The sequence below is a fragment of the Eucalyptus grandis genome, chromosome 1, assembly GCF_016545825.1.
Source record: "Eucalyptus grandis isolate ANBG69807.140 chromosome 1, ASM1654582v1, whole genome shotgun sequence".
Lineage (NCBI taxonomy): Eukaryota > Viridiplantae > Streptophyta > Magnoliopsida > Myrtales > Myrtaceae > Eucalyptus > Eucalyptus grandis.
In genome coordinates, this window is record NC_052612.1 from 48,704,630 (window position 1) to 48,839,220 (window position 134,591).

The following is a 134,591-nucleotide window of genomic DNA, read 5'->3' on the forward strand; positions in this document are numbered from 1 at the left end:
TTCAGCACCATATCGCAGAAATCATACTAAATAAGATCAACCAGAAACAGAGAACAAACTCTCTTCAATCCATCTTATAATTCAGCTATCATTCAATGCTTGAGACACCATACCAGAACCTGAAAGCATAAAAAGTTTGCAGCATTAAACTAAATGGAGAGCAGACATTATGATCCAAAATAAGAACACATAATTTGCTACATTATATCTATCCGAAGAAAAAAAACTTGCTTGATTAATTCGCAATTATCATGATCGCACGCATGCATGCACAAAAGCGAGCACCCACACACACAGAATACCACTCCAATCTTTTGTGTCGCAATGATCACAAGACATAACATTTAAACAATAAAAATCAATTCACGAAATCACATTTGGTGGAAATTCCAACTAGGAAGCAGTTTTGATCGGCAATATTACTCTCCCCAACAAAAACTCAGAACAATGTCACTGCTTAGGGTAGTCGTCAAGAAGTGAAAAGACAAATTAATAAACCCGTTCCAGCCATTATGATCTAATTCCCACAATTAATGCACAATTTAAAAAAATTTAAAAACATTTATCCGTGACAAGAGTTCAAAGTCTAGAAGTTCGTAGATCCAGCCAAGCTTGACACTCGGAAAAAAATACATTAATTTGGGAAAACTCTAAGGGATATGCAAACTGCAAAAAAGAGAGGAAAAGATTGGGTTTTGACGACTCGCGTAAGGTAACATCAAAGAAAAATACCGATGGACTGTCAGAAAATGTCAAGACTTGAAATTCAAGAACGGAAAAGCGGAATTATGAGTAATTCCCAGTTTGGAGAAAGGTACAAGGAGAGGGGAAAAGAAAACCGCTTAAACCATCACAAAACCCTCATGCAGAGCAAGGAATCGCCAACATTGGTTCTCCGGTGGATTCAAAAGCCGCTCGAATCTTTGAACAAGGTGGAAACAGGGAGATCCAGAACACTCATTGAACGCCGTCACGTTTGTGTTCGAGGCCGACTGCGCCGGGGTGGCGAGGATGGCCAGGACCAGGTGGGTGAGCGGGCGGCGTCGCGGCGCGCCGCTCGGATGGATCGGCGGAGGTGAGAGGCTGAGAGCGACGAGCGGCGTGAGAGTAAAGACTAAAGATAGAAAGAAACAACTAGGGTTTTGGTCTTTTGGAATTTTGGGGCCCAAAAACCGGTTCTCAAACCGGTTCCCGAACTGGTCCGGTCAATCCGGTTCCCGGGTGGGTATTCCCTTGGAATTGGTTCCCGGACCGGTTCAAACAGGTCTGAACTTTGGGAACCGGTTCCCGGACCGGTTTCAATCGAAACCGATTCCCGACCCTGTTTTTCGGGTGGGCCGAACCGGGAACCGGGTTGACCCGGTCTGGTTGCACACCCCTATTAGCTATTCACCTTCACTCGTGTCTATTTAGAGTGAAATTATTTCTAAGGTTTCAACTTTTTTTTTTCTTTTGTTCTTATTTCTCTCTTGATTTGACTTTTGTTTGAATCGAAATATTTAAAACCTTTCCAAGTATGCAAAATTCAGTGATAGTTTTATTAATTCCAGTTTGTAGATTTCTGCACAGTATAGAAATATTAACGAGAAGGGCCAAAACCGGTCATGTGAAATAAATTCATAATTACCATCCAATAATAGATGTCTACTACATCAATTTCAAGCGTTTGACTGAGAGGTTGATTACTTAACTTGAACGCGAAGAATCATATGTTCAAATCACATTGTTTCTCACCCATAAGTGAAGTCTTATCTAATAGATGTGAACAAGGGTTTGCATATCGGAAGAATTTGTGCAACAACAGCTCTAATTGAAATACTATAACTCCGTAGTGCACCAAGACACTCTAGTTGAAATGTCCTGTTACTTTCCGGCATGTTTTCCATGCGGCTGGCGTCAGTACATTTGTTTGGACACTGCCTGAATGATTTGGGCTCTCGTAGACGTCCTGCTGGAACCTACTTTTGGATGGGTAACCAGCTGGCTGATCATTTGGTTTAAGTTAGCATGCTAGTGGTGGTATAAACTATTTTTTCTTTATTATGGCTCTAATAAGAAAGCTAAGCTCTAGGATAATGATTGGTAGGTATGATCCGTAAAATTTGGTTCACGAAACAAACGCAATATTCACTGATGGACATTTGAACGGGCATCATTTTGCGGTTGGAGCTATTGATCCAAACAACCAAATAGTGTGTTAAAAGCTACAGCACTTAATACAGAAGCTCGATGGTGAAAGCATCATGACATTCCAACAAAATACGAAGGAGACATATTCAAATAGAAGCAGATCGCATCAAACTATTCTACTATCTTATTGCTTGAATAGAGATATGTCAAAACGTCCAAATAGTTATGTCAAGCCAGATTTCCAAAGAAAGATTCCGAAATCTTTGAAATATCTTGCGCTATGCTTGGCGATTTTCAGTCGTGCTTTGCCTACCCCACAGCAAGAGGGGAACCGTGTTCTCTTACATGCGGGTTTGACCAAACGAAGAAAATCTCAAGCTCTCCCGTAGTTTATACTTATGAAATCAACATGGTCATATTTTAGGCCAGTTTCTCTTAAGGCTCAATTTTCTTGTTTCATTTATTTTTTTATTAATTTTTGTCACATGCCGAAACTCAAGTGACCATAGACTTCGGCAGAACCAAGACATCGGCAGTGGTGACAACGTTCAACTGTGCATTGATGACCAGATGTAACTTAGGTTGTGTCTGCTCTGCGGGGAAACCCATCTTTTAACGTAGGATTACATGATTTTTTTTTCACTGCATTGTCGCGTAACATGGGCTACTAGCGACTTAGCCATGTTGCCCTTTATCAGGGGCGAGAGATTCAAGTAACAAAGCCTTCTTTTTGATATTGGGGAGAGGAGGGCCTGCAGCAGTTTTTTTTTTTCTTTTTTGCCCAAGTTGCGCGGTTTTAAGATTCCATCTCTCGATCCAATGCACTGATTGATTCACTGAATGATAGAAATTAGTTTATGCGAAAGCTCTGCCCGTCCTAAGCACCAGGTATAATTAATCAAAATATCAAATCACGACTGCTTTTATCTGCTGTATCACTGTACTGTACAGAGAGTCTTTGGAGTCCAAACAAGGCGGTGAGCCCCAGTTCCCCAACAAAGGAGGAAGAGGAAAGATTGCAACGAGAAAACGTACTCTTTGGGAGGAAAATCAGAGTACACTCAAAATTCTCAGATAAGCATCAAAGAACAATCAGCCCCAGAGTTTGATATGCTTATTATGCACACGCAAGGACACTAAGCCGTAATAATTTTTAGCTGAAGCGGTCAAGATTAGTTATCAGACACTTGACCCCGATTTCAAGATCTTCTCTTTTGCCAAATCTACTTATCCCATCCAAAAGATCTGAGCAAAACGTCGAATCAGCAGATGACGCAGGCATTTGGATCCTCTTCTACGCTTACGCTTCTTCCATAGTAGTACGTAGGCGGTGGTGGAGGTTGATAATGCCCGGGGTAGTACAGGGGTTGTGGAGGAGGAAGTCTATAGGCCCCGTGCGGAAAGTAGACAACGGACGGATCAGGCTGTTTGTCTTTCGGCTGCTCGTTCTTGTTGCCCTTGTTGTCGTCCTTCTTCTTGTCCGGATTGTCTTTCTTGTTGTCGTCCTTCTTCGGAGCCTCTTTGGCCGGGCCGACCGAGACTATCTCCGCGGAGAACAGCTTCCTTAGCTTCTCCACCAGATTCACCGGATCCATAGTTCCGACGACCGTCAGCTTCTTGTCCTTCATGTCCATGGCGATCGACTCGACCCCTGCACATAAGCAGCGAGGTTCACTTAACTGCAGAAATTAAGATCTGGGTTTTGTTCTTTTTGTAGAAATAGAGAGACGGGTGAGGAGAAAGGTTGATCCGATTGATACCTGTAAATCCAGAAACTTTCTTCATGACCTTCTTCTTCTCCTTGTCATCGTGTAATTCCAGCTTCAACACCGCTTTCTGCCATCAAAACAAAAAGCAGAAGCAACGTAAAAATAAACCCCTTTTTAGACCAACAGGGACCACTTTCTCTTCAACCAGTATAAGCAGAAGCGCAAAATCGCGAAAGGAAGGTTAGAGGAAATAGAATTTAGATACTGGATTGAGAATATACAACGGAAACACCAAAGGTCGAGAGCTTACCTGCATGTTTGTGTTGGTGTGTTGAATTTGACAGAGCTGATGTTTTTATCTTTCAAAGAAAATGCAAATCTGAAAGAGAGGGCTGAGAATCCTGCCGGCTTTTTCTCTCCTCTTCTCGTATGATTAGAGAGAGAAAGAGCAGTGAAGAAGTCGAGCAGAGGAAGAAGCGAATGAGTGTGTGCGACGAGAGTCCTGCGTTTTATCCTAAATCTGGTCAAAGAGTCAATTTCGAGCCCCATACGTAGATATGCAACCAGTGGTAGGTGGGTAGTGGAAGTATCCTCGCACGAGCGAGCAGCGACCGAGCATGAGAGCTCGCAGTCTCAGCTAAAACGCCATCGTTTCGAGCCACTTGGAAGTTGGAATTGGCCTAATATCCTAGAAACCTCCGATTTTAACTCGTATCCTAGTTTTACCTTTTATCTCATAAAAAACATACGACCTTAGGTTCAATCCCAATTCTATCCTAAAATTTTTCTTTGTCTCATAAAAATCCCCCGTTTTAGATTCGGTACTAATTCTACCCTAAATTTCTTTTTTGTCTTATAAAAAAATCTCAACTTTAGGTTCGGTTTTAATTTCACTCTACTTTTTTGTCACGTAAAAGATTATCAACTTTTACTTGAATCATAAATCTACCTCTATTAACTCACCATCAAAATCGCCCTTGGGGATCTTGTGCTCTATCTTTGATCACTCATGCTTGAGAATGTTTAGAGCTCGTGCATGAGAAACTCTAATAGTTTGTGTTTGGGAGTTTTCCATCTCTTGATTACCAACGAAATTTTGGATGAATGGTTAATGAGAGCAAATTTGGCACTCAAATTAAAAGTTTGTGATTTTTATGAGACTGAAAATATTTTAGGGTAAAATTTGGAACTAGACAATAAAAATTGGGACAAAGACCTAAAGTTCAAGATTTTTTATAATTACGATTTTGGGATAAAAAGGTTTAGAAGGAAAATTGTGACATGACTTAAAATTGGGGAGCTTAAGATACAATTGAGACTGGATTTAAATTTGGAAGTTTTTTATAAGATAAAAAATAAAATTGAGAAAAGATTTAAAAGTTAGAGGTTTTTTCAGGATATTAATTTTTGAAGAGAGAGAATTCCAAAAGAAGTTGGCTTTTTTTTTTTAGGTTAATACCCCAAAAACCCCAAACCGGTACACTTGTGACAAATTTATCCCAAACTATTTTTTTGACCACCAAAAATCCTAAACTGGTATACCTTTGACAAATTTACCCCAAACTGGTACACTTGTGACAAATTTACCCTATGTTAGATTTTGTTAAATTCAAATTATTAAGTTAAATGACACTTGATAGTTGATACCAATTTAGGATTTTATGCCAATTTGTCAGGAGTTTACAATTTTTGTGATTTTTTTGTGGTATTAATCCAATTTAGCATAGAGTATATTTATCACAAATTTACCATTTTAGGGTTTTTTTGCAGTCAAATAAATTAGTTTGGGGTAAATTTATCATAAATGTACAAGTTTAGGGTTTTTTATAGTCAGTCGGGGTAAATTTGTTATATGTATACCAGTTTAGGATTTTTCATGGTCAAAAAAATAATTTTGGGTAAATTTGTCACAAATGTATCAATTTAGGGTTTTTTAGGGTATTAATCTTTTTTTTTTCCGTATTTTTAGAGAAGCTTCCTGAAGCAGGCACAGAGGGTACGGAGCACAGCAGAGTCAAGGTCAACTTGAGTGGGCGTCAGATGTGTTGGAAAAAAAGAACAGGAGTATTTTGAAATCACGCGTTAAGGAAGGACGGATATTTGGATCAGTGGGAAAACGATAGGAAGAAGCCCTCGGCGTTGGTCAGATGGCGAATTTAATTTTGCCACACCCACCCTCGCCACTGCTTCCCAGCATTTATTCGCAGATGTACGAAGTATAATCATCAGATCATCTTAGTTAAGACTGTAGGATTATAGGATTTACTTGGTCTTGTTTTGTGATTGCCCGAGCTTTGCTGATATCAAACTACAAGACTCGACTTAGTATGGGCTATTCGGTCAAATTGTATGAGACTCTTGACTCGCTTCTTGCGAAAATAAGCTCTCCGCTTGATGTTGTATTGATAGTGCTTCACTGCAATGCGAAGGAATGCACGGTTAACAATTCATTACTAAAGTTGCAATGCTTTAAAATTAAGTAAATGATTACTATTACAAAAAACTTCAAATTAGTACATATTTGATAAATTTACTATAAATTAAATTTTTTACTACTAAAACCCCTAAACTAATACATATATGATAAATTTATCCCCTATTAATTTTTGTTAAATTTTACCGTCAAATTATGAGTTTGGTGACTCATAATAGTAGATAGATTTACTAGTTCACAAATGTACTAGTTTGTGGTTTTTTTTGTGATATTAATTCAATTTAGTAAAAACTAACAATAATAAATTTATCAAAAATATACTAGTTTTGAGTTTTTGATGATTAAAAAATTAAATTTGGATAAATTTGTTTTTAGTATACAAGTTTGAGATTTTTTATGATCAAAAAATTAGTTTAAAATAAATTTGTCATAAGTGTACAAACTTGGGATTTTTCATGGAATCAACCCTTATCTGCTTTATCTTGGCCAAAAAAAATTATAAATAAATAAACGTTGCTCACGTGAACCTTTAAACTGAGTAGACTAAGTTACTTATGTCACTAAGGCTTTTTGATCAAATATGGGTAATGGATCCTTCGAGAAAAAAAGGTTTGAAATGGCATAAAACAATGAGAATGGGTAACTTTTGGATTAGTTACCAATAATCGATCGATTTCTTGAGTAAAAATGGCTTCATCTCCACTGACCACAGCCCACAGACTAAAAAGACAGGTAATCATTGAAAGTTTTTTTCCTCCCGTTTAATCTTTTAGCCAATGCTCCCTTCTTTCAAATCAGAGTTACATAAGGCACATTTGATATGAATTCCATGAGTAGGCAATTTGGTTTTTGGTTGATGTTGCGGGGTATTGATCCCTCAATGTGCACGGCATTTCTCTCGATCCGTAGGCAAATTTCAATATATATGTATATGGCAATTTTTAACTTGTGGTTCACGAGAGATGGAGAAGCAAGGCACATGACAAGTTGCAAATGCTGATACATGAATATGAATTTGTTCTTAACAGTTGAGATTGGTCCAGGCACCAACGAAAACGTTATATGCAGTAGAAGATTTTGATCCGAGGTTGGTACCGACCACCAACACAAAGACACGGAGAATGGCAACCTCTTATGTCACGGAACATAATTTTGGATCGTGCAAGGAAAAAACGACATGAAGCATCGAACAATCACTAATTTGCTTCCCCAAGAATTCAATTTCATCCCAAACCAGATTTTAGAGTTGCATACCGGTAGGGAAAACAAGATTTTCATGATAAAATGACACGTATGCACCTAAACCAAAGTCAATCGCGTCTCCTTCCAAAATTAAAACTGAATCTCACACATGCATAATACGAACGTCGCTCGTCAAGATCATTATTTTCCTGATAGAAATCCTCTTCAATAATTGTTCAGGGGTCTCAATTCCTCTTCCGTATTCCAGTTACTAATCCTCTTCAATAATTGCTCAGGGGTCTCAATTCCTCTTCCGTATTCCAGTTACTAATGTCCCCTCTCTTTCCAACTGTCTTTCTTTTTGGGGGCGAGGAAGGTACGTACTTCCTTTTCGATGCATTTCAATCGGAAATTCGGCCTCCACGACATTAATTAAATCAAACCTAGACACTTAGGTCACATGGAGTGTCTGAAATTTCAACTATGGACAGAAACGAAAGCATCTGATGTCGTAACCCGAAGGCGAAAAAGAGAAAGCAAGCCTAATTTTTTTCTTAGTGGATCAATCAAACGCCCGTGGGTCGGTTTCCCACCACAGGTCATCAATATGTTGAGTGGGCAAAAAGAGAGGGAAGAAGGTCATCACTTGCTCGTCGATGCTACATATTCCAACTTAAGGATCGCAAACAAGTCATCAAATCCTTGATATAAATTTCTTTATGGCGTTTGATCTTATCAACTTACGTAGGACTGGGACATGAATGAGATGAGGAGGGATCTTAGATTCGTGGGAGGACATAGAGACAAAAAAGGAGAACTGTTTCGCTAAGTGCGAAGTGCTTTCGGTATGTCGACATTCCAACTGCTGACAGCGCCTTTAAGGACCCGGCAACGAGTATAACCCTATTTTTTGATGAATGGATTCTGATGAGATATTTGATACGGTCGAGACATGTCATGTAGCAATGGAAGTGATAGGCTTAAAAGTATCAAGATTTCAAGAGCAACTTGCCAACTTTCTGGACATTTTACCTTTGCAAATATTGGAGCCTGATTTGGACACGGACTGTATCCAGATGAGATTCTTAGTCCTACTGGAGCCTCCATGGGTTTCATATCAACATAAACCAACAAGTAATTGTGAAATGATCAAGATTTGTCGACAGACCAATGGAGACACTGCATAGTGCAGAGAATTCTTATCCCCTTCTATCTAGCACCGCTTTATCTCTCTGTTAGCATTGCGTGATAGGCTTGCTACCAAACATAGATTAAACAAACGGCATGTGCAAGTCTCTCCCATCTGTTGTCCGTACAACGTGGAATTGGAAGACAGGGACCACTTGGATTTAGGTTGTTCTGTTCCAGCAAAAGTATGGACCGCTGTATTGGAGTTGACCCTTATTTCTCGAAGACCTGTTGACAGGAATTCCTGAGGTGGCTTGAGCTGTTTCTGCTTCGAAAGGAAAATCATTCCCTTTGTTTCGTGCTTAAGCTTTCATGGAATGCGTATTTGCATCACATTTAAATGTCTAGGAACAATTACATGCAGGATTCTTCTATCATTGTAATTACTTATAGGGTTGTACAGAGAGGAGGAGGAAACGCAATTGCCTTGATATTAGAAAGAAGGTAAATGGTGAAACTTATAGAAATCCTCATTGTAATTGGGGATCTAGCCGACCGGAGTTTATCTTATTGAGCATGAAGCTGGTTGCTCACGCTTCTCTTGCTTATTTGCAATAAACAAAAGCTTTCTAAGAAATATTACGTAAGATTGATGACGTGAGAGCTTACGACCTCATAGAATAATCGAGACAAGTACTAAACCAGAAGAAGTCGTGTCCAATTCCAATAGTGAGTCCAACCTAACTATTTGCTCCAACCAAGATGTCAAAAGAACGTGCCTTCTTCCTCTACTATGACCGTAAAGAGGCTTGCTTCTTTTCTTTTATTAGCAGGTTGAGAATAAATCACCATGGCTCTACTGGCGGAATGATACCAAGCATATCCTTCGCTATAATGCATCCTAAAAGGCGCAACAAGAAAGCCTTTGAGGTCCAAACCTCGATTGTCATGTTTATTAAGTCGACGTCGAAGATAACTAAAATGATGCATCACAGAGCACGACAAATCACAAGTCTTTCAAATGTTCATCAGAAGACATTTCGTTCCAGGAACACTATGAACGAAAATCTAGAAACGTTAATAATACCATGGCGGCGGATAATAGTAAGATGGAGATGGGTATGGGTATGGGTATGGATATGGGTATGGTTGGTTATAGGGGTAAGCTACATGGTCCGAGTAAAGACTGTCTGGGCTGTTGACGTTGGTGTCGGTGTTGGGCTCTTCAGTTGTGGGCTTCGGAGTCTCTTTCGGTCCCACGTACTCGATGACCGTGCCAAATCGCTTCCTCAAGCGTTCAGCTACCTGTACCGGGTCCATGTTCCCAATCACCGTCACCTTCTTGGTGTCCATGTCCACGGCCACCGATTGTATCCCTTCAAGCAACTTAAGGTTAGCTAAATGCGAACACTGTAGAGTATAAAACTATGCTGGTAAAGAGCTACGCATTCTTATTGAACCCTCAATCCTAGTTTCAACCACGCAGCTCGAGATCTGAGATCATCGCTTCGCAGTTTTGTGGGGTACCTTCATATGCAGAGACTATCTCCATGGCCCTCTTCCTTTCTTTTTCGTTGCCCCATTCCACCCTCAGAACAGCTTTCTGCTCAAGACAAAAAAAGACGACGTATAAATCTAATGATGTTCTTGTTTTTCCTTGGCGGCCCCATGGAGAAAAGGTACCAGGAACGCAACGTGGGAATAGAGATCCTGACCTGCATTCTTTGGCCGAGAGCGTGAAGCGGATTAAAGAAGTGAAAATGGGAGTGAGTTGAGTGGAAGAAGAGTGTGAATACTGAATAGAATTGATAGGAATCTTGGGAAAGCGATGGGGTTACAACTTGCAATTATAGAGGACCCCAATGGACCCGAGTCAAGCAAAAAATATTAGTCAAATTAATGGACTCGTACCACGAATTTCAAATCAGCTCAGTCTAGTTCGCGTCCGTCAGTGGTCAAGACAGACAGGAGTCCAACAAGTTGCTTAATGCATACTAAAGAAGCGTTAATACTTCGCTATCTTTTTAAAATATAGTTCAGTTGTAATTTTGATTATACTGATTTTTAGAATTTAAGGTTCCAATTTTGAGTGTATAATAGTTGATTAAGTTGCCTTGCAATCTCAAAATATTCTTTTCATATGTCAAAATATCCAACGTGGTTTGATTTTAAAGTTTTTACGCTGTTCATTTACACGCAATCTCACTCTATTTATTAATTCATGCTTTCGGTTGCGCTTTTTAACTGTGGGATCTGCTTAAGTTTTCTATTGGCTAATGAATAAAGACAATTGATTCTTAGGATCCTCTCTTGTCGATTTTAATTGGTTTTCAGTTATAGATTAATGGTTTTTTTTTTAAAGGGAGTAGACGACAAAGATCCTCGAACGGCGGCTGAGTCTGTGAATGCACCTTCGACGAAGCTTCCTCCAGATGCATGCCATTTGGAACATTTTCCGTAAGACTAGGCTTTTTGACCCTCACATGCAGCTCCTTTAAATTACGGTATTTCCCAAGCAACGTGTCGGAGCTGCCAATCTGGCTTGGAGACCGGGACCGCTTCTGGGTACTTAATTGATAATGTATTCTTGCTGTCCATCGAGTAATATATCAAGTAAACACGTGGTCACTTGAAGAGCCTGAACTTAGGTGGGGCTTAACATTCAAACCCTGGAGTAGAGCCATGCTAATAAAGGCCAGGGTGAGCTAGTAGAGTCAAAGACAATCAGTGTGCCTAGACAGGCCGATCTTAGCAAGCCAATCACTTCACGATTATATCTTGCTCAGCAGTGTGTGATTGGCTTGGTACCAAAGATAAGATTACTTCAATGGCGTATTTAAGTCTCGCCTATCTGTTGTTGTTTGTGTGCAACGTGGGGTTGGAAGACAAAGACCACTTGTTTTATTGGTTGTTTTGTTCCAAAAACAAAAAAGTGTGAACTGTTGTTTGCAATAAACTAAAACTTAATTTGACCATCGAGCATTCGCAATGTGCTAAATCCAATACCCCTAAATTGGGTTGTGAGGAACCAAGTTCCTAGCGCTCCTTTTTATTATTATTTATTATTAAGCAATATTATAAAGTAGAATACTTAATGCTCTCTAGGTAAAGCGAAATGCCGAGATGATGAATGGAGTGAGCTCATGCTTGATTTTGATATTCATGTACAGTGAACAAATATATAATCTGGATTAGTACAATCTTTGAATTATCTTAATATTATAGGGCTACTTGGTCTTGTTTTGTGATTACATGAGTTTTGTCTCGTAAAAGAACACAATTTGGCCAACTCAGATAAATCACGAGACTCTCCTTGTTCCTAGTTATTTTAACTTGCTTCATTAATTATGGGTAATAGATCCTTCGGGAAAAAAAAGGATTTGAGATGGCATAAAACGATGAGAATGGGCAACTTTTGGTTGTTTGACTCTCAGGTCGGATCCTTTTAGCTTCTCATCGAGTGAATTAGATCCAATCTCTTTTAAGTTTTTGCCTTTCAGAAAAAAGGTTGCTTTCTTTGGCCAAAATATAAGTGACTTAATTAGAAATAATCGGTCGCTTGCTTGCGTAGACGGCTTCTTCTCCACTAACAACAGCCCATGCCTATTCTTAACTCTTCATCTAAACTAAAAAATGTAGTCATCAAATTTTTTTCCTCTCTCATTTAGTTTTTTAGTGAATTATATATCCACCTCACAAGAAATGAAGAAACAAAATACGTGACGTGGATGTTGTAACCTTGATATATGTAAATGAATTTGATATCAACTGATGAAATTTGTTGAGATACTAACAAAAATCCTAGATAACAAAGATTCTGATCTGACGTTGGTTCCAACATATGTCATGAAACATATTTTTGCATTGTGCTAGGAAATATGACATGGAGCGGAGAATAGTCCTAATCTGCGCTAAGGATTCAATTTCCTGTTGAATCAGATTGTTGCTTTGTCCACCGGCAGGGAAAACAACATTTTCAGGATAGAATGTGTGCGCCTAACGTGTGCACCTAAACCAAAATAAATCACGTCTCCTCCCAAACCTAAGATTGAATCTCACACGTGCACAGTAAGAAGCTTGCTCGTCGAGATCAGAAGAATTTTCTCAACAGAAGACCCTGCCCAGTAATTGGTCTGTAGTCCACTAATCAATGTGCCCTCCTTTTCCAACCGCCTTTCTTCCTTTTTGACCAATTCCAATCGGTTAGTCGGCCTCCTCCCCGATGGTCAATATAATCTAAAATACTGGTTCACGCAGTCTTTAGAATTTCAACGGAATCTAACGCTTTCGTTAAACCCAAAAGCCAAAAACGAAAAGATAACCTCAACGTTTTCCTTAATGGATCGATCAAACACGCGAGGATCGTTTTCCCATCACGAGTCATCAAAATTTCGTGCGGCCTTTGATCTTATCAACTTACGTAGGATTCAGACGTAAGGGAGATGACGAAGAGCCTTGGGCTTGTGGTTGGTCATGAAGACAAAAAGAGGAGCTTTTTCTAGCGTGTCGTTGGCTAGTGCCAGGTGCTTTTTAGTCAAAATTCCAAACGCTCGCAGAGTGCCTTTAAGGGCTCGGCAATAACCCTAGTGCTTTCATGAAAGATGCCACTCGCCACGCACCATCTATGAATGGATTCCGATGAGATAGGATCCTAACATGGTCGAGACATGTGGTATAGCAATGGAAGTGATAATCAGCTCATAAACATTGGCGTGAGATACCCTCTGTTCTTTATACTTGGAAAAAGAGATGCTTTGCGGTGTTATTGAGCCTAATCCCTGTGGTCCTGATAGAGTTTCTTGGAAGCTGACTGCCTCAGGGAACTTCTCAGTTAGTAGTGCATGGAACGCTTTGAGACCTGAGAGCGTGAAGGTACCTTGGTGTGTAGATTGATTTGGTGCAGCCCTAGTATACCAAAGCACCGACTTTATCTCTTGCTTAGTAATGCATGATATGTTGGAAATTTTCTATAATATAGGCTTACATTAATTAATTAATTTTTTATTTTAAATAATTAGATTAATGGATATTCCAATATTTGTTGAACTCTATAGTGATATGATTGAATTGGGTATTGACATTTATTGATAACGGACTTAGTTGAGCAGCAAAGTGTAGGTAATTTTATTTAACTAAAGCCCATATGAGAAAGGCTCAATTGACACGCTGTTGATTAGGGTTTGCTAGGTCTTCTTTCTAACCTATAGAAGGGTAGGTTATACCTATTTGTTACTTTAATTTAATTGAAAGCTGCTATACTGAAATAGGTCATAAAAATGAAGATCCGGCATTCCAATAAATCTCTAATTATCAAGTTGATCTATTTTTCTTCAAATGAAGCAATGACTCAAACATATACGTTTTATTCCGCTGTACTTATCAATTTTGGTGTTTTACAGTCATATATGGATCCAATTCTTCTTGATTAATAAGTTGTTTATGGGGATAATTTTCTACATGAACCACATGTAGATAGTAAAATCCCAAACTATTATATTAGTCCATTGTCACATATTATTCAACTCAGTAATTTGACAATAAAATTTAATGAAAACTAACAAATGGTAAGTTTGTCAAAAGTGTAGTAGTTTGTGATGAATTTGTCAAAGATGCATTAGTTTGGGCTTTTTGGTGGTTAAAAAAATTAATTTTTAATAAATTTATCACAAATATACTGATTTGAAGTTTTTCAAAGTATTAACCCTATTATATAAAAGTCAAGCAGGTTGGGTCAATTACTTGCCCATATACGATATAATGATGAGTTAGTCATTAGTTCATGTAGATTTCATGAGTAGGCAACTTGGTTATCATTCAATGTTGCTGGATGGTGGATCCCTTGCCACGCTACTGTCTCTCTTGTTCGGATAGCAAATTCTAACTACCCAAGAGATGGAGAAGCAATGAAAACACCTAGCGTGGTAGAGAATTGTCACCCGATGTTAGTTCCAAAACAGAGACTTAGAGAATGGCAACACGTCGCGGGACCTAATTTTGCATTGCGCGAGTAAAAATGACATGAGTCATCGAATAGGCCTAACTTGCTCCCACGATTCGATTTCATCCCAAACCAGATTGGTCAGAGGCCTCAGTTCGCCTTCTGTACTCCAACTCTCTCTTTTTGGGGGAGAGGAAGGTGGGTCCGTCCCTTTTTACCTGTTGCAATTAGGAGATTCGGCCTCCACGACAATAATTAACACAACCTAGAATACCGGGTCGCGCACATTGTCTGAAATTTCAACAATTTCGTAACCCAAAAGCGAAAAAAAAGAAAAAGAAAAAGAAACCTCACATTTTTCTTAGTGGATCAATCAAACACGTATGGGTTCCAGATGCATGCCATTTGGAACATTTTCCGTAACACTAGGCTTTTTGACTCTCACATGCAGCTCTTTTAAATTACAGTATTTCCCGGAGCAACTTGTCGGAGCTGCCAATCTGGCTTGGAGACCGAGACCGCTTCTGGGTACTTAATTGATAATATATTCTTGCTTTCCATCGAGTAATTTATCAAGTAAACACGTGGTCACTTGAAGAGCATGAACTTAGGTGGGGCTTAACATTCAAACCCTAGAGTAGAGCCATGCTAATAAAGGCCCGGGTGAGCCAGTAGGTTCAAAGACAATTAGTGTGCCTAGACAGGCCGATCTTACCAAACTAATCACTTCATAATTATATCTTGCTCAGCAGTGTGTGATTGGCTTGAGACCAAAGATAAGATTACTCCGATGACATATTTAAGTCTCTCCTATCTGTTGTTGTCTGTGTGCAACGTGGGGCTGGAAGACAAAGACCACTTGTTTTATTAGTTGTTTTGTTCCCCAAAAAAAAAAAAAAAAAAAAAAACGTGGACTATTGGTTGCAATAAACTAAAACTTAATTTGACCACAGAGCATTCGCAATGTGCTGAATCCAATACTCCTAAATTGGGTTGTAAGGAACTCAGTTCCTAACGTAAGACGACGCTCCTTTTTTTTTTTTTAGGCAATATTATAAAGTAGAATACTTGATACTCTCTAGGTAAAGCGAAATGTCAAGATGATGTATGGAGTGAGCTCATGCTTGATTTTGATATTCATGTATAGTGAACAAATATATAATTTGGATTAGTACAATCTTTGAATTATCTTAATATTATAGGGGCTACTTGGTCTTGTTTTGTGATTACATGATTTTTGTCCTGTAAAAGAACACAATTTGGCCAACTCTAATAAATTATGAGACTCTCCTTGTTCCATGTTACTTTAACTTGCTTCACTAATTATGGGTAATAGATCCTTCAGAAAAAAAAAGGATTTGAGATGGCATAAAACGATGAGAATGGGCAACTTTTGGTTGTTTGACTCTCAAGTCGGATCCTTTTAGCTTATGGTCGAGTGAATTAGATCCAATCTCTTTTAAGTTTTTGCCTTTCAGAAAAAAGGTCGCTTTCTTTGGCCAAAATATAAGTGAATTAATTAGAAATAATCAGTCGCTTGCTTGCGTAGACGGCTTCTTCTCCACTAATAACGGCCCACACTTTTTCTTACCTCTTTATCTAAACAAAAAAGGTAGTTATTATTAAATTTTTTCCTCTCTAATTTAGTTTTTTAGTGAATTATATACCCGACTCACGAGAAATGAAGAAGCAAAATACGTGACGTGGGTGTTGGAACCTTGATATATGTAAATGAATTTGATATCGGATGAAATTTGTTGAAATACTAACAAAAAACCCTAGATAACAAAGAAGATTCTGATCTGACGTTGGTTCCGACACATGTCATGAAACATATTTTTGCATTGTGCTAGGAGATATGACGTGGAGCGTAGAATAGTCCTAATCTACGCTGAGGTTTCAATTTCATGTTAAATCTGATAGTTGCTTTGTCCACCGGCAGGGAAAACGACATTTTCAGGATAGAATGACACGTGTGCACCTAACGTGTGCACCTCAGCCAAAGTAAATCACGTCTCCTCCCTAACCTAAGATTGAATCTCACACGTGCACAGTAAGAGCTTTGCTCGTCGAGATCAGAAGAATTTTTTCAACAGAATCCTGCCCAGTAATTGGTCTGTAGTCCACTAAACAACGTGCCCTCCTTTTCCCACCGCCTTTCTTCCTTTTTGACCAATTCCAATCGGGTAGTCGGCCTCCTCCACGAAGATTAATATGATCTAGAATACTGGGTCACGCAATCTTTAGAATTTCAAATGAATCTAACCCTTTCGTTGAACCCAAAAGCCAAAAAGGAAAACAAAACATCAACGTTTTCCTTAATGGATCGATCAAACACGCGACGTTTTCCCATCACAAGTCATCAAAATTTCGTGCAGCCTTTGATCTTATCAAGTTACGTAGGATTCAGACGTAAAGAAGATGACGAAGAGCCTTGGGTTTGTGGTTGGTCATGGGGACAAAAAGAGGAGCTTTTCTAGTGTCGTTGGCTAGTGCCAGGTGCTTTTTAGTCAAAATTCCAGACGCTAGCAAAGTGCCTTTAGGGGCACGGCAATAACCCCAGTGCTTGCGTTAAAGACGCCACTCGCCACACGCCATCTATGAATGGATTCCAATAAGATAAGATCCTAACATGGTCGAGACATGTGTTATAGCAATGGAAGTGATAATCAGCTCATGAACATCGTCATGAGATACCTTCTGTTCTTTATACGTAGAAAAGGAGATGCTTTGCGGTGTTATCGAGCCTAATCCCTGTGGTCCTGATATACTTTCTTGGAAGCCGACTGCCTCGGGGGACTTCTCAGTTGGTAGTGCATGGAATGCTTTGAGAACTAAGGGCGTGAAGGTGCCTTGGTGTTGATTGATTTGATGCAGCCCTAGTATACCAGAACTTATCTCTTGGTCAGTAATGCATGATAGGCTTGCTACCGTATACAGATTAATCAAATGGCATATGCAAGTCTGTCCTATCTGTTGCCTATGCAAATTGTGGGGCTGGAAGATAGAGACCACTTGTTTTTTTGGTTGTTCCGTCTCGATAAAATGGTGAGCTGTTATGTTGCAATTGTACCTTATTATTGACTAGAAACAAAATTATCTCTTCTTTCATTACAAATACTGATACGATGGTATTAAGGATTAAAACAGCTGTTATGGTGAGGCAACGTTATTGTCTTGTGTTCAAGACGAAGGCAAATGGTGATACTCCTTGGGATCTAACTCACTGGTGTCTAGCTTCTTGAGCATGTAGCTGGCTGCTCCTGCGTTCTTGTCCCTTTCCAATAAACTAAAACTTATTGAACAAAAAAAATCGTAAAACAGCGAGGCTGAATGTTTGCGATTAGAAGCTAGACAGATGCTCGGATGTGAGGCAAACATAATCCCGTACTTGAAAGTTAACGCAGCCGCCTATGCAAGCTTGATGACATGAGAACTTATGACCTCAAAGCGATAACCAAGACAACTAGAAGAAGTCGTGTCCAATTCCAATAATGAATCCGACCTAACTACTTGCCTACCAAGATGTCAAAAGAACGTGCCTTCTTCCTCTGCTATGACCATGAAAGAGGCTTGCGACTTTTCTTTTATTAACAGGTCGAGAGAAAATCGCCATAGCTACTCTGGCCGAATGATACCGAGCATATTCCTTCCCATCCGTACATACTAGAAGACGCAACAAGAAGTCTTGAAGGTCCAAACTTCGCTTTGTCACCCTCATAAAGTCGACATGGAAGATAAACAAAAAGATGCGTCATGACAATTTTGAGCAACATTAAACATAAGGCTTTTACCGTTTCACATGTTCATCAAAAAGCACTTCGTTCCAGGATGAACCCTCTTAAAGGGGATTCTATTTATAATGATTTGAGGGATAATAAGAAGATATGGTGTGCGGTAGGGGTAATTATAAGCTACTCCCCAGTAATAATTGTTTGGACTGTCGATGTTGCTGTCAGTGCTAGGCTCCAGTTCTGGGATCTCGCCTGATCTGGGTCTCTTTCGGTCCCACTTACTCGATGACCGTCTGAAATCGCTTCCTCAAGTTTTGAACTAGCTGTACCGAGTCCATGTCCCCAATCACCGTCGCCTTCTTGTTGTTCACGTCCACGGCCACCAATTGTATTTCTTCAAGCCACTTGAGATTAGTTAAACGCGAACATGGTAGGGTGCAAAATATGCTGGTAAAGAGCTACGCGTTCTTATTTGTACATTCAACTCTAGTTTCAACCCCGCAAACTCGAGATCTGAGATTATCGTTTTGCAATTTTGTGGGGTACCCTCAAATGCAGAGACCATCTTCGTGGCCCTCTTCCTTCCCAATGGAGAAAAGGTACAGGGAACACAGAAAGGAAGGCACGTGGGCATAAAGATCCTGACCGGGAGGTTTGGCCGGATTCGCGAAATAGGTTAAAGAAGCAAAACGCGCTTTTGCTCTTTGCAAGAAGAGAATTGGAGTGAGTTTGAGTAGAAGAAGAGAAGTGGGAGTAGAATAGCTAGGAATCTTTGGAAAGCGATGGGGTTGCGATTTATATATATATTCAAATTAATGGAATTATACCACGATTTTCAAATTCTCTTAGTCTACCTCGCGTGCGTCAGGGTTCCACCCACATAGGAGTCGAACAAGTTGCTTGATGCATACAAAAGAAGCGTACGTGTCCGCCCCCTTTTGCAATTAATAAGAAATTAATTCAAGTAGGTATCCGAAGTGCAATCTATTAACTAAAGGATTAAAATACAGATAAACATTGGCTCTTAATGATCCCTCAGACAGCGGCTCAGTTTGTGTAAGAACCTCCGAGGAAGCTACCTCCGATGCATGCCAGACATTTGGAACATTTCCCGTAATTCTAGTTTATATAATCTTTGCTAGACAGGCCGTTCACACCAAATCAGACGATACATGAACATCCATGCGAACTAACAAAGTGTAGGGTAGAGCGATACAAGTGAAAGGTTGTATAGAGTAGAATCAAAGCACTTGCGAAGTCCACATAGCCGTTGACATATTGGATACAGCCCTACTGAGAAGGATAGTAACCATTGTAACCCCCATACGGTGGATAGCCCCCATACGGTGGATAGCCATTGTAACCCCCGTACGGGGGATAGCCATTGTGAGGATTGGGGTAATATGGGTGTCCATAGGGTGGATGAGGCTCCTGCCGTGGTGCCTCGGTCGTTGTTGAGACAGGGGTCTCGCTTTTCAGGTTAACAATTTGCGTCATCGGGAATTCCTTTCTCATCTTTTTGACGAGCGATACGGCATCCATGTCCCCATCGAATGTTAGTTGCTTCTTCTCGTCGTCCACTGAAAATGATTTTACATCTACACAGCCACATGAAAAAAAAAAAAAAGAAAAAAAAAAGGAAAAAAAAAAGGATGTACTCAGAACATTTACTTATTTTCATTTAGAATGGACAGTATTCAAGTCAAGGTACCTTCATTTTGGGAGACCAGCTTGATGGCCTTCTTCTTTTTCTTCTCGCTGGACCAATCCACCTGGATAATAACTTTCTGCATCGGAACGAAAACCACATCGATGTAACAAAGACCGTACATACAAAATTGACCGTACTTCATTTCTCATATCAAAGTACCCATATCACGTCTTAGAACCTAAAATTATCAATTTCATCTTTTCCAGCTAACTTCAAGAAGCATCTCTCACTCACAAAAGCATAATTTTTTCCAAACAAAATTTTGCCAAAACGGGTTCGGACAACAAATTAGGCTCGACCCAACCCTCCTATTTCTCAAAGAAGGGCACTGTACCTGCATATTTTTTTGCCAGAGTTTTGAATTAGATAAACGAGAATGCCGCCGGCTCTTCCCCAACCGAGTAAGCTTTGGACAGAGCACGAGAATTCTCAAGTTTGGTGGGAATGTGTTGGAAGATGATTGAGAGGCCTTTAAATAGAGACCTAAGTCTACCGGAGTCGAGCGGACGATACAAATGAAAAAGGAAGAAATTGGGTGCCAAAAAATGCAAAATCCACTCAGCCTCGCTCACGGATCCCACAGTGTCGTCTTACGTAATGGAGCGTGACCTCATTCGGTGACGTCATCGCATGTCGCATGGGGCCCGTTTATTAGTAGAAATTATGCGTGGAAGGGAAGAAATACGCGGTGGATTTGCTTCTAGAAGGTGTGGTTGCTACCTACTGGTGTTTGCACGAAAGAAAGTAGCACCTATATAAGAAAGCATGTCAAGATAGAGAGTTATTAGAAATATTAATCGTATTTTCTTCATCTTTGTATTATCTAATTGGGCAATTTGAGAAAGTTGGTAAAAGCAAGAAAACCCACTTCTCGGCTTTATATTATAGACTGATTCGCATGTCTCAAAATACGAAGGATAATATGAGGCATATAGTAATTTCATAGAAGTGGATGGTTATTTGATAAAACAATGAGAGGAAAAGAAAAATCAAATTACGATGATTTAACTTCGTGTATTTAGCCTTTTATGTAGATCAAAAAGAATTTTGAAAAGTGAGACCGAAATTCATGTTTTTTCGAGTGGTATATTAGATTGCTAATGTTATCTCGTATTAGGAAGTAAAGATGGTCAAAGATTCCCTCCAGCACTTTCTAGAGGAGGGTTCTATTTGGTCGGTCGGGGTTAGTGGAGAGAGCACTATGACCGGAGAAAATTTCTTCAAGCACGAGCTCCCCTTGGAGGCCCCATATTCGACATTAGATTGGAGATGATAAAGCAGCCTCTTTTTCTAAGCAACGATAGTTATCAGCCTTCTAGATGTTTTCAGCCGATGCATACCCTCGAAGAGTCGCGCATGACTCTCCTATAGGCAATGTAGCAAAGTCGAGGTCGCGAGACACTTGTCATGTCTTTAGAGGCGATCGATGGCCGGGTGGACTATTATCTAAGCCTGAGAGGCATAAGGTGGGTCCGGATAATGTCCTCACACGAGGAAGGCCCGCCAGCCCTTGGGAGAAAAGAACGTGCCTTCTTCCTCTACTATGACCATGAAAGAGGCTTGCGACTTTTCCTTTATAAACAGGTTGCGAGAAAATCGCCATAGCTACTCTGGCTGAATGATACCAAGCATACCCCTTCGCATCCGTACATACTAAAAAGCGCAACAAGAAGCCTTGAAGGTCCAAACTTCGCTTGTCACGCTCATAAAGTCGACATTGAAGATAAAAAAAGATACTGTAGGAATTCAAATCGGCGGAAGACGACTTACCTGATTCCAATACGCAAACAGCAAATAGCCCCGGAACGAACGTTGAATTGCGAATAAATCACGAACAACACTTCCTCACGTTAGTCTGGATGCAATCACGAGGAAAGCACCCGATTTCCACAGCGTAAATGCCTATTGTTCTTGCAAAGATGAAATTGAACGCCTTGATGGAAAGGGGAGATAAAATGAAGAAAATGTTTTGAACGTACGTTTGTCCAACTACCCCAACGGTTGTTTTCAGGGGTCTTTTATATGACCCCATCACACCCCTCCATCGTAACATATCAAGTCTAAATGGTGCAGTCCAATTGCACCCCATCATGGACGTACTAGCTAAAGTACAACATCTTCCACTCGGACATGATGGGTTTGATAGCGCTCTATCAAAATATAAGGCATTCAACATTTATCAACTTTACAAAACAATTCATATTGGCAAATAAGTCGTGCGACCAGTGAGTACACCTACACTTGGGAGCTCAAATTATGCACCTGTTAGGGATGACAAAATGGCTATAGTCCTGAAAAGAAATAAACAATGGATGTCTCACAGTGCCCCAGACATATTTTGTTACATCAGTTCAAAGTATACATATCCCTTAAAGGCTATACTTAACTATTCTAAAAAACACACCATGTATTTATAATTACATCCGCAACCACATAGGGTGATATAATTGGTCGACTAGTAAATACATATGATATATGTAAAACAACAATAATCTTCCTTCGCACTCACGTCTTTCTCAATTGATATTTCATTTCGAGAACATAGTCAGAAGTAACATATGTCACAAAATTGAGGTAAAATACAAATTACCTCAAGGGCTCACATGATGAGTAAATAAGAATAATTTTACTCATCTTCCCTTATTGGTCGTACAATGCACATGTAGTATGAATTACATGCTATAGTGGATTACTCTTTCTATAAGAGCGTATATCATTTATCAAATATATCCACCATATAGATCTTAGCCTAAACATAGTCACGTGTTTCTCACGTACTCATGTTTAGCCCGAGTGCTATATCAGCTCGCTTTCTATAGCGCCCAATTAAGTACTCGCATTCGGCATCTTTCAAGCATACATGATTGTGGGACTATCATGTTCAGTCTTATTATAAACAAATCACAGACCTCATCTTGATTCCAATCAAGGCGACATATTTTATGTACTAAATTTGTTCTTAAGCATTTATTTGTACATAACATCTCATCTCAACGTGCTAACTACAGCACTTGAGGAGATTGCTCGTGTGAGTGAGCCAATCATTGCCTGCTGACATAATTTTCAATAATATATGTGTGTTTGTGCTAGTCTTATAGCAGATTTGTACTTATTGATAAAATATCAAATCACTAATAAACAAACAAATACAATACATCTGTTCACAAATACATAAACCAATGATCCTCTACAATAACATATATCACATTTTACGCAATCCTAGTGACATCCTATGGGTCAAGAATATGTCTCTAGGAATAGCCTTCATAAATGGATCAGCAACCATTCTATTGGTTGAAATGTATTGCAGGATCACTTCTTTCTGCGCTATAATATCTCTGATAAAGTTATTCTTTATGTCAATGTGCTTTGTCCTTCCATGATACTTGGGATCTTTCATATAGGCAATGGCTGCTTGACTATCGCAATAAACTGTCACCGGTCTAGGAACTTCAGTAACAGTGGCTAAATTTTCCAAGAAACGTTTTAGCCATACTACTTCTTGCACAGCGGTAGAACATGCAATAAATTCTGCCTCCGTCGTAAACAAGGCCGTGCATGTCTGTTTCTTGCTATTCCAATAAATCGCACCTCCATTGAGCAAGAACGTATATCCATAAGTCGATTTACGCTCATCCAAGTCTCCACCCCAATCGGCATCTGAATAACCCAATAGGTGTAAATCATTCCCTTGGTAACAAAGTCGATAGTCCATGGTGCCCTTCAAATATCTCAGGATCCTCTTCACTACTTTCTAGTGTGCTTGACCAGGATTTGATTGATATCAGCTCACCAATCCCACAGTATAACATATGTCGGGTCGAGTACACATCATAGCATATATCAAACTTCTTACTGCACTAGAGTAAGGAACAGTTTCCATCACTTTAATTTCTTCTGGAGTCTTAGGACACATCTCAGTACTTAGGCCTTCACCTTGTATGACAGGGGTATCAATAGGATTACAATGTTGCATATTGAAACGCTCAAGAATCTTCATAATATAAGACTCTTGTGATAAAGTAAGGAGTTTCCTCGATCGATCTCTTTCGATCTTAACTCCTAATATATAAGCAGCTTCTCCCATGTCCTTCATCTCAAAATTGGAGAACAACCATTCTTTTATGGTGATAACCAAAACCTTGTCATTTCCAACCAACAGAATATTGTCAACATAAAATAATAAAATTATAAATTTATCTTTTGACCGCTTGACATATACACAGTGATCTTCTTCGATCATCGTGAAATCAAAAGTTATTATTGCTCGATAAAAACAAAGATACCATTGTCTAGATGATTACTTAAGGTCATATATTGAGCGATGAAGCTTGCAAACTTTTTGCTCTTGACCTTTAGCTATGAAACCTATTGGTTGTTTCATATAGATTTCCTCATCTAATTCTCCATTGAAAAATGCCGTCTTTACATCCATTTAATGTAATTCAAGGTCCAAATGTGCAACAATGGCTAGAATAAGGCATATTGAGGCAAACCTTACAACTGGTGAAAAAGTTTCCTCATAGTCTATACCCTCTTGTTGAGTATAGCCTTTTGCCACAAGGCGAGCCTTATATTTTTCAATGGATCCATCCACCTTTCGCTTAATCTTGAAGACCCATTTCTTTCCAATAGCCTTACGATTGGGTGGTAGATCAACGAAGTCCCAGACATGGTTTGCCCTCATAGACTCCATCTCATCTTCCAAAGCTTTTCTCCATTCTTCTTTATCAGAGGATGAGAGAGCCTCTTGAACAGTCTTAAGCTCAGCATCATCTTTTTGAGCAATCATAAATGCTTCCCCTTCAATCTTAAAATGACGACGAGGAATACTTTTACGATTACTTTTACGTAATTGAATTTCTCTTGAATTCAATTTATCAGGCAATGCAACACTCTCACTAGGTTTTGTGTGTTGAGGTAAATCTTCATTTCCCTCTACAACATCAGTGGGTGTGTTATCATGATCTTCCATCTCATATAATTGGAAGTCCTTATCAATCTCACCTCTACTAGGAAAATTGTTCTCTAAGAACGTGACATCTCGTGACTCCATTTCAGTCACACTTCCATCAGCTTATTCACCTATGAATACGTACCCTTTGGAGTGTTCGAAATATCTTATAAAGATACATTTCTTCCCTCTAGGACCTAAGTTGTCATATTTATGGGAAGAATCATGAATATAAGCTGCACATCCCCATGGACGTAGACTATTCAAGTCTGGTTTCCTACCAGTCCATAATTCATAAGGGGTGGAAGTGACCAATTTTGAGGGCACACGGTTAAGTATATAGGCAGCAATCAATAACGCATCTCCCAAATAGAAGATAGGTAAATTTGCTTGTGCCATCATAGACCTAACCATTTCTAATAGGGTTCTATTCCTTCTCTCAGCTATCCCATTTTGTTGTGGAGTATCAGGAATAATCAATTGTCGTATAATTCCCTTTTCATCACAAAGAGCCTTGAATTGTTCCGATAGATACTCACGTCAACGATCGGTTCTCAATGCCTTTATTGTTTTGTTCAACTGATTCTCTACCATCGCTATATATCATCTAAAGCAATCTAATGCTTCTAACTTATGGGAAATCATAAGGACATAACCGAAACATGTGAAGTTATCTATGAAAGTGATGAAATATGAGGCTCTATGCCTCGCCCTCACATTCAAAGAACCACAAATGTCAAAATGTATGAAATGCAATGGAAATTCAGCTCTAGTCCCTTTACCGAATGGTTTTTTAGTTGCTTTTCCCGCTAGACAATGTTCACATACGGATAGACTAACATTAATGAGTGACCCTAAAAGGCATTCTCTAGCTAATCTTTGCATTCTTTGCAATCCAATGTGACATAATCTAGCATGCCAAGTGCTTGCATCAATCTCAACGTTATTAGAAGATGCAATTAAAGAAAAACAACAATCAACATTAACATTGTACTGATCATAGTCAATGTCTAACACCATAAAACCATTCGATACATGACATGAACCATAATAGACTATTCCATACAAAATGTCAACACAATCACCATGGAAATTCAATACATAACCTAAGCTAAGAAGAATAACTACAGAGATCAAGTTTCGTCAAATATCTGGAGCATTAAGAACATCATGCAGGAATAGGTTTCGACCACCACATAAGATTAATTTACATGTGCCGATACCCTTCACTTCAACTCTTGAGTTATTCCCAACATATATCCATCTTCTTCTAAGTGGTATTCGACGATACTCCATAAATGCTTCTCGGTCTCTAGCTACATGGTTTGTTGCTCCTGAGTCTACAGTCCACATTGGATGAAATTCAGCAAGCATTACAATACTAGAAACAAAAGCATTACTCAAAGTAATGGAGTAATAGGGTACCTTTTTCGGCTCAGTGCATTCACGAGTAAAGTGACCCATCTTGCCACAATTGTGGCACTCCATCTTGGCCTTGTCCTTCTTCCCACCACACTTCTTGTGTCGGAAGGTCTTAGCCCTCTTGGGTGCCTTATCAGTCATCTTCCCTTTATTGTTGAACTGAAAATTCCTCTTGCGCTTGAAGCCCGAAACTTTGCGCGAACTCGATTTAGCAACATAAGCATGAGTAAAGGATCTCGCAACCTCTAGGCGCTCATCCTCTAATTCCAAATGATGCGCAATATCATCAAAAGTGACAATATTCTCATTATGCGTCATATCGATCTTCATATGCTCCAAATTGTCAGGAAGAGACCTTATAACAGCTTGAACTTGCTGTTCATCAGTAAAGAAGTGACCTGCCGACTTCAGCTCATGAATCATATTTGGCATCTCCTAAAGATGTTGCCTCATCATTACATTTGGGCGCTTTCAGAATGTGTCAAATTTGATGGTGACTCTCCTCAGCTTAGTGGCAGATGTACCCCCAAACTTGTCCTTCAAGGCAACCCACATAACTTGAGCTTTATCATAACTCTCAAACTCACATATGAGATCATCTTGCATACAACTCAGCAACGTGATGCGAGCAATACTATTTTTCTTTTTCCAAGCTTGATAAGCTTCCAGATCTCTCCTGTGTTGAGCTGAAGTTCCATGCTCAGGTTCATCTATGGTATGGTTAAGGGTTTTCAAAACGTCTTGCTCCTCAAGGATGTACTGAACCTTTTGGTGCCAAATATCATAATTGTCACCGTTCAGCTTCTTACCCTTATTGAGGTCAGCCACAATGGTCTTGGATGCCGAAACCATAATCAATTGCTATAACACATTAACATAATAAACGCAGAATCAATACTAGCACACTATACCAAGTAACACACATATTTAATTTGCAGTAAAGACAAACTAAATTAATGATAATTCAACAAAAGACACAAAGGCAAAAGTTCACTATGTTCCCAATCAACTTCTATGTACAATTGTTCTATTATCATTAATTAGTTTAATTTGCACAAATTTTAAGTTCTAGGTGAGAACTCCTTTCAATTCTACCAACCTACGAACTCCCACTAGGAAAAATAATTACATGGCCTTATGTAATTTCTACATTTTTCCTTAACAAAAAAAAAAAAAAAACATAGTATGATAATAATCAATGTATAAACAACAATCATGCTTCAACTATAATCAAAAGATGCAATTCAACATGTAATGGATTTCCTACCATTGTTCTAATTTTCTAGCAACTAGAAGATTGCAAGTATATTAAAATATATACATCATATCATTGAACCAAGCTTTACACAACATATATAACATTATTTGCACACAAGCTAGCTACTGTATTTCCTAAATCACAAGAAAATACAAACTACAAATGAATAAACTGCATTAAACCCCAAAAAATACGTGTACATAGGGTTTCCTACGCATTTTCACACATTTATAAAATTCAAAATTAAAAAATAATTATACCACTGTGTAGAGAATATTCATACGAACCAAACATCGCTAGCCACGCTCCAATTGGAGCTCGCACGTGCCCCCACGCGCCACCTGAGTGCGCGGTGCGTGTGGCACAGGCGCCAACAAGCCAAACAACTCCTGGCCGGTTCGACCGGTCCAACCGGTGACCGGTCTGACCGTTGACTGATCAACGGTCGGGTTAGGTCGGGTCACCCGGTTTGGATCCCGGGTCGGGTCATGGGTTGGGTCGCCGGCCAACCAATTATCGCAGCGGTGACGTCATCGATGACGTCATTCGGCGACCGACCGTTGAATGACGTCACGGTGACGTCACCATGCGCCGGTTCGCCAACTGGTGCGCATCGCGCATGTGCCGGTTCGCCGACCGGCACGTGTGGCGCACGCGCTGGCTCTGCCAGCGCTTCAAGCGCGTCGTGCCCACGCGTAGCGGCTTCTGGCCGCGTGTGTAGGCGCATCCGGCGTCTTCCAGCGGCGCTCAACCCATCGCCGGACTCGTCTCGGCGAACTCTTGCAGCCTGTATATTCAAAAATTAATTTTGACCAAAAAATTATTTCGAAAAACGGCCAAAACCTCACGTATGCATGTGACCCCGAACCCGTTCTTTGCTCCGGTTCAATTTCGAGTTTTTCATATGGCAATTCCAACTATCAGAGATTCAAACAGTGTAGAATACAATCTCCTGATCTCAATATCAAATGGTAAATGAGAAAACTCAATGAAAAACAAGGCAGAAATCACGACCGGGCTTTGATACCAATGTTGGAATTTAAGTCGACGGAAGATGACTTACCTGATTCCAATGCGTAAACAGCAAATAGCCCCGGAACGAACGTTGAATTGCGAATAAATCACGAACAACACTTCCTCACGTTAGTCTGGATGCAATCACGAGGAAAGCACCCGATTTCCACGGCGTAAATGCCTATTGTTCTTGCAAAGATGAAATGGAACGCCTTGATAGAAAGGGGAGAGAAAATGAAGAAAATGTTTTGAACGTACGTTTGTCCAACCACCCCAACAGTTGTTTTCAAGAGTCTTTTATATGACCCCATCACACCCCTTCATCGTAACATATCAAGTCCAAATGGTGCGGTCCAATTGCACCCCATCATGGACGTACTAGCTAAAGTACAATATATACAAAACATAAGGCTTTTACATGTTCATCAGGAAGCACTTCGTTCCAGGATCAACACTCTTAAAAGGGATTTTATAAATAATGATTTGAGGTATAATAAGGAAATGGGTATTGGGTATTGTGTCCATGTCAACTAGCTGTGCCTGGTCTATGTCCTCAATCACCGTCGCCTTCTTGTTGTCCATGTCCACAGCCACCGGTTGTATCCCTTCGAGCCACTTGAGATTAGTTAAACGCGAACATGGCATTGAGATCACGACGACTTATCGTTCTCAATAATGTTCTTGTTTATTTGTTCCGGACCCCACAAAGAAAAGGTAAGACTCAAGCTTGAGAGGCGACGTGGACATTGAGATCCCTGACCGGCACCATTTGGCGGGATTTGTGAAGAAGGCTAATGAAGCAAAACGTGATTTTGCTCTTTGCAAGGAGGGAAATAGAGTGAGCTGAGTAGAAGAAGAGAAGTGTGAATAGAATAGCTAGGAATCTTGGGAATGCGATGGGATCTCTCGCATGAGAAGCAACTTGCAATTATAGAGGGCCCCAGTTGACCCGAGTCAAGCAAAAAAATATTAGTCCAGTGAATGGAATTATACCATGATTTTCAAATTCCCTGTCTGATTCGCATCCGTACATGGTCCACTTACATAGGATTCGAGCAAGTTGCCTAATGCATACAAAAGAAGCCAAAAAAAATGGCTTATTTCTAATTATGAGTATACCAATGTAGAGACTTTCACATTCTAATTTCAAGAATAGGATTATCGATTAAGTTATTGTGCAATCTAAAAAAACATTGAATCATCCCATGGCACTTGAATCTAGAATTTATATACTATTTATATACACATGGTCTCCCTTTATTTGTGAATTTTTTTTTAAAAATTTTTTTGGTCACACATTTTAATACGATAACTAGTCAAGTTTCAAGTTTCGTTGAGTTAATATTGCATCCTTTTTCAATTAATAAGAAATTAATCCAAGTGGGTATTGTGCGTGCACGATCTATTAGCTAACGGATTAAAGTATAGAGAAGGGGCGGCTCTTAATGACTCCTCAAACGGCGGCTCAGTTTGTGCAAGAACCTTCGAGGAAGCTGCCTCCGATGCATGCCAGGCATTTGGAACATTTCCCGTGACGCTAGCTAGGTCGCTCGTTAGGGGTTTTTTCTAACGCCTTGTTTATATCACTTCATATGCAGCTCTTCTGAAATTCCAATGTCTCCCGAAGCTGCTCGACTGATGATGCGACCTTTGCTAAACAGGCCGAGATCACACCAAACCGAACGGTATATTAACATCCATGCAAACTTACAAAGGGCAGGGCAGAGCAATACAGATGACATGCCGTACAAAATAGGACTGGAGCATTTGACGAAGTCCACATAGCCGCGAACATATTCCTACTGAAAAGGATGGTGAATATTGTGACCCCCGTACAGCGGCGGCGCGGACGGCTGCCCCCAATTGGGAAGACCCGGGTACTGCGGCTGTCCATAGGTTGGATGAAACTGAGGATAATGGTAACCATCATGGCCCCAGTACGGTGGCGCGGGCGGCTGAGGATTGGGGTGATATGGGGTTTCGGGGGATGAACGAGGCTGTTGTGGTTGTGCCTCAACTGAGATCTGGGTCATGGCGATAATCTGCGTCGGAAATTCCTTTCTCATCTTTTTCACAAGTGGTACGGGATCCATCTCCCCTTCCAGCGTTAGCTGCTTCTTCTCGTCGTTCACGGAAAATGATTCTACGTCTACACAGCCACATGAAAAATTTATATTTATATATATACTCACTCAAAACATTTACTTATTTTCATTTAGAATGGACGATATTCAAGTCGTAGCACCTTGGTTTTTGGAGACCATCTTGATGGCCTTCTTCTTGCTCTTCTCGCTGTCCCAATCCACTTGGATGATAACTCTCTGCACCAAAACCATAACCACATCAACGTGACACGCACCCTAGATGAAAATTTACCATACTTCACTTCCCACATCAAATTACCCTCGCATTTCGAAACCTACTGTTATCATTCTCATCTTTTGCAGCTAACTTCAAAAAGCATCTCTCAGCTTATCCACGCATAATTTTATACGAACGGAATTTCATCACGAATTAGTTCAAAAACAAAGTAGGCTCGACTTGACCCTCCTATTTCTCAACGAAGGGAAGTGTACCTGCATAGTTTTTGCCGGAGTTTCGAAGTAGATAGAAGAGAATTCTGCTGGCTCTTCCCCCGCTCGAGTAAGCTTTGGACAGAGCACGTGAATTCTCAAGTTTGATGGGAATGTGTTGGAAGACGAGGCCCTTAATATAGAGACCTAAGTCCACCCAGAGTCAATCGGAAAATACTAATGAAAAAAAAGAAATTGGGTGCCATAATAAGCAAAATCCACTCAGCCACGCTCACGGGTCCCACATCAAGGGTAGATCGTCTTACGTATGCAGCGTGATCTCAGTCGGTAAACGTCATCGCATGTCGCATGGGCTCAATTATTTGTAGAAAAAATGTGTGGAAGGGTATTAATACACGATTGACGTGCTTCTAGAAGGTGTAGTGGCTGCCTACTGGTGTTTGCAGAAAACGAAAATAGCACCTATATAAGAGAAGTGTTGAAGATAGAGAGTCATTGGAAATAGTAATCGTAATTTCATCATCCTTCTTACACTTAACTGGTTAATTCGAGAAAATCAGTAAGAGCGAGAGAAAACCCACTTCTCGGCTTTGTATTATAGACTAATTCGCGGAAGTATGAAGGATGAAAATAGTGGAGTCATTAAATATGAGAGCGGATAGCAATTCTATAGAAACGGATGATTATTTGATGGAGTGATGAGAGGAAAAGAAAAACCAAATTATGATGATCAAGCGTATTTATCTTTTTATGTAGACCAAAAAGAATCTTGAAAAGTGAGACCGAAATTCACATTTTTTCTCCAGTGGGATATTAGATTGCTAATGTTATCTCGTATTAGGAAGGAAGCAAAGATGGTCAAAGACTCCCTCCAGCACTTTATAAAGAAAGGTCCTATTTAGTCGGGGGGCACACTGGAGAGCGCACTGATGACCGGAGAAAATTTCTCCAAGCGCGTGCTCCCATTGAGGCCCCATATTTGACATTTGATTGGACATGATCAAGAAACCTAATTTTCTAAGTTATGATAGTTGGTAGCCTTTTGGGTGTTTTAGCCGATGCATAACCTTAAAGAGTCGTGTATGACTCTCCTGTAGGCAATTGTACCAAAGTTGGGGGACGCAAGACACTGGTCGTGTCTTTACAGGTGATCGACTGCCAGGTGGGCTAATGTCTAGGCTTGAGAGGCAAAACGTGGGTTCGAATAGGATCATTACGGGAGAAGGGCCCGACAAGCCAAGTTTGGTCATGGGTGAGAAATTCATTTATAATTTTTTGGGAAAATTGTCTAAAAAATTTTAAACGTATAGAAATTTTGTCAATTTAGTTTTAAATCTATTAATTATATCAATTAAGCCGTAAACATTTTTACGTTTTATTAATTAAGTCTAGCCAATCAATTTTGACGAAAATTATTAACGTGAATGTTTATCGTCCTACATATGCATTCTTATTGAACCTTCAACCCTAGTTTCAACCACACAAGCTCAAGATTTGATATTATCATTTCACAATTTTGTGGGGTACCTTCATATGCACTGACAATCTTCATGGCCGTCTTCCTTTCCCTTTCGTTGCCCCATTCCAGCCTCAGATGCTCCAAGACAAAAGATCACGACGACATATGAATCTCAATGATGTTCTTGTTTATTCGTTCCGGACCCCATGGAGAAAAAGCACGACTCAAGCCTGAGAGGCGATGTGGTTATTAATATCCCTGACTGGCTTGTGTGGTTGAAGAAACAAAACGTGCTTTTGCTTTTTGCAAGAAGAGAAATAGAGTGAGCTGAGTAGAAGAAGAGAAGTGCGAATAGGATAGCTAAGAATCTTGGGAAAGCAATGGGGTCGCAACTTGCAATTCTAGAGGACCCCAGGTTGACCCGAGTCAAGCAAAAAAATATTAGTCAAATTAATGGAATTATACCATGATTTTCAAATTCCCTCAGTCTAGTTCCCGTCCGTAAGTGGTCCGCCCACATAGGAGTCGAGTAAGTTACCTAATGGATACAAAATGAGCATTAAAAAACATTATTTATTTCTAATCACGATTATACCGGTCTAGAGACTTTCACGTTCCAATTTCAAGAATAAGATTGTCAATTAAGTTGCCGTGCAATTTGAAAATACGTTGAATCATCCCACGTTACTTGACCGAGGGGTTTATGTGCTCTTAATATAATATGATTTCTCTTCATCTGTGAACTTTTTTAATTTAAGTTTCTTGATTGTAAGTTCAAACATAATATCGGAACCATATTCCGTCGAGTTTTATTATGCATATGCGTCCACACCGTTTTTTTTTTAATTAGAAATTAATTCAAGTGGTTATTGTGCGTGATCTATTAGCTAACGGATTAAGGTATAGACAAGCGGCGGCTCTTAATTCCTCAAACAGCGGCGGCTCAGTTTGTGTAAGAACCTCCGAGGAAGCTGCCTCCGATGCATGCCAGGCATTTGGAACATAGGTCGCTCATTAGTTTTTTTTTTTTTTCCTTAACGCCTTGTTTATATCAATTCATGTGGAGCTCTTTTAAAATTCCAATATCTCTACCGAAGCTACTCAACAGATGATGTAACCTTTGCTAGCGAGGCCGAGATCACACCAAACCAAACGTTACATTAACATCCATGCAAACTTACAAAGGATAGGGCAGAGCGACACAAGTGAAAAGTTGTACAAAGTAGAATCAAAGGACTTGTGAAGTCCACATAGCCGTGAGCATATTCCCACTAAGGAGGATATTAACCATGGTAACCCGGGAACAGCGGTGCGGACGGCCCCCAATTGTAAGGATTGTGGTCATGTGGGTATCCGTAGGCTTGAGAAGGGCCGAAACCATAGTTATGATTATTATAGGGAGCGACATGGTAGCCATGGTTCAAATTATTATAGGAATCATGGTGATAGCCGTGGTTCAAATTATTATAGGGATCAAGGTGATAGCCACGATTTGTATTATTATAGGGATCAGGGTAGTAGCCGTTGTTAGGATTGTTATGGTTACGGGGGTTACGCTCCCTTTGTGAGGCCTCAAGCATCCTTGAGGCCTCACTCTCCATGTAGACAATATCTGCTGTCGGGAATTTCTTTCTCATATTTTTCATGAGCGCTACGGTATCCATGCTCCCATTCACTGTAAGCTGCTTGTTCTCGTCGTCCACATTGAATGATTGTACTTCTGCATAGCCACACGAAAAAATAACTCAATATGTTTACTTATTTTCTTTATGAATGGACATATTAAAGTCACAAGTCCCAATACCTTCATTTTTGGAGACTATCTCGATGGCCTTCTTCTTGTGCTTCTCGCTGGACCAATCAACCTTAATAATAACCGTCTGTGCCAAAAGCAAAACCACATCCACATAACAAAAACCCTAGTTAAAAATTTAGCCTACTTAACTTCTCATATCAAAATACCTTCCTTACATTTCAAAAACTACAATTATCATCCTCATCATTTAAAACTAACTTCAAGATGCATCTCTTGCCCACCCCACGCAGCGAGCTTGGACAACAAACTAGGCTTCGACCAGACCATCCTATAACTCTCTAAGAAGGGCCCCGTACCTGCATGGTTTTTGCCGGAGTTTCGAAGTAGATAGAAGAGAATTCTGCCGACTCTTCCCCCGCTCGAGTAGGCTTGGACAGAGCGCGTGAATTCTCAAGTTTGATGGAAATGTGTTGGAAGATGAGGCCTTTAATAGAGACCTAGTACCCCCGAGTCATGGGGAAAATACTAATGAAATGAAGGAATTGGGTGCCCAAAAAAAAAAAAAGCCCCACTCAGCCTCGCTCTTGGATCCAACGTCAAGGTGGGATCGTCTTGCGTATGCAGCATGACTTCACTCGGTGATGTCATCGTATACCGCATGGGCTGATATATTACTAGAAATTATGTGTGGAAGGGAATAAATGCACGATGGATGTGCTTCTAGAAGGTGTGGCTGCTATCAACTGATGTTTGAACAAAAGAAAGGAGCACCTAATATCAGAGTTTGAAAATAGAGAGTTATCAGGAATACTAATAGTATTTCCGCCATCTTTCTTCTATTTGACTGGAAAATTAAAAAAGTCAGTAAAAGCAAGAGAAAACCCACTTTTTTCGGCTTTATATTATAGATTGATTAGTGGGCCTTAAAGTATGAACGATGAAAATAGTGGGGTCATTAAATATGAAAGTAAATATTAATTCCATAGAAGTGGATGATTATGTGATAAAGCGATGAGAATGAAAGAAAAATTAAATTATGATTATCTAACTTTGTGGATTTACCTTTTATGTAGACCAGAAAGAATCTTGAAAAGTAAGACCAAAATTCATGTTTTTTTTTTTCAGTGGTCTATTAGATTGTTAATGTTATCTCGTACTAGGAAGCAAAGACGGACAAGGATTCCCTCCGGCACTTTCTAAAGAACGGTTCTATTTGGTCGGTCGGCCCCATTGGAGTGAGGGAGCACTAATGGCCGGAGAAAATTTATTCAAGAAGGTGCTCCCCTTGGAGGCCCCATATTCGACATTTTGATTGGAGCTGATAAAGCAAACTCTCTTTCTAATCGATGCATATCCTCAAAGAGTCGTGTGCGACTCTCCTATGGGCATTTGTACCAAAAGTCGAGGGACGCGAGACAACTGTCATGTCTTTGGAGGCTATCGATGGACGGGTGGGCTAATGTCTAGGCCTAAGAGGCAAAACGCCGATTTGGACTAGATCCTTACGGGAGGAAGGCCCGACCAGACTAAATTTGGTCATGGGCAAGAAGCTCATTTAAAAAAATCTTAAGTCTATTGAAATTTTATCAATTCATTCTTAAACATATTAATTATATCAATTAAATCCATCCGGCCAAATTTGATCTAAAATCATTGACGTGGATGTTGGTCATCTTATATGGTATGATTGACGTTGATGTGAACACTTTTAATAATATTTTAATATATTTTCAAATTTTTTATTTTTCCCTTTGCCAACAATGATCGGGGCTTGTCGATGGCCAGTAGAGGTCATCGGTCTCAATCAAGGTCGCTCTCGCTTGGCAAAGCATAGCCCACCATCATCACCCTCACTCGAGGCTAACAAGGGCAACCCTCACCTGAGGTCATCAACCATCGACAATGCTTGAAAAAAGGGAAAAAAGAAAAGGAAACAAATAAATAAAAAGATTCAAAAAATATTAAAAAGCTAAATAAAAATTATCCATGTCAATACCAATCCTATCATGTAAAATGACTAGCGTCCACGTAAGTGATTTTCATCCAAAATTGACTGAATAAACTTAATTAGCAAATTAGACAAATATTTAAAATAAAATTGATGGCAGTGCAATAAGTTCATGGCTTTGTCGAAGTCAAAGGATAAGGGCCTGTTTGTTTGTATTTCTTTTTAAACACTTTTTGTTTTTTTTTTTTTTAAAAAAAAAAGAAACAGAAACGCGTTTGGGTGTGTTTCTATTCCTTTTTTTTGTTCTTTTGTTCCTAAAACAAAAGGAACAGAAATAAGAAACAACAAAAAGTTGTTTCTTATTTCAAACAAAACTTAGAAACACTTTTTTTTTTATTTTCTTCTTCTTTTTCTTTCTTTTTCTTTCGCTTTCGGTCGTCGGCCTCGGCCATGGCCGGCAACCGGCCGACGAGGGCCGGCCGCCTCGCACAGCCACGGCGAGGCTCGCCCCCCCCGCGAGGCGACCTTGCGCCAAGTTGGGTGAGCTCAAGCTCGCCCCGGATCCGTGAGGCGAGCTCGCCCGGCGGCGCGAGCCTCGCCGTGGCTGGGCGAGACCGCTAGCCCTTGTCGGCCGGTCGCCGGCCATGGCCGAGGCCGACGACCGGCCAAAAGAAGAAAAAAAAAAAGGAAAAAGGAAAAATAAGAAAAATAAAATAAAAATATTAAAAAATAAAAGAAATAAAAAAATTGCAAATTTACCAAACGCGTATTTTTATTCAAAAATTGTTCTTCGGAACATAAATACTTTTTTTTTTCTATTTCAGTTTCCTGTAACAATTTTTAAACGAAAACGCAAACAAACGCATCCTAACTCGCCAGCCTTCAAGGGACCTTTCCAGGTGAGGAAGCTAACTTCTAATGGGCCTGGAAGTTGATTCAAGCCCACATACTTTCACAACGCATCGTGTGAAGCCCGAGACTTACTTTTGCCCTGATGATAGAAAGCGCCAAGGCCTCCGCCTGAAAGGAAATGGATTCGCAACGAGACCGCTCAATCAGCTTTATCGAACCAGCAATCTCGACTCGATCTCTTCTAATATCTATCGCGAGCAGCCCGGTTGGCCCAAATGGAGCAGTGGCAACGCATTTCTGGCTATGGATTGAGAATGAATGCTTATCCAAACACGCACTTTCTTTGCCCGCCATTCATCCAAGCCAATTGCCATGCCCAAAATAAAATTGATTCTCATGATCGCCGAATGGGTGATCGATTTGAGTAGAAGGAAAACAGACTGAGGGGATGGCGAAAGAATACAGGAAGGAAGGCTGAAGCTCGAGAGGCGACATGGACATAGAGATCCTTGACCGCCACCATTTGGCCGGATTCGTGAAGTAGGTTAAAGAAGCAAAACTTCCTTTTCGCTTGCCCGAGGCTGACAAGCAACCATTGATAATGCCTAAAAAGAGAAAAAAAAAAAAAAAAAGGAAAAGAATAAATCAAAAGATTCGAAAAAATATTTAAAAACTAAAAAAATTGTTCACATTAATACTGATCGTGCTATGTAAAATGGCTGACATCCACGTGAACGATTTCCAACTAAAATTGGTTGATGGACTTAATTAGTAAAATTGAAAAATGTTTAAGATTAAATTGATAAAAATGCGACGGGTTTATAACGTTTAAGACAATTTCCTATAATTTATATGTGATGGGCGGGCTGCGCGACTCATTAGGCCCGGCCTTTGTCGAAGTCAAAGGGTAACTGGCCAGCCTTTAATGGGCCTTACCCCCAAGTGAAGAAACTAACTTCTAGTTGGGCATGGAAGTTGGTCCAAGCCCACATAACTTTTGCAACGCATCGTGCGAAGCACCGGGCTTTACTTTTGCCCTGAAAATAGAAGGCTCCAAAGCCACTGCCTGAAAGGAAATGGATTCGCAACGAGACCGCTCAATCTGCTTTATCAGAACAGCAATCTTGACTCGATCTCTTCGAATATCCATCGCGAGCACCTCAGTTGGCCCAAATGGAGTAGTGGCAACACTTTTCTGGCTATGGATCGTGAACGAATGCTCATCAAAACACGCACTTTCTCTGCCCACGACGTGGACATACAGATCCCTGATCAGCACCGTTTGGCCGGTTCATAAGGTAGGTTAAGAAGCAAAACGTGCTTTTGCTCTTTGCAAGAAGAGAAATGGAGCATTTTTTTTTTTTTTTTTTTTTTTTGGTCAAAAAGACTATTCCCTTCACTGTTGCAAAACATCGGAACACGATAGATGGGTCTCCGAATACAACATATCCAAGAGAGGCGAAGGGGATAATATAATTAATTAGGAATGAGGGGTTTCCTACTATAGGTTTTAGCAACCCAATTGACTAGCTGGGTGGCCTTGCATGAACAATAATTCACTCACACATCTTTCATCTTGGCTAAGTACATCCAATAGTCTTCAATCACATTTTGCAGGGCCCATGGGCTTTGGCTTTCTCCTGAAATGAACAGCGCAATTAATAAGGTATCACTTTCCACCTCCACACTTTTATCTTTAAGGCTCCATAGATCATTTATGCCCTTCAAGTACAAAAGATCCTTCTTCAATTGCAAAATCTTCAATTTGGCTTGTAGAAGCCATATGCACTATTTCTGCAAAACCAATAATCAATAATTCGTTCTGATCTCTACATATTCTAGCTACTAATCCTTCAACACTTCCTCCTCCCCAAGAATCGTCAACATTGAGCTTGATGGATTTACTTGCCAGTGGAATCCATCGAACTAGCCGAGGAGATAAGTTTTTGTTTCTTTGTTTTTTACTCCTTGATTTAGGGTTCCGCATATGGTCATTCTATTCTTGTTGATTGCAAGTGAGATATCAACAATCGAGCTGGGATCCAGAGAAAAAAGAATTCCGAGATCTCCAGGTTTGCCATTGGACACCAACGATGAGCTCTCCAAAAGGTTTAGTCTTATCCATATGAAAAAATTTCGACACCCATTTGTCCATTCAAGTAATATTTCACCAGCATATACTGATTTTCAATCTTTAATCAGCTTAGATTTTGTTTGTCCACATACATAGGAAAAACATATGTTCAATCGTCTTTAGGGCTTAAGAGCAAATGGGCACAAAGAAGTAGGTAGCTTTTTTCTTTTATACAATTTTCACAAGTAAAGAGGGCATTTTGGCATACGCTCCACATGAAGTTTAGTATTTTGGGAGGAGAGTGGCAACCAAATTTGTGTCCGTAGTGATTTTGGTGGCTGAAATGATAATGAGGCTTGGTTTTTAGGATACTATTGTTCTATGGTATGTATGTTGCGGTACCCATTTTTCAAATTATAAATTCTCTTTTTAGCACCATTCCAAATAAGCTTATCATCCCTCGAGATTGAACTAATTGGGATGGTGAGTATTTCCTGCGCTATTTCTTAATCAAAGAGTTCATCAATTTCCGTTCATTCCATCGGTTTGACTCTATTCAATAAGCTAAGCCACAGTTTCAGGGTCTCCTCGGTTAATAGATTCAATATGCTTTGCCGGCCCCATGAAACCTTTCCCTGAATTCCAGAAATCCCCTTTGGGGAAATAGATGCCCTTGATGACTTGACTTCAAAGGGATGTTGGAGATTATGTTAGTCTCTAAGCTTGTTTGCTTAACATGGCTCATTAAAGGAGATAAGGTATCTAAAGTCAAGTCCGCCAGTGTCTTTTTTGATTTTTAAGATACCCTACTTCTTCCAAAAAATTATGGCTTTGCCTTATTTTTGTTTCCATCAAAAGAACGCAATTTTCTGCTCAATATCTCCAAATAAGTGAGTATAAGTAAAGGAAGAGGGGTGCGAAGACAATAGTTAGGAATCTTGGGAAAGTGATGGGGATATAGAGGACCCCAGTTGACCCAAGTCAAGCAAAAAATATAAGTCTAATTAAAGGAATTATAACACGACTTTCAAATTCCCTCAATCTAATTCGTGTCCGTAAGTGGTCCGCCCACATAGCAGTCAAGCGAGTTGCTTAATGCATTCAAAAGAATGTGTTAAAAAATATGGTTTATTTCTAATTATGATTATACCAATTTACAAATTTCAACATTCCAATCTTTAAGGCAAAATTGTCGATCAAGTTGCCATGCAATTTAAAAATACGTGGAATCATCCCATGTTGCTTGACCGTGGGTTTTATATGCTCTTTATATGCATATGATTGCCCTCCATATGTTGACAAATTAAGTTTCTTTGTTGCATATTTAATCATGATATTGGAGCCAAATTTCATGAGTTTATTTTGCGCACATGTCCGTCCCTTTTTCAATTAATAAGAAATGGATTCAAGTGGGTATCGTGCATGCAATCTATCAGCTAACGGATTAATATACAGATGAGCAGCGGCTCTTAATGATTCCTCAAACGGCTGCTCGGTTTGTGTATGAACCTCCGAGGAAGTTGCCTCCGATGCATGCCGGGCACTTGGAACATTTCCCATGACGCTAGCTAATATAATCTTTGTTAGACTGGACGGTCACACCAAAACAAACAATACATTAACATCCATGCGAACTTACGAAGTGTAGGGTAGAGCGATACAGGCAAAAAGTTGTATAGAGTAGAATCAAATCACTTGGGAAGTCTCCGTGAACATGATCCTACTAAGGACGATAGTAACCATGGTAACCCTCTACAGCGGCGGTGCCGACGGCTCCCATAAAAATGGCGGATGATGGTCAAAAAATTTTGGTGGGGCGTTGACCGCTGGCGGGGTCTCGAGCTTCGTGGTGACAATATCCGTAGGGAACTGCTTTCGCATCTTTTTCACAAGCATTATGGGATCCATGTCACCATACATGGTCAGTTGCTTGTTCTGGTCGTCCACTTCAAATGATTGTACGTCTACACAGGCACATGAAAAAGTATACTCGAAACGTTTGCTTATTTTCTTTCCAAATGGACATATTCAAGTCGCAAGTTGTGATACCTTCATTTTCAGAGACCATCTTGATGGCTTTCTTCTTGCGCTTCTCGCTGGACCAATCCACCTTGATGATGACTTTCTGCACCAAAAAAACCAAAACCAAAACCAAAACCACGTTGATGTTATACGAATCCTGGATAAAAATTTATTGTACTTTACTTTTCATATCAAAGTACCCTCCTCATGTCTCAAAACTTACATCCTCATCTTGTGCAGCTAATTTCAAGATGCATCTCTCATCCAACCACACATAATTTTACAAGGACAGAATTTTGTCAAGAACGATTTCAGACAATAAATTAGGCTCGACCCAACCCTCCTATTTCTCAAAGGACGGTGTACCTGCATGGTTTTTGCCGGAGTTTCGAAGTAGATAGAAGAGAATTCTGCCGGCTCTTCCTCCGCTCGAGTAAGCTTGGACAGGGCTCGTGAATTCCCAAGTTTGGTGGGAATGTGTTGGAAGATGAAGCCTTTAACAGAGAACTAAGTCCACCCGCGTCGAGCGGTAAATGCAGACGAAAGAAGAAATTGGGTGCGTGGAAGGTAAGCATGGAGCTTGACCTCAATCGGTGCACATCGCGTGGGGCTCGTTTATTAGTAGAAATTATGCGTGGAGGGGAAGTAATACGCGGTGGATTTGCTTCTAGAAGGTGTGGTTGCTACCAATTGGTGTTTTGCACAGAAGTAGCGCCTATATAAGAAAGCGTTCCAAGATATAGAGTCATCAGAAATACTAACCGCATTTTCCTCATCTTTCTTATATTTAACGAGAAAATTGGGTAAAAGCGAGAGAAAACCTGCTTTTGGCTTCATATTATAGATTGAACCGCATGTCTCGAAATACGAAGGGTGATAATTGTGGGGTCGTTGGATATGAGAGCAGATAGGAATTCCATAGAAATGGATGGTTATTTCAGTGCAGCACTTTCTAAAGAAGGCCAAAGGGTTCTAACTTCTATCTGGTCGGTGGGGCTCGATGGAAAGAGAGCAATGATGACCGAAGAAAATTTCTTCAAGCACGTGATCCCCTTGGAGGCCCCATATTCGACATTTGATTGGAGATTATGAAGAAACCTCTTTTTCTAAGTCATGATTAGCAGAATCTTTGATGTCCGTGTCTCTAGAGGCGATCGATGGCCGGGTGGGCTAATATCTAGGCTCGAGAGGCGAAACGCGGGTTCGGATAACGTCCTTACACGAAGAAGGCAAGAAGTTAATATGTAATTTCGAGGAATTGTTCGAAGGTCTTCAGCCTAAATGACTTTCATTAATTTAATCATAAATATTTTAATTGTACTAATTGAATTATAAACATTTTTATATTTTTCAATTGAGTCAATCTTGCCAATTTTAACGGACGTTGATTGTCCTACATGGTAAGACGATCCCGATGTGAATATTTTTAATAATATTTAAATATATCTTTGAATTTTCTTTATTTTTATCTTCATTTTATATTTTTTCTTCTCTTTTCCTTCTTCACTTTTTTTCTTTTTTTTCCTTTTTTCCTTTTTTCCTTTTTCCCTTTTTCCCTCCGCCAGCCATCACTGAGGCTTGTCAATGGCCAATGAAAGTCGCCAGCCTTAGTCGATGGTCGCCCTCACTTGGGAGGGCATAGACCACCCTCGCTCGAGGCTAGCGAGAATGGCCGTTGCCTAAGGTCATAGACCATCAATAATGCTTGGCCATGCCCACTAGAGGGAAAAAAGAGAAAAAAAGAAGATAAAAATAATATATAAAAAAAATTGTCCACATCAACATCAGTATTGTTAGTCGGCATTTATGTTATCGATTTTCGGTCAAAATTGATTGGATTAACTCAATTAGCAAAATAATAAAATATTTAAGATTCAATTACCATAATTAAAAAGTTTGTGACTAAATTGATAAAAGTGCAATTAATTCATGACTTTTAGGATAATTTTCCCGTAATTTTTATGTCATGGGCGGGTTGCGCAATTCATTAGCCCCGACCTTTGTCGAAGTGAAAGGGTAAGGGCGCGTTTGGTTGTGTTTCTGTTTAAAAATTGTTCTAGGGAACGAAATAGAAAAAGTGTTTTGCTTAGGGAACAATTTTTGAACAAAACAACGCGTTTAAACTAAACTTGTTCCTAATAAAAAATAAACATGTTTGGTAAATTTGGATAATTTTTTTATTTCTTTTATTTTTTCTATTTTTTCTTATTTTTCCTTTTTTTCTTTTTTTCTTTTTCATTTTTTTCTTCTTTTGGCCTGGTCGCCGGCCAAGGCCTTGGTCGGCGACCCCGGCGAGGGTCGGCCTCGCCTTGATCCGGCGAGGCCGAGCTCGCCCACCGGCGGGCGAGGCGCGGCCTCGCCGCCACCGCCGGCGACGCCGACTCGCCCAGTCCGGCGAGGCCGAGGCTCGCCGCCCGGGCGAGCTCGGCCGCGGATCAGGCGAGATCGAGCTCGCCCGTGCCGGCACGAGGTCGGCCTTGCCTTGATCCGGCGAGGCCGAGCTCGCCCGGGCGGGCGGGCGCGGCCTCGCCGGCCACCGCCCGGCGAGGCCGAGGCTTGCTGCCGCCGGGCGAGGTCGGCCTTGCCTTGATCCGGCGAGGCCGAGCTCGCCCCGGGCGGGCGAGGCGCGGCTCGCGGCCACCGCTGGCGAGGCCGAGGCTTGCGGCCGGGCGGGTCGGCCTCGCCGGATCTGGGCGAGATCGAGGTCGCCCGGGCCGGGCGGGGTCGGCTCTCGCCGGGACGGCGAGCCTCGGCCTCGCCGTGGTGGGCGAGGCCGCGGGTCCCTCGTCGGCCGGTCGCCAGGCCATGGCCGAGGCCGGCGACCGGCCAAAAGAAAAAAGAACAAGAAAATAAGAGAAAAAAGAAAAAGAAAAATAAGTGTTTTCTCAAAGTGTTTCAAAACAAAAACACAAAATTTGTGTTTCTTGTTTTGTTTCTTTTTTCGTTCTGGGAACAAAAGAACAAAAAGGAACAGAAACGCACCCAAACGCGTTTTTGTTCCTTTTTGTTCCCAAACAAAAAAACAAAAAAGTGTTTAAAAACAAAAAAAAAGAACACAACCAAACGCCTTAACCTGGCCAACCTTCAATGGGCCTTCCCCAAGTGAGGAAACTAACTTCTGGTTGGGCCTGGAAATTGGTCCAAGCCCACATAACTTTTGCAACGCATCGTGCGAAGCACGGGACTCTACTTTTTTGTACTGAAAATGGAAAGCTCCAAAGCCTCTACTTTTTGACTCGATCTCTTCGAATATCCATCGCGAGCACCCCAGTTGGCCCAAATGCAGCAGCGGCCACACTTTTCTGGCTACCGACCGTGAAAGAATGCCTATCGAACCCGCGATCCATCCAAGCCAATTGCCATGCCCAAAATACAATGGATTCTCATGATGCAGGATGGGTGATTCATATGAATAGATGGAAAACACACTAAGAGGATGGCAAAAGGAAGTACTTGCTTAAATTGTATGTCTGGAAAATTGGAATAGCCAGTTCAATCAAGCCACAACCCAATCTCTCGACCCTTCTCTCATTTTGATGTGCGGGCAGGTTTAACTTGATTTTACCACGCATCATTTTTCGATATCTAGTTATAAGAGCCTCATTTTAAAAATTAGGCTTGCCACAAATATCAACATGATTAACTCGGTGAATGAAGGAGTGATCCCAAAAAGTGTCAGTGGGAGGAAAGCGGTTTTTATGAACCTTCGAAGACACGAAAACCATCAAATCAATAAAAAAAAAAGTCATCTTGATTTGTTAATTGAAAATATTCTATACCTTTAAATATTGTGACATTTTGCATAAGAAATTTGGAAAACATGACATGAGGATATATAATGTATTTTTTTAATCTTTAAATTATTTAATGTGATTTTTGAACTGTTATCCCAAATAATATTGAATATTTTCATATAAAAATATGTATAAAAAGTTTAAGGAATATTATATTTAAAAAATTTAAAAATTAAAAATTACATATTAAGTTAGAATTTATTGATCATTTATAATATTATTCTTAAAAAGATCGAGCTCGGTTGATTGTGATCGAGCAAGGGTCGGGGAACCGATCTTTCCGGTGCCATGGGGAACATAAAGCGAGAAACGAGGGAAATAAAAAATATCTGAGCAGGCCCCATGGAAAATATCTAAGAGGAGATTGTGGCGTTCGGGGACGGGAGGGGCCACCGCGTGGCGGTTGTTTACGGGCTACGCAAATGGGCGTGGAGACACGATCGGGGCTGAAGGGTTGGGATGTCCGCCACGTACCCGCCTCTGATTGGGCTTGAGTGGCGGACTTCACTTCACTCTGCTCCTCCCGTTTCAGCCCCTTTTCCGTTAACCGCCCAACCTTGCTTCGGAGGTGCAATCACCTGCTTCCCTACCCACACTACTCCCTCGTGCTCCTTTTCGTTAGGGTCTAATTTCGACTTTGCATATCTCTCTATCTATCAACACAACATAATACCCCTGACAATCATTTATTCATTCATTTATTTTTTTAAATAGTACAAAGAATTGTCTTTAAAAAAATATTTTTCAAATCATTTATTTTCTATAAAAAAAATATATCGAGAATTCATTTAGTTATTAAATTTAAATGGTTTTCTTGCATGTCGAAAGAAGTCTCTCCATTTTGATTCCATTTTTCACTTGCTTTTGATTTGTATGTATCATGTAATATTAGCACTTCCTTTTTCGTAACCATGAAATACATCAAGCATTTTGAGTCATTTCTAAGTTTGCACGACTTTGTCTGTAAATATTTTGCATTTTTTTTCTTATATTAGAGCTAATATGTGAGGGAAAAAAACATGGTGAAAAACTTCACATTTGATTGTCAGGGGTTTGTAGCTTGAAAGTAGCCTTTCCATTTTATTTTATTTTCATTTTGTCTTTATGTATGCATTTTGTGCATATCTTTGGAAAGTAGCCTTTCCATAGTACAAAGAATTAACCAGTCATAGCTAGATAGCTTCTATTTGTTGTATCGGATGGTCAATGGATTGCAATCCTCATACTTAGATATTCATAACAAGGGAGTTAATTAGGAAGAAACTCTAAAAAAATTATTGGATGAAACTTTGTAATAGCAATGTATAGGATTAAATGTGACGAATATATTACATCTTCAATTTCACTAATAAATTCAAGATAGTTACCTCCAAATATCCTAATTACCTAAGTTGCGTACTTCTCGCGCGGTTACTCCGATTTTCACTGAAAATATCAGCGAGTTAAAAAGGTCTTCCCTCGTAAAAAAAATATCCTCGTTTTTCACTGCGCCTCGATCGGAAACGGGGGAGCAAAAACGCTCGAAAAGATGCGACGAGATGGAACTGAAGTACGAGGATTTTATAAAGGGCGGTTATGTTCCCGCCTCAGATCACACCCCCAGAAACCGTGGCGACCTCTGGTTGGGCCACGTGTGGCGGACTACCTAACGCCGGACCGCAGCGGAGACCAGCCCGGCCCCTCCTATATAAGCTCCTCGCGTTACGCCTCTGCAACGAGCCGCAAAATTTTCCATTTCTCCCTCCTTTCAAAAAAGTCCCCACTGAAGATTCCGTTTCTCATGGTGTCCAAGAACCCGAGCCCGGCCGAGGGATTCTACCTGGATCCGAACGGAATGGCGCTCCCGGGCTTCGGGCCGTTCTCGGCGGCGAATGCGGCGGCGGCGGCTGCGGCGGCGGCGGCGGCGGCGTCCGCCACCTCGGCGTCGTCGGAGGATCTGGCGAAGAAGGTCCGGAAACCCTACACCATCACCAAGTCCCGGGAGAGCTGGACGGAGCCGGAGCACGACAAGTTCCTCGAGGCGCTTCAGCTGTAAGTCCGATTTCCGAATTTGCGCGCGCGCGCGCGCCCTCGCCTCGGCGATAGGGTTTCGGCGCGTGAGAGCGCGTGGGGGTGTTTGGGGGGCAGGTAGCTTGGGCTATTTCGCGGGTTGGTTCCGAGGTGCTCTTGTAGTGGATGCTAATTGGCGGGTGTGGTCGAATGTATTTGAGCTTATTAGTAAGACAATTGACTTGTGGAGCGATGCGATGCCTTGTAATGAGTGCGAGAGTTGTGTCGCGTTGATCTGGACTTGAGGTTTGGCGGTGCCTGGCTTGATTTTCGCTCGTGCTGTTTTCTGTTGTCCAGGAATAGGCGGAAACCGAGTGGGGAGAGAATTTTCATTTTCTGTCTATTGTTAAGGGTCGATTGTTGTTTCCGGTTCAGAGGAGAAAGATCTGCCCTTCCTCAGAATGTGAACGTGGCTGGCATGTGGCAATTAGATTACCTTATATGGAAATTGCTATTTTGTGGATTTTCAGCCGATTTGCCTACATATGGGATGACTAAAAACGAACTTTGTGTGCTTATTAATTGAAAATGAATCCACGTGTATGGAGAGTTGTGGAGGAGGTGGGATGTGATTTGTGAGTGGCTTGAACTATCTTACGTGCATGATTGTAGATCTACTTTACGAATCTCTGGGTTGATGACGATGTTCAACTGTCTATGGTACGTGAAGGTATACTTTTAAGAAGACTTAAACATGCATTTCTCAAGAACGCATTGCTTTATCGGCTTGTTGATGCTACTTAGAGACTGCTTTGTTAAGGTCGAGACTCATTTGATTATCTGGAAGACCCGTCTACTCTTATGATTATCCTGGTGTATAGGCTAAGACTCATATTCTCTTTCAATGCTTTTACAGCTTTGACCGTGACTGGAAAAAGATTGAAGCCTTTGTTGGGTCAAAGACAGTCATCCAGGTAGTGCTCAGTGCATTTACTCCTTCAGTGTATGAGAATATTCATGAGATTATTTGGTCTAATTTCAGAGAAGTAAGGTGTTTGGTGGCATATCTGACATTATCACAATGATATTCTGAATCATAGCCTTGCATCTCGTCAGTCTTCTGTTAATTGTTGATATGACCCCTATGGATCTATTCATGAGTCTAATGGAGAGTGATGGTTTTGTGATTTCTGACCTTTTGGTTGTGAAAAGACTTACAAGATATGAAATATTAAAAGTTGCTCTGATCCATGTTTACATGTTGGGTGCAGATACGCAGTCATGCTCAGAAGTACTTTCTGAAAGTGCAGAAGAGTGGCACAAATGAACACCTACCTCCCCCTCGACCAAAAAGGAAGGCTGCTCATCCATATCCTCAAAAAGCGTCAAAAAATGGTTAGATTAATGGATTGATGCTGAGTTGAATGCAGAAAGAGATTTTACTTTTTTTTGCTATGACTAACGAGCCATAAATGGCAGCTTCGGTTCCAACACAAGCCGCGGGGGCTTTTCATGCTTCGCCTGCACTGCTTGAATCTGGATATGTTCTTCGGCCTGATTCCTCTTCAGTTCTCAGAAATCCTGTTAATAATGCTCCAGTGTCTTCCTGGACGAATAAGACAGTGCAGACTGTCAGTTTCTCCCGCCCAACAAAAGGTTTGTGCATCAAATATGCTTGTCCAAAGCAGACTCCATCGTCCAAGGAAGTGACCTTGGCAACTTTCTGTGTTATATAAAAAGCTCTTGCATTATATTTCCATCAATAATGATGTGTGTTATCAGGCACGAATGTGATCAATAACTCCTGTAGCAGCACTGACAGCACTCCGAGAACACGGCCAAGTTGTGAAACAACTGACCAAGGTCATAATGCTCCTGCACTGAGAGGTATGGAATCCATCTCTTCATCCCTTCTGACCCTTCTCGACTAAAAATTGCTTCAGGCTAATTTCAATACTTTGGGTACTTCCAACTTACTTGTAGAGGTACTAGTTGGCAACTCAGTTGATCTGTATGATGTAGCTCTCGGTTATTGACAGTCAAGTCATCTTAATTTAACGTCATGCAAGTTCTAGATGAAACTAAATCAATTTTTTCTTTTAAATCAGCTGACTATGTGTATATCATGTGGATTTGCAACAGTTGTCCCTCTTCTCTTTTTAGCTCAGTTAGTAGCCCCTGCCAAATGCCTAGTCAATTGCTGATTGTTGATTGCTGATTTGTGTGAGCTTCTTGGACATTCAGCTGTATGGCTGCATCATCATTTACCAACTTTTGGTTCTATTTTCTTTTCATTTTCTAAGAGTCATTTTAACTACCCCCAAATTTTCCTCTTCCATACACATCAATTCTGTTACTATTGGAAGAGATATGTTTGCACCAAATTTATGTTCTGGATTGACTTAGTTTCATTAAGAAAGTCGAAGGGTTGGTGCTAAAATTTAAAATTTTAAAGCTGCTGCTGAGTGGCTATAGGATTGTCATGTGACAAATTGCTGTCATATGTTAATTCAGTTTCGAAGGAGGATGTGGTGCAGCATTCTGGACTCTGCATATTTTTGCTTCTTGTTTGGTGTTGACTTTTCACAAGTTGGTGCTTGTGCTGGCGTAATCATGTTGCGTGTTCCATGGAATTATTCTTCCCTAGTTGATTAGGTGAATTGTCTTTTGTTGGGAGTTTCATTCATCTGCATTTATACTAACTAGTAACATATTTTTCTTTGTATGTGTTGCAGTTTTACCTGATTTCGCTCAGGTATACGGTTTCATTGGCAGTGTCTTTGACCCGAACACCTCTGGTCATGTGCAGAAACTGAAAAAAATGGATCCTATTGATGTTGAAACAGTATGTTCCCTTCTGCTCTTCCAAATTTATGAAACTCCTTTTTTGGTCACTTCCTCAACCAGGGGTTACGGCTCTGTTAGTAATATGTCAGTATGGGAATTTTAGTTTCTGGTATCAGCAGTTCTTGAATTGAGAAAACAGAAACAGCTTATCAGTTTATGGTCAGGATCCTCACCCTAACTGGTCTGTCTTTGAGCTTCTTATCCTGGAGTACTCATTACTTTCAATATTGTCTTTTGGCTTCAAACATTTGGACTGAGCAGCTGTATGCATAGCTATATCATTTATGCAGTTTTGCTTTTTGCCGAAACAAATGAAAACAATAGCAATATTTTTAGTTTCTATAGGATTCTTTTGCTCTTTGAGTTCATGGGAGAAATTTCTTTTCCCAAAACTGCTCATGCCTCCCATGCTTTTCAAACTTATGTTGTCACTTACTTTGTTACAGGTGCTTCTGTTGATGAGAAATCTATCCATTAATCTGACAAGCCCAGATTTTGAGGATCACGTGAGTAGAACCTCTCTCTCCCTCTATCCCACATGCGCACGGGGCACACACAACAGGCACAGACAGTTGACTATATTGTTTTTCTCTTGCCTGGGGTAGTTACTGATGAATGATCGTACTGTTTCATTTTTTATTTTTCTGGAACTCATGAGGTGAAATTCTCTTTTTCTATTAAAAAGCCTCTTTGGGGGTGGGAGTGGGATGGTTAATGGTACCGATGAGTTTTATGAACTGTATTGCCTTCTGTTGGCATAAGATTTTGGCTTACCTCTGTTCATTGAATTGTTTCAGAGGAAGTTGCTTTCAACTTATGAGATAGATACGCCAACTGGCGGTGGAGCACACACTCGTAATGATCGACCCAACAATGTCATGTAATTATGGTAGAGAGATGCGAAAAGAGAGCAATTGGTTCTTGCTGGTGGTGGATCGCCAGTCGCTTGATACCCATGGCCTCAAAATCAAAAGCGTGGATTCTCAGGCTATAAGATTGTTGGGGCAGTCTTTTCTTTTGTCATGGGGCTAGATAAAGTTAATCCCAAGGTGGCCTGTCGCGGTCATTGTCTATTTGTAGTTGCATACAAGGTCTGCTGGGTATATATTACCGGAAGGAAATAACTTGGGGGTTGTATAGTCGCCAGATGGGCAGTGCTTTGTGCAGGAGTCCCCAATTCTTGGCCGAGTTTTACTGATTGAACAGGAGCTAAGTGTAAGTTTGTACAGTTGTAGGTATCTGTGTATTTTAAGTTTTGCTTCCTTGATCATTAAGGTTATCAATCGCTGTCATTGCCACTGCTCATACCCTAACCGGGCTCGTTCTGGTCCCGATATTCTTTACCTTGGTCCAAGTTATTAATCCTGAAGAGCTCGAGCGAAGTAAAGAGGTGAAGAAAACAGATAGCTTCATGGAACGATGATGACACATCAACTGTTCATAATTATTTTGGCCATTGTATGTGTTCATTTAGTATCTGAGACAAGTTATGCCAGAATCTTAAAAGATTAAGCTCGAGATGCTATTGACGTTATAACAAACGATTAGTCACGTCCTCAGGCAAACAAGCGGAGGGAACTTGAGGGAACTTCAGTTATTATACCACCAAACGTTTTTTTTTCGCAATTGCGCTACTAATTCACAAGGTGGAAGACAGGTAGAACAAGACAGACGGTCTTTATCATGCATTACACCACTCGTCCGAAAGGAACACACTTACAGGAATACCTCACCATGAAACATCGGCTGACGCCACCTAAACTATTACGAGAGGGAAACCGACAAAAAAGTGCAGACCAAACTTTCATGAACTGTTTAACGTTGAAGGGCCAACTCAGTCCACTTCCTCCATCTTGCTCTCCTCGGCAACACCCTCCTCCAACGGAGGCATGTCGGCATCATCGCCTGCCGCTTCCCCCTCGTCAATGCTAAGACCCAATTTCAACATCCGGTGAATCCTGGCCGCAAAAGTGTTGGGATCGTCGAGGCTGAAACCTGAGGTCAAGAGTGCAGTCTCGAAGAGCAACATTGTAAGATCCTTCACCGACTTGTCATTCTTTTCAGCCTCAGCTCTCTTCCTCAGCTCCTCCATGATTCCATTGTCAGGGTTAATCTCCATGGTCTTCTTGCTAGACATGTAGGAGCCCATGCTGTTGTCCCTGAGGGCCTGAGCCTTCATGATTCTTTCCATGTTTGCCGTCCAGCCATACTCTCCCGTCACCAGGCAGCAAGGCGAGTCCACAATCCTGTCAGACACAACAACCTTCTCCACCTTGTCGCCAAGGATGTCCTTGATGGTCTTGCACAGGTTCTCGAAGGACTTTATTTTCTCTTCTTTCTTTTTCTTCTCCTCTTCGGTCTCTTCATCGAGTTTTAGTCCCTCCTTGGTGGCAGAGACCAGCTTCTTCCCATCATATTCCTTCAACTGCCCAACAGCATACTCATCAATGGCATCAACCATGTACAGAACTTCATAACCCTTCTTCTTGAGTCTCTCCAAGAACGGTGAGTTCTCAACAGCTTTCTTGCTTTCACCAGTAATGTAGTAAATATCCTTTTGGCCCTCCTTCATTCTGGTGACATAGTCTTTCAAGCTGGTCACCTCATCGCCACTCTTGGTTGAGTGGTAGCGGAGCAGGTCAGCCAATTTGGTTCTGTTCTGGCTGTCCTCATGGATACCCAACTTCAGGTTCTTGGAGAAAGCCTCGTAGAACTTGTTGTAATCCTCCTTGTTCTCTGCAATTTCATTGAACATCTCGATGCACTTCTTCACAAGGTTCTTCCTGATAACCTTCAGAATCTTGTTCTGCTGCAGCATCTCACGGGAAATGTTGAGTGGCAAGTCATCGGAGTCCACAACTCCCTTCACAAAGCCAAGGTACTCAGGGATAAGTTCCTCGCAGTTGTCCATGATGAACACCCTCCTGACATAGAGTTTGATATTGTTATTCTTCTTCCTGGTGTCGAAGAGATCAAATGGAGCTCTCTTTGGAACAAAGAGTATCGCTTTGAATTCGAGCTGGCCTTCAACAGAGAAGTGCTTGACTGCAAGGTGCTCTTCCCAGTCGTTCGTCAAGCTCTTGTAGAAGGCAGCGTACTCCTCCTTGGTGATCTCCTCCGGCTTTCGCAGCCATATGGGTTTCTGCTTGTTGATGAGTTGCCACTCGTGAGACACCTCCTTTATCTTTTTCTTCTTCCCTTTCTTATCTTCTTTGTCCTCATCAACCTCCTCAACTTCTCCCTCCGCTTCCTTCTTGCCTTCATCTTCATCTTCATCATCGCTGATTTCCTTCTCAGTTGTTTTCTCCGTCCAGAGGTAGATGGGGTAACTGATGAATTCGGAATGCTTCTTCACAAGGTCCTTGATCCTCCTCTCCTCCAAGTACTCCAACTGTCAACAGAAAGCCAAACATCAGCAACCATAATCAGTGACCAGTTCAGTCCATTACCAACAGATAAAGTAGACTCTCCGAAATGAACACAAATGCAGAATGATCCAGTTGGAAGTCGAAAAGTATCCTACCTGATCCTCCTTGAGGAACAGTGTGATTTTGGTTCCTCTTCCAAGTTGCTCACCACTGACGTCCCTTGTGACAGTGAAGGAACCTCCAGCCTGCGATTCCCAGATGTATTGCTCATCGTCATTGTGCTTCGTGGTCACGATAACTTTCTCAGCCACGAGGTAAGCTGAGTAAAACCCAACACCGAATTGGCCAATCATGCTAACATCCGCACCAGCTTGCAATGCCTCCATGAATTCCTTGGTCCCAGACCTCGCGATGGTACCCAGGTTATTCACAAGATCTACTCAGAACAAAGAGCCGAAATTACACTCTGTCCGAAGCAAATCATCTTGATAAAAAAGAATCGCAGGGGAGCTCGTTAGGCAAGTAAATCTCACCTGCTTTGGTCATGCCAATACCACTGTCGATGATCGACAGGGTTTTGTTAGTCTTGTCCGGAACAAGCCTGATGAAAAGCTCGGGCTGCCCATCGAGTTTGCTCTTGTCCGTGAGACCCTCGTAACGGATTTTGTCCAAAGCCTGCATTATTTTCGCGACAAAGCCAATTTCAGTTCTGTTCCGACAGTTACCGGTCATATTCCACAACAGACGGGCATATCAAACCATCCAAATCAACCCCCTGAACCTTCTGTTACTACATATTATTAAGAGATCATTCAAGGCCTAGTATAAGAACAGCCTTCAAAGTACTAGCCGATAGCTATATAACAACTCGGAGATTAGCTCAACGGCTCGAAGATGCAGGGGACAACTGTGTCTTAGTCTATCACTGTGCCAAAATATTTAAATTAATAAATACCGCATTTTATCTAACGACTTAGACTTTCTCACAATGCATAAAGCAGAAAACTCATAATTCGAATACCTATAGATCAGAAGATTCTGAGTTTGAATTTTTCCAAACCTCACAATTGAATATTTCCATACCTAGTACTGCTTACAAAAATTGGATCTGATAGCTTAAGCTTAAAATTTTGTCCCAAGTCCGCATTTGTCACAGAAGTACCAGTTTTGAGTATTCAGCAGCTCGAAGATGCAGGGGACAATTAATGAATATAACGGCCTCCCAGCATCAATGCAAGTGAATCAAACCTATAGCAAAAATTGACCGATCTACAAGCTGTCGATTCTAGGCATGACCATTTCACCATCTTTCAGCCTTTTCAACTCGTTCCCTAAGCGAGCACAACGCGATGCAAGCAGCGCACACACAATCGCGGACAAACACTCGCAAAACAAACAGGGGGAAGCAGAGAGAGAGAGAGACGTACGTCGGACGAGTTGCTGATGAGCTCCCGGAGGAAGATCTCCTTGTTGCTGTAGAAGGTGTTGATGATCAGGCTCAGGAGCTGGTTGATCTCCGCCTGGAACGCGAATGTCTCCGCGTCGGCCATCTGCACATCCGCCATTCTCCGCACACGCTAGGGCGAGGAAGCACGAACGAACGATCGGCGAACCGAGAGCGCGAAAGAAGATGAAAGCAATGCAGAAGAAGATCGTATCGAGCGCAAGCGATCAGTACTCTGCTTCGCAGACGAGAACCCGAAGCTCTATATATTGGCGCGAAGCAGAGGGAGCGCGTGGGTTCTGGAGAGTTCCATGCAACGACGTCGTTGACGAAGACGGAGATGCCTTAACCCGATGCGAAGTCGTCGTCGTCTTTCGTGGTTTGGACTGTGGAGGAGCGGGAATCGAGAATGTTCGTCCAGGTCACGAGTCTCGAATGTTCTTGTCAGGTCTTTGCCCGTTGACCGTGACTCCGCACCGGGCCGAGCGGTTCGACAGGCCTGGTCCAGGCCCAAATTCCGGACCTAGTTCGGCCCTTACTGGCCCGCTCGAGCTTGGGCCTAAGCATGCTCGGCCCGCCCATGGTCGAAATGCGAGTTCCAGACCAAGACTACGACAACAGGAAGCCTATGAACAAATTACTTGAATAACGAGAATGAAAAATCACGAGGCGATAAGATGATTGCATCTAAATTAAATCGTCACGGTTTAAGGATCCATTCATTTCGCGGAAAATGAGCAATTTTTGGAAAATATTTTCCCAAAAGTCATTTTCCAAGAAAATGACAATATTTTCTAATATTCGGCTAAAACCTTAAAATGTTTCGGAAAATATTTTTCCAATGTTCTATAGAGAAAATATTTTCTAAGACTTCACCACTTAAGCATATATCACTTACCGACTTATAAATCCATCATATATGAACTTGCCTTTAAATCCAGGCAAACTTGATTCATATATTTATTCTCTCATTATCGTTAAATGCTCATCTACTCTAAAAAATGTTCATATTGATTTTAAAAAGAAGCAAAAAAAAAAAAAACAAAAAATGTACAACCCTAATGAGAATCTTCCAGTTGAGTGGCATGCTCTCCCTCTACATTTTTTGTGTTCTAATAAACAAAAGAAAAAAAAAAGCAAAGCATATAGAGCCCTTTGCTTGAGTAATGTATAATTACGAGATAGAGTAAATAAAGAAAATAATAAGCAATAGTACAGAGTGCGAGCTTGAGATAGATGAGCTCGAGCTTCGCCTAGCAACGGCCGGCGACTAGCTAAGAAAGAAGAAGATAAGAAACAAAGAAAATAAAATAAATAGCAAAGAAAAGGGAAATTAAAAATAATTCGAATTAAAAAAGAAAAAGAAAATTAAAAAATAATTCGAATAAAAAAAAGAAAACAAGAAGAAGAGGGGAGAAGGAAGTGATGATTTGTAGATGTGTGAGATAAAAGATATCAAGTGAATGGAAAACATTTTCTCCTAATTTATAAGACCTTTTAAACATTTTCCCTAAGGAACTCATTTTCCGTGAAACAAACGTCGAAAAATTCGGAAAAGATTTTCCCGAAATTATTTTCCACGAAACGAATGAAGCCTAAATTTTACTAGCTTTTTAGTAGAACAAGACTTCTTCTAGGGTATGTGAGAAGTCGTGGCTAATGGGAGAAGAATTAAATTCTGAATCGACAACCGGATTGATGAAGTCAATTCTCTAGTCCATTGAATGTTGCCATCTCTTACGGTTCTAGATCTTGACTGCCTTGTTCTTAATTATTTACGACATATGATGGAATCTAACAAGTCTAGCACTCAGTTGATTTTGATGTGGATTCAATCTGTGTTTCTACCTTTAGATTATGGTGGTGGTGATATGCTGGTTTATGACAAAAAATTTAGCAATTCTTTTATTGTTAAAGAGAGCTTATGAACTGATGTCACATGACATAAATTGCCTACTAATGAATTGTGAAGTTTAGTGTGCAAATGGGATGGGTCGCAAAAGATCAAAAGCCTTTTGTGGTTAGTTTTTCATGGGCGCCTGTTTACTAATTACGATATATTTCAATGTAAAAAATAATGGATTCCTTTTACACTTCTCGTCCTTCACTCGTGATGTGCACAAGTGATTGTTGGCAAATCTATCTACTTCAACAACTCTATTAAAAGAAACTGACTAGTCACTAGATTTTGGTGTGGCTTGTCAGCATTTTGGAATTGGAGGAACAAAAGATTAGTTTAGAGTTCAGATAGACTTATCTATTCCGACGGGCTGGACCATCTCTCATTTTGATTGGCTCAAGCTTAATCCCGACGGGGCCTCTAAATGCAACTGGGGTTTAACTTCTGTCTGTGGGCTTCTTTGTAATTAATTGGGCAACTAGCATGCTAGGTACGTGCAAACTGTGTATATGCGTTTTTCATTCAAAGCAAAACTTTGGGAAATATTTTTATTTTTCTGAGAAATAAAAGCACTTTAAGGGAGAAAACTGATGTACAGATTTATTAGTAATTAGGTCATTCGATCCTATGTAATCGAGCACCGTTATGAGATAAATGGTGTCAACCTCGGCCTTGTCCCCCTCTCTCCCTGTTCAGAAGTCAAAAAACGATCATCCCCTAGATCACGGCGAAATCTTCCCCCGGCCGACGAGCCTCGCGATCGGCTTCCTTCCCTCCTGGTTTCCCGATGAGATCCGCCGCGCATGGCGGCTAAGAAGAGGGTCACCAGCAGACGACCGCCCAAGCTCAAGCCCGACGGCGACGGCGGCGGCGGCGGCGGCGTCGCCTCCCCCATGCCTCATTCGCAGCGCCCCTACTCCGGATACCGGCGGAGGATCGCCCTCCTGCTCCCGGCGTTCCTTCTCTTGTTCGTCGTCGGCTTCGCGAGCGTTTACTGGAACAGGTCGGGAAGTTTCGTGGTCGACGAGGTGTCCCCGGCCTTGTACTCGATCGAAGTGGTGCGCGAGTTTCCTCACGATCCCCAAGCCTTCACTCAGGTGATCATACTGATTTCTCGCTGGATTCTTTTCCCGCATTTTCTTCGTCATCGAATTCTCCATTGGCTGCCTTTTCATTACGTGAATTTTTCAGTGTTCGCTTGTCGTTCTGATTTTCTTGACATAAATAAACTGCAATTTATTTATTTTATCGCGATTTAGTTGACGACTGCGGCTCATTGCTTAATTTCGTTATGCAATTTTAGTTCTTTGCGCAATGAAGAAGTCCTTGTTACTGATGACAAGTTTGTGCACATCTTCTTACGTTGCATGTTGCGGATTTGGGGGTTGTTTTGTTTTTACCTCCTTTTCGATGGTATATTGCGTGCTGTTTGTTTATGTGAAAGCGGAAAGTGGGTAGGATAGAAGTCCTGATGCGAATTTAATGTTGCAATTTGAATGAATTTGCTTCCTTTTGCAAATTGTGATTATGCTTCTGATTTGGGAAATTCAGGGGCTTCTTTACGGGGGAAATGATACTTTGTTTGAGTCGACTGGTCTCCATGGGCAGGTAAGTCTACCGTCTTAGGACATGAATCAATGGGGTTCTCCTTCACTTTTGTTCTCACTTTCTTCCATCACATATAAGTTATGCAACTCTGTAGTTTTGGCATATGTTTCATCTCTCAACTGTTTGCTTTCTTCCAGTCATCAGTTCGAAAGGTGGCTCTCCAAAGTGGAAAGGTATGTTGCTATGCTATTTCTCTTTGACTGCCTGAATTTTACCTTAGTGTGCAGCTCTTTGAGTTAGATACAATTGAGAGTCTATGAAATATCAGTGACAATTTCATGGAGATTATTATAATGAAATGAACAAGGTAGTTTGAAAGTCGAAGCTTTCTTCAGTTATATTACAGAATTTCCATGAGTATGTTGCATGGAGTAGATTGCTAATTACCGATGTTCTTATGCCTTCTTCAGCACTTCTTAGATTGAATCTGGCTTCACCAGTCCATTTGTCCAAAAATTTTATAGGTTGAGGCAATGCAAAATATGGATCGGTCTTACTTTGGGGAAGGTTTGACTCTTCTTGATGAAAGGTATGTCAAAATGTCAGTAGCATTAGTGTTATGCATGAGCAAAATCAGCAAGGTAAAGTTGATGTTGGTGTGTGAGTATTGGCATTATGTCGAGTATAGAAGGAACTCGAACTTATGTATGAATATGTTTTTGGCTGAGCAAATCACCGGAAGGGATATACATTGTCCCATAAAACAATGGGAATCATTTGGACTTTCCAAGACATGCAGCTTAAAATATTGTGCCAGTGCCACTGTGAATGTATACTTGTTGATTGATTTAAAATGGCACCTCTTCCAATCAAAGAGTCTTCTAGTTATAAAATTCAGGAATTCAACCTTTTCTTGAAAAGAATATAGAGATGGGAGTTGCATTTTAATAGGATATGAAAACCAACTATGGTTATTTTTAATCTTCTTTTTAATAAAAGTTTTTTCCTCTCGATATCACAAAAACTAAAGGTTAAGACATGGGTGGATTGTGCATACAGAAAAAAAAAAATAATTTCCGTCATCAGAAAATATCATAAGCAATTGAATGGAGAACACCAGCATTTATATATCAAAGCAATAAGATATAGAATTGAGGGATGTTAGGAGGAGAAACTTATGAAAGTTGAAAGCTTAACTATATGACTATTTGAACGTAAAGTATGACTGAGATTTACTCTTCGTAACATTTCCTTATTCTGAGAAAGCAGAAAATTGGTTTGTTGCACTGAATTAGATAGTTAATAATGGAGTAGCAAAACCCCTTATCTTTCTCTGGAGGAGGATCAGTTTTAAGACTTCCTTTCTAGTCTCATAAGTGCATGTTTAGCCTTTTTAGTCGTTGAACTACTTGGAAAATTACCGGAGTGGTCTAGTAGGATCCTGTTTAATGAAATAATTTTTTTTTTAAAAAAAAATAGAAAATCACTAGAAAATTGTTTGTGTCAGGAATGTGGGCTTTTTCCCAGACATGATTCAGCCATTCTTTGCTTTTAACTGAATCGCTGTTGCTATTTCTCATGTTTCCATTTTTCTTTGTTATTTGAACTGCTCTTACTTCAAAGATCCTACTCTGCATGCTAATTTTGTACCTTTCATCCTTTTGTGTAGGCTGTTTCAAGTAACTTGGTTGCAGAAAACTGGTTTCATATATGACAGAAATAATTTAAGCAAAGTTCGTCTCTTACTTTTACACAGTTCCGACAATTAAGTTTATTGTTGCTGGTATATTTAAATAAGTTTTCTCTTAAGAAGTGAGCTCTCTGAAATGCTCATGTGCATTAGTGTTCTTCTGATTGTCATTAATATCAATCTGTGTACTGGGTTCTTCTCAAATTAAGAAATAGCTCATTCCTGTTTACAGGCTATTCTGTACACCCAAGGTCTGTAATAGAAGGATAGCCATATGCTCAAAGTTTCTCATCAAGACATGTAACCATTCAAAAGTTGCATGACCACTACTGCCTTTGTGCAGCTGCTTGTATGCAGTTGTGAATTTTATGTAGATACTGCAGTTATTGAGAAGATTATGAAATTTAAGATGGCATCTGAATGGAACATAAGGCATAGTGCTAATATGAATCTAGATTGTTGCATTTGACTTAACAGAGTCTACACTCTTAAAATAATGAATTTTGGCAAAAATACTTCCTCTTTGCAGTTACAGTGAAAAAATAACTTCTCTTGTTTTCCCATTGCATCCGCCCCTTTCAGATTCACTTTCCCAGAAGATTTAGTTTTAGTTGGTTATCATTATTGTTGCATAGACTCTTGTATTAGGTGATGTTAGCTTTCAACTTGTGATGTATTATTGTGCTCTCTCTCTCCCTCTCTTGCCTACTGCCTTGGTGGCCGGTCATTGCCATTGCCATCTCTCTCTATCTTGCCTTGCTTATTCATGGTATGCCATTGGAGCTATTGATTGGGGTTCTTCCTCGATACCAACTCATTCATCATTTTTTGCTCAGTGCAGTTTGAAGAATTCACTCATGAGATGCAAGATGGTTGGGGACTAGCAACTGATGGCAAAATATTGTTTGGAAGCGATGGAAGTTCAACATTGTATCAAATTGATCCTCATAATTTCAGAGGTGGTCTAACTCGCTCTTTCTTCCACCCAGCCTCCGCAGTCATTGGGACCTTTTCCTTTAACAGAGAGGGTTTTTATACTGATAGGTGGCAATCTTTGTTGCAGTCATTGATAAACAGGTTGTCAGATACAGGACTCATGAAGTTCACAACCTTAATGAGCTAGAGTATATTAATGGGGAAATTTGGGCAAACATATGGCAGGTAAACATTCAATTCTCGGAGTATTGTAGGCGGGGAGAGATCCTGACATTGGAATATGGCAATCTTACCTGGCATGACAAATTTCCTCTCTGCTTCAATTCCAATTTCTAGGGAAGAACAGTCACGGTTTGAGTTCCAAATGTTTGAATACTGTTATTCTTTCACTCATAGCAAAGCTAATATGGGTGCAAAATGCTATCTGTTACATTGTTAGAATATCATAAGTTGATGATTCTACTATTATCATTCTGCCCAAATGAAGAGATTGTCCTTAAAACCATGGCCTCATATCTCTTGGATTATCCTTTGTGTATTGTGCAGAGTGACTGCATTGCGAGAATCTCTTATAAAGATGGCAAAGTAATTGGCTGGATACTTCTTCCAAATTTGAGGTGTCAATTCTTTCCCTGTAAATGGGCCTTGGATGCTTTTTCATAAGCTGGAAGTAGTTGAGTTTGCTCATAACATTATTAACTTGCTGCATTTGTCTCTATTCTGCAGGGAAGGATTGTTAACAGCAGGATATAAAGTAAGCTATAGAGATGAAACAATTGAATCCAATTTTATTGAATTTTGCCAGCTTTGATACTGTACACGCACTATGTGGAGAATTCCAATAATGCTTGGCCGGGCAAGCATGAATGCTTGTGTCTGAATGAGATGACCTTCTGTAAATCTGATAGTGTATTTGGTCCATGACCTGCACGGGTTAAGTCATTTTTTTGTGACAAGGGACGCCTATCCACAACATTTCATCTAAAAGTACCCTTGTTTTTGGCTGTATGAAAATTAATTATTTTGTCTGTACTCTTATTTTATAAGAAGTTATTGTCTATTTAACTTGTCTAATTCATGTGGGCATTCTGTGTTCTGCCAGGGAATTGATGTATTAAACGGCATAGCTTGGGATAGTGAAGAGAAGCGCCTATTTGGTGAGCTCTCATCTTTGACCTGCATTTTCCAGCATGTATTCTTGATAGCCTCAATTTGTTATTTCTACGAGCCATTCATTTGGTGATCATTTACTGAAAAGGTCGGATGCTCTTCTGTCGTGGATGGGTATTCACAGGCAATGCTTTGAAATGAGGCTTTGTGATAGTTTTCTGCCCTGGTTTATGTGTTGCGACACACTAATCTGTATTTTCTGTAGCAAAAGTGCTCTGGTCAAAATGCTGGTCTCGAGCATACTTGAGGTCACATTATTTATTTGTCGATGTTTTGTGTGCAGTAACTGGAAAATTATGGCCAAACCTATATGAGATCCAGTTGCATCCTGTAGAAAGGCGGTTTGACGATGGAGTCATCGAGCAACTATGTCTGCGGATGCCTTTCAATTTTGGAAAGCCATAGTCTGACGGAGGAGTCATTTACGGCATGGTTATGGTTAGTTGTGCTACAAACAAGGTGGCATGATCGGGATTATGATGTTCAGATATACTGTGTCCATCGCTGAGAAGCATACAATCACGGTAGGGAAGAAATAAAGTGGCACAAAGTTGAAAGAAAATGAAAGACCTTTCCACGTTGATAAATTTGATCTCTGTCTGTCTCTCTGTGTGATGCGTTTTGTTGAATCTCGTCTCGTCTCTTTCATATTCCATCCCGTGCGGCTCACCAGGAGTTCATATAAAAGGACTGTACATATTCATGGGCTCAAATCTTTCTTTGAGTTAAATGGATTTGAATGGATGGAAGCCCACCTTCAGAAAATCGTAACAAGTGGAATGTTTATATAGACAAATTAGACTTTTATTGCTTTATTCGTTCTGGGAAAAATCAATTATAGAGTAGATACTTCTAAATGTCAGAATTTTAGGAAAATAGTCTAAAAAGTCCAAGATTTATTGTACTTTTGTCAATTAAGTTCTAAAACTTTCAATTTTATCAATTTAGTCTTAAACTATTTCACTTTTTGCCAATTGTTGGTCGTTGTTGGTCGGAATTTATTGATGTGGATGCCTGGAGTTGATGAGACACGTTTTTAATAATATTTTAATGATATTTTAATTTTTTGGATTTTTTATGGGTTTTTTTTTTTTTTACTTTTCTTTGTCTATTTTTTTTTTCGGGGTGGGGGGGTTTTGGAGTTTGGCTGGTGAGGTGACAGGTTGACCCTGGTAGGCCCTAGCTAAAAAAAAAAAAAACCATAAAAAATTCAAAATATGATTAAAAATTCTCACGTTATTATCGGCTGTCGACATTGGTAATTTCCAACTAAAATTATTTGGATGGATTTAATTGGTAAGAAGTGAAAAAATTTATGATGGAATTGGAAAAATTAAAAAGTTTATAATTGAATTAATAAAAGTATAATAGATTTAGGATTTCAATAATTTTCCCTCTAAATGTTTAGATTGGCGAGACTTTCACCTGTTTCATCTCCCTATAGAAGATTGATTTCTATCTCCTACTATGAGCTGTGAAATTATATAATCGCAATAAATAAATTTAACAACAACTATTTTTTTAGGGTTATTATTACGAAAAAATCTTAATTGATACATGTGACAAATTTACTAAAAATCTCATATTGGTACACTTGATGAATTTACTTATCATTAGTTTTCATTAAATTTTACGGTTAAAGTATTGAGTTATATAATATGTGGTAGTTGACAGATATATTAATTTAAGATTTTACCTTCTATTTATTATAGGTATATCAATTTGTGATTTTTGGTGGTACTAATTTTATTTAACGAAAACTAAAGAATGATAAATTTGTAACAAAATATAAGTTTAGGATTTTTTGTTGTTAAAAAATTAGTTTGAAATAAATTTATCACGGATTATCAGTTTGGAATTTTTTGTGGTAAAAAAATTAGTTTAAGATAAATTTATCACAGATATAATAGTTTAAGGTTTTCTGCGATAATAATCCTAATCAAGTGAGTTTCACTGTTTAAAATGTATGGAGACCCTGTTTTCGCATACGGAATGCCTAGCAATAATCTGTTATATGGTGCTATTGCCGTCAAATATGAAACATGGCCCCCCCTCATAGTCCTATTTGAATATGAAACTTAATGGTTCGCCCTCCTTAACCGCCGCGAATTTTCTACGAATTATTATCATATTTTCATATTGGCTCCGGATTGCTAATGCATCCGTCGTTGATGCTCCTGCAATTCGGTTCACCGAACGCGTCCTGTCAAAAGGACGGATAAGCTCCGTCCTATGAATTCGTTCCCGTACGATGATGAACCACCGAACACTGAACGACAACAGTCTCCGAGGTCAGCGACACCTCAGCGGCCGTTGGAAAAAGAACCGGTCTTCTCCGAGACGATCGGGAACGAAGATTTTATTAAGTACCAGAATCTCGCGCCGCTGAAAAGCAAATTAACGAACTAACAACGTTTGAACTTCAATCTGTCTCTCTACTTCAACTTCAAGCTCTGTTCATCTCCCTCTCTCTCTCTTGAAGCCACAGTCAAGTCATGCCATCAAACTCGTCTCATTCTTCCGCTGATCAGTTCTCGAACCACGCCTCGCCGCTCTTCGGAACCCGGTTATGGATTCAAATACTGGCGTTCTCGGCCACCGTCGTGGTTTTGTTCCTGCTTCCCATCCTCTTCATTTGCTGCTACCGCAGAAAGCCGTCCGTGCCTCGCTCCCGGCTGTCGAACCCTGCCGCGGCCAAGAGTTGTTTCGGTCCAAGAGCTTCGTCGTTGGATCACAGACTGCTGTCTTCGTTCCGCCTCTCTGACGTTGAGATGGAAGCCGTCCTGTTCAATCAGTCGAGGGCGGCTCCGGCTCGTGAGAGCGGGGTGTTCCGGACTAGCCTTGTGGCTGATCCGGAATCAGTTGTGGGGAAGACGAGGTTAGCGCTCGATGAGATTAAATTTGCGACGAATGGATTTGCCTGCGAAAATGTGATTGGATGCGGAGACCATGCAGTTGTTTACCGGGGGGTTTTGCTGAACAATGTAAGAGTGGCAGTGAAGAGATTGCTGTGCAGCAGGTACTAAACAACTTTTGTTGCTGGATACATCTAGGCACTCCTGAGAAATTAGCTTAAATTGAATCTATGCGACGATCAATGGTAGGCCTCGGAAATAGATATCGGAAATTAGTAGCGTCAGAGCGTTGCCTCATGATTAAGTTAGTAACCGCGGGAACTGATTTAAAGTCCGGATGAACACGTTCATTTTGATTCTGTGGAGATTGGGCTTTGTTACTAAGGCTTCTGTGGTTCCTCAGTCTGGAAGATGAGGAATTCAAGCGAGAAGTGGAGGTTATATCGCATGTTAGACACAAGAATCTCGTGAAGCTGATTGGATACTGTGCCGAAGGAGATTACAGGTAACATCTAGGTACACGCTTGTCAAATATTGCTTTCAATAGAATGTTGAAATGTTGAGTTAAATCATCATTATATCAGGGTGCTTGTCTATGAGTATGTTGATAATGGCAATCTGCATCAGTGGCTTCATGACTGTAGTGGGAAGGCCAGTCCTCTAACATGGGGTCAAAGGATAAATATTATCCGAGGAATGGCAAAAGGGTGCGTTTGCTGAACTTAAACTCGATTTTATGTAATTTATAATCGATCTCTTGAGGAGCAAGTTCTTGCAGATTGGCCTACATTCATGAGGACGCTGAACCGAAGGTTGTCCATTGCAATATCAAATCTAGCAACATACTTCTTGATCATCAGTGGAATCCAAAAATTTCTGATATGGGGTCGGCCGAGCTCTATGAACCGGAGCCAAGTCACATGTCAAGCGAACAATCGAGGTGAAATAGTTTACTGATCAAGGATGGGTTTTTGATCTAGTGAATTCATGAAACTCAATTATTCATATGACTGACCGAAATTCCTCGGGTCCTCAGTTATGCAGCACCAGATTATGACGTCTATTGCTTTGGAGTACTCGTTATGGAGATAGTAACAGGGAGGCTTCCTGTAGATGAAAGTCAACCCCAGGTTAGGCCTATGGAACTGCAAATCAATTACGTCTCCAACTGGGACAGATGGTAAGATCAAAGGATGCACTGACTTAAAATTTGATTTCTGTGACAGGCACATTTGATTGATTGGTTGAAGTTCATGATTGCAAATCAGAGAACCGTACATGTGGTTGATTCTAATATACCCGAAAGGCCTTCTTCAAAGGAACTCAAGCGCGTTCTTCTGATTGCTCTAAGATGCGTCGATCCGGATTTAAATCACAGGCCTAGAATGGGGGATGTAGTTCACATGCTAGAGACGAGGGATTTGCTAATTGGAGATGTTAGATCATTCGCAGATTAACTGTGAAACATTATGTTTTTGTGTTTGCAAATTATCCGTTAATTCAATCATGTAGCCCCCATTTGGTTCGGTTTGATCTAGAAGCAAGGCATCGGCAGAAGGCAATTTCTTGTCCTTATGCAGAAAACATTCATAGAGCTTTGCTGGATCATATAAAAGTCTTTGCCTTATTCCAAAAGGGGAAAACACCATCATGTACCAGGAAATGACACCAAATTAACACGATGATCATGCAGAGATGGATAGGGCGAACATGATTTCAGATCTTAAATGATTAAGCTTAGATAAAGTTTTCCATCTCCATGGTACTTTCTTACCCTGAAATCTCTTAGTTCTTGGCTCTATAGTTTTTTTTCATTCTCATCCAGTCTTATATGAGAAAATAAGCATTGTGGAAGACGAAGACTTCTTGTTCCATCCTCCCAAAAGAACATTGTTCTGTTTCTTATTGGTGATTACTAGGTAAAGAGAGAAATTATCCTGCTACAATCTTCCGGTAGATAATATCATTTATGATACTGCACAATTGCGCGGATCAAAGGAAGACAGAAAAAAAAAAAGAAATTAAAGATTGTAGCAATTCCAGCGCATTGGCACACAGTTTCTTGGAAGCATCGCTCTTAACACTCTACAAACACTAGTGAACATAGTTTTAAGGAACTGGACACGTCTTCAACTCCACGTCCTCAATTGGCAGCGTATCCTTAGGAAAAGGACAGTCTATTGCTGGTTCCTTCACGGGCAACAGATCACAAGCCACAGGAGTCACGTTGCTTGTAACTCCTGCTATGTCCGTGCAGTTCCACTGTATTTTTTCTGGTTTTGGGCTCAATCCGATATGGACATTCGAAATGCAGATCCCAGTAAAAGGATCTCCTTTTATTCCTTCAAGTCTAGCCGAATAAGTCACATTTTCAGCCACCATGTCTCTGTAATTTATTCCTTGAATCACAGGTAGCGCCTTGGGATCGTACCCAGGGTCGGGGTGGAAATTAAAGCCGCCACTCGTCCAAAACATGTAATCCATGGTCTTCATGATCATCGACCTCATGAAAATGTCCTTGATATACCCTCCTCTTCCAGGAGCGGTTTTGATTCTGATACCCGATTGGGTGTTGATGGGCACAACATTCTCGGCTCTTATGTCCTGGATTCCACCAGACATCTGGCTGCCGAGAGCTATTGCGGCACCTCTTGGAGAAGTGCACGTAATCCGTCTTATAATGACATGTTGTGTCGGCATTCCGAATGCAATCCCGTACTGGTTCCAGCCACTCTTGATTGCGACGCAGTCATCTCCGGACACTATATAGCAATCCTCAATCCGGACGTTTGTGCATGAATCTGAGAATTGGAATTGACCCGCGATTAATCAGCTTATATTAAGGAGACTGAAGGTTCACTGATAAGAAGTAAACTAATAGCTAAGAACTTATGAGCTGCATTCAGAAACAAGATAATTTCCAAGTTGTTCTCCGTCTAAGAGCAGCTACTGTAAACCGGCATTTGATGAGCATCAAGAAAGAACATAGCAATTAATTATGGAGTAATAAAACCAGAAGGCTAACCAGGGTCTACTCCATCAGTACTGGGAGAATCAACTGGTGCGAGAATGGTTAGCCTTTGAACCAAAATATTGCTGCAATCATCACTATAATAGTCAATAGCAGTCTCAAACTAACAAAAGATTAAAACACATTTTAAAATTAATTTCACAGTTCCAAGCATGACATAGAAGCGGGCAAACCTGCTGTAAATTGGATGAACGAACCACGACGGAGAATCAACCAAAGTAAGATTAGATATCTGGACCCAATTCGAGTACATGATTTCGATAAGGTAAGGTAGAGTCCAGTTCAGCTCTTCTTTCCTGAACTTGTCCCACCAGTAAGCACCCTGTCCGTGAATGGTACCGTTGTTTCCTGCAAAATCATCATTCAGAAAAGTTCTCGACCAGAAATGTGTATCAAAATCGGATGATGAGACCTTACCTATATGTGAACTCAATTACAGTAACAAGCTGAAGGGGAGGAAAGCCAAATCTTGACTAAATATATATATACCTGTGATCACTACGTCAGTGAGATTTATACCGAAGATCAGACTGCTGAACCGTCTGCCATGAGCGTTTCTTCCTGCCCCGTATGACGGCAAGATAGCCACTTGAGGCCATTCCGATTCATTCTGTACGACAATATAATACACATCCCATACTTGAGGCCATTCCGATTCAAAGTACATTGTGTGCACAGACACAGACAAACGCAAGTACAAATGCCTAAAAATTTACAGTAGCAAAACCAGCTGTTAAGAATAGGAAACTCTTTTCGTGTTTGAATCTAAGAAGAGACATCACAAGCAGATGGAACAGAGGCTTTTCGTTACTTATCATGTTCCAACAGTAGACTTTGTCAAAAAACATGAGATGAATCATGTTTTTCTTTATGTTCCAGCTTGGATGCTCTGCTTTACGACAGACATGATCTATCCTCAGACCATCTCATGAAGAATCGGATGTGAGACCTTGCGGTCGGCAAAGCGAGTCCACGGATAAACCACGCAAAGAGAACGACGTTGTCTTTTGTGCTTTGTAAAGCGTTACCACCCACACGAGCGTGTACCTGGGATGCGAGAATAGTGGCGTTTCCGTCGAGGTAGAGCGTGAAGTGGCTGGTGAGATTGAAACTCCCCGTCAACCACTTCCCCGCTGGCACCACCAGCTGCGCCCCACCGTCCAGCGCGTACTCGCTCAGGTTCGCGACTGCCCGCCTGAACGCCTCCGTGTTCGACGTCCTCCCGTCCCCGACGCCTCCAAAATCCACCAACGATGCGGCGTGCTTCCGGCAATTGATCGCCGGGTAGGATTCTCCTCCTCTCGCCGAGAGCAGGGACAAAAGCAGGAGCAGCAACGCCGAGCGACCCGGCAACCGCACGGTCATCTGTTTCGAAACGAGGTAGACAAAGAAAAGGAAAAACGCAGAAGATGGTTTAGGCCAAACGAAAAAAAAAAAGAATCACGAATGAGCAGTGATCGAGAAGATTATCGCGTGAAACTAGAAACAGACGGGAAGACATTGTACAACGAACGAAGCAATGAACCTTTGAACTCAAGGGTTGCATCATCATCGTCAGGATGAGGATGAGGATGATGATGATGATGATGATGATGATGATGATGATGATGATGATGATGGTATGGGAGTGATTGAAGATGGTTTTTTAACGTTCCAAATGGATATGCATTTAAGTTCTTTGTTACCATAATGGAATCATATCTGGGACTGCATCTTCTCTCCAGGATTCTTGATTGGGGTCTCGAGTTCAGGTTCTCTTCTGCCGGTCGTTTGGTCAGGAATCAGACGTGACGTTCTGAGCGTATGGTGGATATGGAACTGGAAGTAAAGACCAACCTCTTGCACGACGGATCGCATGGAACACCATTTATGGGTAGGTATTCAAGCTTTGCTTCGCATATGCGAAGAACATGGAAACCTTAGATTGTGCAGTCAAGTTATTGCTAGATTTTACAGCGACTGCTCTCTCACTTGCCGTTTTCTTTTCACCCTAAAATAGGAAAGGCGACTCCCTTCCATCCAAGCACCATCTGGTATTGCTCCTATAAATTTTCCTAGATTAGCGTTCCAAATTCCATGCTCGAATTTGGAAACTCTGGGTATGGACATACGATTATGCTGCTTGGCTGAGGGGAAAATCACCCAAAAAAAAAGTGTCCTAAACATATTGCGTTTTCACCGATTTAATCCCATCAGTTGAGTTCAAACATTTTCATGTTTTGTCTAATTGAGTCTATTCGGCCAATTTTCTTTTATATTTTAATTGGATAAGTCGACGACAATTTTCAATTGGACCATGTCGACTAGTACTTCCCAAAGTACTTCCCAAAGTACTTCCCAAAATTTATCTAAACCCACTTGAATTACTACGTGTAATCTATATATATCGACTGCATATGAGCCTATCTACACCACATGTGGCGGAGAATATTAGGCTTCTATTTTGAGGGAGGCTCCACCGTTAAGAAGTTATGGAGACGCTGCTTTCGCATACTGAATGCCTAGCAATAGCGTGGTGCATGGTGCTATTGCTGCGCAAGGTGCCACCAAAGCCAACACGTGCTCGCCGGCCAATGAAGACGTGACCAGCCGACATTGAAAACTTTTGAGAACAGGGGGACTCGCCGGCGAAAATGTGATAGGATGCAGAGACTATGCAGTTGTTTACCTGGGGGTTTTGCTGAATAATGTAAGAGTGGCAGTAAATAGATTGCTGTGCAGATGTTACTAAACAACTTTTGTAGCTGGATACATCTAGGAACTCCTGAAAAATTAGTTTAAATTGAATATATGCGGTGGTTAATGGTAGGCCTCGGAAATGGATATCGAAAATTAAGAGCTTCAGAGCATTGCCATGCTATAAAGACCATGAGTAAGGTGGTAACTACTGCAACTAATTTAAAGTCCGGATGAACTCAGTTCGTTTTGGCTGGTCAATGGCAAAAAAGTGGTGTCTGGGCTTTTATTACTAAAGCTTCTGTCGTCCCTCAGTCTGGAAGAAGAGAAATTCAAGCGAGAAGTGGAGGTGATATCGCATGTTAGACGCAAGAATCTCGTGAAGCTGCTCGGGTACTGTGCTGAAGGAGATTACGGGTGACATCTAGGCACACGCTTGTCAATTATTGCTTTCAACAGAACGTTGAAATGTTTTTAAATCATCATTATGTCAGGCTGCTTGTCTATGAGTATGTCGATAATGGCAATCTTTATCAGGGGCTTCATGACTGTAGTGGAATGGCCAGTCCTCTAACATGGGGTCAAATGATAAATATTATCCGAGGAATGGCGAAAGGGTGTGTTTGCTGAACTTAAACTAGATTTCTTGTCATTGATAATCGCTATCCTGAGGAGCAAGTTCTTGCGACACTGAACCGAAGGTTGTCCATTGCAATATCAAATTTAGCAACATACTGCTCGATCATCAGTGGGATCCAAGGATCTCTGATAATGGGTTGGCTGAGCTCTATAACTGGAGCAGAGTCACATGTCAAGCGAACAATCAAGGTAAAGCAGTTTGCTGATCAAGGATGGGTTTTTGATCTAGTGAATTAAATTCCTTGAGTCCTCAGTTATGCAGCACCAGATTATGATGTCTATTGCTTCGGAGTACTTGTCATGGAGATAGTCACAGGGAGGCTTCCTGAAGATGTAAGTGAACCCCAGGTAAGGCCAATGGAACGGCAAATCAATTACATCTCCGACTGTGACAGATGGTAAGATCAAACAATACATCGACTTAAAATTTGATATCTGCTGACAGGCACATTTGAATGATTCATTGAAGTTCATAATTTCAAATCAGAGAACTGTACATGTGGTCGAATTTAAAATACCCTTCAAAGTAACTCAAGTGGGTTCTTCTGATTGCTCTAATATGTGTTGATCTGGATTTAAATCACAGGCCTAGAATGGGGATGTAGTTCAAATGCTAGAGACAAGGGATTTGCTAATCAGAGATGTTATATTATTTGCAGATTAACCACGAAACATTATGTTTTTGCGTTTGCAAATTCTCTGTTATTTCATTCATCTAGCCCCCATTTGGTTCGGTTTGATCTAAAAGCAAGGCATCAGCGAAAGGTGACCTCTTGTACTTATGCAGAAAACATTCATGAGTTTTGCTGAATCATATCAAAGTCTTTGCCTTATTCCAAAAGGGGAAAACACCGTCACGTACCTGAAAATGACACCAAATTAACACGATGATCATGCAGAGATTGATAGAGCGAACATGATTTCAGGTCTTAAATGATTATGCTTACATAGAGTTTTCTATCTCCGCGGTACTTTTTTATCCTGAAATCTCTTAATTCTTTGCTCTATAGCCTTTTTCGTTCTCATCCAATCCTGAAATGAGAAAATGAGCATTGCGGAAGACAGACTTCTTATTCCATCCTCCCAAAAGAACATTGTTCTGTTTCTTATTGGTGATTACTAGGTGAAGAGACACACTATCCTGCTACAATCTTCCTGTAGATAAATATTATTTATGACACTGCACAATTGCGCCGTTTCTAGTGAAGCATCGCTCTTGAAACTCGACAAACACTAGTGAGCATAGTTTTTAGGAACAGGACACATCTTGAACAACACATCCTCAATTGGCAGCTTCTCCGTAGGGAAAGGACAGTCTATTGCCGGTTCCTTCTTGGGCAACAGATCACAAGCCACAGGAGTCACGTTGCTTGTAACTCCCTCTATGTCCGTGCAGTTCCACTGTAGCTTTTTCGGGTTTTTGCTCAATTCGATCTGGACATTCGAGATGCAGATCCCAGTAAAAGGATCTCCTTTTATTCCATCAAGCTTAGCTGAATAAGTCACATTTTCAGCCACCATGTCTCTGTAATTTATTCCTTGAATCACAGGTAGCGCCTTGGGATCGTACCCAGTGTCGGGGTGGGAATTATAGCTACCAGTCATCCAAAACGCATACTTCATGGTCTTCATGATCATCCCCTTCACGAAAATGTCCTTGACATAGCCTCCTCTTCCGGGAGCGGTTTTGATTCTGACACCTGATTGGGTGTTGATTGCCACTATAGTCTCGGCTCTAACGTCTTGGATTCCACCAGACATCTCGCTGCCCAGAGCTATTGCAGCGCTGTCTGGAGAAATGCAAGTAAGCCGTCTTATGCTCACGTGTTCTGTCGGTTTTCCGACCTTAATCCCGTACTGGTCCCAGCCACTCTTGATTGCGATGCAGTCATCACCGGACACTATGTAGTTATCCTCAATTCGGACATTACTGCTTGAATCTGAGGATCGGAATTAGCAAGCGATTTATTAGCTCATATTATGGAGACTGAAGGGTCAACACCAAGAATTAAACTAAAGCTAGAAACTCATGAGCTGCATTAGAAAACAAGACAATTTCCCAGTTGTACTCAGTCTAAGAGCAGCTACTGTAAACTGGCACTTGGTAAGCGGCAACGAAGAGCATAGCAGTTAATTATGGAATCATAAAACTGGAAGGCTAACCAGGGTTTATTCCATCAGTATTCGGCGAATCAATTGGTGCGAGGATGGTTACCCCTTGAACGAAAATGTCGCTGCAATCATCACTTTAATTTTCAGTAGCAGTCTCAAACTGACAAAAGATTCAAACACATTTTAAGATAAATTTTCGCAGTTCCAAGTGTGACATAGAAGCGGGCAAACCTGCTGTAAATTGGATGAACAAACCAGGACGGAGAATCAACCAAAGTAATATAAGCTATCTGGACCTGATCCGAGTACAAAAATTCGATAAGGTAAGGTCGAGTCAGGTTCAGTTCTTCTTTCTTGAACTTGTCCCACCAATAAGCACCCTGTCCGTCTATGGTACCGTTATTTCCTGCAAAATCACCATTCAGAAAAGTTCTCGACCAGAAGTGTCTATCAAAATCAGCTGATTAGACCTATCTACATGTGAACACATTTACAGTAACAAGCTGAAGGGGAGAAAAGCCAAATCTTGGCTAAATATGTATACCTGTGATCACTACGTCGGTGAGATTTGTACCAGAAATTAGACTGCTGAACCGTCCGCCGGGAGCGTCTCTTCCTCTCCCATACGACGGCAAGATAGCCACTTGCGGCCATTCCGATTCATCCTGCACGATGATATAATGCATATATCCTATGCTTATCCACGGTGCATATGCACATTTGATATTCAAAGTACATTGTGTGCACAGACACAAGACATGGACGAAGAGTTACGTACAATTGCTTAATAATCTACAACAGCAAAACCAGCAGCTAAGAATACGAAACCCTTTTCTTGTTTGAATCTAAGAAGAGACACCACAAGCAGATGGAACAGAGGCTGATTGGTTGATTATCATGTTCCAATCCAACAATAGACTTTTTCCAAAAACGTGAAATGAATCATGTTTTTCTATATGTTCCAGCTTGGATCCTCTGCTTTAGGAAAGATATGATGGAATTAGTCTGTGGACTCTATGTATCCTCAGGCCTTACTCATGAAGAATCGGACGTGAGACCTTGCGGTCGGCGACGTGATTCCACGGACAAACCGTGCAAAGCAAACAACGTTGTCTTTTGTGCTTTGTAAAGCGTTACCACCCACGCGGGCATGTACCTGGGATGCGAGAATAGTGGCGTTTCCGTCGAGGTAGAGCGTGAAGTGGCTGGTGAGATTAAAACTCCCCGTCAACCACTTCCCCGCTGGCACCACCAGCTGCGCCCCACCGTCTGTGGCGTAACCGCTCAGGTTCGCGATCGCCCGCCTGAACGCCTCCGTGTTCGACGTCTTCCCATCCCCGACGCCTCCGAAATCCACCAGCGACTTGGTGTGCTTCCGGCAACTGATCGCCGCGTAGGATTCTCCTCCTCTCACCGAGAGCAGGGACGAAAGGAGGAGGAGCAGCAACGCCAAGAGAACCGGCAACCGCATGATCATCTGTTTCGAAACAAGATAAAAAGAAAAGGAAGAACACAGAAGATGGTTTATGCCGAAAAATAAAAGGAAACACAAACGAGCAGGATCGAGAAGATTATCGCCTGAAACGAAAAACGACGGGAATACGAAGAGGATAAGGAGTGAAGCAATGAACCTTTGAAATCAAGAGCTGCATCGTCGTCAACATCACGATGCGGGGGAATGAAGATGGTTTTCGAAGTTATAAATGGATATGCATTTAAGTTCTTGGTTATTGTTATGGAATCAAATCTGGCTTTGCATCTTCTCTCCAGGATCATTAAATCGGATATGTTCAGATTCTCTTAATTTGTTCTTTTGGTCAGTAATCAAGTGTAACGGTCTAAACGTGTCCGGACATGGAAGTAAAGATCGACCTCCGGCTCCGTAGATACCGAGAAAATGGAAACCTCGGATTTTCCTGTCGAAGTATTTCTAGGACTTAGATCAATTGCTTTATAACTCACCTTTTTCTTTTCATAGGAAGGTGACACCGTTTTATCCAAGCACTATCTTCTATTGCACCTATTCGCACGTGGGAATTTGCTCGAAGGAAAACTATTTCAGGAAAAAAAATTTCTGACTTTTTGGTGTTCGAACGACATAAAACTGAACGATTTATATAAAATTATTTTCCTTCAACCAAAAACAACAAGTTTAGATTGGGAAAAAATAACTTCTTCAAGTAAGGAGGAAAACACTCCCTTAACCACAAAGCAAATGTTTGACCAAAAAAAAAAAAAAAAAAAACCACAAAGCAAATGAAAAAGAATCGGTGTACTAGAAAGTGATTTCTATGATAAATATTTTCTTTTATCATGAAATTTTTAATAAAATAAACACGACTGAGCCTGTTATGAAGTCTACTATTTTTTTTTTTTACAAAAGCATAAAAAAAAAACGAGAGAAATGTCATCCAGTTATCTCATCTTTGAGCTCATTATTCATCATAAGATATAAATAGCGTCGACACTGGCTATGGAGGCAAAGATTTAGGCTGAGGAGGTCGCGGCAAGACAAGGATACGGCGGCTATGGAGGCAAAGATTTAGGCTGAGGAGGTCGCGGCAAGACAAGGATACGGCGAAACTTATTCTTAATTTTCTCTTTAGCGATCGGAATTGGAGAGACGACCACTGTCATACCTCTTAGTTCCAACAATCGATCGAGATAATCAATAGTTCCATCCATTTGATAATAGGAGTAAGCATGGTTCGAGTTGAGCTGGTCCACCCCCAAACCCTAGGATCAATTCACACAATGTTGGTCCTCAATATTTTAGACCAATGACCGACCTTATTGAGCTTGTGATCGAGGATCGGACCAAACCCAATGGGTTCGATCTGATTCTAGGGTCAACTTGAAACTAACAGATACTTTTTTATTTCATTTTTTTGTACTCCTTAAAAAAGCAATTGAGAACTGGACTAACCTAATGGGTTCGATCAGATTTCCAGGTCAACCCAAGACCAACCAATAATTTTTTATTTCATTTTTTGTACTTTTTGAAATGATAACCGAGAATCGTACCGATCCAATGAGTTTAATGATGAGCGAGGTCAGCTAAGAAAGTCAAGTAATGAGAGTCAAGTGGGGTGAGCATCGAACAAAATGAGCATCAAATGTCGAGCGAGAAGCAATAAGCCAAACGAGTATCGAGCAACGAGTGACACAAATGACCCAAAGCAAGCGAGGTGAGTGTCAAGTGGCAAGCGGAGAAATTATTTCTTTCGATTTTAGTAACTTGAAGACTAAAAAGATAAATAAGACAAGATAACGAATACTAAAGAATAATGCCATAAGGAGTGTTTATGCATTTTTGGATGCTGTGAGGACTCCTCACAAAAACATTTTCCTCATTCGTGACATTAAAAATCTAAGTTATTAAATAATAATGTAAAATTACTTGAACTCTTCACTAAAAAACTATTTAATGTTGTTGACACTATTTAATTTAAGGTTTTCTCTATATAAAAAAGTTATTAATATATATATAGTTAAGGTTGGTTCGGGTTGGACCGACCCAAGACTCTCAGGACTAAGGACCAACTCGCACAGTGCTAGTTCAGGAATTCTAAGACCAAAAATCAATCCAGTCTCCCTAGGAATCGAATTAGGACCAATAGAGATGGGCCAATCCAGGGTCGATCCAAGGTCGAACCTAGACCGATGCTCACCCCTAGATAACATGCCACCCCTAGATAACATGCCTTTGCGTATCTTAAACCATTAAGCAATCTTTTGAGCATAATTACATAGACCTCGATGTTGCTTTGGCATTGTCTAACCCATCGATCCTCATTCGACAATGATGTAGCACTACACAGACGTTTACCATATCTAACTTATGTCTACATTTGTCAAAATTGATCATAAAACTTTTTCTTAATCCATATTTGATGGTCTAGATTAATAAATAGATTAGTCATATTCAATAAATGAGTCACAAATGATTTAGAATGGTAAGGCTCAAAGCAATATGAGTATTAATGGGTTTGCAACTTCCGTAGACCCAAGACTCAATACATCTCTATGACTCTTTTTACTTTGTCGCCTTCGATCTCATGCTCCCCCACTCCGAGCTCTCACCTTAGTTTGGGTTTAGAATTGGTTAAATACATGAGCATTTTAACAATGTGGGTTGGACCAAATATGAATTGAGTCGGGTATGAGTCACTAGATTTGTATTTTATGAAAATGGGTCAAAACGGATTGAACTGACCAATTTGGGTCACATCATTGCCGATTGAACCCAATTCACTCGTTTGATAGGTCTACAAGCTAGCAGAAAAGGCACAAACGACTCGGGTGAAAAAGATAATGATGCTCCAGTGGTCATGCAGTTCACAGTCTGGGTATAATTTGCGAGTGTCACAAAGACAAACAAAGGAACTGTTAAACCACGAAAAACATCTATATCACTAAGTGAGAGATATGATGAGCACACACAAGTCTGCCTAAGATAAGCATATTCACGAATACCAACCTAAAAATAAAAACAAATGTTGCCTCCAACTCCTCCGACTTCAGGATATGAAATATCACAGTAGCTTGCCAGTCCTAATGGATGAACCACCCATTCTTTGTGGATGATAGCCAGTTTCAGGTCCACAAATGACCTTTCACGTCACCTACTTGCTCGTCGGAAGCAAGTTGATCAATTATAGGATGAGAAGATGAAATGTTTTGCTGACAAGAAATGAATATTTCACCTATACGAGTTTCTTTTGTGCATTTGTGTGAGTTTGTGCAGGTTTCGAAGGGAGGGGAAGGCTAAACTGAAGCATACACAAGAAAGTACCTCAAGTTAATGCAATAAATTCAACTTGATCCACAAGTATGCGATTATCCAGGCAACTCCTAATTAAGTCACAGCAAAGTGTACCTACCGAACCAACAGGGCTAAAGAAGAAAAGCCATTTGAACACCAATAAAAGAACAGGCCCTAGTCATCTAGCTAACAAGTGAAAAGAAAGGATCTCCCAACACAAAAATCATCACCTCAGATCCCAACTCAAAAATCATTAACTCAGAAGGGATAGACACACTGACCCAAATTATACACAGCTTGACAATTTTTTCTACTCTTGGACGAGTAACTGGTAGCCTTCAATCCACAAGCAGATACTTGTACTTCAAAACGTTGCAACTCTGAGCCCACCAGAATTCTTTCAACATAAATCTAAAACATCATGAACTCTATCAACACCTTAACTTCAGCCTCCAAAGAGGGAGAAAAACCCGCGCTTCTTCGGCTCCTCCTCCACCATCACAGCCTTCATACTATCCTGCTCAACAAGTCTCCAAGCAGCCTGCTCGAAAGCCAAACCTGCCAATGTAGGCGGCTTGTTCAAAACAAGAGGATACCCTCGATTCGTACTCCTAAGCACTTCAGAATCCTCCGGTATCACCCCCAACAAAGCCAAACCCAGCATCTCCTGAACATCGAGAACCGACATCATATCCTCCCCCTTTATCATGTCAGTCCTGACCCTGTTCACAATCATCTTTATATCCCTGATCCCGTCGCACTCCAACAACCCGGTGACCCTATCCGCATCTCTCAAGCTCGTTATGTCGGGAGTCGTCACCAACACGGCCTCATTGGCCGGGGTTATCGCGGTGATGAACCCGGCATCAATGCCGGCAGGACAATCAATGATTATAAAATCAGGAGACCCTTCTTGCCTAGATTTCAACGCATCAACAAGCCAGACCAATGCCTTCCCACCGAACCCAATCGGCAGCTTCGACCTCGGCTTCGAAATACACAGCAACTCGAAATTAGACCAGCGCTTATCCCTAACCAGAGCCTGATCGAGCCTACAGTCCCCATTAAGTACCTCGACCACGGTGTAGTTGACGCGGTTCTCGAGGCCGAGGAGGAGGTCGAGGTTGCGGAGGCCGACGTCGGCGTCGATGGCGACGACGGAGAAGCCGAGGCGGGCGAGGGAGAGGCCGACGTTGGCGGTGGTGGTGGTCTTGCCGACGCCGCCCTTGCCGGAGGTGATGACGACGACGCGGGGGGTCTCGCCGGCCAGCTGGGGCTTCCGGTTCCACTGGAGGACGGACTGGATCGGCGGGGGGTGATTGGGACGGAGGGGTTTAAGGGTTTTGACGGGATTGAAGAAAGACGAGAGCTTTGAGGTGGAGGAGAGATTGGGCGGCGCGGCGGCGGAGGAGGGTTGCAGAGAAAGCATTGCTTTGTAGTGAGAGAGAGAGAGAGAGAGAGAGAGAGAGGATGAAGGAGGAGCAAAGCTGAGCAGGGAGCGAGCGACCGAGCGACCGAGTGCGGACGGAGCAGAGTGAATGTTCAGCGGGCAGCGATATTTTTCTTTTTCTCTCTTGAAGGAAGGATTTGTAATTTTCATTTTTTTTAACCGAAAAACAATAACATAAAAAAAAAAAAAAAAAGGAAAATTTTCAACTAAATAGGTGAAGAGCTTTTTTTTTTTTTTTTTTTTTCAAAAGAAGGTCCAGAGTAGCTATTATCTCAAACAGAGGCTTTCATTAATCAAGTTTGAAAGTGCTAGTACGAACAACTAGATGGGTGAATATGTAGCACCCTTTTACGAACCCTCGATCTGATAGGGTCAAGTACCTTATCCTACTACAAGCTAGTCCTTGAAGCTTTTTAATTAAAGTGAAACCATAGTTCATGGGGTTGATCAATAAAATTCTTTTCCCCTTGTATATATATATATTTTCCAGCGTAGCTCATCAGCGGAAATATAAACGAGTCTCACCCTCTCTCACCCTAATAACAATAATGCAATGCAGACCAACTACGCACCAAAAGAAAAGACAAAACCGAGTCACTTTTATTTATATTTTCACGATGGACATCTCGGTCGATACAACAAAAAGGCCAAGATTTTTAACTATACTTGGCTATAATTCAAAAGAGAACTTGACCCTGTATCGAACATGTACATCCCTCCATCGACAAGTGTTGGCTATCCCTAAAAAGAAAACGTCAGCTCCCACTAGTCATACGAGCCATCACACCCAGCCCGGTACATTGGGCGGCGGCGGCGGTAGCATCCCTAGCATCACCCCATTGCGTCAAACGTGAATGGACAAAAACTCTTGGATAATAGGGCCATCAGTGGAACCCACATCGTACATCACTAGGACACGGACTCGGACATACTCCAGACTAGGTATATTAATACAGGAATGCTCTGTGCACTCCACCTCAACGTTAGTAGGTATGTCATAGAAGGTACCACACACAACTGGTGAAAGAGACATCTCTCTAATTTGAAATGTTAATCTCCAAAAGAGATGAGTACAACCAATCGACAGTAAAAATCCATCAAACTACACAATGCATCAAACAGAACAATCAAGATATCATGAATAAATCACATATCATTCATGCATTCAAGCACACCTCACCTTGCAGCCATGCATATATCACATGCACTTATACATGTATCATCGAGCAGCCAAAGATATACTATGATTCATATCATCTATGTTATCAAGCATACATCCATGCGCATGATTCAATTCTTGATCTTTATCTTTCAATTAGATCACATCATTTTTCTTTCCAGGGACCAATGTTTGCATCTCACAATTTATCGCTCGCATCCAACCTGGCATCGCGAGGAACCTACGGCACACACACTCCGTGCATCTCGTCCCCAACTAGCATCACGAGGTATCCCCCGGCACACACCTTCGAGGCTTCCGGCACACACCTCCGGGCAACTCGAAACTCTCGAGGACATCCGGCACACACACTCCGGGCATCCGGCACACACATTTCGGGCATCTCGAAACTCCCGAGGCATCGTCGGCTCACACCTCCGACGGTCTTGTTATTATCTCAATTTATATTCACATATTTATCTCAATTTCAATATAGCATTTGATGCAACAATATCAAAGGTCTCAACCAGCTTTAATGTCATATAACATTCCATATGGCACTACATATGCAGCATAATCAACCACTCAAGACATTATATCACATGGAGAAATTTCATTTATTTTTGAAAATGCATCAAATTTTAGAATAAAAACATATTGCACTCCTTTGGTCATAATTCTTGAAAAATTAGTAAACAACCTTAATAAATTATGAAAATTCAACATGTTATGTACAAGATCTAGAGGAAAATATTCTGTGAAGAACACCATATCAAAAGAACATCATACAAATCAGTACAGTCCACGCATCACAGTCTTTATAATTTCGGAATATTGCCATACATAGTTTCATTCACAAATTCGGTAAAAATCCTAAATCAGCTCCAAAAATTCTGAAATTTTTATATGTTATAGAATAAATCCAGAAGTAAATATTTCATGAAGAACTCAAAACCATATTTGGGATAGATTAAAAACTATAATAACCATAACCGTCGAAAACCCTCGGCACCGAATTCTAGTTCTAACCGTTTTGGATATAGATTGTTTCACCAACTTAAACTCATCCATTTTCTCTAAAATTTTAGTATGTTATTCCTTAACATGTCATCTTCAACTTTCATTCAGAACACGAGATCAAATTTCAACCGGAGAATTTTATAAAATTCATAGAATCACACTAGATCAGTATTACGATTTCCATATCTGACTTCTTCAAAAAAAAAAATAGTTTCACCGGTCTATACTTGTTCATTTCTTCTGAAATAAAAAGTTCTCTACAAATTTCATTAAGAAGTCGAAATGAAATTCCAACTGAAAAGTCGCATGCAGCTCACAAATTTAACAAAGGTCGCACTGCCTTTCTAGAAAACAGAATGCAAGGCTATCATGTTTTTCCCTAGAGCTTCGAATTTCTTCACTTCTACTACAACCAAAGTTTATCATCCCTTACAACACATATCATAGCAAGCAAAGGGTAGGTTTTTGGACTACTTGCCTAATCCGAGTGCAACACAAAAAGTAAAAACGGCAGGGCAAGGCGAGACTCGGCGGCTTGACGGTAGCGACGATCGGCGGCGAACGGCCTCCCTCTTCCCCTTCTTCTCTCGCTCGCTCGCTCTCTCCCTTTCTCTCTTCCTTTCTTTCTCTCAGATGGTCACTTTCTCTCTCTCTTTCTCTTTCTCTCGTGCGACGCCTCCCCCTCCCTTGATCAATCCGCCCCTTCTTCTTTTCTTCCCTCTCATGATTAGCATGTAATCATCACTTTGCATGCAAGATGACACTTGGTAATTGCCATGCAAGAGGTTGGGCCTGGTTGGGCCTAGTTGGGCCGGCCTCTCCCCTTCAGTTGACAGCCCATTGGGCTCCTTGGGCCGGTCGAGCGGCAGCCCTTTCCTTTGGGCTCTGCAGGCCAGGCCAAGAGGGCCAAATGGTGGGGCTGGTCTTGAGCAAAAAATTCAACCCAAACTTCTCTAATTTTTTCCCTTTTTAATCATCACCTAATTACCCATCATATAATTACCTAATTACACTTATTCACTTGGCCATAAAGCTTGCAACATAAATAAATAAATAAATAAATCAAATCAAATCCATAACCAATAACAAAATTCTCATTATCAAATTATCCTATAGTACCAACTTTGATAACCCAAGAACATAAGATATCTTTCCATTAAGGTGCTCGGCTTTAATCTATTACAATTTTTCGGTCTAGAGGCCACAACATACTTCAACGACACAACCATTCACTTTTTTATAGGTCGTAATGCATTCAGAAATTGTCATGAAATTTTTGGGATGCTACAAAATAGGTGTGAAGAAAAATTTTCGCAAAGAACAATAGAAATATTTTTCTTTTAAATCTAAGTTTGAAGAATAACAGACTTTGAAACTGAGTCTGAAGAACAACAGACTTTGAGCGAATTCAGAGTTTAGCAGTTAAATAGAATTACAAACAAAATAAAGGAGTTCAGGGAAGAGAATAAGAACACAGATTTTATAGTGGTTCGGCTTAGATCAAGTATACGTCCACTCTTCCACGCTAATAGCCTTCTAGTTGGATTCCACTATACAATCAACAAAATATTACAATTTTGAGTGCAAACACTTAGTAGTAGATCACATTATCTCACTAAGTCACTCTTTTAGTATTTCTCTCACGATCACAAATGTTTAAGCTCACTAAAGACAAGTGTATGATCGAAGGTTGCTCAGACTTTGAAATTATAAATTCTACGCCCAATCTCTTACTTACTCATCAATCCTTAATCTCCTTAAATACCCATCCACTTCCAAACTAGCTATTGTACGGTATCTTAGAGGATCGTCTTTCAATCTACTCATTGGACAAATTTGTATCTAAAAGATTTGGTAGCCGTTGAGTGATAAAAGTAGAATCCTAAATTGATTCCGATCGCTCATATAAACAGAATCTTGGTTTCCATAAGTAAAGCTCATTCGTATAGAAAGTTCTTGTCTTCAAGTTCTAGTTGTCAATCAATTAGATTGAGTCAATCAAATCAATTTTGATGTAGAATCCAAACCAGATCACTAGATGTTATACATTTAGGGCTTGTGTTACGTTCTGTCTCGTTCTGGATGTAAAGTCTGAGAGCAATAAACTTTACAATCTGAGTTTGAGTGCAATAGACTTTACAATCTGGACGTAAATCTGAACATATTCTGCTTTTGAACAGATTTGGCTTTAAGGTCTGGATACAGTCTGAATAAGTTCAGTTTCAACATAAAGTCCGTCTTTTGGTTCTTCCAATATAGACTTTGACAAATCATAGAGTCTGTCTTCTGGTTCTTTCAAGTATAGACTTTGACAATATCATTTACATGTTCTATCATCTGCGTAGTCTGTTACTCAATAATTAAATACGTTAGTAGCCTTTAATATATTTTGTCATCTTCAAAACATCATAAGGTATTTCCCCAACAAAGTTTGTCTTAAATAAAAATCCAAACTTGCCAATTTACCAAATCTTTGTCATTTAGCAAGTGATATAGCATTGGCTTTGTACATTATTACCAACTTCTTCAAACACAATGTTTTTGACTTTATTGTAGCATGAGAGCTTTGTCCAACATCACAATAAGTCCATTATTTTGTAGTTTTTGTCTACCTCTTCGTAATGTATTGTGAATGAATGTTTTTAATATTATCAACATGTGTTAAAATGTATAAATTATGCCTACAACCATCCTCACATTTCAAATAACTTACAACCGTGTGTAATTGTTAAATCACTTGGACTAAGACAAATAACATACTTCCTTTCACTACTTTCGGTTGCCATAATATAAGTGTGCAATAGCCCATCAGTTTCCGATTTAAAAACATACACAGACAAAGCATGCAAGAACTTAGCTTAGAAAATCCCTACAAATGACATGAGTGTACACATTTGCAACATGTTTCAAAATTTCACTATTTTCAATCATAATTATGGGTTTTTTCAAGTATACTCAAAATTAACAACAACTTTAAAATTGTGCATTTTTTCAGCTTGCCTCTTATAACGATCGACAAATTCAAATAAAGTCACAATCTCGCGCCATATCTTGAAAGATATTATTTGTAGGGGTGAGAATGATCCAGGTTGGGCCGGTCCACTTTCTAACCCTAGGTCTAATTCGCACAGTATTGATCCTTAATTTTTGGGACCAAGGACCGACCCTATTGAGCTTAGGATCGAGGACCGGATCGACTTAGTGGGTTCGATTCGGTTTTAAGGTCAACCCAGGACCAACTAATAATTTTTTATTTTCATTTGTTGTACTCCTTGAAAAAATGATTAAGGACCGGACCGACCCAATGGATTCGATTCGGTTCTAATGTCAACCCGGGACCAACTAATAATTTTTTATTTTATTTTTTGTATTTCTTAAAAGGGCAATCGATGATTGGACCGACCCAATGGATTCGATGACGAGTAAGGTTAGCTAAGAAAAGTAAGCGGTAAAGATCAAATGTGGTGAACGTCGAACAGAGTAAACATCGAGTGTCGAGTGGGGAGCAACAAACCAAGCGAGTATCGAGCAGCGAGTGGCATGAGTAACCCAAAATGAGCTAGGCAAGTGTCGAGTGGTAAGCGGAAAAGTTGTTTATTTCGATTTTGGCAAATTGAAATCTAAGATGACAAATAAGACAGAAAAGAACGAGTGATGGAGGAAGATGCCGTAAGGAGCTGTTTATGCCATTTTGAATACTGTGAAGACTCCTCACAAAAACATTTTCCTCTTTCGTAAATTATGACTATTGATGCCGTAAAAGACATAAAAATCTAAATTATTAAAGAATAATATAAAATTACTTAAACTCCTCACTAAATAGTTGTTTAATGTTGTTGATGTTGGAGAAAACTCCTGTTAAGTTTTGAAGTTGACAAAACTTTTCTAGTTTTATTCTGAAGAATACGAGACTTCTATGTAATTCTCTCAAAGTCCTTCTTACATCAAAAGTCTGCCCCATTCTGACGAAGACCTAGACTGAATGCAAGTGAAGAACAAAGATATAATCAGACTCAAGATTATTTTTCTTCCTTCAAGGCTTCAATACAAACATTATATATATGGCTTTCTGGATGGAAATCTTACTTACATTCTTTGGATATTATTATCGAAATCAATCAAGAACGATAATATCATTTTAGAAGGCAATTTTATTTGGAAATAATTTACTTATGGAAACCTAAGGCCCGTTTGGTTCGGTTTTGGAAAAATACCTTTGGGAGAATGCAAATACCTTTGAAGTAAAGGGGTTTTCCGAAATGCTAAACTGTTTGGTAAACTATAACTGAAAAGTGCTTTAGGGAAATGCAAGACTATTTGGTAAACATATATTTGAAAAGCCCTTTAGTATAACCAAATTAAGTTTTTTAGTTTTAATATTTTTAAAATTGCAAAAAAGAAACAATGACTATATAACATTTTACATTTTCATGTTGAGAGTAATGTAAAAGATATATATTAGTAAATTTATTTAAAAATTATATTAAAAGAATTTGATTATAGATTAGATGTAAAGCTCAACTTTTGGCCTAGGGTTCTTTTAGGTTTACTTTCAACTTTGAATAATTTTTTTTTAATTATTGTAGTATTAATTATCTTCGTTAATTAATGATTATTCTAGTGTATCGATAAAAAGTTGGGCTATTGATTGTCAAAAGATAAAAATGACAAAAAAAAAAAAAAAAAAAAAAAGACGAACCCAACATATGCAAAGAGTTATTATTATTATTTTTAAATATAAAAATAAAATCCGATGAAACTCCGTCGCCGATCAACGACGGTTGGGGTGTGGGGAAGATGATCGGTTTAAAAAGAAGAAGGAAGTCAATGGATGAATAGTAGAGGTGGATTTGCATTTCAAAGGTTAGCATTTGGCCAAGAACACCTCCAAATGCTGAACAAAACACCTAAATTTTTTCCCAATGGACTTTCAGGGCTGAAAGCCCCTTGGGAATGTTGAACCAAACAGGGCCCTAAATCCTGATTTTATGGGTGACCAGGATCATCAGACTTTCATCTCAATCTTCAAACGGCTCGAGATCTCCTTAGTTGATTCTGTCCAACGGGTTAATTGGAAGAATTTCTCTAGAAAATGCCAACGGTTGAGAAGGCATGGGGGAGTATTTAAGGAGGTTTTTCAAATCATTCGAAGTAGTGCATGAAAGAAGAATTCCAAAGTCTGAATATTCCAACTTACTTATTATTCCTCCTACAATGCTCAAACTTGTATTCAAAGAAGAGAGAAACTCTAGAGAGTGACTTTGTGAGAGCAGTGGAATCTCTTCACTGAGAAGTCGAGATCATAAGACTATAACACTCTTTTTCGATTCATAGAGAAAACTAGCCAGAAGGCTATCAACGTGGAGAGTGGACGTAGGCTTAATTTAAGCCGAACCACTATAAATCTTGTATTCATTTTCTCTTCCCTGAACTCCTTTACTTTATTTACTGTGATATCTTTCTGCGCTTTTAAATAATTTCTGAAGTTTTCTTCAAAGTCTGTTGTTCATCAGACTCAATTTTAAAGTAAAGTATTTTTACTGCATTTCGCAAAAGCTATTTTTACATCTATTCACCCCATCTAGGTGTTTATAGTATCACTTTCAATTAATACCGTTTATTTTAAGGTTTTCTCTATATAAAAAAATTATAAATAATATATATATGTATGTATGTATGTATGTATGTATGTATGTATGTATGTATGTATAGTCAATGTTGGTCCAGGTTGAACCAACCCTGAACTTTCATAACCAATGACCAACCTGCACAGTGCTGGTCCAAGAATCTTAGAACCAATGACCGACCCAATCTCCCTAGGAACCAGACTAAGACCGGCAAGGTTGGGCTGATCTAGGGTTGGTCCTGAGTTAACCCTAGACCGATGCTCACCCCTAATTATTTGTTCTCTCACTTTTTTGTATGGATCTAATTTCTATAGAAAAAATATCATAGTCAAATGCAAGACATCATTTATGACGCAACCGATACATGTTGTTGAATCGCTTGTTGTTCCTTAAGCTCCATTATTGACATATAACTTTCCAAACACTTCATTTCAAATTCAGATCCACAATGATATAAAAACTTATATCGCAAAAGCCCGATTTCCTAACAAGATGCCCGATATGATGTGTAGCATTTTTTCTAACGTTTCATGCACATAAATGATTATTAATGGCATTTGTCGTGGCATGACCTTAATTGGTGAAAATAGTCTTGGTGCTTTATTATACCATGGTATTTGATTCGCCAAATACATCATTATTGTATACTCTTTCATATGTATGGCGCAACCCAATTATTGTTTTTGAAATTTAGAATCCCTTACTTTTTTTGAATCAAAAGCATAAAATAGCATATTGAAATAATAAGAAATTTACTCTTGACAGTGATATATGTTGTATATGTAATTCCTAGATATGAAAATATGAGAAATTTATATCCATGAAAAAGGAAAGGGTATAGGTATAATAAAAAAGAAGAAGAATAGACTGGGCATATAAGGCTCTGCTGAAAAAAGAAAAAATAAGGCCCAATGAGATCAAAATAATTAATTGCAAATAGAATTCAGGTTCAAATTCCATAAATAATATGGAATTTCTTGTTATAATGATAGACAAATTAAGAACTTTCTCAAGCTCAAGATTTTTATTCATCCATTTGATCTTTATATTTTGAAAATAGGTTGGTTGAACTTGAGAATTCACTCGTTGAAATTGAATATGAAAAAGTAAACAAAATCGAATTGGATTTGGTTGGATGGTACCAATTAAATTGAGTACTAATTACCATTTCTTATTGAATTAACCGATCAAGTTACTATCAGACACTTTTTTTTTTTGGATTCGACAATTTTCGCAAAAAATTTCAATATATTTCACTTTTATTATTATGAGAATCAATCCTACTACTTCGGGTCTTGGAGTTTCCACACTTGAAAAAAAAAAACCTGGGCGTATCTCTCAAATCATTGGTCCGGTACTAGATGTAGCCTTTCCCCCGGGCAAGATGCCTAATATATATAATGCTCTGGTAGTTAAAGGTCGAGATACTATCAATCGAGAAATTAATATGACTTACTTGTGAAGTATAGCAATTATTAGGAAATAATCGAGTTAGAGTTGTAGCTATGAGTGCTACAGATGGTCTAATGAGAGGAATGGAAGTGATTGACACAGGAGCTCCTCTAAGTGTTCCAGTCGGCGGAGCGACTCTCGGCTGAATTTTCAACGTGCTTGGAGAACTTGTTGATGATTTAGGACCTGTAGATACTCGTACAACATCTCCTATTCATAGATCTACGCCCACCTTTATACAGTTAGATACAAAATTATCTATTTTTGAAACAAGAATTAAAGTAGTAGATCTTTTAGCCCCTTATCGGCGTGGAGGAAAAATAGGACTATTCGGGGGGCTAGAGTGGGTAAAACAATACTCATTATGGAATTGACCAACAATATTGCTAAAGCTCATAGGGGAGTATCCGTATTTGGAGGAGTAGGTGAACGTACTCGTGAAGGAAATGATCTTTACATGGAAATGAAAGAATTTGGAGTAATTAATGAACAAAATATTGCAAAATCTAAGGTGGCTCTAGTCTACGATCAGATGAATGAACCCCCGGAGCTCGTATGAGAGTTGGTTTGACTGCCCTATTTACGGCGGAATATTTCTGAGATGTTAATGAACAAGACGTACTTCTATTTATCGACAATATCTTCCGTTTCGTCCAAGCAGGATCTGAGGTATCCGCCTTATTGGGTAGAATGCCTTTTGCTGTGGGTTATCAACCTACCCTTAGTACCTGGGTACTTTACAAGAAAGAATCACTTCTACTAAAGAGGGATCCATAACTTTTATTCAAGCAGTTTATGTACCTAAGGATGATTTAACCGACCCTTCTCCTGCCACGACATTTGCACATTTAGATGCTACGACCGTACTATCAAGAGGATTAGCTGCTAAAGGTATCTATCCAACAGTAGATCCTTTAGATTCAACGTAAACTATGCTCCAACCTCAAATCGTTGGTGAGGAACATTATGAAACTGCACAAAGAGTTTAGCAAACTTTACAACGTTACAAAGAACTTAAGGACATTATAGCTATTCTTGGGTTGGACGAATTATCTGAAGAGGATCGCTTAACCGTAGCAAGAGCACGAAAAATTGAGCGTTTCTTATCCCAACCCTTTTTCGTAGCAGAAGTATTTATCAATTCCCCGGGGAAATATGTTGGTCTAGTAGAAACTATTAGAGGGTTTAAACTAATCCTTTCCGGAGAATTAGATGGTCTTCCTGAACAAGCCTTTTGTTTGGTAGGTAACATCGATGAAGCTACTGCAAAGGCTACGAACTTAGAAATAGAGAGTAAATTGAAGAAATGACCTTAAATCTTTGTGTACTAACCCCTAATCGAATTGTTTGGGATTCAAAAGTGAAAGAAATCATTTAATCTACTAATACTGGACAAATTGGTGTATTACCAAATCACGCACCTATTGCCACAGCTGTAGATATAGGTATTTTGAGAATACGCCTTAACGACTAACGGTTAACAATGGCTCTCATGGGTCGTTTTGCTAGAATAGGCAATAATGAGATTACTATTTTAGTAAATGACGCAGAAAATGGTAGTGATATTGATCCACAAGAAGTTCAAGAAACTCTTGAACTAGTGGAAGCTAACTTAAGAAAAGCTGAAGGTAAGAGACAAACAAATGAGTCAAATCTAGCTCTCAGACGAGCTAGGACACAAGTCGAGGCTATCAATGCAATTTCATAATTAGTTGGTGCATACGAACAATCAAAGGAACTTCAATAGAAATAGAGGTTCTGTTTATACACCTCCTTTTTTTTTTTTTTTTTGTTGATTGAATACAATATTCAATACAATTCAAAAAAATCAAGTAGAATCAGATGAATTCTTATGCAATGAAAAAATATTCACTTCAAAAATGAATTGAATATAGAATAGGACTCGAGTCGAGGCTATCAATGCGATTTCATAATTAGTTGGTGCATATGAACAATTAAAGGAACTTCGATAGAAACAGAGGTTCTATTTATACAACCCCTTTTTTTTGTGTTGATTGAATACAATATTCAATACAATTTAAAAAATCAAGTGGAATTAGATGGATTCTCATGCAATGAAAAAATATTCAATTCAAAAATGAATTGAATATAGAATATGATGGAAAAGATACAAAAATCAATAAGAGAAGGTGGTTAGAAAAACTTATTAGATACCATGACTCTAGTATCTAATAAGTTCTACCTACTATTGGATTTGAACCAATGACTCCCGCCGTGTGAAAGCAATACTCTAACGGTTGAGTTAATAGGTCATTTATCATCATAAAGAGAAACAAAAAGAACTCATCCCATCGATGAATTATAAATCCAATATTACTTCTAAGCAATACCAATCAAACTGGGAGATATGTGGTTGAATCATGTAATATTCATCTTGACAAGAAATTATCCACATAATATGATAAAATATGTATCATAAACACAAGGGCTATAGCTCAGTTAGGTAGAGCACCTCATTTACACGTGCGCCAATTTTTTTCAGAGGAGTCCATTACATCATGTAATCAAAAGAACTTATCCTATTGAGAAACCCATGTCTTACTCCATAAGTTTTAGCGAACAAAACAAGAGAACAATAGCCTGACAAAAGGTTCTCAATTCGATTCGAGTGCCCATTTTAGTTAAGCACTAAATATAACCTATCCTTGATTTGAGATATTGATAAGGTGAATACCCAGTATATTCAATGCTAGGCTTATAATGAGTATAAGGACCTCCAAAAATTCTCTTTTCTCCCTATGAACTTTAAGGTGTATGAAGTTTCATATTTGGTTCTTTAAGCAAGGCCGATAGAGACTACATTTAACTTAGGTTAATCTTGGCAAAAAGCAGACCTACGTCAAGATAACCCTTCTTTGAGACACTTTGGTAGTGCTCTTGAGTCGAAACCAAAATAATGAATCTGAGCACATGGAGCCATCTCCTTATTGGCAAGAAAAAAGATGGCAGACTAACTGATATTTCAATCAATTAATGAAAGAGCCCAATGCTAAAAAAAAGGCATGTTGGATCTTTGAACCAGTTCGAATCATTTTGATAATAATGAGTTTGATATGTTTTACCGAGAAGGTCTAAGGTTCGAGTCTGTATAGCCCTAATATAACAAATATTATAGTTTATTCTAACTAATAGAATAGTTTCATTAACTAGTATATTAAAATTATAATAAATACATTTTATTTAATATATAAAAAAATCGATTTCCATTTCGAATATTTTTTGAATATTCGAATTTTGAATCAAAGAAATAAAAAGAAAAAAATGCGCATTTTTTTTAAAATTTGTTTGAATTCCTTTTTTCGTTATAAAAAATTCATCCGAAGCCAGGTGAAAGCAAAAAAAAAATTATTTGTTTTGTATAAGGGCACTATCTATTTATAACTACTCTATCTATATCGAAAAAAAAAATCGAAGTAAGGTTAATGGAAATAGGATTCCAATTGATGAATATTTAAACGAGACATGTACCACAATTAACAAACGAAACTAGATAGGTCGATCAAAATGATTTATTTGATATTATGGATAACTTTACAATTAATTCCAATTAAATTGACTAAATTGAATTAATCGGGTCTATTTTTCACACTCATTGGAGTTCATCTATGTTTCTGCTTTACGAATATGATATTTTCTGGGCATTTCTAATAATATCAAGTGTTATTCCTATTTTGGCATTTCTAATTTCCGGAATTTTAGCCCCGATTAGCAAAGGGCCAGAGAAACTTTTGAGTTATGAATCGGGTATAGAACCAATGGGCGATGCTTGGTTACAATTTCGAATCCGTTATTATATGTTTGCTCTAGTTTTTGTTGTTTTTTATGTTGAAACGGTTTTTCTTTATCCATGGGCAATGAGTTTCGATGTATCGGGGGTATTCATATTTACAAAAGCTTTAATTTTCGTGCTTATCATAATTGTTGGTTTAGTTTATGCATGGCGAAATGAGCATTGGAATGGTCTTAGTTCCTGAATATTCGGACAATAAAAAAAAGTAAAAAAAAAATAACATTGAGACGGTTATGAATTCCCTAGAATTTCCCTTTCTTGCTCGAACAACCCAAAATTCAGTTATTTCAACTACATTAAATGATCTTTCAAATTGGTCAAGGCTCTCTAGTTTATGGCCGCTTCTTCATGGTACCAGTTGTTGCTTCATTGAATTTGCTTCATTAATAGGCTCACGATTCGACTTTGATCGTTATGGATTGGTACCAAGATCGAGTCCTAGACAGGCAAACCTCATTTTAACAATCGACACAGTAACAATGAAAATGGCTCCTTCTTTAGTGAAATTATATGAACAAATGCCTGAACCAAAATATGTTATTGCTATGGGAGCATGTACGATTACAGGGGATGTTCAGTACCGATTTGTATAGTACTATTCGGGGAGTCGATAAGCTAATTCCTGTAGATGTCTATTTGCCAGGCTGTCCGCCTAAACCAAAGGCAGTTATAGATGCTATAATAAAACTTCGTAAGAAAATAGTTAGAGAAATCTATGAAGAGCGAATTAGGTCTCAAGAAGAAAATCGGTGTTTTACTACCAATCACAAGTTTCATGTTGCACGCAGTATTCATACTAGAAATTATGATTAAGGATCACTCTATCAATCACCATCTACTTCAAATATACCTCCTGAAACATTTTTCGAATACAAAAGTTCAGTATCTTCCCACGAATTAATGAATTAGGCAGCATTCCTTTGTATAGAATAACAAACAACAAATTAATCTTCTCATACAAATCAAAATGCAGGAGATAAAAAAGATGCAAGGTCGTTTGTCTGCTTGGCTAGTCAAGCATGGACTAGTTCATAGATCTTTGGGCTTTGATTATCAAGGAATAGAGACTTTACAAATAAAGCCTGAGGATTGGCATTCCATTGCTATCATTTTATATGTATATGGTTACAATTATCTACGTTCTCAATGTGCTTATGATGTAGCACCCTGTGGATTGTTAGCTAGTGTGTATTATCTTACGAGAATAGAATATGGTGTAGATCAACCGGAAGAGGTATGCATAAAAGTATTTGCCCCGAGGAGGAATCCTCGAATTTCATCTGTTTTCTGGATTTGGAAAATTGCGGATTTTCAAGAACGGGAATCTTATGATATGTTGGGAAACTGTTATGATGCTCATCCACGACTTAAACGTATCTTAATGCCTGAAACTTGGATAGGATGGCCTTTACATAAGGATTATATTGCCCCTAATTTTTATGAAATACAAGATACTCATTTAATGATAGGAAACTAATCCTCATTTCTATAACTCCAGATATTCAAGGAGTATTTATATTTTCTCTTTGAAATCAAACAGAGTAATTGGAGCATCATTCGTAATATGGATGTGCTAAATAAAAAAAGACAATACAATTAGGGATTATTCATTGAAATTCTCAAATTTGGAGTATACTTCTTTCTTTTTATTTTGGATGAGCTGAGCCAATAGGATGAATTAAAAAGAGTTCCACATTATGAACTTTGTACCGCGCACATAAGTTACACGCGCTCTAGAAGAGCGCATTGGAGAGAATTAATAAATAGAATATGAAAAAAAAGAAAATAACAAGAAATGAAAGGGATCGAATTCTATTTGTACTCTATCTCATATCCATCTTCGCTATTCCCATCCATTAACCCCTTGAGACTAGACTGGACCTTTGCTTTGTTTTTTCAAGCAACTAATTGAACCTTTCATATATGTATGAAGTATTTATATTTTGATTTTGAACGAGAGGAGATACATTATGAAATGAACAAAATAAATCAAAAAGAAGAGAAAAGATAATCTAATTTAGATATTTTACGTATAGATACTTTTTATACTCTTTCTAGAGATTTTCCTCAGCTATAAAATAAAGGAGTGTAGTTCTAGATACCTAGATGGATAAGGATGTATCATGATCTATACTATTAATGAATATGTATGTCAATCCATATCAATTAAGTTGTAGATATCAATTAATTTATGGAATAGATACTCATACAAATTAATCATGTGCCAGAACCAGATTTGAACCGGTGACACGAGGATTTTCAGTCCTCTGCTCTACCACCGAGCTATCCCGACCATTCCTTACACATCATCCTCATTTTACTAGATGATTTGGTTCTATGTCAATTAAAAAGATGAAAGGGGTAGAAAAAGTCTTATCCAGACTCCAGAATTTTTTTTATTAAAAAAAAACATAATAGGATAAATCGTTAAGTTAAGGAGTAAAATGGTCCTTTTTTTGGGGATAGAGGGACTTGAACTCTCATGATTTTTAAAGTCAATGGATTTTCCTCTTACTCTAAATTTCATTGTTGTCGGTATTGACATGTAGAATGGAACTCTATCTTTATTCTCGTACGATTAATCAGTTCTTCAAAAGATTTATCAGACCACGGAGTAAATGATTTAATCAATGAATATTCAATTTTTTCTTCAACTTAGAATTGATTCACAACAATTCTTTCCTTTTTCATATAAAAAATTCGCGTCATCATTAATCATTTGAGATAGTATTCAGTACGTATACTTATTGATTCTAAAAGTAATTGAAATGTCTAAGAAAAAAAAAGCAATAGCTTCATTCAATGGAAATGCACAATCATAGTGAACATTCTTCCAATGATGCTCAAGCCAACAAAAGATGCACATATTATATTGTTCTTATTTGCACGGTAAGTTATATCAATACCGCCATATATCCAAAACTTTCATAGTCCAGTTTAGATATATCATCAAACAAAAAAAAAAGTTGGTCAATCTTTGTCCCTTATCCAATTGAAATGTGTAAGAAAAATCGTTTCCTCTCGATTCTAAGTAATTAAAATGGTTATAATGAGACTTTGACAATCATATGCACTAATCAAGTCCATTCTCTTCGATTGTAAGAAATTTTGACAATTATGTAAAATAGAGCCAATATTCTCCTCTCCTCCCACTTCATCATTAAGATAGGAATATGCTTTAGTAAACCTTCTCTGGCCATAAAAAGTCAAAATACTTTTATTAGTATATGTTATGTGTTGGTATGATCGTATCAAATGTTTCTATTTATCATTAATAAAAGGATGAATATGTACTTCCTTAAACTTGTCCACTACCCAAACTCCTATCTTCGATTTTAAATTTTATGCAAGCTTGATATCTAGTTCTCTTTATTGTCTTATAAACATCCTCTTATTCATGAGGTGATATTGATGGAGAGCATCATTTACAATTACAAATAAATGTGCATGTTCATAAAATTCTTTTACTATTATTTGCCTTTGTCATCTTCTCACTCCAAATTCCTTACAAATTGTATATGCACTATATGTTTTATGGGTTTTGTCCTTGTCAATAAATGTCATGTCAATTTTAAATTCAAATTCTTTATGAATGTTATGCATGATGATATTATCCTTTGTAGACTTCATAATTTTTTTAAAGAAAAAAAATCTAATTCTATAAAGAAGGCAGATAGAGTGAAAACAAATTTTAGTTTTAAAAAAGATGAGTCATATCCATTTATTCCAAAAATAAATCAAGCTAGCAACTAAGCACCACAATTGTCAAAAATTTGTAATGTAAGTTAGTGACTTTGAAAGATTGTGCGTGTACATATTTCAATCACAATAGAAAATGCCATACCAACTTATTTGCTGGCCTGTGTTCTCACTCTTGATTTTTCTAAAGACTACCTTATCTGCTTGAAGCCAATTTCAAGATAAATGTGAATGAAGGGAATGAACGTTGATGTCAATAAAGGGAGACAAATTAGTGAAAGTTGAAAAGACGAAAGAGGAAAAATAATTGTTTGTGCTTTCAGCTGAACAGCTGCTACAAATATAATGTGAAACCCAAAACAACCACGACTCGAGCAAGAGATTCATTTTTCGTAGAACTATAAGAAGCTAACAAATCATATCATAGCTTCCATGTATTATTTTCAAACCACATCCTACTAGAACCCTCCTTCACTGAATTTTATCAGCATACGACTAGGAGATGAACAGCACTTCATTCACTCACAATTATCTTGCACTCATGACAATTAAGCTTAAAAATCATAATCTCTCTCTCTCTCTCAACATTCACAGCCTCAACGCCAAACGAAGATTTTGAGAAGAGAGGAAAACAAAACCATCATAGAAGATTGAAGAACTTTGAAATCTCAAATTTGTTTTTTTTTTTTTTTTTTGGAATCGGAAGCAGAACTGCAGTGCGAGCCCGCGCCGTAAACCTCCAGGTGACACTTAAGCAGGAGGACCCACAACCCCTGAATCACACTTAATATACCTAGCGCCTCCCCTGGGTTTTGAATCCTTCACCTCTTCGTTGAGGATCAGCAGAGCCTTATCCAGTGGAGCCACCACGGCCGGTAGATTGAAATCTCAAATTTGTTGTTCTCTTGTTATCAGCTCGAGAATCGCACCTCGTTGGAAAGCTATGTGAGAGCACCTGCAGCTGACAAATGGGTTTTGTCGAAACAGAGAAACGAGCTTTGTTGAAGGAGCTAAGAAACGTGAAAGAGGACCTTTTCATCTTCCAAACGAAGTCGCACCTTCTTCGAAAGCCATGTGAGAGCACCTACGGCTAAGAACCGACTTTTGAGCTTTGTTATAAACGAGAAATGTGATTCGTTGAAGGAGCACCGAAACGTGAAAGGAAGGGGACCTCATCTTTCGAACGAAATAAGTTTTTGTGATGGGAGTAGCAACATAAAAGAGGAAAGAGAGCAGGTAATAAATGTCAGTATTTATTGTCGTTCGTGCTAGGTCCTTTTTCATTATCACCACAGCCTGTCAACTAGATGAAAGAAATTTAAATGGTTAATAACCTAAAAAACCTCAAATTAATATATTTGTAATAAATTTATCTCAAATTATTTTTTACCACCAAAATCTCAAACGATATACTTTTGATAAATTTACCCAAAACTTGTACACTTATGACAAATTTACACATGACAATACCAATTTGAGATTTTACGTTCCGTTTGTCACAATTTATAATTTTTGTGATTTTTTTATATTATTAATCCAATTTAATAAAGAGTATATTTGTCTCAAATTTACCAGTTTTGGGTTTTTGGCGGTCGAATAAATTAGTTTGGGGTAAATTTATTATAAATGTACCAATTTATGATCTTTTTTAGTCAGTTTGGGTAAATTTATTACAGGTGTACCAATTTGAGATTTTTTATGGTAAAAAAAATAGTTTGAAGTAAATTTATTACATGTGTACCAATTTGGGATTTTTCAGGATATTAACCTTAATTTAAAATGTGATTGTTAAAGGAGCGCCGAAACATGAAAGTAAGGGGACCTCATTTTCCGAATAAAATGAGTTTTGTGATATAGTAGAAACATAAAAGAGGAAAGAGAGCAAGTAAATGTGAGTATTTATTGTCGTTTGTGCTCAATCCTTTTTCATTATCACCACAATCTGTCAACTAGATAAACGAAAGTCTACAGTTTTAATTTTTTATTTTTATCCAATCCGTATCAAAAGACAAGTGTCATCGTTTAAATGGAGTCGACTAAGCTCACACCTACCGTATAGAAGGGTGACATAGGGGTCACTAATCAATATAATAACTGAATTTTTTGTATATATTTAATTTAATCTTTGAAATGAAATGAAAACATTTGATATTATCTTTTTATTAATTTAAATTTAATGATAATATTGAACATTTTTATACAATCTAATAATTAAATTAAATGTGTAACAAAAATTTATGAATCCTATTAAATAAATTTAAAATTTAAAAATGGCATTATGCATATTGAGTTAAATTTCAAGAATCATATTGGACAAATCTAACCCTAAAAAGTTATATTATATATTGAATTAAAATTTATAAATCATTTATATCATTTATTCTTATTCAGAAAAAGATTTGGTATACAAAAGCAAAAAGATTTCGACCATCTACTCGAAAACAAAGAGTTTTTAAAATAAAATAAAAAAATGTTATTTAAGATTTTTGGTAAAAGATGGTGGTGGCCCACATATGCGTGTTCTCTTATCTTGATAGGATGGGGAAGTAGGAGGAAGGAACTTCACGAAGCTTCAAACCCCACGATCTGCCACGTGTCGCGGTACAAGGCTGACCCACCATTAACCCTGTCTCCAAGGGAGAATCTTTGGTACTCCGCGTATCCGTGGGCTCAGCGAATCTCACCCGTTGAATCTCAGGAGTTCTCTCGGGGGCGCACGTGATCAACGGGCGAGACATACCGGGCTCACGTGTACCGAGTCCACGGAAGCGCGGCCGCCCCTTGAGGAGGAAAAGTCAGACCATCCCGGATTCCGGACTGACTTTACCCTTCCCCTCCGCCATCACGATCAGATCACGGCCCTCCCCGGGGGACACGTGTCCCGTCGGCATTCGTGGTTGACACGACTCCCGCTTCCCCCCATCTCCGTCACCGCTCTCTCTCTCTCATGTGATCAGTTACTTTATCGCTTTCGCTTCCTCCTCCCTTCCTCCTTCATATATTTCTTTTCTTTTTCTACACCCTTCCTTCTCTCTCTCGATCTGAACTCCACTCGACCGAAGCCCCGATTCGCTCCGCTTCGCTTTTCCGTCCACGGAGATCGCCGGAGAATCGCCGGAGAATCTCACCACAAAGTCAGGTGCGGTCTCTTCTTCTTCCCCTGCTCGGATTTCGGTAACTGTTTGTTCCCTTTTGCCGCCGGCGGTCGCGATTCTCGGATTCCCGGGGTCGATTCTGCCTTTGTGTTGGCGTTTCGCGTCTCGCGGTCCGGGGGAATTTCGGATCTGGCGTTGATTTCGCTTCGGAATTGTTGCCTTTTTTGCTCGTGTTTCGAGTCCAGTAGAGCTCGGCTTCAGTAGGTGAATGCGCCTTGCTCGGAAATGGAGTTCGATTTAGGGTTCTGATGCATCGTCTGAGTTAGATCTGTAATTTAGCGTTCGGATTCCTAGTGTGAGTGATAGCTTCCGGTAGAATTTAGGGCAGGATTGGGGTTGGATAATTGGGAATCGATTAATTGATCCTCGATCCGGATATGTTGATGTAACGAGATTTCATGAGGACGACAATCTCAATTCAAGATTCTACTGATGAAAAGGTGTCATTTTTTGTTGTATTCTTAAATTAATTCCGCGTGCAAGTTGCACTCCTCTCAAGCCTGGCTGTACGCTAATTGAAATTGTGGGTTGAAACCATTGGGTGCTTTTTAAAGTATTAAGATATCAATTAAGACATTAAAACATACATGAAGTTTATGGCTGCGAAGGATCCGTCTCCTGAGGATCTTACATGGCAGGATACTGCTTTTAGTGTTGTAGACTAAAAAAATAAAAATAAAAAAAAAATAATAATAATAATTGTTTTGTCCCCCTTCATCCTCTCATCTAAGTGTCACCTTGTATTTATTGGCAGATAGAGACGTATCAAGCTTATCAGAGGCATTCCAGTAAATCTACAGTTTATTGTGCTTGTGTTCCTCACACATGCTTTTCTTTTATAGGATCGAACAGTTTGAAATTTTTGTTTCATACTTTCTCTTGTTGGGTCTAGACGTAGCTGAAAATCTGTCTTGGAAGTTGCCATTAAGGCAGACTTATTCTGGCACTGTGCTTCATTACCATAATGTGCTTCCTTCATGTGTGCTGAGCCATATTCTTTTGATGGTTGGCTGACCCTGTTTCTTTCCCTCATGGCCTTATGCAGGCCAATGTGAGCTTTCTAAATCTGGACAATAAGAGTGTCCTCTGCTGTTCAGTTCATTGGTCTTTACCTATTGTGGACAATGGGCAAATGCAAGGGCTGTGGAAAATTAGGAAGAATGATGCCAAGGGATGCGGACTCGAGTGCTTACCTTTTTGCTCTTATGCTCTCGCCCGTTGTTTCCGTTTGGGAATGTATCATCCGTAAGATGAGGTATTCCTACAGACCTGAGTGGGTGTAGTCTCTGTACATTTGAGCGTTACATTAGGTTACTAAACAGTAATTTAGAGTTTACATACTTCAGCAAAAGGAAGACTTGTTTCAAAGAATAACAGTTAATTGGATATGTTTTAGAGGAATCTCCATTTGAATAGCAGTTATAAACACTAAACTTACTAGAGTCTGGTAGTTATCATGGATAACTTGGCACAAAACAAAGGGCAACCTGTTGTGAGGAAAGTAAAAAAGAAGCAGGGGAAGGATGAGCTGGATCGACTCAAACAGGCTGAGAAGAAGAAGAGACGCCTGGAAAAAGCCCTCGCTACATCTGCAGCTATCCGTGCTGAGCTAGAGAAGAAGAAACTGAAGAAACAAGAGGAACAGCAAAAGCTTGATGAAGAGGGTGCTGCGATTGCCGAGGCTGTTGCCTTGCAAGTTCTACTTGGTGAAGACTCGGATGATGCATGTAAGATCGTCCTAAATGAAGACAATGAGGGTTTTAATCCTTGGGACTCTAATGGCCATATTAACTTCTTTATGGGTGGAAGGAGCGCTGATGTGCCTTATCGCCATACCCTGAACTATGCGCTTGACCCAGTTGGGTGGATCTCACATTCTCAAGATTCTAGAGTCGAGTGGGGTGGTGATTGGGGATGTTCTGGTGGAACCCATGGACGTGATGTACATGGTCAATTCATCAAGAATGGAGGTTGGACATCTGCAGATCTCTCGCCTGGCCTAATTGCTGCACAGGCTGTTTCGTCTCTGCGGATAGGAGAAGATGGGGATGTGAACACCATTCTTTTGAATGGGATGCTCAGAGGGTAGGCCATTGTCCGAGATATCATTGCAGTCTGAAAGGGGTGCTTTAACTATGGTTTTTCATGATGGCATCCTTGTGTATATATCTGTCAAAGTTGCTGCATTTGCTACTTATCAGATATGGAACTCATTAAAGTAGTATTGCGGGGGTTCTTGAGCTATTTTTAAGCCTTTACTGGAATTATGATGTTTGACAATCAGACACATGTAGACTCCTGTGGTGTAATTTCTTCTATGGAGAAAATTATCAGCTGTTCAGTATGATTTTCTGTAACTTGATGTGCTTTGCGAGCTTCTGGTACCACCCTTTCTCGAGTGTAATAGGGTGACCGCCTGTCTCTGCTCAATGGACCATAAAAAAAAAGGGTTCTTTCTTAAAGAGGTTCTCGGTTTCTGGTTATTCATATCATATTTGCATTTATAATGAATTTATCGTGTATAAAACGAGAAAGACTGTTTTGAAGATGAGAAAGTTTCTTTATTTTAATGTCTAACAAGTGTTCCCTATTTTTTCGACAAAAAATAAAAATAAATAAGTGTTCTCTAATCACTCCACAATTAAATTTCAGATTAAAAATTCCTTTTATTGTTCCCATCCCACGAATCATGTAAGTTAAATTGTCTCTCCTTCTCTCATATGCAAAAGCTCACACGCATCGCCAAAAAAGTTTTTTTTTTTTTCCAAATTTGCGAGAATGAAAGCGTCCCCAATCAAGTTTTATTGCAGAGAAAAATTATATAATATGTAGTTAGTACATTAAGAGGTAAGTGAAGAGCCGGCGCAACTGTCTACGTTGTTTTAAATTCAAAGTATTAGTTTTTACCTAATTGTCACTCAAAATTCAATCCTAGATACGATATGTGGATAAATAGAATGGTGCAATAAATAGATCATACACGAAAAGTAAAATTATATTGACACGGCTGGAATTTAAAGGACATTAATTTACAGATAAATCAAAGTAAAAAAAAAAAAAAATTGCACATGATTGGATTCCACCCATAGAGTATTAATAAAAGAAGATATCTCAATATGGCTAACAGTGTCTGACTTGTCTGGCTAAATGGCATCACGTGTCACGACAAAACATCAGAAACAAAGCCAGGGACAAAATATTACGAACAATGCCACTGCAGGCCAACGGATTTTGATAAAGAATCTCCAGTCCGTTGATGAGCTCCTCCGAGGCGGTCGAACGTCGCGCCTCATCCACCATCGATGGCGTCCTCCGCCGCGGCGGTGGCGCTCGCGGCGCCTCTCTCTCGGTATCCGCCGCCGCCACGACGGTTCCCTCGCCGCCCGGTGGCCATATCGCCCGCCGACGCTCGCTCCACCTCCTCCGTCGCCCCCGCCGGCGAGGCGCGGGTTTTCCCGTTTAGCTCCGTCGTTTCGCCTCCGACAACGCCGCACACATCGCTCCGGAGCTTGAACCGGACGTGGAAGGTGAGGTCGCTGATCAAGCATCAGCAGCCTCTTATCTCCGCCGATGATCAGTGGGGCATGTGGACCGCTCTCTTCGCGACCGGCGCTTTTGGTCTCTGGTAGTGGCATCTCTCCTTGCTCTTTCATGGATCGCACTGTTCGCAGTCTGATTTTAGCTACTTCAAAGAAAAAAATAGGACAGGAGGAGCTAGCGATTTTGATAGTTTGTGCTAGTTTTTGGCAATGCAAGAGAGAGAGAGAGAGAGAGAGAGAGTGATTTAGTTCGTTAACTTGATGCAAGGTCTGAGAAGACCAAGATTGGGAGCATGGTGAGTGCTGCATTGGTCAGCACTTTGATTGGGCTCGCGGCGAGCAATGTCGGGATCATTCCTTGCGAAGCGCCGGCTTACTCAACGGTGCTGGAATTCCTGCTGCCATTGACCATTCCGTTGTTATTGTTCCGAGCGGACTTGCGCAATGTGTTTCGATCCACCGGGAAGTTGCTCTTGGCTTTCTTGCTCGGCTCAGGTAATTGCAGTAGCTTTAAGGAGAGCGTATGGTGAAACTCGCTCAAAGATTGATTGCCACATCATGGATAGAATAAGAAATCCTTGCAATCGATTTTTCCAATGACCTCCTTTTTTTCTATGTTCTCGAGGATCTTTGCTCATTTCTTACCCTGCAATGACATATATTCAGCGCTCGATACCATTCAACAGTTTGTTGGAGCTCTTTCTTCTGCAAGTTAATATAATAAAGCAATTTAATTGTCCCAAAATTACATTAGCTGACCGTAGCCATCTCTTTCTCAATTATCCACTGTAGATTTTAGTAATCATGCTGTACTCTCTCTCTCATGTGACTCTGCATTACTCTTTGCAATGTTATAAAATGATCTTTTTGCTTGGACTACGTTGGAGTAATACTTTCTTTTTTTCCAATTATCGCAGTTGCCACTGTAGTCGGTACTGTCGTGGCATTTCTGCTAGTGCCAATGAGATCACTTGGTCAGGATAGTTGGAAGATTGCTGCTGCTCTTATGGGAAGTTATATTGGTGGATGTGAGTCCTAAGCAAATGGCATTGCAGATCTTTATGCATAACTGAACTCTCCAAAGAACGGATCTCTCTCTTTACTATACATTCAGTTTGCAGCTTTTGACTGTATTATCTTATATATTGCATCAATCCCATCTGTGTGATTCTTTGTTCATTTTCTAGTCTTGTCGCATTTATGGTTCATGACCTTAAAAAAGTGGATAAAAAATTTCTGTCTTCTTGTTATCTCACTCTCAATTGAAAGTGTACGTCCCTACTCAACCCTACTCAACATTGAAGAGTACCTGCATAATGATTCGCTTGATCATTTCCATAGTCGAGTCTCCTGTTATTTTAGATTTTCTAGTTATATTGTGTTGTCTTTCTTTACAAACAATATATATCCAGTTTGATTATCAACTTTTATGTTTATACTTTTGTGTATATGAGTTCCCCTTTCAAGGGCTAAGACATGCCTGAGCTATTGTGTGGTTTTGTATCCGAGAATTACGTTCACTTCTTGATAATTTAATCAAACATGTCCATTTCTTTCACGAAGTTGATGTCATGACTGACAGATATTTTCTCTTCCCTTATATTGGGCCCTTGATGAATCCTGTAGCTGTTAATTATGTCGCAATCTCCAAGGCTCTTTCAATTTCTCCATCAGTAGTGGCTGCTGGGGTGGCTGCAGACAATGTCATATGTGCTGTATACTTCATGATATTGTTTGCCTTGGCCTCCAAAGTACCTCCTGAGACTTCAAAGTCACCCAGTGGTAATGCATTATGTAGCCTTCTCTACTGTCTGGTCTTCATTATCTCTTAGAAATTATGAGCAGTAACATATCGGTATTTAGAATCCTCTTTTTTGATGCATATAACTCCTTGAATCATATATTTGTCAGACAATATTGTTCATGAGTATCACATTGGAGCACAAGCTGATTGATCTTCAATTTCTGGAAATTCCTTTTGCAGATGTTTCAGTATCTCTGGAGTTGGATTCTGGAGGCAAGATCCCTCTTCTACAAACTGCTACAGCTGTGGCTACAGCATTTGCCATTTGTAAAATTGGAACTTATATAACAAAGCTAAGCGGAATTCAAGGAGGAGGTCTGCCAATTATAACAGCTCTAGTTGTCATTTTAGCAACTATTTTTCCTGCACAGTTTGGTTCCCTTGCACATTCCGGTGATGCTATTTCGCTGGTTCTGATGCAGGTAACAGACTAAACAGGGTTATCATTAATGTCGCCGCTAGGCAAGATTTGATTCTTCCTTTCTTGCAGTCGACCATCTCACATCTTTTCTGCCCTGTAGCAAAACTAGTACTAGGCATCATTTTAGTGCAATCATAGAGTTGTTGGTGTTCTGCATCCTAAAGTCCATCGTAAGCACTGGACAACCCGCAAGGTTTAATGTGACAGCATCTACCCTATTTTTTGATGAAACAATCTAGTCGGCCCTATTTAAAACCAGTTTTGAACCCAGGTTTTTGCCAGGTCTATATTCTTGAGAATATAACCTAATGGCCCAGGAGTTCTTTTGAATGGGCAGAAGTTCCCCCAGCATAAGCTTTTGAATCAAAACATCTAAGCTTGGTGTGACTTAAAGGATTTCACATCCTAAAATGCAGTATCTGGCTTGGGTACTCTCATTTATCATCACTTCCCCTGGATAGCTTTGTGAAACTTTCTTTGATCTCAAGCTTCAGTGTTGGATGTAACTTTAAATGGAATTGGATAATTCTTTCTGCAGGTTTTTTTTGCCGTGGTGGGAGCTAGTGGTAGCATCTTAAATGTCATCAACACAGCTCCTAGCATCTTCATGTTTGCTCTAGTTCAAGTGAGCATCCATCTAGCTTTGATCATAGGATTTGGAAAGCTGTTTCGCTTTGATCTGAAGCTTTTAACTTTGGCATCCAATGCCAATATTGGAGGCCCAACGACAGCCTGTGGGATGGCTACTGCCAAAGGATGGGATTCTTTGGTTGTTCCCGGAGTTCTTGCTGGCATTTTTGGAGTCTCAATAGCTACTTTTCTAGGCATAGCTTTTGGATTGACTGTTCTAAGATACATGTAGAAGAACTGCAGCATCTTATTTGCCAAGCCTGATGTGATTAACTTTTCTTTAACTCCATTTAAAGAAGCAAGAGTTTTCATGAATACAGTTAGTTGTGAGATATATATCAGCTTCCATCCTCCTGCCCCCGGCATCATTTGTTTCTGTGCATTGCCTCCTATCTGCGCTTGCATGCACGTGGATGTGTTGTGGCAGCACATAAATGTGGGATTTAAGTGTCAAAATCAGCATCATATACACGATGGCTGCAATAATTCACAACTCGGAAGAAACATTCGCAGGGAATGTAAATTGACTTTTTTGATCTCATCTCATTAGTGACATCCAACTTTAGACCCTTATTTAGAATTTTTCCTATTCCTAAATTCGCTTCCAAGTTGCTATTTAGAGTTTATGGTACCAGTTCAAAATGCAAAGTCAACTTGTACTTGAAGTTCCTCAAAAAAAAGTCAACTGTACTCTCAATGAATTAAATATGTACTGTGCATCATTGTTTAGATATTCTAAGTACAACCAAGAGAAGAAGTGAAAGGTCAACAATCTGATAGTCTTAAGCCAAAAAATAGCTCGACATATCCAAAATTTCTCAAGATTTTTGTAATATTTTCATAAATATATTTTCATTGTATAAATATAGTGCTCTTCATATCGATCTGTTTAAACTCTGATTTGGATAGCAAGATAAAGCATCATATCCCGTTGCTATTATCAAGTTAAGAGGAGTTTAACGTTTCAACTAACATCCTAATCAACTGACAAATGCTTCCATCAGATCTAGTCAAGTGGACATCACCTTCACATCGCTCCTTTGTTATCTAAAGAAATCAATAAGGAAAGTTCAATTCTTTATTTTAGGGTTATTCCGTCGTGACGACAGACTACATCCAAGAGAGGCAAGTTGGAAGGAAGTATAAAGATCACGATTAAGTCTGGGAAAAGAACTGCATGAATCATGCTGCAACCTTTTTTGTGACTCAGTACGTTTGATGTTGATGTTCAAAGGAAACTCTATATATAGGAGCACCCTCATTAGGTTTTAAAAAGAGCAGGAATAGCTGAACTCAGATTCTCACTCTCTGTGCTAGATTGCTACCATTGTCCATTCCTTCTGCTTCATCTCTCGGTGATTAGAGGATAGCAAAATGATTATCCAAAAAGTCCTAAAGATGGTGTTTTTTGTGGTCTTTCTTGGGTGGCTCATGATTTGGATAATGCTGCCAACAAAAACTTACAAAAACAAATGGACTCCCAATCTTCAGATGAAGCTCGATTCTACGTACTTTGAAGGACAGGGTACGGTCTCTGGCCTTTCTTTCTGCTCATGTTTTCTGCTTCCAATTTACCCGCCCATGCTTATGGCACAACAATTATATACATCTATATCAACATATACTTATGAAACATGACGAGATTTTCTTGAACTTACTATTTGGATTACTAACTTTTTTGTGCACTCCATAGTTTGGTTTTTCCTGATATTCTGTCTCTTTTTCTCATTTCACTGCATTGCAACTTCTGTTCAGGCATAAATCTTCTGCTTCTAACGTTCCCAGTAATGTTCATTGCTGCTTTTGGCTGTGTCTACCTCCATTTACAGAGGAAATCCGAGAAACTTTACACTAAAAGGTTACAGCAATTTCTATTATATTCACGCACCATCTTATATCATTATTCACATACATCGGAGTTTAAAAACATTGGCTGTATGACAAATTTGCCTCGATATGATTTTGCAGTGCCAGCAAAACTGGACGTTTGGCCTTCTTGCGACGACCGGTTCTGGTCATGCCTACTCTGGGGATTGTCACGCTGACAGAGCTCGCTTTTGTAGCCATGTTCATCGCTCTCTTGATTTGGTCTCTTGCCAATTACATATATATCAGTTATAGTGGCCATCTTCATATGGATAAGGGGGTGGAAGTGTAAGCAACTGAGCACAAGTTATCCGGCCTTGTTTTCACTAATCCTAACATACACCAAAAGCACACATTGTGTTCGTGTTTTGTCAAAGTTTAAAAGCAAATGCTGATAAGAACTCGTCATTTAGCTTTTCTTGATCGCTCTGTCGGCGTCTGTGCAGGTGGCAGGCCAAGTTCAGGAGCGTGTCGCTGAGGCTCGGGTATGTTGGGAACATCTGCTGGGCATTTTTGTTCTTCCCAGTGACAAGAGGGTCATCAATTTTGCCATTAGTTGGACTCACATCAGAGTCAAGCATCAAGTATCACATCTGGTTGGGCCATCTCTCCAACCTCCTCTTTCTCCTCCACACCATTGGCTTCATCATTTACTGGGGCATCACCCATCAAATGTCTCTGGTATACATTTTCAGGCATCCCCACCTTTCTTTTATTTGCTTTGTCATTTTCTGTTTCCAAATATCGGTACTACTTCAATATCTTTCGTTCCTTCTTTCTTTCTTCTTTTTCGTTTTGGTTACCACAGAACTGAGAAAATTATTGGCCTCGACAAGTTCCATCCATACAAAAAAGATAGTCTTTATTGGCCTCGACAAGTTCCATCCATACAAAATTATTCTTCGTCCTTTTCTTCTTTTTAAGGTCGAGCAGACGTGCTTCCTTGCTTCTTGTCCTTTTTGTCTCCGAGAGAAAATATGGGATATCCTTCATTGACCCGTCTTTTGTAGGAAATTTCCTCAATGAAGCATTGCTGTCATTTTATAGTCAAGAAGTCAAGAAGTTAGATGATCTTTGAATCACTGCTTCTTTTGTTGCGTCAACATTGAAAAATCCACTATTTTAAGCGAAAAATAGAAAATGAAAAAAGAACGATCAGATAATTAGTCACATGGACTAAAATATGTCAGCTTGTCATCTAACTTAGATATATTATGTATACGAGATAAGTGAGACATTGATAAGGGTATCAAGAAATTAAATGTTAGAAAATTCGGTTTCAAAGATTAAACTACTCTTTAGAGGACGTAAGGTCACATGTATACAAAAACTATTGAAACTCACATAGTTCCGCATGGATTGTCAATGGTGATGGCCATTTCCGCATCAATTGTCAATTGCGATGGCCATTCTATTTGGTGGGAAACTTTTCTTTCTGATGGTTACACCCTTTGGCAACGTTGATAGCGAGTGGGATGACATTCTGTGGTTGCTGTGTCACCTACAGAGATGATAGGAGATAAAGTTAGAGAGAGATTATCAGGATAAATTAGTGAAACTAAACCCAAAACTAATAAAAATAATCTGCTTGTTCGATTGTTCTTTATTTTTTCTGCGCAATTTGAATATTTTAGTGTTGTTCAGATAAGTAATAGTCGTATAATATCATCATATATAGGAAGTGGTATCCTTCTTCTTCTTTTTCCCGGAAGAAGCTGTTTGCAAAATGCGAATCTTTTTTATCCATGCACATAGTCGATAATGAGAATCTTAATTTATGAGCAAGTTGCATATAATCATGGGGCCGGATTGTCGTTGCAGATGCTAGAATGGAGCAGCACATGGGTATCGAACGTGGCGGGAGAGATCGCCATGGTTTTCGCGGCGGCCATGTGGATCACGAGCTTCCGCCCCATTCGCAGGAAAATGTTCGAAGTCTTCTTCTACACCCACCAGCTCTACGCACTCTACATCATCTTCTACGTCTTGCACGTCGGCGCAGCCTACTTCTGCATGATTATCCCGGGGATTTTTCTCTTTGTCATCGATCGACACTTGAGGTTCCTACAGTCACGGCAACGAGTTAGATTACTCGCCGCGCGCCTCTTGCCCTCCAGCATGATTGAGCTGAACTTTGCCAAGAGTCCAGGTTTGTGTCAGGATTGAAATAATTTGATAGAGCGAGCTTACATATACCTTAGCCTCCAGTTAGTTTAAAATCATATGAGGCGTATGATCGAGAGACGTTTCTTGCTAAAAGAATACAAATGACTATTAGGCGAAAACCTGCAAGTATCTCTACCTTCGAGCCTTTATAAGTGTTGAGCTACAAACGTTATTATATCGGCTTGTTCTAATTGACCGTGCAGCTTACATATCAAGAAACGGTAAAGCACATGCTAGGTCCCACTCGAAAATAAAAGTTTCCATATAATATCCAGTTTTTTAAATTGTGATTGATTCTGTCTATTACGTCATTCATAGAATGAATCTATCATATAGTATTTATTGAACTAGTAGGGCTGGATACATAAATTGATAAATACATATGGAACTTCTCATTGTAGCAAATCTGTTACTGAAAAGAAAATGAGTTTACCCATTACGGACGCATTTTTCGTTTGGAATTAGCTTCTTCAGAAACAGTTAAGTTATGGTTTGCACTAGCTACAATTCATTGAACAAAACAGGCCACGTGCAATTTCCTTAAGAGTTCTGCGTTATATGTCATCTTTGGCTTGATCATTTACATGCAAAACCACTTTCCCTCAATGAATTGCAGAAGTGAAATACCACCCGACGAGCATCATGTTCGTAAACATCCCAAGCATCTCCAAGCTGCAGTGGCACCCCTTCACGGTCACATCCAGCAGCAACATGGAGCCCGACCGCCTCAGCGTGGCCATCAAATGTCAAGGAAGCTGGTCTCGCCGCCTCTTCGAATCTCTTTCCTCCTTCTCCTCTTCTTCTCTGGACCATCTTCAAGTCTCTGTGGAAGGACCCTACGGACCGAGTTCTTCTCAGTTCCTTAGGTCAATGCCTCCTCTAATTTCTCAACATCTCTTAGATATAATCCTATTTTATATACAATGCCTTGCAATTGCATGTGTTATCGACTCTGTAAACTGTATTTATCGCCCCCAAATCAGACATTCATATGATAACCAGGTAGGCCGTGCGTCAAGAGCTTAAACGGATATGCGGCTTCAATTAGCTGTTTCGTTCTAGAGAATGTTCTTTCGATTGAACACAAAGCTCATCTCGAGTACTAACACGGTGAACTTATGCAGGCACGAAACGCTGGTGATGGTGAGCGGAGGAAGCGGCATCACTCCATTCATTTCCATAATCCGTGAGATCATCCACCAAACCAACCAACAACAAACTGACACCGCGGCCTCATCAAAGCTCCCGAATGTGCTCCTCATATGCGCCTTCAAGACATCGGCCGACCTCGCCATCCTTGACCTCTTGCTTCCCCTCTCTCTCGATCCCTCCTCCCGCTTCTCTCCTCAACTCCACCTCCGGATCGAGGCCTACGTCACCCGAGACCACCACCAGCAGCTCGACCCCGCCCAGAAGCTCATCCAAACCACCTGGTTCAAGCCCGACCCTCTCGACTCCCCCATCACCCCCGCCCTCGGCTCCAACTCCTGGCTCTGGCTGGGTGCCATCATAGCCTCCTCGTTCGCCATGTTCCTGCTCTTGTTGGGGATCGTGACCCGCTACTACATCTACCCGATCGAGCACGGCGACGACGGGAATTACCATTTCTCGTATTGGACGCTTTGGGAGATGTTCTTGATGTGCGCTTGCGTGTTCTTGGCCTCAAGCGGCGTTTTCTTGTGGCGCAAGAAAGGGGCCACCGCCGGAGGGAGGCAAGTGAAGAGCATGGAGATCCCGACGCCGACAGCGTCTCCCGGGTCGTGGTTCAGCAATGTGGAGGAGAGAGGGGTGGAGAGTGTTCCGCATCAGTCGCTGGTTGAAGCCACGAATGTGCATTACGGGGGAAGGCCTGACCTAAAAAGTAAGCTTCTTAGTACTTGATCCTTCTCGACAACATAAACTCAGACATGCAAGAAAAGTTTTCGCTCGGCTTATAAATTTTCTTATTCAACCACGATATATGGGTGAAAATGATGACAAGAAAAAAAAGCATGCCCTGGAAGCCCGATATCAGGCCTGAACCGGCGTAACGATGGAGCCTAAAAGGCCGAAATGGGGTCATAATCAAGCCCGATATCAGCCCAGAAGACCCAAAATGTGTCAAATTCCTGGGCCGTGATTAGATTTACATGTCAAGGAAATGATTCTTTTCTTGTTTTCCTGTTGCCCTTCTGAAATTTTGCCTTTGCAGAGTCACTGTCGGAGTGCAAAGGGCCGGACACGGGAGTTCTCGTATGCGGGCCTACAGAAATGAGGCACGAGGTTGCCAAGATATGTGCATCCGGTTTGGGAGAGAACCTGCATTTCGAGTCCATCAGCTTCAACTGGTGACTTGATGGATTGAACAACTTTATTTATGCACGGGAACAACGTGTATGTCAAGCAGAACTGGGTTGTGTTTTCGTGTCAGTCATTGCATTTGCATTTCTCTGTGTCTTGGGGTGTGAGAGAGCGTGGGCATCAGCTGATTTGTGTGATAAATGCCCGTGATTTGGAAATTGCCCATCGTGAATGATCATCTGATTAAGCCTGGAAAGTCCATGCGTTTCGTCCTCTATCGATTCCACAATTAATCGACACGGTTGCGGAATGAAAAGATATGAATTGGATAAACCTATCAAAACGAATCTTAAACTCATGTATTACCTATTTAAAAAAATAAATCGGTCATATATGGATCACTTCAATTTTGAAGAGTGTATCCTAAATAAATTTTAAATATAAAAGCTAAGATAAATGGGTTGAATTTAGAACCCATTTCTAATTCACTAGGCTCATATACACTCTCTCCCTCTTCAACCTCATAAAAACATTTCAAAAAATATATATAATTATAATTTTTTTTTCTTTTTGTCTTTCTTCTCCTTCTTCCATCTTTCTCCACTAGTGGACAATGACTAGCCAAGTGAGAGACAAGTTTGCTAGAGGTCAATGAAGCTCGAGCTCACTAGTCTAAGGTGAGGCTCAGCTAGCCGAAATTAGGTGAGCTCGAGCCTCACCGACCTATGGCAAGGCTTGAGCTAACCTATGACTAATCTTTGGCCATCGATGTGGCCGATGACTAGTTAAAGAAGAAGGAAAAATGAAAAATGAAAAAAGTTCAAATTTTAATTTCTTAAAATTTAAAAATTATTGAAAGGAGTGCATAGAGGAAAATCTGCTTAGATTTTCCATACAAAACAACAAAAAAATTCTAATTTATTTTCACATTTCAAGCAAATATTAGAAAATGACTTCTTGAAAAACACATTTAAAAAAAAAAAAAAAAACGGAGCCTCAATTTTTTAAGAAATTATGAAAATTATTCATTAAATTTGTATTGCATAAAAGTATTTTAGCAATATCATTTATATAAAATAAAATAAAATAAAATCATAAGAAACAAGCTTTCCTAGATTTGGTTAAATGGATTGGGTTGGATATTAGTTGAGTATAGGTTGGATCGAGTAGAGGTCGAAAATTTTGTATTATGATAAATAAGTCATAAAAGGGTTAAATGGGTCAATTTGAATTGGATCATTTATAACTCAATCCACCCCTTTGACAAATCTACAATTAGACAACGAGAATCCAAGCCAGCTTTCAACGGCAGGAGCCAGTAAATCTACAATTTTCATTAACAAGACGCCCAACTAAACGGGTCACATCCCGAGAGCGTAAGAGATCCGACGCTGGACATTGTAAATGACCCCATTTTGCCGTGGCGAGAACAGCTCGGGCGGAACAAAAGCGTGCATAAGAGTAATCAATGGAGGGAAAGTCTAGAGGAGGGGGGACGTCGTAAATGCACCTCATTGCAAATGACGAGAGTGTCGGCTGGCCCGGGTTCTTCCATCCAGCAATGATGACAACATCCATAATCATAAAGATTGTAATAATAACAACAACAGCAGCAGCATTTCTTATGTCTACAGGAGCCTCCTGTAAATACAAGAGTCTTAACCAAAAGCTGTTGTCAAATACCATCAGGTTGATCCTATGGTATCGATAATACCTTCAATGATAGCCTATCTTGTAAGAATCCTGCTGCCGGAGATTGTCATTTTAGTAAGGAGTATTCACAAGGAAGGCGATGTTGTGTGGAGTATATTTGATAGATTATTACATTCGTGGCGAAAAAGGTGTTCCCTATTAATGAATATTGCGTTGGAAGGAACGATAAAGCCATGCACTGGGCCTCCAAAATGATATGCTGGCCTCTCTGTCTCCCGTAGGAGTCAAATATCTCCTCCCAAAAGTGCTCGCTCAAATTGACTCCTGATACGGTAATTCACCTGTCGCCTTTGCTTGAGGTAATCCGTCATCGGTTCCCGACGAACTTTGCTATATAACCATGTTCGCGGAGGGAATATTAATGGTGAATTGAGAGAGATAGACAGAGACAGAGACAGAGAGAGACAGAGATGGAAGACGCTTGTTGCGAAGGCATGAAGATGGTGGCGATGAGATTAGCCATGAAAGTCCTAATCATGGTCGTCTTTCTTGGGTATATTTCGATACTGATAATGATGCCCACCAACACTTTCTACTTGCGCTGGATGCCAAACATTCGCAGCAAAACCCAGTCCACGTACTTCGGACAACAAGGTACTTTTGCTCGTGCTTCATTTGTCTTGCAGTTGCAAACTCTAGCTCATTTTGCCCTTTCTATGACATGAGCTTCTTGCCGTTTCCATTGCTTGTTCAATTTCATTGTTTCAGAGAGAGCTATAATAATAGTAATGAAAGAAAACAGATAAACACAAGGACTAGCTGAACTTCACCCAATCCTTCATGGTTTTTCCTTCAGGAGCGAGTCTTCTGATATACGCCTTCCCCATTCTATTCATTGCCACATTGGGTGCTTTCTATTCGCATCTAAGGAAGAGAGGCATAGATCACAGCGACTCAAGGTGACCGACTCTATTCCCTTGGAAATATCCCTGCCAGAAATTGTTCTCTTTATGATTCAAGCGAACGCCGATGACGTGTTATATTTTTTCCCTGTTGACAGAGTGCAAGGAAGGAGCTGCCGGTACCACTCATGGAAGATGCCCGCGTTGGTCAAAGGCCCTCTAGGAATCGTTTCTTGGATAGAGCTCGCCTTCTTGGCCATGTTCTCAGCTCTATTAGTATGGTCTTTCTCCTCTTACTTGCATGCTATGTTTGCAAATGTTGCGCAAGAGGCGATCCAAGAAAGGGAGCGAGTGTGAGTACCGCTTATCTTCAAAATTTTGCACGTTGAAGAGCACTTAAATGCTGCGCAGGGAATGAACGGAATTTTCCTTTGGCAGGTGGGATGTAAGGCTAGATAGTGCAGCTCTGTTGCTTGGCCTGGTTGGGAACATCTGCTTAGCCTTCTTGTTCTTCCCAGTCACGAGAGGATCCTCAGTTTTGCAGTTCATTAGTGTGACCTCTGAGGCGAGTGTCAAGTACCACATCTGGCTTGGCCACGTTACCATGACTCTCTTCACCGCGCATGGCTTGTGCTATGTCATTTTCTGGGTCAATACTCAACAAATCTTAGAGGTAATTTGCAATATTGAACTACAAGTTTTGTAGTGACTTCTAACACAGCTTTACACAAATTTGATAAAGCTTGAATCATCTTGATCATGGTTGCAGATGATAAAATGGGACAAGGTTGGAATTTCCAATGTGGCCGGGGAAATCTCGTTACTGGCCGGAGTGGTAATGTGGGCAACTGCGTTTCAGCGAATTAGGAGAAAGATATTCGAACTCTTCTTCTACACTCACTACCTGTACATTATTTTCGTCCTGTTTTTCGTACTTCATGTTGGGTTTTCCACTGCCTGCGTCATGCTTCCTGGTCTCTATCTCTTCTTAATCGATCGATGCCTGCGATTCTTGCAATCCCAACAGAAGATTCAGCTTGTTTGCGCTCGGGTGCTACCCTGTCAAGCAGTTGAATTGAACTTTTCGAAGAGTCCAGGTAGAGTTGAATACCAATTTAATCTGCAAATCTTTTTGCCTCCACTTGCTTTTATTTTTGCCATATTAATTCCTCCTTTGTCTGGTTTAAGGATTGAGCTATTCTCCAACTAGCACAGTGTTTCTCAACATCCCTAGCATATCGAAGCTGCAATGGCATCCTTTCACTATTACATCAAGTAGTAATTTGGATTGCGACAAGCTAAGCATAGTGGTAAAAAGCGAAGGAAGATGGACTAAGATGTTGTATGAGACCGTATCCTCTTCCTCACCTGTAGAGAGGCTTGAGATTTCGCTTGAAGGGCCATATGGACCTCCTTCGACCGATTTGCTGAGGTGAGTCCTTTGGTAGCAGTTATTTGGGGGAAAAAGATATTAATGTGTTGACATTACAAGGAAATGCTGCAAAACACCATAACTAGACTTGTTAGATATCGAGACTGAATTCACTTTCGGACATAGGAAAAGTGCCAGCGATCATTTCGCTAGTATTTGTTCATTGAATATCATTCCCTATTATTCCAGCTTAGATGCCTTATAAGTTTAGCTTGATCAAGATGGCCGAAACATTCTACAGGCACGACATGCTGGTGATGATTAGTGGAGGGAGTGGCATCACGCCTTTCATTTCCATCATCCGGGAGCTCCTCTTCACAGCTAACACGGCAAGTCATAAGGCTCCACGAATTCTTCTCATTTGTGCATTCAAGAAAGAACTTGATCTGGCCATGCTGGAACTCCTCCTCCCTGTTTCAGGCACGAATCTCGACATATCCTGCCTTCACCTTCAAATTGAAGCCTATGTGACAAGAGAGAAAGAGACTGTAAAAGATGATCAGGAGCTCATCCGAACCGTGTGGCTCAAGCCTAACACAAATGATGTACCAGTTTCTGCAGTTCTAGGTAGCAGAAGCTGGCTGTGGCTAGGATTAATAATTTCATCATCCTTTGCTATATTCCTAGTACTTGTTGGAATTATAACACGATATTACATATACCCGACTGAACGTGACTCGAACGGAATTTACTCGGATGCTTCCAGAGCTGCTCTGTACATGGTGTTTGCTTGCGTCTGCATAGCTGCAAGTGCCACCGGTGCTTTTCTTTGGAACAAGAAACAGAGTTTGAGAGAAGCAGTGCAGATACAAGACATGAAAACCCCACCAACAGCATCACCAGTTGCCAGAGTCGACGACGGTGACTGGGAGTTGGAAAGCCTCCCTCGCCAAACGCTCATTCAAACAACCAATGTGCACTATGGCGAAAGGCCCAACCTCAAGAGTGAGTATTTCCTCTGAATTGTTTTTGGTCGTTGATTACTCGAACTTGGGAAGAAAGACATCAGTTTAAAAAAACCAGCACGTGATTAAATGGATATGCTTCTAATTGGAAAGATCAGTGAAACATCAACTCATAGAGGTTAAACTAACTTTGGTTGCAGAGATTTTGCTGGGCATTGAAGGGTCGAGCATCGGAGTGCTTGTTAGTGGTCCGCGGAAGATGAGACAAGATGTAGCTGATGTATGTTCATCTGGGTTGATATCCAACCTACACTTCCAGTCCATTAGTTTTAGCTGGTGACGTCAAGGAACTATATGTGATCATCTGGTGACATCAAGAATCTAGATGTGATCATTGTCTTTCTACGCAAACATAGAGAGATTCATGGTGAAAATAAGTTCGATCTTCAGGTTTAATAGACAGAGTGAGCAGGATGAAATTAAGCATCTTTTTTTCTTTTCTTTTGCTTTATGTATTTTGGCCAGGTGAAAATGATGGGAGAATAGTAACAATTCGAACAATATCGAATTAACGCAGCGGAATAAAATAATCTCCCGTGTTGTGTAAACCTAATAGGAATCGATATAGTAAAATAAAATAAATACCAAATATGTGAACACGAGACGATTTTTTTACGTGAAAAACCTCATCAATGTGAGGAGATCAAAAAACCACGGGACCAGAGTCCACCTGAAAATCTACACTATCAACAAAATTGGGTGAACAATGTTCTTGTATTTGAGGTACATAACGGCAAAGACCTCAAAAACATAATTCTTGGTAATATACATGAATTTCACAAGAGATCAAGATAAATCTAACCAAAAACATAAGTTTTGACCTGATGTAGGGAGTTTTAAACGAAAATCAAACCGTTCAGATTCGAGAAGATTGCACCACAGACATGCTGACAAAATTTCAGCTCAATTGGACCACGAATCGTCCTCCGATGTCAGCTTGATGTAAATCAGATTTTGCCACAATCCTAAATTTTCTACTTTCTCTTTTTCTCTTGTCACTCCATCTTTTTGCGGCTACCACTTTAAAAATAGTGAGAAACCATATTTCTCCATATGACTTATCATATGGGCTCAAGCCCTTTTTGGGCTTGCAACTCATTGAGCTTCCTTCACATAAGAGTAAACCCAGCTAATAAATCTCCCTCTCACGACAATGTGGAGGGATTCACCATCCCTGCTATCAATTAGCAATGTTCAAGCTTAGAGTTTTCGTCATCATATCAAAGCCATTATAATCCATATGAATTTTCTCAAGTTCCAACAACTTTTTATCTAGAACATTTCTTATCCAATGATATCTAATATCAATATATTGCGATCTAGAATGAAAAGATGAATTCTTACCAAGATGAATTGCGTTTTGATTATCACAAAATAGCACATACCTTTTTTGCTTAAACCCAAGTTCTTCTAAGAACTTCTTCATCCATAGCATCTATTTACTAGCTTCAGTCGTTGCAAAAAATTCAGCTTTGATTATAGAAAGTGCAATACACTTCTGCAATCTTGACTTCTATGACACGGCTCCACCCGTAAAAGAAATCAAATAGCCAGAAGTAGATTTACGAGTATCAATATCTCTTGCTAAGTCAGAATCTATGTATCCAACTAACTCAAGTTTTCTGGTCCCGAAACTGAGTTTCAAATTTGAAGTTATCCGAAAATACTTCATAATCCACTTCATTGCATTCCAATGCTCTTTACCTGGATTTGACAAATAGAGACTAACAACGCCAACTGTGTGCGCCAAGTCTGTGCGTGTACATACCATTGCATACATTAAGCTTCCTACAGTTAAGGCACATGGAACATTTTTCATATCTTTCTTCTTTTTATCAGTCGTAGGATTTTGCTTCATATTTAACTTAAAGTGGGCAATAAGAAGAGTACTAACAATTTTAACATTGTCCATGTAAAATTTATGAATGATCTTTTCGATATATTTCTCTTGCGACAAAAACAACTTCTTAGCATCTTTGCCTCGAGTAATTCTAATGCCAAGAATCTACTTCGCCGAGCCCAAGTCTTTCATGGCAAAAGACTTGCTTAATTGTTTCTTCAATAACTCAATTCTTAAAGCATTCCTACCAACAATTAACATATCACCAACATAAAGTAAGAGAATAATAAAGTCATCATCAGAAAATTTTTGGACAAACACATAGGTATCTGAGGAAGTCTTCTTATAACCATGTTCTATTATAACTGACACAAACTTTGTGTACCACTACCTCGATGCTTATTTTAGGCCATAGAGACTTTTCTTCAATTTGCACACATAATTCTCTTTCTCTTCCACTTTAAATTCCTTAGGTTGTTCCATATATATCTCTTCCTCTAAGTCACCATGTAGAAAAACTGTTTTGACATCCATTTGCTCAATTTCCAAATCTAGGGTAGCTGCTAAGCCTAGTACCACACGGATAGAAGACGTTTTCACTACCGGATAAAATATATTATCAAAATCAATACCCTTTCTCTGACCGAATCCCTTAATAGCCAATCTAGCTTTATATCGTGGTTATGAAGTATGTTCATCTTGCTTCAACCTATATACCCATTTGTTCCTCAAAGCTCTTTTACCTTTAAGTAACTTCACAAACTCAAAAGTATGATTATCATCAAGTGACTACATCTCATCTCACATAGCATCAAATCATTTGATTTTGTACTCATCTTCTATTACTTCTGCATAATACCCCGGTTCACCTACATCAGTCAATAATAGATACTCATCTTCAGAATACCTGGTTGGAGGTCGTTAATCTCTAACGGATCTCCGGACTAGAACATCTAGTGGAACATCTAATTAAGCCTCTAGTTCAGGAATAGTATTATATATTTCAACATGTTCAGGAACATGTGCATTATTTGGAACATTGACTTCCTGCTACTCTTCATCAACCTGTGTAGGAATATTTGTAAGAGGAATTGAATCCAAATCAACCAAATTATCACTAACTTGTGGTGCTGAAATCATCTTTACTTTTTCAATATCCTCTATTGTTTAATCTTCCATAAACACAACATCTTTGCTTCTTACAATTTTCTTTTCAACCGGATCATAAAATTTGTAGCCAAACATATTCTGTCCATAACTAATAAATATGCATTGTCATGTTTTCACATCAAGTTTAGACTTCTCATCTTTGGGAATATGGACAAATGCTTTGCACCCAAAAACACGCAAATAATCATAAGAAATATCTTTACCTGTCCAAACTCTATTAGGAACATTAAAGTCTAAAGGAACGCATAGAGTAAGATTTAATACATGCATAATTGTACTTAAAGCCTCACGCCAAAAGGATCCAAGTAGCTTTGACTATGAAAGTAAACATATTACCCTTTCAACCAGTGTTCTGTTCATTTTCTCAGCTAAGTCATTTAACTGAGGCATCTTGAGAGGTGTCTTTTGATATCGAATACCTTGTTGTCTACAATATTCATCAAAAGGTCCAATATACTCTCTCCCATCATCAGTTCTGATGCATTTCAATTTCTTTCCAGTTTGTCTCTCAGCTAAAGCTTGAAATTGCTTAAAAGCATATAATATTTGATCTTTAGTTTTCAAGGTATGAATCCAAATTTTCCTTGAAAAATCATCTATGAAGGTAACAAAATAAAGAGAGCCAATAAGTGATTTTGTTTTCATAGGACTACAAATATCAAAATGCAGTAAATTTAGTATACCTGACTTTCTTAAAGGAGGTGAGCTTTTAAATGCAACTATGTTCTATTTTCCTCCTAAACAGTGAGCACTCGAACTTTTCAATCCTGAAAAGAGCTTATTCTTGGCCAATATTGACAAATCATTCTCACTGATGTGACTGAGCCTCTTATGCTGAGTTGTATCTTCGTTGTCTACTGCATTAATTTTGTCTGTTGACAACTTTGTCTGCATAATGTACAACGAATAATATTTTTCACCTCTAGCCACAACAAGAGAATTTTTGGTGAGTTTCCATTGACCGGGACAAGGACCCCTGGAGTGCCAAAAGTTGGCACAAAGGGATACTTCAGTGCCAAAAGTTACGAAAGGTACACTTAAGTGCCAAAATCGGAGCAAAATGGATCACTTGAGTGCCAATTTGAGTGCCAATCCGGCCAAAATGCCGACGCGGCATTTTTCCGACGAACCGAGCCCAAAACGACGCCGTTTTGCATGCTGACATGGCCAAATAATGCAAAAATGGCGTCGTTTGGGGCTCATGTGATAAAAAAATAATATAAAAATTAAATAAATTAAATTTAAAATTAGATTTAGTTAAAATATTAAAAAATAATAATTTTAATAGTTAAAATATTTAAAACAATAATAAATTTAAAATTAAATTTAGTTAAAATATTAAAAAAACTAATTTTAAAATTAAATTTAGTTAAAATATTAAAAAATAATAATTCTAAAATTAAATTTAGTTAAAATATTAAAAATTAATAATTCTAAAATTAAAAGATTTAAAAAAATTAATAATTAATAATTTTAAAATTAGATTTAGTTAAAAAATTAAAAAATAATAATTTTAAATTAAATTTAGTTAAAATATTAAAAAAATAATTTTTTTAAAATAATTTTTTTAAAATTAAAAAATAATAATTTTAAAATTAGATTTAGTTAAAATATTAAAATTAAAAATTTTAAATTAAAAAATTTAAAAAGATTTTTAAAAAATATCAAAAATTTATAAATAAATAAAAAGGGGGCGGTGGCTGAGGGCAGCCTCAGCCACCGCCCCTTTTTTTTTTTTTTTTAATTTTAAATTATTATTTTTAATATTTTAATTAAATTTCTTTTTAAAATTATTTTTTAATTTTTTAACTAAATCTAATTTTAAAATTATTTTTTTTAATATTTTTTATTTTTTATTTTTAAAATTATTTTTTTAATTTTTTAACTAAATCTAATTTTTCATTTTTTTAAATTTTTATTTATAGAATTATTTTTTTAATTTTTTAACTAAATCTAATTTTTCATTTTTTTAAATTTTTTATTTTTAGAATTATTATTTTTAATATTTTAACTAAATGTAATTTTAAAATTATTTTTTTTTTTTAATATTTTAACTAAATCTAATTTTAAAATTATTTTTTAATATTTTGATTAAATTAAATTTTAAAATTATTTTTAAATATTTTAACTAAATGTAATTTTAAATTTATTATTTTTTAATATTTTAACTATTAATTTTTTTAAAAAATATTTTAACTTAATCTAATTTTAAATTTAATTTATTTAATTTTTATATTATTTTTTTACCATGTCGACTCAAAGCGACGCCGTTTTTGCATCATTTGCCACATTAGCATGCACAACGGCGTCGTTTTGGGTTCACTTTGCTTAGAAATTCGTCGGAAAAATGCCACGTCACCTTTTGGATTTTTGGCGGAAGTGTAACATTTAAGTGATCCGTTTTTCTTCGAATGTGACACTTAAGTGTCGCTTTTCAGTAACTTTTGGCACTTAAGTGTCCCTTTGTGCCAACTTTTGGCACTTAAAGCGTTCTTATCCCCCATTGACCATTACTGAAGGTGCTGCAATACCCATCATCATCCAACTTGCCTGTAGAAATCAAATTCAAGCGGATATCAGGTATACGTTTAACATTATTCAATACTAACGGGACAAGGACCCCTGGAGTGCCAAAAGTTGGCGCAAAGGGACACTTAAGTCTTAAAGTTACGAAAAGTACACTTAAGTGCCAAAATCGGAGCAAAATGGATCATTTGAGTGCCAATCCGACCAAAATCCGGCCAAAATGCCAGCGTGGCATTTTTCCGGCGAATCGAGCCCAAAACGACGCCGTTTTGCACGCTGACATGGCCAAATAATGCAAAACGGTGTCGTTTTGGGCTCATGTGATAAAAAAAATAATATAAAAATTAAATAAATTAAATTTAAAAATATATTTAGTTAAAATATTAAAAAATAATAATTTTAATAGTTAAAATATTAAAAAAATAATAAATTTAAAATTACATTTAGTTAAAATATTAAAAATAATATTTTAAAATTAAATTTAGTTAAAATATTAAAAAATAATCATTTAAAAATTAAAAAATTAAAAAAAAATTAAAAAATAATAATTTTAAAATTAGATTTAGTTAAACAAATAAAAATTAAATTAAAATTAAATTAAGTTAAAATTTTAAAAATAAAAAATTTTAAAAATAAAAAATAAAAAATAAAAATTTTAAAATTAGATTTAGTTAAAATATTTTAAAAAAATTTTAAAATTAAATTTAGTTAAAATATTAAAATAATAATAATTTTAAATTAAATTTTTTTTAAAAAAATTAAAAAAAAATTATCAAAATTTTATAAATTCATAAAAAGGGGGGGCGGTGGCTGAGGGCAGCCTAGCCACCGCCCCTTTTTTAAATTTTTAAATTTTAAATTATTATTTTTAACATTTTAATTGAATTTAATTTTAAAATTATTATTTTTATAATATTTTAACTAAATCTAATTCTAAAATTTTTATTTTTTTATTTTTTTATTTTTTATAATTATTATTTTTAATATTTTAACTAAATTTAGTTTTGTAAATTATTATTTTTTTAAATTTTTAACTAAATCTAATTTTAAAATTATTTTATAAAATTTTTAACTAAATCTAATTTTTAATTTTTTTTAATTTTTATTTTTAAAAGGGAAAAAGCCACGAAAAACCCCGAACTTTGCCCAAAGTGACACATTTACCCCAAACTTTTTTTTTGTGACGTGAAAACCGCAAACTTTCCAAACCGTGACACATTTACCCCATCAAGGGCATTTTTGTCTTTTTATTCTGTTTTTTCCTTTTTCTTTTTTTTCTTTTTTTTCTTCTTCTTCCCTCCGCCATGGCCGGCGGAGGGAAGCCGGCGTCCGGCGACCTCGCCGGCGTCGGGCGAGGGCGAGACACCCTCGCCCGACGCAGCGAGGGCGGCCCTCGCCGGCGACGGGCAGGACGGCCCTCGCCCGGATCTGGCGAGGGCGGGGACACCCTCGCCGACGCAGCGAGGGCGGCCCTCGCCGGCGACGGGCAAGGACGGCCCTCGCCAAATCGGCGAGGCGTGACACCTCGCCCGACGCAGGCGGGGCGGCCCTCGCCGCGACGGCGAGGACGGCCCTCGCCCGGATCTAGCGAGGGCGAGACACCCTCGCCGACGCGGGCGGGGCGGCCCTCGCCGGCGTCGGGCGAGGACGGCCCTTGCCGGATCCGGCGAGGGCATCCCTCGCCCGACGCAGGCGAGGGCGGCCCGCCCGACGCCGCGAGGGCCGCCCTAGCCGAGGCCGGCGAGGGTGACCCTCGCCGACGCCGGCGAGGGCCCTCGCCGGATGCCGGCTTCCCTTCGTCGGCCGGCCCGTGGAGGGGAGAGAAAAAAAAATTTAAAAATTTTTAAAGATGAAAAGACCAAAATACCCTCTAATTTTGGGGTAAATGTGTCACGTAACGAAAGTTCGGGGTTTTCACGTCACAAAAAAGAATTTGGGGTAAATGTGTCACGGTTGGCAAAGTTTGGGGTTTTTCACGTCACAAAAAAGTTTGGGGTAAATGTGTCACTTTGGGCAAAGTTCGGGGTTTTTCGTGGCTTTTTCCCTTTTTAAAATTATTATTTTTTAATGTTTTAACTAAATTTAATTTTAATTTTTTTAATTTTTTTAATTTTTAACTAAATCTAATATTATTTTTTAAATTTTTTAATTATTATTTTTTATATTTTAATTAAATTTTATTTTAAAATTATTATTTTTAAATATTTTAACTAAATCTAATTTTAAATTTATTATTTTTTTAATATTTTAACTATTAAAATTATTATTTTTTAATATTTTAACTATATCGAATTTTTAATTTAATTGATTTAATTTTTATATTATTTTTTTACCATATCAACTCAAAGCGACGCCATTTTTGCATTACTTGCCATGTCGATGCAAAACGGCGTCGTTTTAGGTTCACTTCGCCGGAAATTCGTCGGAAAAACGCCACGTCAGCCTTTTGGCCGGACTTTGGCGGAGTGGCACTTAAGTGATCCGTTTTTCTTCGAATGTGACACTTAATGGTACCTTTCGTAACTTTTGGCACTTAAGGGTGCGCATGGATTTGTTTCTATTTTTTTTTTTTCAAAACAAAAAAAAGTGTTTGTTCCTAAGCAGTTTTTGAACAAAAGAACACGTTTGGTAATGTTTGGTCCGGAATAAAAATGAATAGAAACACATTTGGTAAATTTTATTATTTTTTTGTTTCTTTTAATTTTTTAAACATTTTTTTTATTTTTATTTTTCCTTTCTTTTTATTTTTCTTTTCTTCGGCCGGTCACCGGCCTCCGCGACCGGCCGACGGGGCCGGCTGAGCCTCGCCCGGCCACGGCGAGGCTCGCCGCCCACGGCGAGGCCGAGCTCCGGCCGTGGTTGGGCGAGGCTCGGCCTCGCCTTGGCCGGGCGAGCCTCGCCGGGGCGGGCGACGCTCGGCCTCGCCGGATCTAGGCGAGCCCGAGCTCGCCCGGCCAAGGCGAGGCTCGGCCTCGCCCGCGCCGGCGACGCCGAGCCTCGCCGGATCTGGGCGAGGCCGAGCCTCGACGGCCGGTCGCCGGCCATGGCCGAGGCCGGCGACCGGCCAAAATGAAAATAAGAAAAAAAAAGAAGAAAAGAAGAAGAGAAGAAGAAGAAAGAGAAGAGTGATTTTTGTTCTTTTGTTCCTTCCGAGAAGTGTTTCTTTCAGGAGAAACAACTTTTTTTGTTTCTTTTTTCTGTTTCTATTTTGTTCCGAAACAAAAAAAAAAAAAACAAACGCAACCAAACGCGTTTGTTCCTTTTGTTCCCGGAACACTTTCCGTACGAAGTGTGCCGGAAACACTTTTTGGAGTGTTTCCATGCACGCCCTAAATGTCCATTTGTGCCAACTTTTGGCACTTGAAGCGTTCTTATCCCCAATACTAACATTGTGCCATTGCTAGTTTTTAGGCACACATCACCGACGCCTACAGCTTGAGCTAGCTTATTGTTTCCCATCTTCATAGATCCGAAGTCACCTGACCTGTATGATGTAAAGAAATCCTTACGAGACGTAGCATGAATAAACGCACCACTATCAATTACCCAACTAGTCTCATGAAATACAAAATTCACCACATCACCATAAAAAAAATGACATAAAAAATGATGAGAAAGTCTTCTTTAAGTGCAGCAACATGATTGTCATCATTGTCATTATCACTTTTCTTCTCTTTACCTTTCTCATTTTATTTTTCCCTTTTTAATTGGCGATATGTCCCTTCTGATGACAATAATAGCATTCAACATTAGTAAATTAATTATACTTACATCTGCTTTTATCTCGACTTTTATTTCTATTTCTTAGACCTCGAGACTCACTCATTCCCCTTTTCTTAACAACCAATGCATCAGAATGTGAAGAGGACGATTTTTGTGTCTTCCTTGTCATCTCTTCATTTAAAAAATTACTCTTGACCAAATCCATGGTAATCGTACCATCCGGGCAAAATTAGACAAAGATGTTTGAAACGTCTCCCATGAGTCCGACAAAGTACTAAGCAACCATAGTGCTTGTATCTCATTATCAAACTTGATTCCTATTGCAGCCAATTGATTTATAATTCTTTAAAGAGAATTTAAATGATCAGTCAAATGAGTACCATCTTGATATTTCAAAGCTATCATCTGTTTTATCAAAAATAACTTATTATTCTCAATCTTTCGAGTATATAACTGTTTGAGCTTATCTCATAAACTGCATGCATGTGTTTTCTCAATAATATTATTCAAAACATTATCATCCACCTACTACCTAATATAACCACACACTTGACGATGAAATATAAACCATTCAGCAACAGTTTTATTCTCCGATTTCTCATCGACAAATATGGGCAAATAAAAATCTTTCACATATAAAAAGTCTTCCATCTTCCCTTTCCAAATATGATAATTCGAACCATTCAGTGTAACAATTTTACTCATATTCGTTTTCATTGTTTAACACAAGGCAGAAAAATCAAACAATAACTAGAAGCTCTGATACCACTCTGATAGGAGAACAGTAACATTCGAATAATGTTGAATTATCGCAATGGAATAAAATAATATTCCCTCTTATGTAAACCTAATAGGAATCGATATAGTAGAGTAAAATAAATATCAAGCATGCGAACACAAGACGATTTTTTTACATGGAAAATCTTCTTGATGTGAGGAGATCAAAAACCACGAGACTAGAGTCCACCCAAAAATCTTCACTATCAACAAAATTGGGTGAACAATGTTATTCTCTAGCAAATACTAGAGGTACATAGCAGCAAAAATCTCAAGAACATAATTCTTGGCAATACACATGAATTTCACAAGAGATCAAAGATAAATTTAACCAATAACGCAGGTTTTGATCAATCCACGAAAAACCTGGTGTATGGAGCTTCAAACGAAAATCAAACCGTTCATATTCGAGAAGATTGCACCATGAACATGCTGACAAAATTTCAGCTCAATCGGACCACGGATCAACCTCCGATGCCAGCATGATGTAAATCAGATTTTGCCCAAACCCTAGATTTTCTGCTTTCTTTTTTTTTCTTGTTACTATGTCTTTTTGTAACTACCACTTTAAAAATAGTGAGAAACCTTATTTCTCCATATGACTTAGCATATGAGCTCAAGCCCTTTTTGGGCTTACAACTCATTGGGCTTTCTCCGCATAGGAGTGAACCGATCTAACAGAAAATTAGTGTCTTTGAAATACATATATTTCCACACCATTCTCTTAGCATTATCAAGGGGGAAAACTATTAAGCGAAAGTTCATAAACATAAAGCAAAAGCATGCAATGAGAAAGTTCTCATAATGGGTATTTGCAAATGAGAAAATCATCTTCACTTTGTATCTGGTCACATTGGCCTATACACTTCTATCAACTTCTCAGTACATCCTTCAAACAATTGTCAATGAATCTCCTTGAAATGTCCCAAATGATAGTGTCATGAGGTTGATCAGAGGTATGTCTTGACAAATCAATGCATGGAATAATGTCACCAAATTGGAAGTTAGAACTACCATGACCAGATATTAAATTACAAAGGTTCACCAAATTATCCATAGTACAGGCAGAGTACAAACAATATTCCCTTTCCATTACATAGAAATTGAAATGGCAAAAGAACAAAGTGAAATACCAATGGATGTATGATCACATACCGTCAAACCTCCAACTATAAAAGTATAACAACAATGACACAATCATCCTTCCACCAAAAAAGGCGCGGCTTCAAACATTATCAGCATTAACCTATCGCCCTAAATATAACTCCATTCAAATATCCGATAGGATAGAGAACTAGTTATAGGATCATAGTTCTAAAATCCATTAATAATATATATTTTCCCAACTAAGAAACTAAACCTCAACAAATACCATTTCAAACATATATTAGACTATCTCAACTCATAATCAAATTTTAACTAACCAAGTTCTCGTTACTAGGGCTCTCGTCCTACTAGCTACTAACTAAAGAACTTGAAAAAGATTCAGATAAAAAGGGTGAGTAACCATAACTCAATGACTAACGAATGCCTCTTTTAAGCAAATCGCGTACCCACTATGGGCCCGTTTGATTCAACTTTGGGGAAATGGCTTTGCATTTCCCCAAGTATCTTTAGAGGAATGGACATTTGATGAAGGCAAATGTGTGTGGTTACTCTATTTTGGTGTATTTTGCAAAGTGGCTTTGAGGTGAAAAGAAAAAGGAAAAAAAGAAAAGGAAAAAGGAGGAGGAGGAGATGCTGAAGGAGAGGGGAACGAACGGGAGGCAGTTGGAGCTAGTGGTTGTGGTGGGGGAGGCGGTTGGTGGCAATGGTGGTGGGGAGGCGATGGGTCGCACAACCCACGCACCACCGCCTGGGTCGTGGCCTCAAGCGGCGTAGCAGAGGGGAACGAATGGGAGGCAACTGAAGCTGATGGTTGTGGTGGGGGAGGCAGCAAGTTGTGCGACCCACACACCGCCGTCGCGGCCTTAGGCAACACTTCTGGGCGACCAGCTCTGGTCGGCTGAGCTTCGCCAATAAGTCAAAGACGATGAACAATAAACTTTTAGGGTAAAAAAGGAAAACGCAATTATTAATGAGGGTAATATTGAAAGAATAAAAAATTTATTAGACCCCTATTTAGCATTCTGAAAATGCTGAAAGCTCAAAGCATGTCCTATACATATGTATAAAACCATAATGAAACTCAATAATCTCAAGTTCGGTTGATAATATACATACAATTTCAAATATAAATTATTTCCAAGTTCTAGACACTTAAAGTGTCAAAACTTAGTATGGGAGAATACTTAAGCGCCAAAAGTTAGGAAAGTGACACTTAAGTATCAAAATTAGAGCAAAATGGATCAATTAGGTGCCAATGGCAAGAAAATTTTATCAAAATGCTAACGCGGAGATTTTCCAGTAAAGCAAATGCAAAACGACGTCATTTTGCACACCGACATAGTTAGACAAGTGTAAAAACGACATCATTTTACTATTGACATAGGTAGATAATCAATATTAATTTAATTTAATTTAATTTTAAAAGTAAATTATTTAATTATATATATAAGGGAGGAGGAGGAGGAGGAAGATGGAGATTGTAGGTGGCAAGGGCTGAGCTCTCGTCAGCAACTCATAAGGAAGGGTCGGCTAAGGTCACCAAGCCCTGGCCAAAGGTCAACGACCCTAGTCAATCGGCGGCAAGGGCTTATGAGCCCTTGTCTAGATTTGGGATGAGGGTCGCCTAGTCGAGCCAAGGGCCACCGCACCAAGGCCAAGCAACCTTGGTCGACCGGCGACGAGGGCTCGCAAGCCCTGGTCGCCAATTGGTTGGGGTCGCTAGCCCCTAGCCAAGGCCCAGCGACCCTAGCCGACCTTCCCCCATCGTCGCCAGCCCTTCCCGACAATTGAGCCCTTGCCCCCTGCAATCTCCATCTTCCTCTTCTTCTTTTTCTTTTCTTTTTTAATATTAAAATTTATTTTTACATTTAATTTAATTAATTTCTATATTAAAATTCAAATCCATACCAAAACAACGTCATTTTTGTGTTTTTTTGCTGAGTCGGTTCTCCAACAAGCCATATATGCGAGCAATATTAATAAAAAAAAATTACCACGTAGGATTTCTAACAGAGTTTGTTGAACCTAGCACTCAAGTGTCTCATTTTTATTATTAAAAAAAAAAAGTGGTATTTAAATGTCACTTTCCTAACTTTTGGCACTTGGACAATTCTTTTGCCATTATTTCTTTCAACAAAAATTCATGCGTATAAGGTCAAAATATACAATAAAATATGTGGTCACGTGAATAGTAAAATAATTAAATATTCATTACTTTCTAATATCGCAATTTGTATACGTACAATACCAAAAGGGATTTATATCTTTCCACACAACTTTATACATATTATGAATCATCATCTAAATCAACAACATCGAATTATATATCAATAGTCCATCCATTGATCAATCTCATCATATCACATGCCGATAATCCATTCCATCGACTAATCTCATACCACACGTCAATGATTAATTTCATTGACCAAGCTCGTGCTTAAATATCTAATTATGATCATGCATAATACTTCGTGACAAAATCACCAAGATTTTCATAGCTAGCTCTCTATCAATTGTCAATCAATGTCTCAACCTAGAGTAATATTTTAAAGCCAATATATAAACCTAAAAATCTCTTAATGTTTAACAACAATATTGAGTATAAACCTTATTCTCTAATAATCCCACAATCAAAACCATAGTTCATCTCATAAATCATTTTCACAAACTGAATCACATCACTTTTCACAACCTTCTTTATAAAACGAAAAGTGTTTCATCAAGCATATCGTAATTCAATACTTATGACCTTTCATAAACATACTCAAAATCAAAAGCTTTCTAAAATTCTTCCACCAAAAAGATTTCACAAACTCAAAATATATAATCTTTGTTAATTCCATTCATCAAACATAATACATATATACATACGTACGTACATATGTCACAGGCCGATCAATTGGGATCGTGACCGCGCGGCGACTCGGGCTATTTTGGATCACCCAAGCCAAGCCTTACTCGATCAAATGCTCATTCGCTTGTATACCCGGATCGTAGAGAGAGAAAGTTTAGAGAGAGGAGCTCTGGAAAGAAAGTGAGCTTTGTACTGCTGAAATGTTGGATGGTTCCCAATGAGGGGGAGGGCACCCCTTCTTATACTTGAGACCCTCGGATTACATCCGTTGATTTAGAATTCAACCGGCGGATGAGATTGCACTACCTCAACTACCAACATAAATGACAACTACTAGCTACCGACATAAATAAAGCTAGAAACTTCTAGAACTTGGCGTATTGACGATTACGCCCACCCCTTGTAGAATTCGAGAAGGAGACTTATGGGGAAGCCAAGCGAGCATAGGAGGTCCACCGCGGATGAGTCACGGCCGTCCTCCAGGAACCTCTTGGGTTGGCCTTTTTTCGGGCCGTGACATTCTCCCCCACTCAATCGAGCGATGCCCTCGTCGCTCACAGCTCGACGGGCAGCCTTCCTCGCACGAGCACGGGCTCTCTTCTTTTTGTTTTGCTTCGCTTGGATGCTCACAAATGAAAGACCACATCCTTCTATGATTAGCTCGGACTTAGCACACGGCTCCATCTTCGGTTTGGGCGTAGCATGTGGCGAGTACTCAACCTCGGGAAAGAGCACTTGAATCGGCATTGCGTGTGTTGGAGTAGGATCCAACTCTACCTTCGGCTTCACCTCGGCCAGCTTGTTCAAGCGCTTCACAGACTTTAAGCTCTTGTCGAGGCGTCAGATTGTGGCGATGGTCTTGGTGTCGACCACCCCTTTATCGTGGGGATCGTCGTTAGGTATTTCAGATCGAGAATCACGAGGCACTTGGTCCTCATGTCGATCATGGATCTCACACTATGGAAGAATTGCATACCAAGAATGAGATCATAATCGTCGAGAGGAACTACCTCGAATGACATTTTGCCCTTCCATCCACCGATTAGACATCCACGTTGGGAGTTGATCCAACGCCCTTGAGGCCTTTCGAGTTGATGGGCTTGAAGGATTCCCGGTTGGCTCCACGTGAAGCTTTAAGGCTTTTGCCACTTCGGTCAACATGAACATGTTCGACGCACCGTGTCGACCAAGGCGAAAAGCGTTCGGCCGCACACGTCAACCTCCACAAAGAACATGTCCGAGTTCGATACGGCTTCTTCTTCCTTGGACGACGATTGAGCTTGGACAAAGTTGATCATCTTTACGCCTCCAAGTCGGACTTGTTGCCTCTCTTCTTTTGGCTCCTCCTTTTCTTCAATGGCAAGGAGGGCATTGATTCGACCCTTCTTTGGGCACTTTTGGGTCCAATGCAGACTTTTGCAGATAAAACAAGGAGAATGCGAGGGTTGATCGAACTTACTCGTTGGGCAGTCCGTTGGTCGGCCCCGTTGGAAGGACGGCTTGGAAGTGCCTTCACCCCATGTTTTGGTTTGGCCGCTTTGATCATGCGCGCCTCGGGGAGTACACCTTCCTTTGTCCTCGGACCGATTCGACCTCCAATCCCTTGGCCTATTCCTTGGTTCGACTTTGGTGAGGTCAACGAGCGACTCGGCCACGCTTAGCGCTCTCATGAGACTCGTCACATCCCTTCGCTTAAGCTCGAGTAGCGCCCATGGCTTCGATCCATTCACGAACACTCCGAGAGCCTTCTCTTCGCTTAGGTTGCGAATTTGGAGTTTGAGTTCCATGAACTCCTTCACATACTCTCGGATCACACCTCTTTGCTTGAGGCGATGGAACTTGCTACGGGCTTCTTATTGAGCAAACTCGGGGAAGAAGTAATTGCGAAACTCCCTTACAAAGTCATCCCATGTCTCCACGGGATTGGCACCGCGCCTAGTCTCATCGCACCTATTGTGCCACCAAAGCATTGCCGTATCAGAAAGGAACATCGAAGCGGTTCATACCTTGATCGACTCGTCTTGGATGTTAACGGAGCCAAAGTATTGCTCCATACTCCAAACGAAGTTGTCCACCTCTTTGGCAGATCGGTCACCTTTGAATTCTTTTGGCTTTGGCACCTCAATCTTGGGCACCGCTTGAATAGGCACCACACCGTTCGTGATGCTTAACTTGCATAGGGCAAGCTCGGTCTTGAGCTCTTTGATCTCTGCCTTCATGACTTCGACCTCGTCCCTACGCGGGCTTTCCTCCTCAATCACTTGGACGCGCTCCTTTAACACATCGATCGATGCTTCAAGGGCTTCGCCCTTGTCGAGCAACGGGGCTATAGTTTCGTTGAGGCTGGTCGTGAAGTCTTCGCGGAGCGAGGTCTCAACCTCCATGATTCGGTCTCGCACATCGTCAAGACCTTACATGAGTTCGAGCACGGCACTCCGAACTTTCCCGATCTTCTCATCGAACGCAGCTACGGCATCCATCGAGGCATCTCTTTTCTTTGCTCGGCCGCGGGTCTCCTTGACTTGCACGGCCTCTCCATCCATGACAGCTTCTTGGCTCGACATTCTCTCGAATAGATGGTGCTCCTTGATCTCTCGAAACAAATCTCTCTTTTGCTCTAATACCAGTTGTCACGAGCCGATCGATTGGGATCGTGACCACGCGGCGACTCGAGCTATTTTGGATCACCCAAGCCAAGCCTTACTCGATCGAATGCTCACTCGCTCGTATATCCGGATCGTAGAGAGAGAAAGTTTAGAGAGATGAGCTTTAGAAAGAAAGTGAGCTTTGTACTGCTGAAATGTTGGATGGTTCCCAATGAGGGGAGCGCACCCTTCTTATACTCGAGGTCCTCGGATTACATCCGTTGATCTAGAATTCAACCGGTGGACGAGATCGCACTATCTCAACTACCGACATAAATGACAACTACTAGCTACTGACATAAATAAAGCTAGAAACTTTTAGAACTTGGCGTATTGACGGTTACGCCCGCCCCTTGTAGAATTCGGAAGGAGACTTGTGGGGAACCAAGTGAGCACAAGAGGTCCACCGCGAATGAGTCACAGCCGTCCTCCAGGGACCTCTTGGGTTTACCTTCTTTCGAGCCGTGACACATACATACATACATACATACATAAATACATATATATATATATATATATATATATATATATATAAAATGCATTTCTCACACCATTTTGAAACGCATTTCATAAGACATTCCTCAAACTATACAAAATACCAAAAAGTAATAAATGTTCGATCCAACGTTTTATGCAACAACCATACTATTTCATAACTCATACTATACAATCAATATTACTTTCGAAATATGATTTACAAACTTAAATAAGAAATAGCACTAGTCACTTGCAAAAGTTATGAACTCACTTGCGAAAGTTATGAACCAACTTACCAAGTTACTCAAAGCAACGAACACGGAATCTTATCAAAGAAGCAATATATATCATCAAAATCACATAAAGCACCATCTTAACTACGACTCGGCTAAACTAAAGCTAATAAAATGATTCATAA

General features: G+C 39.6%; 16 protein-coding genes and 1 pseudogene across 17 annotated transcripts; 8 read left to right on the plus strand and 9 right to left on the minus strand.

Moving 5' to 3' along the window:
- Window positions 1–3,165: 3,165 nt before the first annotated feature.
- LOC104448299 (heavy metal-associated isoprenylated plant protein 39) lies at window positions 3,166–4,330 on the minus strand. The gene is made up of 3 exons (XM_010062099.3): window positions 4,150–4,330; window positions 3,891–3,966; window positions 3,166–3,781 (listed from the first exon to the last, which is right to left on the minus strand). The coding sequence occupies exons 1-3, from the start codon at window positions 4,153–4,155 to the stop codon at window positions 3,393–3,395; spliced, it is 471 nt and encodes a 156-aa protein (XP_010060401.2). The 5' UTR covers window positions 4,156–4,330; the 3' UTR covers window positions 3,166–3,392.
- A 5,247-nt stretch (window positions 4,331–9,577) lies between these two features.
- On the minus strand, window positions 9,578–10,429 carry LOC104448308 (heavy metal-associated isoprenylated plant protein 39). The gene is made up of 3 exons (XM_010062104.3): window positions 10,299–10,429; window positions 10,111–10,186; window positions 9,578–9,959 (listed from the first exon to the last, which is right to left on the minus strand). The coding sequence occupies exons 1-3, from the start codon at window positions 10,302–10,304 to the stop codon at window positions 9,661–9,663; spliced, it is 381 nt and encodes a 126-aa protein (XP_010060406.1). The 5' UTR covers window positions 10,305–10,429; the 3' UTR covers window positions 9,578–9,660.
- Window positions 10,430–19,224: 8,795 nt separating this feature from the next.
- LOC104448319 (annexin A7) lies at window positions 19,225–20,461 on the minus strand. Its single transcript, XM_010062105.3, has 3 exons — window positions 20,301–20,461; window positions 19,967–20,042; window positions 19,225–19,853 (listed from the first exon to the last, which is right to left on the minus strand). Exons 1-3 carry the CDS (start codon window positions 20,304–20,306, stop codon window positions 19,546–19,548), a joined length of 390 nt encoding a protein of 129 aa, XP_010060407.2. The 5' UTR covers window positions 20,307–20,461; the 3' UTR covers window positions 19,225–19,545.
- A 9,821-nt stretch (window positions 20,462–30,282) lies between these two features.
- LOC104448330 (heavy metal-associated isoprenylated plant protein 41) lies at window positions 30,283–31,315 on the minus strand. The gene is made up of 3 exons (XM_039308859.1): window positions 31,191–31,315; window positions 30,860–30,935; window positions 30,283–30,763 (listed from the first exon to the last, which is right to left on the minus strand). Exons 1-3 carry the CDS (start codon window positions 31,194–31,196, stop codon window positions 30,414–30,416), a joined length of 432 nt encoding a protein of 143 aa, XP_039164793.1. The 5' UTR covers window positions 31,197–31,315; the 3' UTR covers window positions 30,283–30,413.
- A 2,430-nt stretch (window positions 31,316–33,745) lies between these two features.
- Window positions 33,746–34,856, minus strand: LOC104429625 (probable serine/threonine-protein kinase DDB_G0282963). The gene is made up of 3 exons (XM_010042479.3): window positions 34,720–34,856; window positions 34,412–34,487; window positions 33,746–34,327 (listed from the first exon to the last, which is right to left on the minus strand). The coding sequence occupies exons 1-3, from the start codon at window positions 34,723–34,725 to the stop codon at window positions 33,891–33,893; spliced, it is 519 nt and encodes a 172-aa protein (XP_010040781.2). The 5' UTR covers window positions 34,726–34,856; the 3' UTR covers window positions 33,746–33,890.
- Window positions 34,857–46,780: 11,924 nt separating this feature from the next.
- On the plus strand, window positions 46,781–51,191 carry LOC104448337 (protein REVEILLE 6). Its single transcript, XM_010062119.3, has 8 exons — window positions 46,781–47,084; window positions 47,959–48,016; window positions 48,314–48,437; window positions 48,522–48,698; window positions 48,825–48,929; window positions 49,778–49,887; window positions 50,336–50,395; window positions 50,687–51,191. The coding sequence occupies exons 1-8, from the start codon at window positions 46,834–46,836 to the stop codon at window positions 50,771–50,773; spliced, it is 972 nt and encodes a 323-aa protein (XP_010060421.2). The 5' UTR covers window positions 46,781–46,833; the 3' UTR covers window positions 50,774–51,191.
- Window positions 51,192–51,468: 277 nt separating this feature from the next.
- Window positions 51,469–54,945, minus strand: LOC104448346 (heat shock protein 83). The gene is made up of 4 exons (XM_010062131.3): window positions 54,685–54,945; window positions 53,791–53,932; window positions 53,413–53,693; window positions 51,469–53,280 (listed from the first exon to the last, which is right to left on the minus strand). Exons 1-4 carry the CDS (start codon window positions 54,820–54,822, stop codon window positions 51,724–51,726), a joined length of 2,118 nt encoding a protein of 705 aa, XP_010060433.2. The 5' UTR covers window positions 54,823–54,945; the 3' UTR covers window positions 51,469–51,723.
- A 2,266-nt stretch (window positions 54,946–57,211) lies between these two features.
- Window positions 57,212–62,754, plus strand: LOC104448354 (glutaminyl-peptide cyclotransferase). The gene is made up of 11 exons (XM_010062143.3): window positions 57,212–57,698; window positions 58,153–58,209; window positions 58,347–58,382; window positions 58,674–58,738; window positions 59,819–59,882; window positions 60,681–60,798; window positions 60,903–61,000; window positions 61,322–61,392; window positions 61,502–61,529; window positions 61,878–61,932; window positions 62,229–62,754. Exons 1-11 carry the CDS (start codon window positions 57,405–57,407, stop codon window positions 62,348–62,350), a joined length of 1,008 nt encoding a protein of 335 aa, XP_010060445.2. The 5' UTR covers window positions 57,212–57,404; the 3' UTR covers window positions 62,351–62,754.
- A 1,258-nt stretch (window positions 62,755–64,012) lies between these two features.
- Window positions 64,013–66,482, plus strand: LOC104448372 (probable serine/threonine-protein kinase At1g01540). Its single transcript, XM_010062167.3, has 6 exons — window positions 64,013–64,964; window positions 65,204–65,305; window positions 65,385–65,507; window positions 65,579–65,740; window positions 65,837–65,930; window positions 66,027–66,482. The coding sequence occupies exons 1-6, from the start codon at window positions 64,441–64,443 to the stop codon at window positions 66,255–66,257; spliced, it is 1,236 nt and encodes a 411-aa protein (XP_010060469.2). The 5' UTR covers window positions 64,013–64,440; the 3' UTR covers window positions 66,258–66,482.
- Window positions 66,483–66,674: 192 nt separating this feature from the next.
- LOC104415373 (probable polygalacturonase) lies at window positions 66,675–69,212 on the minus strand. Its single transcript, XM_010026664.3, has 5 exons — window positions 68,879–69,212; window positions 68,321–68,441; window positions 68,005–68,179; window positions 67,826–67,896; window positions 66,675–67,601 (listed from the first exon to the last, which is right to left on the minus strand). The coding sequence occupies exons 1-5, from the start codon at window positions 69,194–69,196 to the stop codon at window positions 66,910–66,912; spliced, it is 1,377 nt and encodes a 458-aa protein (XP_010024966.1). The 5' UTR covers window positions 69,197–69,212; the 3' UTR covers window positions 66,675–66,909.
- Window positions 69,213–72,366: 3,154 nt separating this feature from the next.
- Window positions 72,367–74,729, minus strand: LOC104415382 (probable polygalacturonase). Its single transcript, XM_010026675.3, has 5 exons — window positions 74,415–74,729; window positions 73,803–73,923; window positions 73,490–73,664; window positions 73,310–73,380; window positions 72,367–73,086 (listed from the first exon to the last, which is right to left on the minus strand). The coding sequence occupies exons 1-5, from the start codon at window positions 74,727–74,729 to the stop codon at window positions 72,380–72,382; spliced, it is 1,389 nt and encodes a 462-aa protein (XP_010024977.3). The 3' UTR covers window positions 72,367–72,379.
- Window positions 74,730–78,038: 3,309 nt separating this feature from the next.
- On the minus strand, window positions 78,039–79,570 carry LOC104448379 (putative septum site-determining protein minD homolog, chloroplastic). The gene has a single exon (XM_010062179.3). It carries the CDS (start codon window positions 79,450–79,452, stop codon window positions 78,469–78,471), a length of 984 nt encoding a protein of 327 aa, XP_010060481.1. The 5' UTR covers window positions 79,453–79,570; the 3' UTR covers window positions 78,039–78,468.
- An 8,276-nt stretch (window positions 79,571–87,846) lies between these two features.
- LOC120287405 lies at window positions 87,847–90,118 on the plus strand (annotated as a pseudogene).
- Window positions 90,119–99,220: 9,102 nt separating this feature from the next.
- On the plus strand, window positions 99,221–101,737 carry LOC104448389. The gene is made up of 2 exons (XM_010062190.3): window positions 99,221–99,380; window positions 100,442–101,737. The coding sequence occupies exon 2, from the start codon at window positions 100,853–100,855 to the stop codon at window positions 101,483–101,485; it is 633 nt and encodes a 210-aa protein (XP_010060492.1). The 5' UTR covers window positions 99,221–99,380; window positions 100,442–100,852; the 3' UTR covers window positions 101,486–101,737.
- Window positions 101,738–102,604: 867 nt separating this feature from the next.
- Window positions 102,605–106,109, plus strand: LOC104448406 (uncharacterized membrane protein YjcL-like). 2 transcript variants are annotated; one of them, XM_010062231.3, is made up of 6 exons: window positions 102,605–103,021; window positions 103,204–103,430; window positions 103,853–103,963; window positions 104,562–104,717; window positions 104,920–105,054; window positions 105,699–105,921. In XM_010062231.3, the coding sequence occupies exons 1-6, from the start codon at window positions 102,699–102,701 to the stop codon at window positions 105,722–105,724; spliced, it is 978 nt and encodes a 325-aa protein (XP_010060533.2). In that variant the 5' UTR covers window positions 102,605–102,698; the 3' UTR covers window positions 105,725–105,921. The 2 variants fall into 2 exon arrangements, with proteins under 2 accessions (XP_010060533.2, XP_010060517.2); XM_010062215.3 differs by having other exon boundaries at window positions 102,606–103,021; window positions 104,920–105,161; window positions 105,699–106,109.
- Window positions 106,110–107,093: 984 nt separating this feature from the next.
- On the plus strand, window positions 107,094–112,377 carry LOC120291434 (ferric reduction oxidase 4-like). The gene is made up of 8 exons (XM_039308787.1): window positions 107,094–107,315; window positions 107,546–107,648; window positions 107,759–107,944; window positions 108,103–108,337; window positions 109,478–109,805; window positions 110,439–110,688; window positions 110,947–111,683; window positions 112,014–112,377. Exons 1-8 carry the CDS (start codon window positions 107,165–107,167, stop codon window positions 112,151–112,153), a joined length of 2,130 nt encoding a protein of 709 aa, XP_039164721.1. The 5' UTR covers window positions 107,094–107,164; the 3' UTR covers window positions 112,154–112,377.
- A 1,896-nt stretch (window positions 112,378–114,273) lies between these two features.
- Window positions 114,274–117,334, plus strand: LOC104415402 (ferric reduction oxidase 2). The gene is made up of 8 exons (XM_039308792.1): window positions 114,274–114,409; window positions 114,612–114,714; window positions 114,828–115,010; window positions 115,096–115,330; window positions 115,427–115,754; window positions 115,846–116,089; window positions 116,331–117,034; window positions 117,195–117,334. The coding sequence occupies exons 1-8, from the start codon at window positions 114,277–114,279 to the stop codon at window positions 117,332–117,334; spliced, it is 2,070 nt and encodes a 689-aa protein (XP_039164726.1). The 5' UTR covers window positions 114,274–114,276.
- The last annotated feature ends 17,257 nt before the right edge of the window (window positions 117,335–134,591 follow it).

Bases quoted from the DNA above. Each gene is read 5' to 3' on its own strand.
- LOC104448330 (XM_039308859.1), bottom strand. The intron at 30,764-30,859 runs GTGCTACGACTT...GTGGCTGTGTAG, and splicing joins GATGGTCTCCAAAAACCAAG to ACGTAGAATCATTTTCCGTG.
- LOC104415402 (XM_039308792.1), top strand. From the start codon at position 114,277: ATGAAAGTCCTAATCATGGTCGTCTTTCTTGGGTATATTTCGATACTG. The intron at 115,011-115,095 runs GTGAGTACCGCT...TTCCTTTGGCAG, and splicing joins ATCCAAGAAAGGGAGCGAGT to GTGGGATGTAAGGCTAGATA. The intron at 117,035-117,194 runs GTGAGTATTTCC...CTTTGGTTGCAG, and splicing joins CGAAAGGCCCAACCTCAAGA to AGATTTTGCTGGGCATTGAA.
- LOC120291434 (XM_039308787.1), top strand. From the start codon at position 107,165: ATGATTATCCAAAAAGTCCTAAAGATGGTGTTTTTTGTGGTCTTTCTT. The intron at 107,945-108,102 runs GTAAGCAACTGA...GCGTCTGTGCAG, and splicing joins ATGGATAAGGGGGTGGAAGT to GTGGCAGGCCAAGTTCAGGA. The intron at 111,684-112,013 runs GTAAGCTTCTTA...TTGCCTTTGCAG, and splicing joins GGGAAGGCCTGACCTAAAAA to AGTCACTGTCGGAGTGCAAA.
- LOC104415382 (XM_010026675.3), bottom strand. From the start codon at position 74,729: ATGCGGTTGCCGGTTCTCTTGGCGTTGCTGCTCCTCCTCCTTTCGTCC. The intron at 73,924-74,414 runs GTACATGCCCGC...ATCATCGTGCAG, and splicing joins CCACTATTCTCGCATCCCAG to GATGAATCGGAATGGCCGCA. The intron at 73,665-73,802 runs GTATACATATTT...GTGATTTTGCAG, and splicing joins CACCGACGTAGTGATCACAG to GAAATAACGGTACCATAGAC.
- LOC104448379 (XM_010062179.3), bottom strand. From the start codon at position 79,452: ATGCTTTCTCTGCAACCCTCCTCCGCCGCCGCGCCGCCCAATCTCTCC.
- LOC104448372 (XM_010062167.3), top strand. From the start codon at position 64,441: ATGCCATCAAACTCGTCTCATTCTTCCGCTGATCAGTTCTCGAACCAC. The intron at 65,306-65,384 runs GTAACATCTAGG...TCATTATATCAG, and splicing joins TGTGCCGAAGGAGATTACAG to GGTGCTTGTCTATGAGTATG. The intron at 65,741-65,836 runs GTGAAATAGTTT...TCGGGTCCTCAG, and splicing joins ATGTCAAGCGAACAATCGAG to TTATGCAGCACCAGATTATG.
- LOC104448389 (XM_010062190.3), top strand. From the start codon at position 100,853: ATGGATAACTTGGCACAAAACAAAGGGCAACCTGTTGTGAGGAAAGTA.
- LOC104415373 (XM_010026664.3), bottom strand. From the start codon at position 69,196: ATGACCGTGCGGTTGCCGGGTCGCTCGGCGTTGCTGCTCCTGCTTTTG. The intron at 68,180-68,320 runs GTATATATATAT...ATGATTTTGCAG, and splicing joins CACTGACGTAGTGATCACAG to GAAACAACGGTACCATTCAC. The intron at 67,602-67,825 runs GTTAGCCTTCTG...TCCAATTCTCAG, and splicing joins TACTGATGGAGTAGACCCTG to ATTCATGCACAAACGTCCGG.
- LOC104448319 (XM_010062105.3), bottom strand. The intron at 19,854-19,966 runs GTACCTTGACTT...GTGGCTGTGTAG, and splicing joins GCTGGTCTCCCAAAATGAAG to ATGTAAAATCATTTTCAGTG.
- LOC104448299 (XM_010062099.3), bottom strand. The intron at 3,782-3,890 runs GTATCAATCGGA...GCTTATGTGCAG, and splicing joins GAAAGTTTCTGGATTTACAG to GGGTCGAGTCGATCGCCATG.
- LOC104448337 (XM_010062119.3), top strand. From the start codon at position 46,834: ATGGTGTCCAAGAACCCGAGCCCGGCCGAGGGATTCTACCTGGATCCG. The intron at 48,438-48,521 runs GTTAGATTAATG...CATAAATGGCAG, and splicing joins TCAAAAAGCGTCAAAAAATG to CTTCGGTTCCAACACAAGCC. The intron at 48,699-48,824 runs GTTTGTGCATCA...GTGTGTTATCAG, and splicing joins TTTCTCCCGCCCAACAAAAG to GCACGAATGTGATCAATAAC.
- LOC104429625 (XM_010042479.3), bottom strand. The intron at 34,328-34,411 runs GTATTGGGACTT...GTGGCTATGCAG, and splicing joins GATAGTCTCCAAAAATGAAG to AAGTACAATCATTCAATGTG.
- LOC104448308 (XM_010062104.3), bottom strand. The intron at 9,960-10,110 runs GTACCCCACAAA...AGTTGCTTGAAG, and splicing joins GATAGTCTCTGCATATGAAG to GGATACAATCGGTGGCCGTG.
- LOC104448406 (XM_010062215.3), top strand. From the start codon at position 102,699: ATGGCGTCCTCCGCCGCGGCGGTGGCGCTCGCGGCGCCTCTCTCTCGG. The intron at 103,022-103,203 runs GTAGTGGCATCT...ACTTGATGCAAG, and splicing joins ACCGGCGCTTTTGGTCTCTG to GTCTGAGAAGACCAAGATTG. The intron at 104,718-104,919 runs GTAATGCATTAT...TTCCTTTTGCAG, and splicing joins GACTTCAAAGTCACCCAGTG to ATGTTTCAGTATCTCTGGAG.
- LOC104448346 (XM_010062131.3), bottom strand. From the start codon at position 54,822: ATGGCGGATGTGCAGATGGCCGACGCGGAGACATTCGCGTTCCAGGCG. The intron at 53,933-54,684 runs GTACGTCTCTCT...AAAATAATGCAG, and splicing joins TCATCAGCAACTCGTCCGAC to GCTTTGGACAAAATCCGTTA. The intron at 53,694-53,790 runs GTGAGATTTACT...TGTTCTGAGTAG, and splicing joins TATTGGCATGACCAAAGCAG to ATCTTGTGAATAACCTGGGT.
- LOC104448354 (XM_010062143.3), top strand. From the start codon at position 57,405: ATGGCGGCTAAGAAGAGGGTCACCAGCAGACGACCGCCCAAGCTCAAG. The intron at 58,739-59,818 runs GTATGTCAAAAT...CCTTTTGTGTAG, and splicing joins TTGACTCTTCTTGATGAAAG to GCTGTTTCAAGTAACTTGGT. The intron at 61,001-61,321 runs GTAAACATTCAA...TGTATTGTGCAG, and splicing joins TTTGGGCAAACATATGGCAG to AGTGACTGCATTGCGAGAAT.